At 45.8% G+C, this 141,396-nt stretch overlaps 5 protein-coding genes and 1 non-coding gene across 10 annotated transcripts; 3 read left to right on the top strand and 3 right to left on the bottom strand.

The window, feature by feature from the left end:
• Positions 1-25,668: 25,668 nt before the first annotated feature.
• Positions 25,669-40,352, bottom strand: Gp2 (glycoprotein 2). 2 transcript variants are annotated; one of them, XM_090358087.1, is made up of 12 exons: positions 40,219-40,352; positions 39,941-40,015; positions 39,200-39,354; positions 36,426-36,866; positions 35,911-36,021; positions 35,051-35,262; positions 34,270-34,418; positions 32,430-32,675; positions 30,883-31,045; positions 28,757-28,841; positions 26,692-26,733; positions 25,669-26,116 (listed from the first exon to the last, which is right to left on the bottom strand). In XM_090358087.1, the coding sequence occupies exons 3-12, from the start codon at positions 39,273-39,275 to the stop codon at positions 26,058-26,060; spliced, it is 1,584 nt and encodes a 527-aa protein (XP_090214213.1). In that variant the 5' UTR covers positions 39,276-39,354; positions 39,941-40,015; positions 40,219-40,352; the 3' UTR covers positions 25,669-26,057. The 2 variants fall into 2 exon arrangements, with proteins under 2 accessions (XP_090214213.1, XP_090214212.1); XM_090358086.1 differs by having other exon boundaries at positions 39,200-39,332.
• A 3,513-nt stretch (positions 40,353-43,865) lies between these two features.
• Umod (uromodulin) lies at positions 43,866-56,411 on the bottom strand. The gene is made up of 11 exons (XM_090358085.1): positions 56,334-56,411; positions 55,675-55,837; positions 53,868-54,650; positions 53,658-53,765; positions 51,744-51,952; positions 50,543-50,691; positions 48,363-48,608; positions 47,277-47,439; positions 46,407-46,488; positions 45,429-45,470; positions 43,866-44,193 (listed from the first exon to the last, which is right to left on the bottom strand). The coding sequence occupies exons 2-11, from the start codon at positions 55,760-55,762 to the stop codon at positions 44,132-44,134; spliced, it is 1,932 nt and encodes a 643-aa protein (XP_090214211.1). The 5' UTR covers positions 55,763-55,837; positions 56,334-56,411; the 3' UTR covers positions 43,866-44,131.
• A 3,879-nt stretch (positions 56,412-60,290) lies between these two features.
• On the bottom strand, positions 60,291-78,772 carry Pdilt (protein disulfide isomerase like, testis expressed). Its single transcript, XM_090358084.1, has 12 exons — positions 78,571-78,772; positions 77,210-77,406; positions 75,893-76,099; positions 71,435-71,568; positions 69,889-70,026; positions 69,063-69,173; positions 68,847-68,972; positions 66,653-66,850; positions 65,201-65,321; positions 63,123-63,301; positions 61,568-61,651; positions 60,291-60,750 (listed from the first exon to the last, which is right to left on the bottom strand). The coding sequence occupies exons 2-12, from the start codon at positions 77,397-77,399 to the stop codon at positions 60,421-60,423; spliced, it is 1,818 nt and encodes a 605-aa protein (XP_090214210.1). The 5' UTR covers positions 77,400-77,406; positions 78,571-78,772; the 3' UTR covers positions 60,291-60,420.
• Positions 78,773-80,996: 2,224 nt separating this feature from the next.
• On the top strand, positions 80,997-99,805 carry Acsm5 (acyl-CoA synthetase medium chain family member 5). Its single transcript, XM_090358083.1, has 14 exons — positions 80,997-81,204; positions 83,883-84,102; positions 86,711-86,921; positions 87,568-87,775; positions 88,112-88,255; positions 88,985-89,138; positions 89,742-89,821; positions 91,980-92,103; positions 93,148-93,228; positions 93,323-93,424; positions 95,542-95,669; positions 95,772-95,871; positions 98,088-98,207; positions 98,675-99,805. The coding sequence occupies exons 2-14, from the start codon at positions 83,902-83,904 to the stop codon at positions 98,756-98,758; spliced, it is 1,737 nt and encodes a 578-aa protein (XP_090214209.1). The 5' UTR covers positions 80,997-81,204; positions 83,883-83,901; the 3' UTR covers positions 98,759-99,805.
• An 18,533-nt stretch (positions 99,806-118,338) lies between these two features.
• Positions 118,339-139,460, top strand: LOC150046275 (acyl-coenzyme A synthetase ACSM1, mitochondrial-like). 4 transcript variants are annotated; one of them, XM_090358081.1, is made up of 15 exons: positions 118,345-118,444; positions 120,384-120,518; positions 121,295-121,493; positions 122,375-122,585; positions 124,697-124,904; positions 126,127-126,267; positions 128,416-128,575; positions 130,499-130,578; positions 131,501-131,624; positions 132,173-132,253; positions 133,351-133,452; positions 135,423-135,550; positions 137,085-137,184; positions 138,463-138,582; positions 139,141-139,460. In XM_090358081.1, the coding sequence occupies exons 3-15, from the start codon at positions 121,302-121,304 to the stop codon at positions 139,225-139,227; spliced, it is 1,734 nt and encodes a 577-aa protein (XP_090214207.1). In that variant the 5' UTR covers positions 118,345-118,444; positions 120,384-120,518; positions 121,295-121,301; the 3' UTR covers positions 139,228-139,460. The 4 variants fall into 4 exon arrangements, with proteins under 4 accessions (XP_090214205.1, XP_090214207.1, XP_090214208.1 ...); XM_090358079.1 differs by lacking the exon at positions 120,384-120,518 and having other exon boundaries at positions 118,339-118,444; XM_090358082.1 differs by lacking the exon at positions 120,384-120,518 and having other exon boundaries at positions 118,351-118,455.
• Positions 132,974-133,104, top strand: LOC150046276 (small nucleolar RNA SNORA33). Its single transcript, XR_016532657.1, has one exon. It is a non-coding gene; the product is annotated as a small nucleolar RNA SNORA33 (small nucleolar RNA).
• Positions 139,461-141,396: the final 1,936 nt, after the last annotated feature.

Here is a 141,396-nt window from a genome sequence, read left to right as displayed (position 1 = left end):
TTTTCTACCTGAGCTTTTCAAGGTACCTCTAGGAGATGGCGTTTGTCTTTCTCAATGCCTGGGCTCTGTACCTGGACCTGGGGTCAGCAGACATTTTTCTGTGAAGGCTCAGACATGAATGGTTTCGATTTTGAGGGTCACATGGACTCTGCTCCAACTACTTCGGAGCCAGGCACTGTGGCTCATACCTGTTATCCTAGCCACTCACGAGGTTAAGATCTGAGGATTGCAGTTCCAAGCAGGAAAGTCTGTGAAACTTATCTCCAATAAACTACTCAAAAAAAAAAAAAAAAACCACCCCAGAAGGCTTGAACTCATGGCCTGGGTGCTGTTCTGTAGCTAATTTTTTTCCCTCAAGACTAGCACTCTACCACTTGAGCCACAGGGCTACTTTGGGCTTTTTCTGAGTAGTTTATTTAGAGATAAGAGTCTCATGGACTTTCCTATTCAGGCTGGTTTCAAACCATGATGTTCCTAGCTCAGCCTCCTGAGTAGCTAGGACGACAGGCAGGAGGCGCTGGTACCTGGCTCTGCTTTAGGAACTTGAGGATGAGAAAAGAACTGAACGTGGTGACAGGCGTTGCGTACTGTACACGAATTATCTAACCATTTGGAAGTCAAGTCTGGGAGTCTTTTCCAGAAATCTACCATGGTCAGTTCCAAGCCACTGCCACTGCCCCCTTTCTACCTGGAATTGTCATAACGATTTGAGTTTTGCTCATCAGAAAGCCCCAGAGCAGTAAAATCACCATCAGTATGTCACCCCTGGTCTTGACTCCTTGCCCTGGTGATGCCCTATGCTGGTCTCCAAGCTCCTCAGCTTTGACTAAGAGGAAATGATTTCAGCCCTAGGTGTTAATCCATGCAAATGAGACTGGCGCCTTGGCACAGGAAGTCCCTCTTGCCCTGTTAATCGGTTCCCCATATGCTCTGCAGGCTCTGGACCTGGCGTCCTTAACAGAAAGTGCTGTCCTTTTTAATTTTTTTTTCATATGATTTTCTGGCAGTGACTGCAATGACTAAGGAGTCCCTGAGGTCACACATCAACTAGAGGCTTTGGGGTCCTTGGCTTCCGGGCCAGATGTTTTCCTCATGCTAATGCATAACATTTCAGCAGAGGGATTTTCTGTTCCCGCTCACCCCCTCCTCTGAGTGCTGTCCCTCCAGCCTCTACAGAAGCAATGGGCTGAGAGCCTGGGGGTGTTGCAGCCTGTCGTTCCAGCACATAGCTGGACCCAGAAGGACTCTTTTGGATCTCAGGGCCTCCCAGAGATGACAAGGAGACCTCCATGAGTGATATTAGTTTTCTAGGAACACAGCTGTTCTAGTAAAAGGGCTGAGCCAGCCCCCCCCCCCCCACCTCCACCTCCTGTAGCTCCCCTACTGGCCTAAATGAGAACATAGAACAAACATATTAACTAAAGTTTGGTTTGTGCAAGAGAAGTGTGGGGGGGAGGGGAATCTCATGGTGCAAATCCTTTGAACAATGAACTCACAGGTTAACAAAGTGAATACCTGGAAGCTAGAACATGTGTTGGGAGGGGTTGTAGTCAAGGGAGGAGGGATTAGAGAAATGGAGGGAGGAAGGGTGAGTGGGTAGAGTCATTTTATTCAACATACATAGGTGAAAATGGAACCAGGTGACTTGAGAGGTTGGTGAAGGGGGTTGGGGGAGATGCGGAGAAGATAGAAGATGCATTATAAGCCAAGTGCCATTGACTCATACCTGTAATCCTACCTACTCCGGAAGCTGAGATATGAGGATCACAGTTCAAAACCAGCCAGAGACTTTTATCTCCAAAAAGGAAAAAAAAAAAAAAAGCCTGAAATAGAGCTGTGATATAAGAGGTAGAGTACTAGCTTTGAGCACAAAAGCTCAGGGCCAATTCCCAGGCCTTGACTTCAAGACCCAGGACTACTACACACACACACACACACATGCACACACACACACATGTGTATGCATGTGCACAAACACACACCTCACATGTGCACACACATGCGCACAAGATGCACCGTAACTTATGAACTGATTGTATAAGACAGCTTGCCTCTGACCAGTTGTGCTTTTTGCCATTCCTAAGTGCACATGTGTGCTTCTGCTGAGTTGTTTTACAGAAGAAAGATGGATAAGGGCGCTACCGCTGCAGAATTCATTGTCAGACCTTACTGGATATTTCCTCAAATCGTACCTAAGTCCTTATGACTGGAATGGGGCTTCTCCAAAGTCAAAGTATGCTTTTCATACCCGGTGCATCATGGGACACTCCAGCGTTCTCCCTGCACAAGCAGGAGAGCAACCTAATTAAGATAAAGACTCCGTAGAAACATGCCACCTACACTGTGATAAATATTCATATGACCTCTTGTGGAATGAAGAAGACCACAGCCAATCTGAACAAGCCAAAGCCAAAATATGCAGATTAGGACCAGCCAGGTCAATCAGGCAGATGGTTAAATTCAGAGACTTGGGTTCAGACCCCAAGCCTACCACTTCTCAGATGTGTGACCTTGAGGAAGATCCTTCTGCCCTTGAATCTCAGGTTCCTAATCTCCAAAAACGACTGTCGCTTCCCTCAGGCCGCCTGTGAGCTTTACATAAATTTGTGATGCTATATTTTTTGAATTTCACCTCTTAAGTGTCTTATCAAATGAATTGTGCTGGGTATGTTTAAGGCACGGCAGAAAGCCAACTCTCAGGGAGCAGCAGGTGGATGGAGAGGAGAAACTGTATGGCCTGTTCCTCTTTGAGATTCCTGGAAGAGCTCAGGAATGTCAGAGCCGGTGTCCTCACCACCCATGGTGCTGGGCTGGAAGCCAAGGTTTCAGGTATGCTGAGTATGGGTTAGATCCTACATAACTAAGCTAAGCCCTTAGCACCCAAAAGGATTTTAGTCCAGATGATAGTCTCCTGTGGCTTATTTTCCAGTTTGGGATGGCTGCTGGTATGTCCCATGATGCACTGGGTATGTCCCATGATGTTGTGGGGATGTTGATAAAGCATGGCTTGGCTTCAGTTAATAAGACTCCAGCCCTCCTGGACCCTGAGTTAATGGGACTGGTAGGTGGAAGGAATTCTCAGCCTTTGTCCCTTCCTTTCTCCATCTTAGACTCTTAGACTCAGTCCAGGACTGTCTGATTCCCATCTATTTCAGATGTTCCCTTCAAACCGCTGTCTGAAGATGCAAGAAGGCTGCTTAGTTAGATCTCTTCATGCGACCAGTACGTCAACAGAGGACAGCTATTGAAAAGTGTTCATGGAGAAGCAGGGGGAAAGCCTAGAGTAGCTTAGAGATTGGCTACCTGAATGATCCATGACCCAGTGATTAGGACAAGGAAGGGTATGCGTGAGCCTGATAAGAGAAGGGTGTTTGCAGGTCTTGGCTCTGGGTTAGCTGGTTCCTGTGAGAAAGACCTACTTGTAGTGGTTTAGGAGCTTTAGGAATTAGCTACCTCTGGAAGAGTCAGTCTCTTCTCTGTCCACAAGGGCCCCCAAATATCAAAGTGCTACAGCATATAGGAAAAAAATATATATAATTTATGAAATTATCCTTGGTCACATTTCTGAGCTGTATAGGTGTTCCTGTAGCCATGCAGTTTCCTGGTGAGTTTGTGTAATTTGTGCTTATTTGCCACACAATCAGAAAAAGCACTAGAGCCATGTGTTGGTGGCTCAGGCCTGTAATCTTAACTACTTAGGAGGCTGAGATCTAGGGATCACAGTTTGGGAAGTTGTATCTCTGATTAATTAACAAAAAACTGGAAGTGGAGCTGTGACTCAAGTGGTAGAGTGCTAGCCTTGAGCAAAAAAAAAAAATGATCAGGGACATTGTCCAGGACCTGAGTTCAAGCCCCAGGATAGGCACCAATAAAAAACAAAACAACAACAACAATAAAGACCCACAAAAATAAAATACAAACTGCCACTGAAAGAAAACCATGTGGGTACAGGTTCTAGTCTTTGAGGGGAGAAAAAGGCCTTTGGAAATTTGAAATCACCAGAGGAAAACATTGATGGATTTTATCACATAAAATTAAAATCTCCACAGCTAAAGAAAGCAAAATTTAAAGGACACAGGTGCATGGAGAAGGGTATTTGCATTTTTAAAATGTCAGCATACCAAATAACTCCAATGGGGAAACATGAGCAACATATCTAAGTGTGCACATTTTCAAAAGAAAAATATGTTTAATAAGCATTTAAACATAATATTAGTGAGATGTATTGCCTCGAGACAGAAATGTAATAACTGTTGGGTTTTTTTTTCTCCCTCTGGTATCAGATTGTCAAAATTTAAAGGTTGCCAATGCTCATACTTGGTGAGGTTGTCAGAAATGGATCTGGTCATCCATTGCTTGCAAAACAAATGGATCTTATCTTTGTTTTTGGTATTATGAATCAAAACAAACAAAATTTAAAGGAATCGGCTCATACCTGTAAATCCTACTCAAGAGGCTGAGCTATGGACATAGAGGTTCAAATCCAGCCTGGGCAGAAATATCCAAGAGGTTCTTATCTCTAACCAGCAAAATGGTAGACTGTTGGCATGGGTCAAGTGGTAGCATGCCAGGTGGCTTAGTAAAAGCACAAGGCCATGAGGTCAAGCCCCAGAACCAGCAGCCAGCACACATACCAAAAAGTCAATTTAAAGGACTCATATCCTTTGAGCCATCAATTCTACATCAAGAAATTTATAAGAAAGCTGAGCACTTGTCCCTAAGACTGACTTCCTTCCTTCTTTCCTCTCTTCTTCTTTCTCCTTCCTTCCTTCCTTCCTTCCTTCCTTCCTTCCTTCCTTCCTTCCTTCCGCCCTCCCTCCCTTCCTTTCCTTCCTGCTTTCATTCCTTCCTCCCTTCCTTCTTCCTTTGTCTCTTCCCTCCCCTCCCCTCCCCTTCCTTCCCCTCCCTTCTCCTTCCCTCCCCTCCCCTCCCCTTGTCTTCCCTTCCCATCCCTCCCTCCCCATTCCCTTCTTCTCTCCTCCTCTACCGCCCCCCCATCTTCTGGTACTTAGATTTGAACTCAGCGTCTCTCACTTGCTCAGCCTTCTTTCTCACAGTTGATACTCTAACATTGGAGTCGTGCTTCCACCCCCTGCTTTTTCACTGGAGAGCTTCTCAACTCTCCCTCTCTCCTCACAAGGAGGCATTCAGACGCTTGGCAGTGGGGAGGGACATGACGGATGCAGTCAGCAATGATAAGGAAACTGAGTCCTGAGGGTATTAGAATAGAGAAAGGGCAGAAAACAACCTCAGCAGACCAGATGAACTTCATGGAAAGTTGAAGAGGGATGCCAGCCTCGTAGCTCCCTCCTGCTTCCTAGCACCAGGATGCAACCCCCAGCCCTAAGCTCTTGCAGCTACTTATGGGGGTGAGGGGGGGTGGTGTTAGGTCAAGACCTAGGCCTAGATTGACGTGACTGGTAAACTCAGTTGTCAAACCACTGGAAACGTCTCTCTTCCCTTACCCCCCACCCCCACCAGTCAGGTGTCAGGCAGCTGAGTTCTTCCTCCATTTGAGGCCATTACCACACTCTTCACAGCCCAATATTCTTTGCAGCTTTCCACTTACCTATGACCCCATCCTCACCTAGGGCTCTATTTAAGCCCCTCCATTTCTGCCCCCATTATGTCATGTCTTGTGTCCCCTGACTCTCCTCAGGTCACTAGTGTCCCTCTTCAATTTTCCACTAAAGTTGATCTGGTTTGTGAAGGTTGCTTTTCTCTACTTGCATGTGCTCTCTCTCTCTCTCCCTCCCCCCCCTCTCTCTATTCAAATATCCTTGTGACTCAGTTTCCCAACAAGCAATAGGATGTTTTGTGTTTTGTCCTTTGGTTGGGGTAAAAATCAGGAGGCAAATTTCTCTGCAGTGTTTCTTGCTCTGACCTTCACTGTTAGGTGAAATTAGAAGGGCCGCTGGTAAAAGGGAAGATTTTCTCTCCAAGTTAGCTATAAATATTTAAAATGGAAAATATAGATTATGTCAGATGTGTTTGATGAAATGACATGGAAAGCTTTGGTTTCTGTGCAGCCACAAGCGTGAGAAGGAGGGGACTGGAGTGGATCCTTTAACGGGTGGACGATACTCATCTTGTTGGAGAAATGGCACAGAGCTGCTAAACAGGCTGTACCTTATCAACCTCCATCTTTAGGATCCTGGCTTTGAGCTGAGAAGAATATGTAAAACTTAAGGTTTAAAAGGTAACCATGATTTTGCCCTGGAACCAGTCTTGGGAGCCACCTGTCCTGCAAATATATTAATGTATTTATAGGCTCTCTGCTTACTCAGAGTCAGGCAGCTACAGAGATATTAAATATCTCTACCTCCATATCAACCCATCCAGGTAAGTCTGGAGGTCACATACCTTCTCAAAGATCACGTGACTTCTCCAATACGGGGGTGGCAGGGGGCAGAGTGGTGTTCAGGGACTTCTGATGTGGCCCTTTCCACATGGAGAGCTAAGATAGCTCTCTAAAATGATGAAGACCAAATCATAAAGAAGAACAAGACTGAATCACCCCATCTGTGCATTCATTTGTCAAAATATTTAACTCAGAGTGGCATTTGGAGATTCATGGATGGAAAGAAAGCTTAGGGTCAAGTTCAAAGGATCTGGATATTTTCCTCCTGGGTTGTTCTTTCATAGCTTTGTCACCCTGTATTCTAAGTGGATAAACAGTGGGAAATCTGGGGTGTAAGCTGAAGCAAGGATAGGAGGCTGAGAGCTGAGGATCACAATTCAAAGCCAGCCCAGACAGACTCATAGCGCCAATTAACCAGCAAAGAGGCGGAACTGTGTACAGTTCAAGTGGGGGAGTTCTAACATGGATCAAAAGAGTCAGAGACAGTGCCCAGACCCTGAGTGCAAGCCCTAGGATCAGCACACATGCATGTACACACACACACACACACACACACACACACACACACACACACACACACACACACACACACACACAGCAACTGCACTGTTCACGTTCTATCCCTGACCAGTCTTCTAGACCACCCAGCTAACATCATCTATCCAAGATTTCCAAATTGGGCTGGGAGCATGACCTAGTGGTAGCATGCTTGTCTAGCATGCACAAAGCCCTGGGTTCGATTCTCCAGAACCACATACACACTGAGTTCAAGCCCCAGGACTGCCCCCCCCCAAATTTCCAAATCATCTTATTGGACAAGTTCTGGAACTGAACGCAGTATCAGTTAGGATGAGCTAAGGTGTGCTGCAGTAACATCAATCCCTGATTTTAGATGGGTGGTCATGGAGATGATGATTCCAGATTCCTGGGATCTCCAAGGAAGAATTGAATGCACACACACACACACACACACACACACACACACACACACACACGTGCACGCATATGCACACGCAAAACGGCAAAGCAAGGAGTTTAATACAGAGAGAAACTATCTCACCAAGGGAAATAATAAGCTAGGTGGCTCAATTTGTCACATGTGGTTAAAAATCCAGTTTCCTAGGGTTTGGGAGTATGGGAGGAGTTCACATTAATGCTAGTGGGCTGATTCTAGGGAAATGAGAGCTTGAGACTTTTGAACAGGATCGGTACATGCACAAGGCTGCTGTCCCATGTTTTAAGGACATGCATGAGATGCAATGCATATGCATGAAGCCTCAAGCAGGAATTTGCCATGCAAAGGTCAGGCTGAGGATGGGAAGGCTTCCACTGGCACAGATGCCTTTGGATTGCTCAGGGCTAGCCAGGTGTAGAGAAGAACACAGAGTTCTCTAAAATTCTACCCCTCTCTTCCTCTTCCATCCTCCCTCTAAAAACATATCTGGGTGAGGACAGTCAAGATTAATTAGGAGGTGGGGTTTATTGAGCTCAGTCAAGACATGCCAATGAGCCTGGGAGGGAGGGACAAAAGCTAACCTCAGAGTGCATAAAACATAGATGGAATTGCTACCCACCAAGCCAAAAAAAAAAAAAAAAAAGAAGAAGAAAAAAAAGAATACTTTGTACTCTGGGAAATTATTGAAAGCCAGAAAGATCCCAGCTCTTGCAAGCGAGGCCATTGGTAAGTGGAACAGAGAAAATCGATAATGTCATACTTCTCTCTCGGACCAAAATACCCAGTTCTTAGGGAATAGCCGCCAAGTGAGAGCTGGACAAGTTCTGTCTCAGTTAATCACTGTCCTGGCCTGGAATTTTAAAAGCCAGAAAAGCACTGAATCAGAGTTGGGAGATATTATAGATTCTAAAGGATAATTGGTCAGCAGAAGAGAGGATTGGAGAAAGGATTTGGTGGCGGTCAAGCCTTGTTTGAATGAATGCTTATTTTAAAACTCCAAAGAGCTCTCAAGACGGCACTGTGTTAGTTTCAACTTGTTCTTATGGTAAATCGAAGCAAACACTCTCTGTTTCATTTAAGAGCAACGTATGTGGCTTCTACTCTTGGTGGAGGTCCAGTGTCCACGAGCAACTTTTTCTTTAGCAACAGAACCTCTGGTTTCTAACTAGATTCATGTCAGGTGGGTTAAAACTACATTTTTCCAGACTCCCTTGCAGCTGGACATAGTCACGTGACTAAGATCCAGCTACTAGGAATGTATAACTTTGTAATCTAGGAGTTCCTATGTTTCCATTCCTTTCATAGTGGGCTGGGATGTAGAATTACACCAGCAAGATGGGGGAGACCTGGGATTTATACATCATAAAGCCTTCATTCCAAACTTGGGCTTCTTATTCCTTCCCAGACTGTTGAAATGAGAGGAATAAAATTCAGTGAGCCACTGCTCTTCAGGAGTCTTTTGTTTTAGCAGCCAGTCTGTCTCATGAATCATGTGATTTGAATAGACATTGCAAAATACACAGCACACAGTGGGAGTGACACACAGTGGGTGCTCCTAAATCATCACGATCCTGTATCATTTTTACAGTACAAGCATGTGAGTGACAATTCACCGAGATAATCTTTAAAAGGAAGCTTTTTCATGGAGATGGAACAGTATTGGATTAAGATAGATCATTACAGGAAAATTTTCTTTTTGAAATGCAAAAATGAGTAAAACATTTGGTAAATCTGTACTGATGCATGAGACATATTTTATAACACATTAGGGATTTTCAATGTGAATTTTAGTCCCAGCCAAGATGGAGTGGAGGGGAGGGAGAGAGAACATTGATTCTCTCGAAGAGGCCTGGGACCAGCAGACATAAAACTCTGGACTGTCTGGACTCTTGGACTTTAAGGCAGGAAGCCTCCTCTCTGTGCTGTGTCTGATGCTCTAGCCCAGAGCCTGCCCTGTTTACTCCTGATGGGAAGCTAGGAGATGACATTATGGTGACATTGACTTTGTTTTATCATTATAGCCGACGGGCAGGGCAACAGCTTAGGTTTGCCTGACAGGTTCCTTTCCCCTTCACACAAGGGGACAAACAAAGAATGGGTTTGAAATTCTGCAAGTAACTATGATTCCATGTAGCCAAATCAAATCAGCCAGTCCTTCTCACCTCCAGACCCAAGCCTTCTGTCCTGGGACACTTTGTGAGGGATAAAAATCCAAGGCCTGCAATTGAAACAGGCAGCTTACAGCAAAGTTTCTTGACTCGGTATCCCCTCTGAATGCCTAACTGCTCTAATCTGCTCTCTACCACATTCCTTCTGGGTCAGGGACGGTAGATGAGTCAAATGTGCTAGCTTGCTGAGGGAGAAGGGATACAAGTTCCTGCCACACTGCAGATTCTTCATTGATCAGGGAGGAAAGGGGCTCTGCATTGACTCTGTTGCTAATGTAATGTCTCTATTCAAGGCATCCTTCACTTTCTCTGCTGGTCAGCAAGAGTGGTCATCAAAGCAGGACTTGGCCAGGGGCCAGGAGTGAATTAGCACAGGCCAGAGGGGAGTGGGGAATCTTAATCTGCAGTTTCTTCAAGCTCTCTGTTGTGTGGGGTGGGCTGTGGGTGTGGGTGTGGGTGTGGGTGTGGGTGTGCTGGTCCTGGAGCTTGAACACAGAGCCTGGGCACTAAGCTTTTAGTACTCTACCACGTGAGCCACAATTTCACTTTGGGCTTTTTGGTGGTCCATTAGAGGTAAAACTCTCATAGACTTTTCTGCCCAGGCTGGCTTTGAATTTCCATCCTTAGATCTCACTCTCCCAGGTAGCTAGGATTACAAGCATGAACTAGTACCCAGCTCTGATCTTTGTTTCATCAGAAAAGCAGGCTCATCTGAGAATAAAAGGTTTCTTTCCAAAGCTTCCAAATACAGTTTTTTTCCCCCACTATGTTTTGGCAAGTGCCTTCTCCGAGGCAGGGACTGTGAAAACTACTGGTTCTTCATCTGTGATCAACAAAGGCAAGATTCCTGTCCACAGCAAGAGCAAAAAGTTCTAGCAGACAAGGCTTCTAGTGACAAATTTCAGGGAGGGCAACAGTAGGAAAGATGAGAACAGGTGTGTGTGTTGGGGGTTATGTGGGTAGGATTGGGATAGTATTTTATTTAGACATTCATGAACAAGGAAGGTGAGGAGGGGAGAAAATACTTCTTAGAAGATGGAAGAGAGTATGCCAATTCACAAAAGTTCAGAAATACCTGACAGATTCCAGGAGCTGATAGGAGACCCTGGTGGCTGGAAAGGGTTGTGGAGAGGTTTCTGCTTGAGTCTTGTCCACCAGGTTGGAAAGAGCCTACTGTTTCCTTCCATAAGAAGATATTGTGGCTGCAGTTTGTCTCTTCTCCTTTGCATTGCATGAGAAAATAATGCTTGCTAATGTTTATTGAACATTGTATTATCTTGCTGCTCTAGTATTGATCTTTAAAGCTCAGCAACGAGTGTGTGTGTGTGTGTGTGTGTGTGCGCGCGCACACACGCACGTGCACACGCACGCGAACGTGTGTGTATCTGTCTATGTGTCCTGGGGCTTGAAACTCAAGGCCTGGGCACTGTCCCTTAGATTTTTGCTCAAGCCTAGCACCCTGCCACTTGAGTTACAGCTCTGCTTCTGATTTTGGAGTGGTCAGTTGGAGATAAGAGTTTTACAGACTTTCCAGACTGGCTTTGAACTGCAATCCATAGATCTCAGCTCTTGACTGGCTAGGACTATAAGCAGGAGCCACCTGTCCTGGGCTCTCACACTGCTGTTTTGATTCTCATTTTGCCAATGAAGAAACGGAGACCAAGAGACAATTTGCTTAAAACACACCCAGTGGGATTTGAATCCATCGAGTACGGGTAATAGTACCTCTCCACTGTAAATTTCCTGGCATCATTCCCCCCCGCATCTTTGTCCATACTATGAGTGATTTAGAAAGTTACTAAGTCCACTTTGTTGTTTGGTACGTTCCATGCACAGATAATTTTCTTTTCACTTCTCTACCATACTGTGATGCACTCAGAGGTCCTCAATCTTAGATGAGATAGACAGGTCCTAAACCTGAACCATCAGACCTCAAGCGCGTGAGCTAAATAAACCTCTTTTCTTTAGGTACAACCCAGCATCAGGCATTTTGTTATAGCAACACAAGATGGACAGAGACAGTCCCCAAGCACCTCAGGGCTATAATTCCTTTTTCCACACTCAATGTCAATCAACTCACTTGCCTGGATACAGGGTCTGCCTTCCTCTTCTCTCACACCTTTAAAGCAGCCTCAGTTTCCCTTTTCTCAGTTTGGATCCCCATTATATCCAAAACAACAACTCCTAGAAGAAAACCTCAGCCCACTCAGCTGGTCACTCTCTCTGTGGCCTTTTCCTTTGCGGAGAGGAAGATTTACCCTTCAGAATTTGAGACACTCTCAATTCTATCCAGTTGTTTATAATTTTATTTTATCCATGCCCCCCCACCTCAGTGGACATTGTTCAGTTGAGAGCATTAGGGATTGACTTTAGAAGCCAAAATTATATCCCAGGATCAATATCAAAGTCATCCTACAAAAGATTTCGAAGAACAGCAGTTCATTTTCTCCTGTGAGAGATGGAGGGGTAGGGCAGAGGCATTGTACCCCTGGAGGCTTTCACCTGGAGGTCAACTTGAAGGCTTTCAAATGAGAGCCAAGCAGAGGGCAGTGCAGGAGCTGAAAGTCTGCAAGCTTCTTGCAGAGGAAAACTGGAGCTCATACAGCCTCTGAGTCATGACACATCTCAAAATAAGGTCGAAAACCCGAAGCCAGGTCCAGCTCTGCAGGGTCTGAGCTGGAGGTTTTACGACCACTGATTGGTGTTTGGAGGGAGGACAGGTAGTGGACCACTGACAAAGCCCAGAATTATCTCGCAGGGGACCAGCAAGTCCCTTGCAGTGGAGTTTCCTGGCTTCAAGTTGTTTGTTTCGTTGTTGTTAGTTGTGAGGTTTTTTGTTGTTTTGTGTCAATCCTAAGGCTGGAACTAAGTGCCTGGGTGCTGTCTCTGAGCTTTGTTCCCCCCCCTCCTCAAATAGCACTCTACTACTTGAACCACAACTCCTCTTTTCCCATTTTTGGGGGGTGGTTAGTTGGAGATAAGAATCTCATGGACTTTCCTGCCCAGCCTGACTTCGAACTGTGATCCTCAAATCCCATTCTCTATAGTAGCTTGGGCTGTGGTCATCAGCCACTGGCCTCCAGCTTGTTAGTATGCTCGTTGGTGCCGCTATGGGGCCTTAAAATCAGGACTTCACACATTTTTACTTAAAGCTGGCACTCTATGCCTCTACCTCCAGTTTTGGTGAAAGTGATTGTGGGAGAAGAGATACATTATTGACTAATTGAAAGGAAGATAAAACTGAAGCGAAGCCAGATGCTGGTGGCTCTCACCTGGAACCCTAACTACTCAGGAGGCTGAGAGCTGAGGATCACGGCTTGAAACCAGCCTGGGCAGGAAAATCCATGAGACTCTTATCTCCAATAAACAGAAAAAAATGGACATGGTGCTGTGGCTCAAGGGGTAGAGTGCTAGCTGCGAGCACAAAGAGGCTCAGGGACAGAGCCCAGGCCCCGAGTTCCTGCCTCAGGACCAGCAAATGATAAGCAAATAAAAAACAGAAGCCAAGAGCTGGGTGTTGATGGCTCATGCCCATCATCCTAGCTACTCAGGAGGCTGAGATCTGAGGATCACAGTTGCAAGCCAGTCAAGGAAATCCATAAGATTTTTTCTTAACTCTGATTAACTACTAAAAGGCCTGAAGTGAAGTTGAGCTTTGAGTAAAAAGGCTCAGGGAGATCACCCAGGTTCTGAGTTCAAGATCCAGGACTCACACTCAAACTCACTCATACACACAAACACACAGTGATTGGCAGAAGACTTTACCTGGTATGCAGTATACCAGGTTTGTGCTACACCAGGACCCTTCTACTTGCTCTGGGACAATACTTGGCTACATCCATTGCAGAGTGACAACGTTATGAAGGAGAGACGCGTTCCATCCCCTTAAGCTCTTACACTATGCGCCTGGCAGCACAGCTGAGTGAGAGCTACAGCTCACACTGCTTCCAGGACCTTTGGGCTATAGATTTCCAGATTGGAAGGGGTAGAGCTGGGTAGGAAGATCCCAAGTCAAAATCTAAAGCATAGAGAATTTCCTTGGCATCACTGTAAAAGCCACCCCGGTCCCCAGGGGCTTTCATATTGGCACCATGAAGAAGAAACATGGGCAGAGCATTGGCTCGGTTCGCAGATGCAAGTCAGCTTACCTCGGACACAAGAACCATTGGAACATTTGCTGTCTGTGCTGATGGGGGTGGAAGAGAGCTTTGTTCTGAGTGCTCTGTGATTAAATCCGATTGTCTCCTGAAAACAACAACAACAAAATCAAATGTAGTATAAAAGCCAGGCCAGAGCCACACAATGCGAGGCTGTGTAAAACATTTCTCCTTTGGCTAGGAGGAAAATCTCTTTTCTGGAAGCTTCTCCTTACCTGTGATGATGGTTCAGTTCTGCTCACACATATTTCAGAGGCTACAAGTAACAAATCAGAAAGGGGACTGTCTTCCCCTTGGATGTTGTCCTGAGTCTGTGAGATCGGGAGAATGACTTGGCCCTCACATGTCTTTTCACCTCTCTAACATTTGCCAATCTTCCTGGAGAACCATGAGAGAAGGGCTCATTTTAATAGTTCCCTTTGACTTATGGCTTTGTTTGTTTATGGATTTCCTACAGTGATGTTGAACTGAAGAAAAAAAAATCCCCTCAAGTAAACTTCTACGAATAAGAATGGGAGAGTAAGGTTGTCAGCTCTTGTGTTGATTTTGCATGGATATGGATAGAATCACATGGATGAGATCCAGATGATAGAAATCAAGAGCCAGTCATTCTAGTAGATTCTGGAAGACTGCAACCTGGGGATTCAGAGATTCAAAAGGTCAGAAGTTGGAAGGGGCTGGTCAATGCTTCCTGGAGTGGCTAAGCTGGACACAGACTCTCAGAAAGGGCCAAAGATGAATAGATCCAGGGAAAAAGGTACTTCCCAAAGTGAGTGAAATCCCAGCAGGCTGCCTCCAGCCATCTTGGCGCATGGCTATGTCCATGTGTTCAACTAGCCCATTCTTGAGAAGCCAGGCATGTATCCTTATGGATTTGGTCTCCTGTCACCTCCTCTTAGATCTTGCTTTGGCTTTCTCCTTCAAAATGCTCATCATAGCTTGTGATTCTGGATCTGCTTGTGGGGTGGTTGGATTCATATTCCATTCTTCCCATACCACCTGCCATTTCCCTACCATGGATTCACAAGAGCAGAAACTCTGACTGTGTTACTGGACTATTGTGAGAGGCTGGACTCAAGATCGACTCAAACCATTTTCCTAATCAATCAATCCACCGATGAGCCAATCAGTCCATCCATGCTGGTATTTTACACTGGGTTGTCTATAGCAGGGGGAGGAGATGAGAGGGAACTGGAATCCCCAAAGGCCTGAGTGCAAATCTCCCCAACGCAAGGACAAAATGTCATTGAGGCTGCTTTCTTATCTCCTCAGTAGATAAGCTGGTGGTTTTCTGGGCCGTAATGTATGTGTTTGTTTTCATCTGTCATGTTTTTTCTATTACTCAACGGTGAGATAATTTACCTCCCTGTTCCCCAGCCCCTCTAAAACATCTTCTGGCAAATTGACTTTCCAGGAAGAGGCAGCCTCAAGCCCTCCCCGCTGGATGCCCTGTGTTCACAAACCCGTCTCTGGAGACCTGGTGCTTTTCTCAGTGGATTTCCAAGTCCTCTATGTCAGTGCTTCTGGGGGATTTTGTACAAAACAGGTTGCTTGGTCCAGTCCCCTGATTTTAATTCTGTAGGTCCACAGTGGACCAAAGATGTTACCTGCCTGCCTGCCTGTCTTCCTTCTTTCTTTCTTTCCTTCCTTCCTTCCTTCCTTCCTTCCTTCCTTCCTTCCTTCCTTCCTTCCTTCCTTCCTTCCTTCCTTCCTTCCTTCCTGTCTGCCTTCCTTCTTCCCTCATTTCTTCCTTCTTCCTTCCTTCCTTCCTTCCTTCCTTCCTTCCTTCCTTCCTTCCTTCCCTCTTTCTTCCCTCTTCCTTTCTTTCTTTGGTTTTTTTTTTTTTTTTGAGACAGAGTCTCACAGTGTAGTTCAGAGTGATCTCGAACTCCGTATCTTCCTCCCTCAGCCTCTCAAGTGCTAAGAAGATCTAGCACCATCACACTTGGCAAGACATTTCCAGTCAGCCTCCGGCAAGGCTGCTTGTTAGCCTGTGGAAATTTTAAAGGTCTGCTCGCATATCATCTCATTGAACACTTACAGTCCTCAACAACAAAGATAAGAAGATACTTCCCCGCCCCCTCTGCCTATGTTTGAGAGGAAAACACTCTCCAGGCAGATGATCAGGAGCTGAACCCAGAATGGACAGGTCTCCTGACATGAGTTTACCCAGTGTAAACTGCAGTCATTCTAGACATGTGGTAACACTTGAGTTTCGTCTCCTGGGTCCCCTGGGTGTACCTATGGGGAATATTCTACCTGAAGATCATTCCCTTCTCTCTGGACAGGTGGTTCCCTCCCCACTGAACGCTGCAGTCCAAGGGAACCAGACTCGGGGGTCCAGTTGGAAGGGCTGAGCGAGACAGTTCAGTGTCTCTGTCTGGCCTCTGAGAGAAATCCTGCCGCTCTTGCATCAGAGCAAGGAGTCGTTCAGTTACACTCTCCCTTCCCCCCTTCCCTCTGTCTTCAGCTGAAATCAATACCAAATGGTTCCTAGCTAGTCGTCCCTCTCTTTGAACTTAGGCTCACTGAGGAAGCCTCACGCTGGGATCCCCACAGCCGACATGAGAAAATCAACCTATCCTCCACTGTTTTCCTTCACAAAAGATAAAACAACCCCCCCCAAAATGCTTACATCTTTATGCCAACACAGCCTTCTCCCCCTCACCTCCCCCCCCAAGCCTGGCTCTGCTCAGACAGAAAACTATGTTCTGTAGTTACAACCAGTAAGGGATCTGAGAGTCAGAGAGACCTCCGAGTTCAAATTCCAGTCCAGAGAAACCTACGAGCAAGACTCAGTTTCTTCCTTTCAAAAATGGGATGATGAAAATGGAGCTGTGACTCAAGTGGTAGAGCACCAGCCTTGAGAGAGAGAGGGAAAAAAAACCTCAGGGAGAGTGCCAGGGCTTGGAGTTCAAGACTCATGATCAGTGAGAGAGAGAGAGAGAGAGAGAGAGAGAGAGAGAGAGAGAGAGAGAGAGAGAGAGAGAGAGAGAGAGAGAGAGAGAGAGAGGGAGGGAGGGAGAGGGGGAGAGAGAGAGAAAGAGAGAGAGAGAGAGAGAGAGAGAGAGAGAGAGAGAGAGAGAGAGAGAGGGAGGGAGGGAGGGAGAGGGGGAGAGAGAGAGAAAGAGAGAGAGAGAGAGAGAGAGAGAGAGAGAGAGAGAGAGAGAGAGAGAGAGAGAGAGAGAGAGAAAGGTGGGGGAGAGAGAGACGCAATCTGGACCATTTTGCAATTGGAAGGAAGGTGATACTTGGCTCCTATGCCCTGAGCCTTAGCAGCATGAGCCCCAGGGTTCCTCGGGAGACCTGCTCTTCCTCACCCCACTGATTCTGGAAGGTGGGGAGAAGGATCGTGTATTATCCTCCTTCAACTCCTGGGCAGGACGCAGCGCCGTTCAACACATGGAAGGACTCAGAGGAGTGAGAAGTGACCCCCCCCAACACACACACATACACCACAACCTTTCCACTCTCCACTTCGAGGAGAGAAGGGAGGGGGGGAAACTGGCAGTGACTGAGAGCTCCATCCAACACCAAGCATCGATCTAGGGCCCTGTGTTGTCATGGCAACGTCTCCTCCACATGGAGAGAGATCAGCTGGGTACCACCAGGCCTTCCTCAGCCCCCTGGTTCCCTGTCCCTCCCCCCACCCTCACAGTCCTAGCTCCTTTTCCTTCTTCTCTTGACAGTGGCACTCTCCCTATCATCCTTCCCGCTCCTCAGCTTCCTCTCCCCCACCTCCCTTGACACTTCTTGTTCATTCCCCTGCCACCATCACTCAGTTCTCAGTAGTTGACCAAGTCCCAGCACCCACTCACCTACTTCCTCCTGCTCTGTATCAGCCTCCACCCCCCTCCTCCAGCCAACTCTTTCCTGGGTTCCCGGAGCAGAAGGCATCTATCTACCTGAGTGTGAATGTGCAATGCAGCTTTCTCCTTCCTCAGACCACAGTTGTTGCCTCTCTAGGTGCTCACATGTGGTGTGTGTGTGTGTGTGTGTGTGTGTGTGTGTGTGTGTGTGTGTGTGGGACAGAGTGGCGAAGGGGAAGGAAGGAAGGAAGGAAGGAAGGAAGGAAGGAAGGAAGGAAGGACACAGGGATTTAGGAAGTGGATTCAGGTCCCTGGAGATGTGAATGCAAATGGACCCTCCCCCACCCCACTCCAGATTCCCATTGCAGTTTCAGAACCCATAACCCCCTCACCTATCCCATGGGGATTTCCGTAGTCCCCCATCTTACAGAGTAGTTATAATGAGAAGTCAAATAAGAGAAACATTACAGAAGCCAGCATGATGTGCAGGGAAGACAGACTGGAGTGTGGATTTTTGTTGACTGCTCCAGTATGCTTGGACCCAGGGGGAGCAGTGGTTGTTTCTGTTTGGAGACATCAGGCTGGGCTTTAGAAGGGGATGAGCCTTTTGCAGAATCTTGGATGAGTGGCTGTTTGCCAAGCTGTCTGGAAGAGGGCAGGTCATTTGAGGCAAAGATAGGGCTGAAGTGGAAGGCTGAGCTAGGCTGGCGTGTGTGTGTGTGTGTGTGTGTGTGTGTGTGTGTGTGTGTGTGTGTGTGTGAAAGTAGCATAAATAGAAACACCATGCACACTTTGGTTCACCATGACTCCATGCCAGAGGCTGGCTGGCCTGGAGACAAGTGAGAAAGATCTGCAGAGATCTATGTTCAAGCTGTTTTGATCTGGAGACTCTTATTTGATTCATCTGGGGTAACTGAGTCACTGGTAACAAAATAATTCTGTATAAACTCCTCAGATGATGCTGACAATGAAGCCCTGGGCCTAGGTGTGGTAAAGGATGTACTCATTGAATCTCCATGACAACTCCAAGACTCAAACTCAAAGATCATATAGTAAGAAGGTAGCTCTATGACACACACACACACACACACACACACACATAGACTCTCCCTCCCTGCCACTAAGATGGAGACTAAAGCATTATTAAGAGAAAATCAGAGAACACTAAGACAGACAATGAAGATGCCATATAACAGCCACTCAGATCACCAGCTTTGTGCCCCATCTTCCTCTTCCAGTGCCAAGCCTGGATGCATTTTTCCCCACATGCATTTCATAAATGTGCATCTACACATCAGGATCCAAGCCATCTCATCCCCGTCCCCAGGCTTCATTAACTCAACTTTCGACAGACTCATCTGGAAAGCATGGGGGAAATGCAGAGATTTGGGCTCCATCCCAGAGTTTCTAACTCAGGAGGTGTGCACGGGGTTTGAGGATGGGTCCGTCTAATAAGCTCCCAGGTGTTCTGCCTGCCACCACTCAGAGCATCTACATTTCAGTCACAGCCCTGGAAAGTCAGTTCCTTAACCAGGTCCCTGGTGGCAGATTTGTCCCTGGGAAAACAATGCTCAATACAGTGTCCCTGGCTTCACATCTTGGCCATGCCACTTCTTGCTATTTGTGACCCTGTCCATGATGGGTTGGATATTGTCCATTCATTGTCACTCACCCATCTATTCATTTATTCTTTACCTAGACACCTTCTCACACCCGCATTCCTGCACCCACCTGCCTACCCAAGTACCTTTTCCTACCCACTCATCTATCCATCCATTTGTCCATCTCTCCACCCACCCACCCATTTAGCCATCCACCCATCTATCCATTTATCTCATATGCACCTATCCAACTCCCCATGTATTCACTCATCCTCTTTCATCTATTTACACATCTACCTGGCCAGCAAACATTTCCGTGGTATCTTAAAGTTCCAGCTACCACATTGGCCATGTTAGGGGGAATAATAGTTCACTCTCTGTAGAAAGTTTGTAAGTTAGAAGACAGACAAACAGAAGGAAATCAATCATCACAGTCCAGTGCCAGCTAATGCAGCAGGAAGTTCTAAGAAGTGACTTTCACTACTGTGAACTATTTGCTTAGTATGGATGGAAAACAAAAAGACACTATTCATCATCTGGCTGCCATGGGTGAAGGCTCCTCTGGGCCACAGGGACCTGAGCCTGTTTGAAGACAAGTGGAAAATGACAACCTTGGAGTTTAACTTGAAGATGGGGTGGGGGGAAGTTTCCGGGAGACTGTGGGAAGTAGATGCACAGACCCATTCAGAATGGAAGGAGTTCTCCCGCCCATCTCTCCTCTGGGGTCCCTCAGCATACGTCTGAAAAGTTGTTGGCAGCGCATTGGTGATTTATGGGCTGGATTCCCATGGCTGTCAGAGCATGATTGGACGTTCCAGGCATAAAATGAACCACAGTGGAGCAAGATGGCATTTGGGAGACAGACTTATTCCCAACTCTGCCCAGCTGTGTGCCACAATCTCCAGCTGCTTCAACTCTAAAGTCACCTGAGCTTGAGAAATCTTTAAAAAGGTAGTTGGAGTCCTGTTTGTTTAGGGTTATTTTTTTCAAATAGGGTCTCAAGATTTTTTGTCTTGGGCCAGCTTCAGACTCCAGTTTTCCTAATGTTTTCCTAATTCCAGCCTCTGGGGTTGTTATAGAATCAACGTCTTGTGCCACCATGCCTGATTTTTTTTGTTGAGATGGGATCGCAATAAAATTTTAACCTCAAACCATGATACCCCTGTCATTTATCCAATGCTCTCCTAACAGAACTTTTATGAAGGAAAGTAAATCTTGGCTCAAAAATCATGGACTGAAAAGACTCAGCACCTTCCATGTGTAGAGCTCTTCTGACATGGATCAGGAGAGAGGAAGGAGAATGCCCAGGAAGTGTAGGTCTGGGAAAGCAGGGTGCTCTGTTAGGCTCAAGACAACAGCAGTCAGGGCTGACTGTCTCCTTGGTTTCTTGGCCACTCCTCTGCAGAGTGGAGAATGCCAAGCGGTTGAGAGTCATCTCCGTTCTCCACACACACTCTATGACCTTGGGCAAGTCACATCTTATGTCTGGGTATCTGTCTGCTCATCTGTAAAATGAAAGTCTTGGGTGGAGATGGGTTTTTTAAGATCCCTTCCGGGCTCTGTCTTAAGAATTCACACCAATGCCTTCTTCCTTTCTTCCACCGATGTGTTCCCACAGTGCCCTCTACTGGCTGCTCCATAGAGAGCAGCCAAGCCCGGACCCCAGAGGCTGGCATTGGGCTGGACTGGCAAAGGCAGTTGGTTAAGTTCCCATGACCGACTTATCAGGATAAGCACCTGGGATAAGAGTCAGGAAATATGACTCCCGGAATCACAAGAGTCTTGCAAGACTTCAAGACTATTGCCACAACAGTAATATTAGCTAACATTTTCTCAAGGCTAAAGGTTTCCCTAGCATGGGTTAGAAGCTGAGGAAAAGAGGGCCAGGGTAGACTGCTAGAGAGAGAGAATTCATCCATGGAGACATCAAGGGTGAAGGCTTGTCTTTATGAAGATCCACTGGAAAGATTTTGAGCACCAAGAGGACAGCATGTACAAAGGCCCCACAAGAGGAAGAGACCCAGGGATATTCAAGGAACCAAAGGCCATGGAATTAGCAATGACTACTGGGACACTAAAGTGTCTGGGAATGTTGAACTCATTGTATATAGGTACAGTCCTCATGGGAAACCATGTGCCAATGTTGCTAAAGCTACATATGCCTCTGCCAATAGAAATGTGTGTGTGTGTGTGTGTGTGTGTGTGTGTGTGTGTGCTTTCTCAAGTGGATGTACAAGAAACCAACATAGAAGGCAGAGGCAGAATGACCACGAGTGCAAGTCATTGAGCAGTCCACACAAGATAGCCAGATGGTCCATGCCTTTTATGCCAGTGTATTATGCTGGGCATGGTGGCAACACATCTGAAATCCCAGATATTCATGAGATACAGTCAGGAGGAGTATGGTCTGAGGTCAACCCAGGCAAAAGAAGGTAACCTTATTTTTAAAAATAACCTAAAAGCAAAAGGACTGGGAGTGTGGTCTAAGTGGTAAAACACTTGTTTAGCAAATGCAAGGACTTGTGTTCAATCCCAAGTACCATCGATTTAAATAAAAATCCCAAGCAGGAACATCATGGCTACTACAATTATGTTACACTTGCAAGAGGAGGAACACAGACATGGCCATTCATCCCAAGACCAGAATTTTCAGTGCTACTTTTCTACCAGGGGTCTCTCTGGTGGGGCTCTTCAGCAAGGTAGACCAGTTGCCCTGAGTTCCTAAAGAGCAAAGAGAGGTCAGCTAAGGAGCTAAAGACTGGGCAGCAGCCCAAAGCAATCCATCAAGGATTCCTCTTTCTGTGCTCTCCATTTTCAAACCATCTCCCTTCTGAACCAACCCAAAGTGGAGGGCTCTGAGGCCAAGATTTCTAGTGGGAATTTATGTGGAAGTAGCCCCAGGCTAGGTCAATGAGTCCTGGGCTGGGGCCGGAAGTTTGACATGCACAGTTTGTCAATGACCGAGTCATAGATCCTCAGGCCTAGCAGCCAGGGCATCATTAGGTTAATTTACAGATGACTGGAGAGGAAGTGAGTGGTGCAGTTGAGCTCTCACATGGCATCAGACTGAAATATGAATTTGTGAGTTCTTGGCCCATTGAACTCTGCGTGTTGTTTCCTTGGGGACGGAAGAGAGGCCTGGGTGATTTCATCTGAGAAGTTCTTTCTTTGTCTCTTGGGTCCAGTGACTCCTCTTAATTCCTGCTTAGGGTGGAAGGGTCTCAAGGAATGCTTCAGGAAGAGTGCTTTTATTTATGGTCTCTCTCTTTCTTTTGTTTTATTTTTTTTACTGTGTTTTATTTATTTTCGAGACGATACTTATCATGTATCCCAGGCTGGCCTCCTCTGGCCTTTAGTCTCCTGAGAGCTGGGATTACAGGTATGTAGGATTATACCCAGGGAAGAATGCTTTGTTTTGTTTTAGGTTATAGGGCTTGAACTCCGCCTGGGTGCTATGTTTTATCGTGCTTAATTAGAGATAAGAGTCTCACAAACTTTCCTTCCTGAGCTAACTACAAACCACAATCCTCAGATCACAGCCTCCTGAGTGGCTAGGATTACAGGCATGAGCTGGGCTTGAAGAATGCTTTTGGCTAGGATTTTCTTTTGGGCAGTCCTGTTTCCTGTGACTCTTCCCCCTGATTCTGACACTAAATAGGCCTGAACCAGCTCCATCGCCATTATGGCATGCCTCGTCCTCCTGAGTTTTCTGTCTCTTGGCTCTTCTCAGCATCTCACTTCAACTCTCCCTTGTAGTTGATCTGATTTGTTAGTATTGTTTTTCTGCTCTTTCTTTTCTCTCCTGCTCTCATGGATCAGTTTTGTGATGGTGTCAAATGTATTCGAAGGGCTGCAGGTCTTTGTGACAAGATTTCACCAATAGACACTCCTAATTTGACCTATCAAAACATGGCTTCTCCATTTCTCATGACTGACTTCCCATACAACAGTGTGCTCACACTCATACTCAGTACACACACACACACACACACACACACACACACACACACACACACACCATACACACACGGTACAATTCTGAGGCAGATTTTTTTTATTATATTGCTCATATGGGAGCATATTTAAGGGATCCTGACTTCCATCCCCAGATTCTGTCACCCACTAATGATGCAGCCTTGAGTGAGTTTCCTAACACTTGCAAATTTCAAGTTCCTTAGCTGTGAAGGGAAAGTCAGAAGTACTTGCCTTCCACAGGCTAAATAAACAAGGATGCCTTATCTGTATGCTGGGAAGCTCCTTAAATCTATCTGTGCTTTAGTTTCCTCCTCTGTAAAATGGAATCTGAGCTCCCGTCTCAAAGGCTTATGGGAAGACTGAGTCAAAGAATCAACCAGGAAACCTAAAATGTTTGGCAGGTCGATTGGTCTGTACTGAGTGTTCATAAAGAATAATTCCATGTGTTGAAAGGAGAAGGAATTCCCTTCCATATGCTCCTCAGCCCTGTTTCCAGCAAATATAATTTTTTTTGCCAGTCCTGTGCGTCAGCTCAGGGCATGAGCATTGTCCTTGGGCTTTCTCAAAGTCAGAGCTCTAGCACTTGAGCCTCAGCACCACTTCTGGCTTTTTTCTATGTATGTGGGACTGAGGAATTGAACCCCGGTCTTCGTGTATGCTAGGCAAGCACTCTACCATTAGGCCAAACTCCCGGTCCCTCCAGCAAATATAATTTTTAAGACTGACTTTCTCTCGGAAGAGAGAGTATAGGCTCCTCAGTTAAGTGGATAGGAATTTTTTTTAAATGGTAGACATCATGCATAATGGAAATACACTGTTCATCGTGGAGCTTCTTCTTCCCATAATGCCTTGGGTCCCCATTCAACCAATGGGGCAGTACACAGACAAGCCATTGAGCAATCAGTGTGAAGCCCAGGGGAGGAGAAACGGGAGAAGCCCCATGCTATAAAAGCCACCATTTGGATTCGTCTTTGGGGTTCCTTCTCTAAGGAATGTCTTTCAGTGCTTTCTTGTCACTTTGAAATAAACGTGTTCTGTCTGCTTGAAACACCTTCCTGCCTTGTAATTTTCTCATGAGCCCATACCCCTGGAAGGCACTTTTTAGGAGAAGCAGCTTTCACCATTTAGTCAAGAACAGGAGTGAGGATGGTGGTGATGATGGTGGAATTATCATCCGCACCAACACTTCTCCACCCTCCCTCATCTTTATTTCTCTGACAAGCCTGTGAAGCTGTTTGGGCAGAGATTCCCTTTAGCTCATAGAAAGGAAGCAAGTTGGACAATGATGCCTGGGATATAGGACCCAAGGGTTGTATTCTTTAAAACTCCTCTAGTGATTCTGGAGCCAGGTTTAGATACCACCATAAGACCCAGACAAACAAGACTCCCCCTCATTTCTCTACCAACACAGTCGACTTATAAGGTAGCCCATGAAACAAGGCTGCTTTTGTCCTTAAGAACAAAATTTTAAAATTAGAGGCTCCTAGAATCTGGGGTTTTGCTTGGTCTTCAAACAAATGTCCTATTTTTGTGGGCCTTTTACATGCTAGGCAAGCTTTCTACTATCGCGTTCTTCCCCGCTACGGCCCCAGCACCCAAAGCTTGTTTTGTTTTGTTTTGATATTTGTGTTCAAAAGCTCCTTTTTATGACTTTGTAAGATGTGATTGCTGATTGGTTGATACGTGTATTGTTTTCTAGACTTAACTTAGTTCCTCAAGGCCAGTGCTCTATCACTTACAGCTCTACTTTTAGCTTTTGTTGTTGTTGATTGCAGATAAGAGTCTTGTGGACTTTCCTGTCCAGGCTAGCTTTGAAGTACAGTTCTTAAATCTCAGCTTCCTGTGTAGCTAGGAACACAGGCAAAAGCCACCCGTGCCTCAAATGAGAAGAGACAGGGAGCTGGAATGTTCCTATTCAATCCACGGATGGACAAGAAAGAAAAATAGCTCTGGAGAGAAGAGCAGAGGTAATGGTTCAGGGCGGGTGAAAGATGGAAGGATGAACAAACTTGGACATCTGGTAACCGAGGTATTATCTCACACCACCCACCTGCATGCTTCTTTCTCCCTACCATTAATTCCCCTTTGCTTGAGTTGTTGAGAGTATCTATTTCTCACAATCTCACCCTCGCTGAATAAGGTGACAGCATATCAAACTGGCTCCACAACCAGGGATCCTGACCCCGCTTCCAGACATTCTCCTTGCCGCCATCTTGAGGGACTCCAGCACTGGTGGCATCTTTGAGATTTTCATCAAATGTTTTCCAGGAAGATGGGCACCCCATGGTTTGTGCTTTGTGCTAGGGCCATGCACTCCAGGATCTGTTTCTGCAGGATCTGTCAGCCAGGACTCATGGCATAATAGCAGACTCTCAATATAATGAGCAGAACAAATGCACTGCTCTCACATGAAGAGGGGCTCCCTGGGATGGTGACATCTCTACATCCAAACCGAGCCACTCCTCCAGCTTCTGGGTCCTCGGGGTAGCAGTGTGCCTAGTTCTAAGCCAATCACTGGTGTGGGGTCAGAGGCAGGGAGCTAGGGGACCAGTCTTCCCTTTGAGGATTCCCCAAAGTGCCTCCCATAGCTGTTCCCATGGTGACCAGTGAAACGAGGATGGAAACGCATCAGAGGACACAGAGGCAATGCAAGGGTCAATATGTTTGGTTCATCAGCAGTCAGGAGAGAAGACGCGAGTGAAGGATCAAAGTCATGGCCCTTTCCATCCCCACCATGACAGGACACATCTTTCTAGGAGTCATCAACCTATTTGATATTTCTAGTAAAGGCTGGAGCCACAGGATTTGCTTTCCAAGTCCCACAGATGAAGGAGAAGAGAATAAGACCAATCCAGAACCAACTTCCACAGTGAAATCAAGATGTCCTCAAATGTTAAAGGAGGTGAACACTCCCCCCAATCCTTGTCTGCCCCTGTGATGTGTGGATGACCCCGCTGTGCTGAAGATGAATGGAAGTCATTGCTAGGAAGGGAAGAGCACAGATTTCAAGGCTGGATGCCTAGCTGGGTTCTCAGAACAGCCAAGCTAGGAGTACAGACAAGAGGAGGCCAGGCCAGGCGAGCAGGAACTCTGAAATACAAAAAGCAATACAATCAGGTGTGGGGCTCTGAGATACAGCAGCAAACATGAGCTTCTTTCATTGTCACTTTTGCTGCATGCGATGACAAAGGCAAGCATCCTCATACGGGGTCTGGGTTACATGGCAAGTCACGTGGGAGATGCAAAGCCACGGAGTCATCCGCTACTTTTCTCCATGTTGTACTGGGCATACAGGAAAGTAATTTGGGCTCCCTACCCCCCAACCCCACGACTCCTTTGCAGTCCACATCTGACCAATCAAATGAGAGTAGAAATCATGGGTGTCATGTGGAGGCTTGGTTCTGGCAGGGTCCTGCCCTCTCAGCAGGTGACAGATGCTTGAAGACCCATGATAAGAATGGCAGGGATAAAGGAGTTGCCAGAAGTTACCAGAAGGTAGCAGGAGCCTGAGTTCTTGACAACTACATCAGAACTGCAACCTTTTCTCCCCCCGGGAAATTATATCATGATGTCAAAGACACAGAGCCAGGCACAGACAAGTGCACTGAGGAAGATGAGAAGAGGAAAGGGAAAGAGTCAGGAGGGTTTCCAGGAAAGGCACGTACCTGCGGTGCTGGGGCTTCTGCTCATGACACCAATCTGTGCACCTGTGGACGAGACAATGACCAACCCTTAGCTGTGCAGGGCAGCTGAACTGCTGGGGATTGTGACAGTTCCAGACCTTCCTGCATCTGGTCTCCACAAACCCTGGCAATCCTGCCTCTGTTATATCTGATAGCAGGCACTTTTGTTAGTATTAAAAAAAAATTTAACAGCACCAGAGCTTGAATTCAAGGTCTTGCTCAGTCACTTGGTTGGCTTGGCTGATTCTCTACTACTTTAGTCACACCTACAGTCCGGCTGGTTTTGTCGATGATTTTGCCAGACTGTTCTTCCAGGATGAACTTCAGATCTCAGCCTCCTGAGTAGCTTAGATAACAGGTATGAGCCACCAGTGTACATCTTGACAGACACCTTCCTGAATGTATTCCATGCATTTTGTTTGTTTGTTTGTTTGTTTTATGTTGGTGGTCCTGGGGCTTGAATTCTGAGCTTGGGCACTGTCCCTGGGCTCCTTTTGTTCAAGGCTAGTACTCTTCCACTTGAGCCACAGCTCCACTTTTGACTTTTTCTGTGATTAATTGGAGATGAGAATCTCCAGGACTCTCCTGCCCTGGTTAGCTTGGAACCACAGTCATCAGACCTTGGCCTCCTGAGTAGCCAGGATTACAGGCAGAAACCACCAGTGCCTGGCTGCCCTGCATTTTAAATTCAGCTCTCCACATGACGGAAGTATCTGCTATGCATCTGATTGATGAAAAGGCCCAGGCTTACCAATGTGGAGAAACTTGCCAAGTGGACCTTCCCACTGACTTTGGTTTCAAAGAGGAACTTCCAGACTCCCTTCATTGCCTAGTAACCCTGGGACCCCAAAAGTTCAGGGCTTCATAAAAAGTGCAGAACAATGTGGGGCAGTACCTCCTGTATGAGCCAGACTCGGGCTCCTGTAAAGGTATGTGATCTAATGTCAAACACATTGATAGCATGGTTCCATGACAATTTAGGGCAAAAATGATTCTTCTATTCGTTTAAGTTTCTGGACTCTTCCATTTTTTTTCCTCTAAGGGAAATCAAAATCACAACAATCCTGCAACCCCACATGAAGGATGGATGACGCTGTGAAACAACTGGAGCAAGGCCTCCAGGTTGCATCTCTGGAAGACTGTCCTTGAATTTGGGGAAATGCAGTCACTTGTCGGAATACACCGCAGTGAATTTAGGCTGGAGATGGGATGTAGACTTCACCCACAGAGCCCTGAGTTATGGAGACCTGGAAGAGGTGCAGTGAGAAGGTCCTGTGCTTGGAATCAGACTGAGCTGATTTCAATCCGAACTCCTAGCACACATGCCTGGGGGGGAGGGGAGGGGAGGTATCTCAGCTGAGTCCTTTTGCCTCACTGATTTCTCTTCTGTACAATGGGCCCAGAGTGCTTGCCTAGCATGAATGAAGCCCTGGGTATGATTCTTCAGTACCACATAAACAGAAAAAGCCAGAAGCGATGCTATGGCTCAAATGATAGAGTGCTATCCTTGAGCAAAAGAAGCTCAGGGACAATGAGTTCAAGCCCCAGGACTGGCAAACAAAAATGTGGGCCCAGTTCTAACAGGATTAGCCAAGCCAATAAAAGATAAAGCTCATCCTGGTTTCTAGCATATGAGAGGTCCCTGGCAAATGGAAATGTAGCTCTCTTTCATGACAGGATAGATTCACCAGTGGTGGCTAGACTAGCGTCAGAAAGCCCTGAGTAGCCAGCTAATGGCAGCTTAGGCCTGTAATCCTAGCTACTCAGGAGGCGGAGACCTGAGGATCCTGGTTCAAAGACAGCCCGTGCAAACAAATCTGAAAGACTCTTACCACCAATTAATCACCAGGAAGTAGAGGTGTGGCTCAAATAGTAGAGTGCCAGCCTTGAGTGGAAAAAGCTAAAGGGGAATGCTCAGGTCCTGAATTCAAGAGCCAGGATCCAAACACGTGCATCCATGCCTACGTGGCTGGTATTGGTGGCCCCAGACATCTGTGGCTGTCAACAGTTGGATAGCTGGCCTGGTCACCAAGATGGGGACACATACCTCTCTTAGTGATGGGTCCCAAGTCCAGAACCTGGGCTAGGTCAATGGCTGCCACTTCACTGCGGAGTTGACTTCTTGAACAGGACTGGGAGATTTAAAAACAAAAACAAAAAGCAAAGATTCACATATCCAAATTGAAACATCTGGCTCCTATGCAAATTGTCCAGCCATAGCATCCTGGCCTGCAACCAAGGCTTATCCACAGCTTGGCCTCCTTCTTTTCTGTCTTTTTTCACTTGTTTGTTTATGCCACTACTGGGGCTTGAACTCACGGTCTTGTACTCTCGCTTGCACTTTTGCTCCTCAAAACAGGTTCTCTATCACTTGAGTCATACCTCTATTTCCAGATTTTTGTTGGTTAATTGGAGATCAGAGTCTCTTGGGGATTTCTCTGTCCCAGCTGGCTTTGAACCATGATCCTCAGGTCTTTATTTCTTAAGTAGCTAGGATTCTAGGTGTGAGAAATCTTGCTGTCTCATCAAACAAGGCTGGGTTTAAATCTCATCTCCACTCTCTGTAAGCTGTATGATTTGGGGACAAATGATTTTACTTCTCTACGATGATTCAATAACACCTGTCTGGATTTAAGGATTTAAATGAGGCACACCTGGAGTCACAGTTCAGCTCTAATGTTTTCCACCGAGCCTCCATACAATAAAGTCAATTAATAAACTCTACTTAAAGGGCTGTTGAGAGAGTTAAATTAGATGAGACATGGAAAGTCTTAGCATAATGTTTGACACACGGTAAACACTGATAATAGTCAACGCTGGATGAATATCCATTATCTGAAATATCTGGGACCAGATGTGTTTCAGGCTTTAGAATTGTTCTGAATTGTTTGAAACACTTCTGTAGATATTATCAATCAATCGTGCATGATCTGAAAATCAGAAACTTCAATACTGTTCCAAAATCCTGTGCTCAGCCTGGTCTCAAACTCACTTTACAACCTAAGCTGGCTTTGAACTTGTTGATTCCCCTGCCTCAGCCTCCTGAGTGCTGGGATCAAAAGTTAAATATTTTGGGCCCAGAAAGTTTCCAACTTCAGACCATTTTTGGATTTTCGGCTCTTCTGGAGTCAGGGATGGTCGGCTTGTGTTATTATAATCATTCAACAAAATTTGTTGTGTCGGACGCCAGTGACTCATGCCTATAATCCTAGCTGTTCAGGAGGCTGAGATCTGAGGATCAGGGTTCAAAGTCAGCTTGGGAAAAAAAAGTCCATGAGAGTCTTATCTCCAATTTATGACCAAAAAAAGCTGCAAACAGAGCTGTGGCTCCAGTGGTAGAGTACCAACTTTGAATGAAAAAGTTAAGAGTCAGCACCCGAGTACTGAGTTTGAGCCCTAAGACTGGCACACACACACAAAAAAAAGTCCTGTGTCAGGATGAGACTAAATGAAACGAACTCTAGGATATGGAAAGAAGAGGTTTATCTTCGTGATTATTGTTCTTAATGTACTATGTGAAGTTCTTTTCTCTTTCTTTATGATTAATCTTATGTGGTTACTGCATCTGATTTTGTTATCTGGTATATTGTATATATATGTGTGTGTGTGTGTTTATTTGTTTAGCTGAAATAGGGAATGGAAGGGGAAAATAAGATGATTGGAAGGGAGTGGGGGGAGGGTTAGGGAGACAAAAACATGAGAAGGAGTATCAAGGTTTGAGAAGAAAAGCACCCATTACCTGATGAATGTAACTCTAACCCCTGTATACATTATCCCAACAATAGAATACAGTAAAAAAAAAAAAAAAGTCCTGTGTCAAAGAAAAGTATTCTACCTCTTAGAGACACAAGAACTGACTATAAAGGATTGTGGGGTGGGGTGGGATAGAAGGGTCCACCCTTCTATCTCCTTTTCCTCTACCCTCACAGTTTTCTATTCACCTATCTGTAGTCACATCTCTTCCAGCATCCATCCAACCAACCAACCCACATCCATCCATCCATCCATCCATTCACCCATCTTTCTCTCCATCTTTAATCCCAAATATATATGTATACATACACATGTATGAATATAGAGAGAGAAGGAGGAGGGAGGGACGTACAGAGGGAGGGAGAGAGAGAGCTTGTTGGGTACCAAGCTCATAATAACCCAGTCCAGAGAGATACTCACAGGTTGGCACTGTTCACGAAGGGAATCGCAGAGATGAACCTCACAATGCAGGAAAACAAGGTCGTAATCTCCAGCAAACTTGAACATCTGGACGGAGAACCGGCTTTGTGCAGACAGCCCATTTTCCACCACACTGATAGTGGAATCATGTTGATTTGGGCAGCTGGGAAAGTTAAAGGGCAGAGGTGTTAACTTCCACGCCATCACACTGGCAAGCCCCGGCAAGCCTCCCTCTAGGTCCTTTCATCCTGGCAGCATGTACTTTATTCGTCTCTTTCTCTTCCATCAGCTCACGTGCTATAATCCTTTTAAGTTCCAGGCCAGCCCAGCCTAGCTAAAAAGGGATGCTGACAGGTTGGTTAACTTGACTACTCAATGTTCCTTTTCTATTTTGTGTCAGTTTCTAGGGCTTACACTCAGGGTCTGGGCACTGTCTCTGAGCTTTGGTGCTCAAGGCCAATGGGCCACCACTTGAGCCACAGCTCCACCTCTGGTTTTTCTGGTGATTCATTGGAAATAAGAGTCTCATGGACTTTTCTGCCTGGGCTGGATTGAGCTGCGCTCCTCAGATCTGTCTCCTGAGTAGCTAGAATTATAGGCATGAGCCCCTGGTACCCAGCAGAAGCCTCAATATTTTTATCTGCAAAGTGAACATACTCATTCCCTTTCCTCCTCTCACAGGAATGAGTTGAGCATTTAATAAGGTATATTACTTACCTAGCCCAGAACTCAGCACACAGCAAAGTCCCACAATAAATATTATCCAGTATTGTTACTGGGATTTCAAGCATGATCTATAAGCACACATTTTTCTTTGTTTTTGTCAGTTAAAGGTATTAAAGTGATATCTGTCCCATAAATATCTGTCATATCGTTTTCATGTTGGTCAATGCTAGTGCCTGTAGCACTAGCATTGTTACTTAATTGAGCTCTTTTTGAACCCTGACGGTACTGCCACAGTTATGACTGAAATTGCTAGTGGTATATGCCTGTAATTTTAGCTGGTCTGGAGGTGGGAAATCAGAAGGATCTCAGCTTGAAGCCAATCTGGGCCACAAAAGTTCAGGAGACCCCATCTTCACAGACAAAGGTGCTTCTCATACGATGTGCACCTGTCATCTTAGCTACTCAGGAAGTATAAATAGGAGGATTATGATCCAGATTGACCAGGGAACAATGCAAGATTCCTCCAAAGTGGGGAAAGAAAGACTGGAAGAGTAGCTTACGTTGTAGTAGGCCTGCTAATAGCATGCATAGGTCCTGAATTTAGGCCCCAGTACTTCCCTTCCCACCCTCCCCAAAAAAGAATATTGAAATGAAATAATTGACATTGTTACACTCTGTTCATCTTAGTTTCATGAATACATTGAGCTTAACAAGCCATTCCTGTGACATGCTTAGATCAACAGGTATGGTTATAATGTCATTCCGGGATCATTTCCCAATGAGGTAAGCCAGCTTAACCAACTATCAGACACGAAGGATATGAACATTTTCCTTCCCTCCCCCTCCCTAATTTTATTCAGCTCCAGAGAGTCACCTGATACCTGTTTCGGATGATGAAGTATTTCACAGGGTCATCTTTGTCTTCGGTGGGAGTGGCGTAGCAGTTCCTCAAGAGCAGGTTAAACCTGGAGGTGTCACCTCGCTCCAAGATGGTGCCCACATACAGCATAGATTCCACTGGCAACACCACCTTGACCCCTTCATAAGGAAGCGTGTAGCTCTGGTCTTGGAAGAGTGCCATCCTGACTGTGAACTCTCCCTCCCCATCCACACTGATATTCAGGGAGCTGAGATGAGGGGAGGCACAAGAGGGGGACACATCAGGTGTTGAGCAAAAAGAGAGCAACAGAAATCAAGTCCTATTGCTGGGTGTGGTGGCTCACGACTGTCATCCTAGCTACTCAGGAGGCTCAGATCTGAGGATTGTGGTTCAAAGTCAGCCCAGGCACTAAAGTCCATGACATTCTTATCTCCAATTTACCACGAGAAAACCAGAAGTGGTGCTGTGACTCAAGTGGTAGGGCAATGGCCTTGAGCTGAAGAGCTCAGAGACACACCTAGGCCCAGAGTTGAAGTCCCACAATAAAGAACAAAAGAAAGAAAGAATGAAAGAAAGAAGAAAGGAAGGAAAGAAAGAAAGAATGAATGAAAGAAAGAAAGAAGAAAGGAAGGAAAGAAAGAGAAATCAAGTCCTATGTCTGTAGAAAGATGCACCTCTGCCCTTGAACCAATTCAATCATCCATGCCCACAGAGCATTTACCAGCTTCTAGGTGCTAAACCTGACAAAAAAGGTGAGTCTGCCCTCAGGACTTCTGCTGACTTTTCCCCACGTGGCAGGTCAGGCCCATCTCTCACTCAAAGCATAGGGATTGGAGCATACCACCATCACCTTGTTATGGACAGTGAACCTTGGGACTGGTCCTAGGAGTTCACACTTTTCAACCCCAAATCCTTTCTCTCCACCACACCATCTTCAGTTAAAAGTCATATTTGGAGGGAAATAGGGACAAAAACATGAGAAGGGATAGCAATGATTGTTAAGAAATGTACCTTCTATCCGGTGAATATACTGAATGTAACCCTTCTATTAATTACAAAAAAAATTTAAGTCATCTTTGAAGCTGGGTACCAGACATATTTGAAGCTGGCTCAAACCTCTCTGATCCTAGCTACTCAGGAGGCTGAGAGCTGAGGATAGTGGTTCCAAGCCAGTCTTGGCAGGAAAGACCATCAGACTCTTATCTACAATCAATCACCAAAAATCTGGAAGTGAAGGTGTGGCTTAAAGTGGTAGAGTACTAGCTTTGAGCCAAAAAAAAAAAATAAAAGGAACAGTACACAAGCCCTGAGTTCACGTAAAACAAGGCACACGTTTTATGAGTAGGATTCTGGAACTTATCTCGCAGAAGGGAATATTGCTCATCAAAAAACACAGATTGAGTTTGGAGAAAGAGAGAAAGAGAGGGGGGGAGAGAGAGATGTTCAACTGCTAATTCTATCAGTCACTATTTACAAATGAGGTGAATGTGATGTAGGAGAAACATGGTGTGCATTGAGTCAGGGACAGAGGTCCTAGTCTTTCTCTGGAGGGGTGGAGGGGGTGGGGGTCCAGGGGAAATGTGGCAGCAGACTTGAGGACTAAGTTGAGATCACCTTTGACTGAGTACACAGCACCCCACTGAAACTAGAACTAAGTAACACTTTGGGTAGGATTCCTCTAGGCAAGGCCTTTTTCTGTTTCATGAACCATCCACAAATGCTTGTGGAATAAACAATGAAACAAGTGGATACTCTCAAATGAGGTAAGGGAGAAACTGTACTGGGAGTGAGTGTCACTAGAGTCGGGGGATATGGGTTGAAGGGCAAGGTCAAGGCCTTACCTTACAATAGGCTGAAGCGCAGTCTGAAGGCTAACCTTCATATCCAAGGGGTAGGCGCACTGGAAGTTGATGTTGAGGAGAAAGTCCCTGATGATAAAGTCACTGGTCAAGGAGAGGGTGTTCTTGTAAATGGCATGGGTTCCATTTCTCTTTGGTATAAAAACAAAAAGGAATATTGAATGGATCGATGTTGAACTCAGAGCTCTCTCATTCCAGAGTCAAATGCTCTCAGTCTTTCAGCCACCTACTTTCTGGAGGGGTCGGAGGTGAAGGAACCATCTCTAGCATAAAACCAGGAGAATCCCAAAATTAAAAAAAAAAAAATGAAAGCAGGGACCAGGAGCATGGCCTAGTGGTAGAGTGCTCCCCTAGCATGCAGAAAGCCCTGGGTTTGATTCCTCAGTACCATATACACAGAAAAAGTCAAAAGTGGTGCTGTGGCCAAAGTGGTAGAGCACTAGCTTTGAGAAAGCCCTAGGGCAGTGCCCAGGCCTTGAGTTCAAGCCCCAAGACTAGAAAAAAAAAAACAAAAGTGATACATGACTGATCCTGGAGAGGAATCAAAAGGGTGTCATGATTGCTTCTTGGTGTTTTCCTCTCTCATCTCCTAATTAAAGTTCATCATAATCCTGTCTTATATTGATGGAGCGTCCATGTCAGACCCATGTTGGACTCTCCATACACAATAGACCTAGAGAGGTTAAGTAGTTCACAGCTACTAAGACAGGGCCTTCTAGCCTGCCTCTGGCTCTCTGGCAGTGGTGGCATGAACGACCTTTACCTCCAGAATATTCCCACAGGCATTGGCCCGCACGGGGCTGGTTGTGAACACCCAGTTTCCATCCTCAGTCTGCATCACACTGTTGCAGTTCAGGTCTTTCAGGTAGGCAATGATTTCTTCCCCAAAGCCCAGGGCCCCCAGCAAACACTTATCCAGCTTCACTTTGATCTCCTCAGCCCCACAGTCCAGATGAGGCTGCACATTGAGAGCATCTGGAAAGCCACGAGTTAGACAGAGTAAGGACATGCAGCTCATGTTCCTCACCCTTTGGATAAACTGAAAGGAACCCCCAAGACCCAGGAGGAATTTACATGCAGCCTCTGCTCCAAGATTTCCAAGACTGCCCTATGTGCAGTCTTGGCTAAGTTCCTGAACATCAGGATATTAGAATTGAAGCTAGGTATTTATTCTACAGAGCCAGCATCCCTAGCCAGGTTTTGCACCATTGCATTCATTCATGCATTCATTCATCCACCCCCCATGTCTATTCAATGAGTATTTCATGAGCATCTGTTATCTGCATCTTATCCCAGTTGGCAAAGGTGAAGACTCTGTGGATACTTGCATACTACACTTGTGGAGTTTTTTTCTTTAATTTCTGTGTTGCTCACCAGTTCCTGCCTGAACCATCTCCTGAGGTCATGGTCTGGAGGCTGGCCTTGACGTTTCCTCTGCTCAGGCCGCGTCATCTTTGCAAACTCACTGGCTTTGTGGCCAGGAGAGCCTGTGGGGTTTCTCCCATGCTCAGCTTTACTCCCCACCCTCGACTCAGATCCACACGTTGTCCTGACCCTCCAGGACTCCCCTGTCCCAACTCTGCCCACTCGAGAGAGGAGCCAGCAGCCCCAGGAACTGCTCACCAGAGTTATTGAGGTTCTGTCTGCAAACACAACTCCAGACACCATCTTGAGCCAGGCATTCCTCTTCAAGGCGACACTCTCTCTCACACCTGCCCGGCACAATGGTGGGATCTAGAAAATGGAGGATGGAGGAAGAGAGTCAGGATGGAGAGTGGGGTGGGTGTGAGATGTCTAAATCCCAACTTTACATTCCACTGGAGTGCAAGAATCTTTCTGAGTGGGTAAAAGACTTCACCCAGGGAAAGGCCAGGCCTTAAGCTCAGATTAAGGCTTCCAGATTCCCAATCTGATGAAGCTCTTGAGGGGCTTTGGAACTATCACCTTCAGAAGACTTACCACATGGATGAAACCCATGGAAGCCCAGACTAAGAGTGCCTGGGTTCAAATCCCCACTTTGAAGAGGCTACTTAACCTCTATGCCCCCCACCCCGGATTCCATGATTGAAAAACCTTTCAAGCCCTTAGAACGTAAAGCAAAGGTGTTGTGAGCCCTAGATATCACTGTTCTTGCTCACCTGTGCAGTACCTCAGGGCACAGTCAGGAGTGCCCTCCAGCCCGTACACGTGGTACCCTCCTGGACAGGCCTTTACCAGTACCTCCGAGTGCCAGAGACAGCAATTTTCACTCCAGTGGGCACAGGCAGTGCGGGTGACGATGCCATCGCCCTGGACAGGGTGGGATCCATTCAGCCACATGGGAGCAGACGTCTGGCATCGAGCCATTGGGACGCAGGTCTCAGGTATCCTGATTCCTCCTACACCCACAAAGCGGTACCAGCCATGCATGTCCTGATCACACAGCGGGTCATCTTCTGTGTTCTCAGTGCTGCGAGAGGGCTCGTCCACCTCGGTGTACGCCTCACAGGGGTCAAAACAGAGGTCAGCCTCAGGAGTTCCAGGGGCTCCACATACCAAGTCCCGCTCATAGGAGCTGGTGTCTCTGGGCTTTCTGTCATCTGAGAAATGGAAAGCGTGTGCTTGTAAAGAGATTATTATGTGACTCATGGTCTTTGGGATTTTTTTAAACCCTGTTCTTCCTCTTGGTTTTCATGTGCCAAGGATCAAAGGAGGCCAACAAGCGCCCAGTCCACAATGAAACCCCAGCACCTGCGGGCAAGATCTTCCCTGAGGATTTTGTGTGGTAGTTAAATGCCCCTGGTATCATGCAAGGCAAGTCCTGCTTCGGTGTGTGCATGTGCACAACTGCGTATGCATGTGCAAGTGTATATGTGTGTAGGCCCATGCACACGCATGGGTGTGTGTGCTTGTGCACGCGTGCTCACTGGCACTGTGGCTTGACATCAGGGCCTCACACTCTCGCTTTGCTTTTGTTTCACTCAAGGCTGGTGCTCTGCTCCCATTCTTAGCCTTTTGCTGGTTCCCTGGAGCCAGGCGCCTCATGCACTTATTTTTGTCTCCAGGCTGATTTTGAACCAGAATATTCAGATCTCAACCTCCTGAGTAGCTAGGATTACCAATCACCAGCACTGTTTGGCCAATATGTGATTCCTGTCAGTAGCCTGCAAGCTCACTGGGGAAACCCCCAGGTATCATTTGAATAAATAAAGTAGAAATGAAAAGGTGTCCCAGAGCTTGTCTTGGATCCCGAACCACTTCCATTCCTAGAAACCTGAGGCATGTTCCCATCCTGCACTGCTGGCTTGCCATTGGGCCCTTCTTTATGGTGGAGTCTTCACCAATTTGTACAGAATGTTTACGAGACTTCCTGGCCACTCTCTGGCTCCCCACCAGATGCCAGGAGCAACTCCCAACCTCACCCCCAAGTTGTCTCCAGGCACTGCCAAGTGTCTATTGGAAGGCAAAGTCATGTACAGTGGAGAAACAGTGATTGAATAGTGTTTGATTTTTGACCGTTTGTTTTTTTTGAGGGGTGGAATGGAGAGGGCCAAGCTGGTCCAGGGCTTTCACCCAGCTCTTTGCCTGTTGTCCGGGGACCGTAGCAGGTCATTAGCTCTTCTAAGACTTGCCTGCAAAAGCGCCATAAGAACTAGTCTCTCTCACCCCTGTGCCTACAATTGTGTCATTTTTAAACCTGGATGTCTGCCTGTCCTATTTATTGACTTACAATGTTTCTTTCAAAGGCTATCTTTAAAATTTGGTTTTATCTTAAAAGGAATGGTGTCCGTGATAACATATGTAGAGAGAACTAAGTGATACTATTTCATATGTATGAAAATAAATAAACAACCATTTAAAATGGTGAAGGAAACTGGGTGCCAGTGGCTTGTCCCTGTGATTCTAACTATGCAGGAGGCTGAGATCTGAAGATCAAAGGTTCAAAGCCAGCCAGGGCAGGACAGTCTGTGAAACTCTTTTATCAGCAATTAACCAGAGTGGGGTCATAGCCCAAGTGGTAGAGTGTCAGCCTTCCTTGAGTGAAAAAGCTCAGCATCCAGACCCTAAGTTCAAGCCCTTACAAGTGGCACACACACACACACACACACACACACACACACACACACACACATTGAAAGAAGTTGTCGCCACTGGAGCCCCACTGGAATTTTCTAGGAGAATAAATGGGATTACTGATATAAAATGCCCGGCAGGACAAATCCAGATTAAGCTAGTTGACTTCCAGTTCCTATCACGTAGTTAGAGTCTAGCTAGTGCCTTGAATGGACAAAGAAGATCTGTGGGGTCACAATCTTAGGACACAGGTCACAGAGGCTTTTCAGAAAGCGATTTTCCAAGCTGTAAATATGTTTGGCTTAAGAAAATCAATGGCTGTCTTTGTTAGTCTTGGATCACATCCCAAACACCCTTGTATCTTCTCATGGGAGGCAGGGAGCTGAGTTCTTCCAAGCCCCCCCTCCAAGGTTCACATGTACCCTCTCTTTGGTCTAAATCCCTTCCTTCTATGGGGTTTCTAAGTCACCCAATCCATACAGTGCTAGGAGATACCAGGCAGGTGGATAAAGCTTTTGCACTCTGTAGATTAGCATTGCAATGCACAGCTGGAGAGTGAGCTTGCCCTAACCAAGTGGACTGGCTGCTTGATCTCCTGGGCACTGCCAGTCTGGGATTCCACCAGACACCAGCACAGGAAACCATGGAAACTGGCTTCCCCTGTCATTCCCAGGGAATTTCCAATCGAACTCAGATTGCCTGATGCCAGATTGCCTTTCGGCTGTCCACATTCTCTTTGATCTCCAGCTCTGAATCTTTGCTCTGAGATACCTTTTGTGTTACCCTCCTCTCCCCGACTCCACTCCCGGCTCCCAGATCTTTGTGGGCATCTGAGATGCCAGTTGAGCCAAGTACTCACCTTGGTGCATGGCAGGTGCCAGGGTCAGAATACAGGAAGCCACGGCCAGCCACAAGAGGCCTGGGCCCATCATCATTGTTTCCTTCAGGTGAGATGCGCAAGTCACTTCAGTGCATGTGCTCTCCCCATGCAGCTACAGGAGAGGAAAGCAAAGACTACACTGGGGTGGACAGCATCCATCCTCACCCTCCAGTGCAAGGGTAAAATGAGAACCCACAGCCTTGACACCACTTTTGCCAAGTTTGTAACAAACAAAGCTCAGCACCATCCTACAGAAAGCACGCTCTCATAAGGTCAAGTTTCAAGAGTTCATCAATCCAGGCAAGATTTATCGGGCATGTAAGTATGCGCTTGCAGGTTAGATAGTTTGCTCAGGCCAGGCACACCTGTTATCCTGGCTATTCAGAAGGAGGCTGAGACCTGAAGATTGTGGTTCAAGACTACCCAGGATAGGAAAGTCAGTGAACTTCTCATCTTCAGTGAACTACTCAGAAAAAGCCTGAAGTGGAGCTTACAGGCTCCAGTGGTAGAACATTAGCCTTAAACATAAAGAAATTCAGGAATAGAGCCCAAGTCCTGAGTTCGAGCCCCTAGACCAGCAAAAACTAAAAATTGCTCGCTTAGGCCCACGTACCCCTGTTCTTAAAAATAGGACTGGCAACTTCTTCCTTCCTGCAGGGCTTCAAAGCAGATGTGATTTCCTTCAATGAGGTACATCAATGACAAGACTAGGGGACTTACCAGGGAGATGAAGTTGACAGCAAGTAAAGCTGAAGAATGTTCCAGAAGGGTGTCAGGACTTCAGAGGATCGGTTTCTGGAAGGGACAGGGAAGACGCAGAAGAAGGGACACAGAAGCACAAGAACCATGGTTTCTAGAGATGCAATCCCCACACTCCTCACTGGGTTCTAGTCTGCTTCCCAGAAACATATAGCACCCCAACAAAATCCAAGGAGGAAAAAGAGAGTCCTCTCCCAAGGATGATAGGAAAGCTCACAGTAGCTCAAAATAGGATTTACCTTGAAGGAAGAACCTGGAACTTTCCTCTCCGTCCTGTATGCTATGAGAAGACAGCCTGCTGTGGGCTTTTTATGGACATTTTCCACCCATGTGGCTCTTCATGATTGGTGCTGTGGCAAGACCTGGGTTAGATTCCCAGGGAAGATAAGCTATTTACCGCAAAAGGTGGTGAAAGAAGGGCCCTACCTCCTCCACCTTCCCCACCCCCCAATCCAAATCCACCCCCCCATGTAAATGCTTCTAGAAAATTCTTCATGCAAATACTTCTCCATAAACAATCACAATATGTGCAGACTGTTGAAGTTTCTGGACAGTGTCAGTTTTCAGCCATTCCTTGTCTCCATTCTAATCCTTATAATAAACCCATGTGTTCAGTTTATTTCAATAAATCAATATTTGATTGGGGTAAATATTTATTCCTCCCCCCTCTGCCACCTGCCGCTCAAATACTAATGAAAAGAAGTATGTAAAGGAAAGTGGTGAAAAAAAAAACAAACAAGTACTTGTTTGCACAATGCATTTTCAAAAGGATCTTGTGTGCCAAGCTAATGACCGGACAGCCGTTCTGGCCTTCATTACCTCTGAGGCCAGTCAAGGGAATAAAGGAGGAAGAATTGCTAGATGAGTGTTTCTTAGTCTTGGCTCACCGCATCTACCCAGATCTTTAATACCAAGATATCGGTGAAGGGTCCATTTGGTCACTGGTGATTTGTACAGAGAAAAATGGGAAGCCCCAGAATTTTCCAGACTTTCCTCCAATCCCTGCAGACAGAGGAAGGCATAGAACTGGCCTGAGAAGGCGGTTCTGGGGTTGAACTCATGGGGTTAATAAAGGAGTCAGAACTTTGGTACAAACAATGGCCTCTGTCTCTTCTCTGTTTCTATGGGATGTGTGTGTGTGTTGCGTGTGTGTGCGCGCGCGTGTGTGTGTCTATATATGTGTATGTGTATGTAGGTTGGTATGTGGGCTTGAACTCAGGACCTGGGCTCTAGGCTCTGTTTCTAAGCTTTTTCTTTCCTTTTCTTTTTGCTTAAGGTTGATGTTCTCCCACTTGAGCCATACTTCCACTTGTGGCTTCTTGGTGGTTAATTGGAGATCGGAGTCTCATGGACGCTTCTGTCTGAGCTGGTTTCAAACCTCAATCCTCAGTCTCCTGAGTAGCTAGGATTACAGGCTTGAGCCACCAGAGCTCAGTTTTCTCTGGGACGTGGTGTTGGCAATGCCTTTTAACCAACCTCAGTCCAGATGAGAACAAGGTACAAGAAGACATTTCTCTATACCTTGAGCGGTTGAGGAATTCCCCCCACCCCCAGCCCTGCTACTGCCCCAAATGTGAATTTAGGAGCATTAGACCTACAGCATAATCCATCACTCCACTGCATTTGTGCAACTCCCACCCAATCTCCAACAGTCATTCTTAACCTTCCCCATCCTTCTACATAGGCGTTATGGCTATCATGGCTTCTCAGGCTAGCATTCTCAGAAGATCTCCTGTATCTGGCTCCAAAAAAAACAAACGAAGGTCACACCCCCTGACTTTGTTCCCTCTCCTATTAGATTTGCTTCCACACCTCCCATAATCATCTTACAAACAGCACCATCTCTGTCCTACCCTACTTTCTTTGTTGAAAAAAACAACAGCATTGGCTACCATCTTTCACAACGCACATAAGTATTGTGTAAATGTCTTCCCTCGTTTATATGTAAGTCCCTTACCAGAAAGAACTCTGTTTTAATTATTTGCTATGTCCTTGCTACTTATAAAAATGTCTAGTAAAAGGGCTGGGAGTGTGGCCTAGTGGTAGAGTGCTTGCCTAGCATGCACAAAGACCCAGGTTTGATTCCTCGGTTCCACATACACAGAAAAAAAAAACAAAACAAAACTAGAAGTGATAAGTGGCTCAAGTGGTAGAGCTTGAGAAAGCCCAAGGATAGTGCTCAGGTTGAGTTCAAGGCCCAGGACTGGCCAAAACAATGTCTGGTGAAGCCAGTGGCTCATTCCTGTAATCGCAGCCCCTCAGGAGGCTGATATCTGAGGATCAAGGTTAGAAGCCAGCCCCAGGGAAGGAATGTCTCAGAAACTCTTATCTCCAATTCACCACCAAAATGCAGGAAGGGGAGTTACTGCCCAAGTGATACAACGCCGCCTTGAGCAAAAAAAAAAAAAAATCTAAGGAAGGACATAGGATTCTGAGTTCAAGCCCCAGTGCCATACAGAGCCTGGTATTTATGCCCCAAGTTTCAGTTAGATAAACTGAACTAAATAGCTGCTAATAGAAAAAGAAGAGAGGAAAAGAAAGGATCAGGAGCAAAGAGATAAAATAATTCTGATGTGTTTTCTTCCCCCGCCCCCACTCCCACCCCTACATCCTCAGTAGTTGTTTTTGGCCTTCAGTTCTCTTTTTCTTGGCTTAGGTTTTTCTTCTTTCTGTTCAGTTGTGCCTAAGTCAAAGTCAGATGAGGGAAACCTTATTAGCTAAGCCCAGCTCACCACAGGCTGACTATGGATCCAACTGAAACCAGCCTGGAGGCCTCTTACATAATGCTCTTGCAGAGAGGCAGCAGGTATGCCCACTAAGTGTGATAAGAGGCCCTTAGTGTGTGATATGCTGCCCGCCTGTTCTCATTCACAGATACACATGTGTGGTTTTCCCGGAGATCCAATGAGGCCTTGGCCTTTCTTGGAGGCCTACAGTCCAGGGAAGCAGCTGGGACAGGACAGAGAGTTCCCAACTAGATTCATGCCCTTTGCTTTTGGGAAAAGAAGGTTAAAGGATCTTTGAGTCGCTCTATGTCTCCTGGGCTCAGAAACTTCGTAGTTTCTGCTCTTGTCCATCTTAGAGGGTGAACAAGGCCTCTCTGCCAATGAGGAGAATGGGTCTAGATCTCCACTGCTGGGCATGCCCTGGAAACAAATCTACAACTCCCAGATTGGGAGAGAGATGTGTAATGGAGAGAAGGAACCTTCAGGAGAGCCCAATACCCAGCACTGCCCAGCTCACCCCTTCTCTCTGCTAATAATGAGAAGCTCCCAAAGCAGAGCTTCTTCTGCTTCTCTGTCTCCACTTCTCCAGATCCCCTTCACAGAACCTGGCACATACGAGGTCCTCAGAGATGTATCTGGAAAACTCAGTGAACCCTACAAGGAGTCTTATTTATTAGCCCTAGGATAGAAAAGCAGACATTGCCTATTAATCATGGCATTTTTGAAAGTCTGCCTTGCAGTTATTTGTTCAAGTTCTCTTTTTCCAAGTAGAAGGAGAAGTGGAGTGGCTAGGGATTGTGTCTGATTGTTCTCTGTGATCCCAACTATATCCTAGCATCTGGCAAATTAGAAGTTCAGTGAAGACATTTTTTGGATGGATGCATGCATGGATGCATGGATGCATAAGTAAATGGATGGGTGGATGGATGGCTAGATGGGTGAACAGATGGATAGGTAGATAAATGGATAGGTGGATCCATAGGTAAGTGGATGGATGCATAGATGGATGAGGCTCAGAGAAATTGTGTCTTATCTAAGGTCTCACAGTAGAACCTTTGGTTCTTGTAGCAGACTATAAACTCCCTAAGGATAGAGATGGAGTCTGTTTGTTTATTTCCACCCACAGCAAATGTGTCTCCAATGAATGAATGATTCCAATGGCCAGCCTTCTATCATTATTATTTTTTCTGCACTCTTCGAGAGACAGGGGCCTCGCGTACAGACACATCGCAAGTCCCATTTGGAGAACAAGCAGCAGTTAAAGGCAGGGGTGGTTTTCTGTAGCTGGGAATTAAGGAAGGCACATTGGAGCAGGCACACAGGAGCCTCGGCCTCTCCACTATGGCTGGAACACTGGCTGCCTCTGCCATCCTGGTGAGCAGGAAGTGGACTGGGAAGCAGCGCCTAGGGTTTTTTTTGCCACCCATCACTGAAATGGCAGGGTCAAGGTGGCCGAGAGAAGCAGAGGCTGCAGGACCTTCAGGAACCCTGAAAGAAAAGCAATGATGGCACTAATGTGCTTTTATGCAAATTAACAGGGTGCTTCCTGCAAGTGGACCAATCAGGAAAGGCGATCATGAGTCAGGAGAGGGGTGATTGGTTAGAGAAAAGATGCTTTGTTGCTTTTCTCTCTGTGTGTGTGTGTGTGTGTGTGTGTGTGTGTGTGTGTGTGTGTGTGTGTGTGCCAGTACGGGAGCTTGACCTCAAGGTCTGGGTGCTCTCCATGAGCTCTTTTTATGCTCAAGGCTAGCATTCTACCACCTAAGACCCAGCTCCACTTCCAGCTATTTTTTTTTTCTTTTTTTTTGTGGTTAATTGGAGATAAGAGTCTCACAGACTTTTCTGCCTCAGCTGGCTTCGAACCACAATCCTCGGATCTCAACCTCCTGAGGAACAAGAATCACAAGCACAGGCCACTGGCTCCTCAGTGCTTTTACTTTGTCATTCTCTGACCTAAACTTCAATTAAAATACAATCTCTTTTTGTCCATTCTGAATTTAAAAAAAAAATAGAAAAAGGCACCTTCCCAGGTGAACTTATTGACAGTTTCTCTCTTCTGGCCTCCAAATTGATACCCCCTCAATTGGGTATTTTTACACAGTGCCCAACCTGTGGGTGACCTTACAGGATATTTGCAGAGAGCTAGCCCTTTATAGTACGTCCTGGCTCCCCCGTTTCAAGTTCACTAGGGACGGGCTGAACGAGCCCTGGTAGCACAGACTAATGTCACCACCCCCTCGAGTCCAGAGGCCAGAACCAAGACAGGCAATGACCATACTGATTCTGTGCACTTCTAGACAGTTCAGACAACTCAGTCACTATGAAAAATCAAGAGGGGGGGAAAAAGCCACCATATCTTGGCCTTTTTGTGAACTGAGCTGTGAAGAAGCCCCAGGACTCTGCCTACAGTGCTCACTCCAGCACCCAGCATGCCTTCTGACACCTAATGATTTTCAGCAACTATCTGTCAGCAATTCAACAAGTCAGCAAATTCTGAATGGGTAAAGAAAGGTGGGGCATCAGAGCTACAGGAAGCACCCAATAGAACAGGTTAGGTGTATATGGGGGGGGGCGGGGCTCGCTCACATACAGGCCCAGGCCCAGCCCCAGGCATTTCCATAGTAAGTCCTCCCTTGGAGCTCATCAGAGCAGGCCAGGCTGGCTGAAAGCCCTCTGGGAAGCTTTGTGAAACTGTCCTCTGTGTAGAAAGGACCTGAACTTACCGAAGCTGCTGGCAGCAGCCCGGGAGACAGAGGCCTGCATACCTGTAGCAGGGAAAGAGAAGAACGAAGACCTGATGAGTAGCCGGACCCAAGCCTCTTCAGCCTGTTCTTCTCGCAGCCAAAGTGACCTTCCTAAAGCTACCCACTGCCTTCATGGAAGACACACAAAACCTGAGGAAGAAGAATTGCAAGGCCCCAACGGAGCACAGGCATCGCTCATCCAACACCACTCACAGCCTGCCCTGGCTGGAATTCTCGTAGTTCCTTGAACAGGCTAGGACGCTTCCTACCACAGGCTCTTTGCCCATACTCCCCTTTCTTCACATTCTCCACTCAGCAATATGGCAGATACCTGCAGCCATGCACATCTAAGGGGGTCATCTGAATCGTCTCTCTGGGTCCCTAGGCCAGCCGGGCCTGTGTGCCTGTCCCCACTAAACCCCAAGCACCAGCATGGGGTCTGCACTCAGGGGGCCAAAGGACACTTGCTCAGTGATGGAGGGAGGGAGGAGGGAGGGAAGGAAGGAAAAGGGAAGAAGAAAGGAGGGAGGGGCAGAGGAAGGGAGGGAGGGACAAAGGGAGAAGGGAGGGAAGAAATGAAGAGGGAGGGGGAGGGAGGAAAGGGAAAGAAGAGAAGAAGAAAAAGAGAGGGAGGAAGAGAGAGGGGAGATAGGGAGGGAAGGAGGGAGGAAGGGAAGGAAGGAAGGAAGGAAGGAAGGAAGGAAGGAAGGAAGGAGAGGAAAAAGAGAGGGGAGGGAAGAAAAGGAGAGAACAAAGGGAGGAAGGAAGATATGAAGGTAGGAGAGAGGGAGAGAGGAGGCAGTGGTCTATAGGAAAGGCGCTTTGTATCAGTCCTGGGCTGGAAAAGCCTGTCTCTCCTATTCTTGGGTCCCCAGTGAGATGAAAGGAGCAAGCCCCCCCCTCCTCTCTAGAGGGAATTCTGAGCTAGAAACCATAAGGACTTAGTGGCTCTCTTACTTTGTCTGGTGATGGGGCCCAAGTTCAGCACACGGGCTTTGTCTATGGAGCCCCCGCTTCGATATCTGGTCCCAGAACAGGTCTGCAGAGGAGAAAGACAGAGAACACGCCATGGGGGAGGGCACAGCCATGGTGCTGGGGTAAAGAGAGCGGCACCTGGAGGGTGATCTCCCCTGCCTGGGGCCAGAGCCGAGAGATCGGGTCTTGGCCTACCATGCATTCTGACAGCAGCAAAGTCATCTCATCTCTCTGCACCCCTCTTCCCATTCAGAAAGAGGGAGCGGCAATACCTCCCACAGAATTTCTGTGAACATCAAGTTAAAGAGAGAGGTGGGGGGAGAGAGAGGGAGGGAGAGAAATGCAACCCGGGCACCGATTTTTAAGAGTGCCAACCTCTGCAGGGCCCCAATGCCTCACATCTGTCTCCTAGCTGACTCAGGAGGCTGAGATTTGAGCCCGAGCAGGAAAATTCATGAGACTCTTATCTCCAACCAACACCAATAAAGCCACAAGTGGAGTTGTGGTAAAACTCTAGCCTTGAGGGGGGGAAAGGGGGCAAAACAACTCAGGGACAGTGCTCAGGCCCCAGGACTGACTCTCTCTCTCTCTCTCTCTCTCTCTCTCTCACACACACACACACACACACACACACACACACACACACACACACGCCAGCTTCTTATCAGAAGGCACGCTCCATAAACCACAGCGCTTACCGGCCAGGTGTTCTCAGGTCACTGGGCCCCATGGATTTCCCCTTACAAGCTCAGGTGCCCCACCTGACTCCGCTCCCCCCTCCCCCGTCCTGTCTCTGGCCACACCTGGGGTCATGTGGTGACAGGAAGGGCTGTGGGCCAGGCAGAGGCTCACCGGCTTGCACTTCTCCTTCTCTGTGTCACACAGGTACACCTCGCAGTGCAGGTAGACCAGGTCATAGTTCCCAGCAAACCGGAACATCTGCACGGAAAACCGGCTCTGAGGGGACTCCCCATTCTCCAGCACTTGAATTGTTTGGTCCTCCGTTTGTGGACAGCTGGTGGGAAAGCAGATTATGCAATAGGTTATAGTGGGTAAAGACAATAGAGGCAGACGTCCTGGGCTTAAATGCCACACCCACCAGCACCTGTTGAGTCTGTGATCGGGGTAGCTTCCCTCAGCTCATTTCTCCAAGGATCTTTATTACAGCCCAGGAGAAAAGAGAGCCAGAAAGCTGGGCACTGGCAGGTCACGCCTGTTTTCCTAGCTACTCAGAAAGCCCTAGAGGCCCTTTATGTTCAATTAACCACCAAAAAGCCAGAAGTGGAGACGTGGTTCAAGTGGTAGAGTGCCAGGGTGGAGCCAAAAAATAAAAAATAAAAAAGAAACAAGCCCCAGGACACACACACACAGAGAACAAAGACAGTTGTGTGAGGACATTGTTAGTGTGTGTGTGTGTGTGTGTGTGTGTGTGTGTGTGTGTGTGTTAATTTTGGAGATAAGAGTCTCATGGGCAGGGCTGGGAGTTTGGTCTAGTGGTTAAAGTGCTTGCCTAGTATACAAGAAGACCCAGGTTCAATTCCTCGGTACCACATACATAGAAAAAAGCTGGAAGTGGTGCTGAGGCTCAAGTGGTAGAGCTCTAGCCTTGAGAAAGTCCAAGGACAGTGCTCAGACCCTGAGCTCAAGCCCAGGACTGGCAAAAAAAAAAAAAAAAAAGAGTCTCATGGGCTTTCCTGCCCAGGCTGGCATTGAACCACCAACCTCAGATCTCAGCCAGGATTACAGGCACGAGCCACTGCCAGGCCCATCTGTAGCTTTTTTGCTCTGTACTCATGGTCAGGGTTAAGTTTCAGGGAGAGAATAATTAATACAAAGACATGCTCTTCTTCCATCCACATGAAAAGACACCCCTCCCCCAGCCCCCACACCCCTCCCCTACCACCCTGAATCCCTTCCATGGTCCCCACGTAGGAATACCTGTCCTGGATGATGAAGTATTTCACTGGGTCTGTAGCATTGCTGCTGGGTGTGGCATAGCAGTTAGTCATCAGTACTGCAAATCGGGATAGGTCTCCGTCATCCAGTATGGTCCCCACGTAGAGGAAGGCCTCCGTGGACAGGGCCACTGAGGGGCCTTGGTAAGGCTGAGTGTAGGAAGCACTCTGGAAAAGTGCCATCCGGACCGTGAACACGCCTGTCCCCCCTACACTGATGTTCAAGACACTGCGGGGAGGGGGGGAGAGCACTGGTGAGAGGACCACATGGAGAACAGGCTAAAGGTACCTTTTCTGGTTCACAGTCCTGCACAGGGCTTGACATGTGTGTGCCAGTGTGTGTGTGTGTGTGTGTGTGTGTGTGTGTGTGTGTGTGTGTGTGTGTGTGTGTACAACACTCCTAGGGCTTTAAGTCAGAGTGCTATCCCTGAGGGTTTGGGTTTTTTGTTGTTCTTAATTTTGTTGGTTTGTTTCCTGCCCAATGCTAGAACTCTACCACTTGAGCCACAGCTCTACTTCCAGCTTTTTGGTAGTTAAGTGAGGATAAGAGTCTCATGGATTATTTTTTTTCCTGCCTGGCTTTGAACTTTCAATCCTGACGTCAGCCTCCTGTAGCTAGGATCACAGACCTGGGCCATTGATCTTCTGTGGCATTTTTATCTGGGAAGAAGACTAGAATTCACCCATTCTGGCCCAGTTCCCTGGGAGGGGCACACAGAGGTTCCCCGGAGTGGGGAAGGGCCTGACTGAGAAGATCTAGGTCAGGGCTCAAGGCCTGCATTTTTATTAGCTCCTGTTGATGCTGAGGCTACCTGTGGGGCTATAGACCTGGTCTTGAGTAACACATGTGGTTCCTCATTCACTGCTGGTACTTCAAGATGGTAAGCCTTCAAGATGAAAAACCATATATATATATATACATATATACATATATATACATATATATACATACATATTTGCATCCACATAATGTGTATACATATATACAGGAGGGAGGTCTCCAGCTCAGCTTGAGGGATCTGCTCACAGACTTGCTCCCTGACACTAAATTAAAAAAAAAATACCAGTGGTATGACAGATCAGTTATGTTGATCATGGCCTGATTAGTCATTAACCCATCGAGATGTCTTATTTAAGACCAGACCTCGGTTACTGCCACAGGATGCCCGAGCACTGCTTGGTCGAGTAATATTCTAATCAAAGACCTGCCAAGAACAACCTTCTTCTTCCAAATCAACCAGCCATCCAATCAGTAGCCAGTACCAGCTAAGTCTGATGGAAGGCATGACAGAGCATGCAGGCAGGGAAGGTGTTTGAGTCTCAGCGTGGCCCCTTAAATAGATTTTACATCATAGATTAGCAATGTCTACTACAGTCCCTTGTTGGAGTCTATGGTATTTTGTCTGTAGACTCAGGTACAAACTGAAGAGTAAGTTCCACAAACTTCTCTGAGCCTCAATTTCCACCTTCGTCTAAAGGGAACGGTGAACATAAATCTTCTGGGGCTTAATGGGGAAGGTTTTTAATGAGATATCACTTGGTGGAATGCACTCAGTAAACCAATGCTAGTCATTCTGTCCAATGCCAGCATCACCGGCCTGCAACACTATCCTGACTCAAAGACTTGTTCTGTTGTCATTAACAACAGGATCCTTTTATTTGAAAATAACCCAAAACCTCAGGTGGTACCAAGGATGGGCAGAACTTCTCCAGCACACCCCTGCAGGCAAGTCCCCACCTCACCCCTGCAAATTTACCCCTGTACATACCTCTTCCCGTTGACAAGAGGAAGAGGGAAACTGAGGCATCGAGGCATATTATTATTTTTTAATTCCTAAAATCTCATCCTATGAATAAACTTAAATCCTCTCATCTTTCAGTTCTTCTTTCCCACCTTGTCCCCCTGAAAAGCCACCGAAACTCTCACAGATTAAATGCACATCTGCAGAACACCACCTCTGAGACTCCTGGAAGGAGAGTGGGACACAGCCTGGACTTGAGTCTGGGTTCAGGGATCCCCTAGCACACAGCTTCCCCACTGAGCTCTCCTGCCTCTCTTATCCCCTGCCACACTCAGCTCCCTCTGGGCCACAGGTGACAGGACAGCTGGAGACCTCATGGTTAAGGTCTTGTGGGGCAGAGCTGGTGGGAAGCTGGCCACACCTGACCATCGGCTGCAGAGTGGTCTTCAAGCTGACTTTCATGTCCAGTGGATAGGAGCAGGCAAAGTTGATTTTGATGTTAACATCACGGATGATCATCTCTTTGGCAAGGTAGAGGGTGTTGCTGTAGGTGGCGTGGGTTTCATTCCGCTGAGTTGGAGGGAAGGGGAAAAATGGGGAATGAGAATATGTGGGGGAAGGTGAAACCAGAGCCATTTATATCTGGCCATTTGCATACATGCACACACAGGCACAAACACATTGACTTCCGGGCCTCCATGAGGAAGAGTTGTCAGTAGGGGCCGTCTCTGAACTAAATGCTCCTCCTACCCCATTGCAGACATCCTTTCTTCAGTGACTCTAAGGCAAGGCTGTCACATCCCGGCTTCTTGGAGGGGACATGGGTCCCCAGTAACTGAATGACTGATTTTCTCTGCTGCATGGAAGCTAAGAAATGTCAGCCTATCCTATTGCCCTGTTCTTCCTCTCTTAAAGACTCTAATCCAGGTGTGAAGTCACCATGCATGAGATTTCACACTCCATTCTTAGCAAATAATATTTTTTCTGTAAAAGCAGACAGAGCAGGTTTATTCAAAGGAGAAAGGAAAGCAGGGAAATAGAATCTCTGTAGAGATAGGATCCCGAAGATCAGAATCTAACAATTTCTTCCTTTCTTTTGATTTTTTTTTAATTTTCTGGCATAAAAGGAGAAGGAAGTCTGGGTGTTAGAGGCTCACATCTTGTCATCTTAGCTACTCAGGAGACTGAGGTCTCAGTTCAAACCCTAAGTTGGAAGCCAGCTGGCCAGAAAAATCAATGAGACTCTTATCTCCATGTACTACAAAAAGAAAAAAAAAGCCAAAAGTGGAATAGCCCTAGAGCACCAGTCTTGAGTGAAAAACCAAGTAAGAGCTTGAGGCCCTGAGTTCAAGTCCCAGTACCAGAACAAAAGAGAGAGGCAGAGACAGAAAGACCGACAGAGATCATACAATGCTCCCCTTAAAAACTTGAGGGGGGTCCCTAAAATAAATGTGGTCTCAACTGAAGACCACTGAAATACACTAGTAATTCAGAGACACCCCCCCCACACACACACCACTGGAAATGGATGAAATAGCTCATCCAAACCCATAGAATTTCTGTAGAAACTGGGGCTGAACTCACGAGGTCCCTGCCCCTGCCCTCTGCCGGCTGTAACTCACGGTCAGCACAGTCCCACAAGGGCCATCTCGGGTTGGTGTTACCACGGACATCCAGTCCTGCTCACGCTTCTCGCTGAAGCCTGAGCAGTGGCTGTCCTGCAGATACATGAAGACCTTCTTGAAGCCAAGACTCCGTAGCTGGCACTTGCTCAGGGACATCTTAATATCATTGGCCCCACATTCCAGCCTTTGATCCAAGAGCGAAACATCTGTGAAACAAGCAGGAATAGAGCAGAATGTGGAACCGGTGTCTGAAACTTGGGGTTTCAGCATATCCACCCCTGACCCTAGTATCTTCCACCCCGAAACCAGGGACAACTCTCCAGACTGGCCACTAGCGGAGGGAGGGTCTCACCTCTCAGAAGGAGGGGAGCACAAGCATGGATTATAAACACTGTAGAATGGAAGTAGTCAAGCTTCTACCCACCTCCCCTCCCCCCACGGCACCCCCAGACCCCTAAAAACCAATGTATCCCAAAAGTAGGGTGGTGTTTTGGGTTTTTCACTAATAGTATTGAATCTCAATTTTTAAAAAAAAGAAGAAGAAGAAGCTGGGTACTGGTGGCTCACACCTGTAATTCTAGCTACTCAGGAAGCTAAAATCTGAGGATCAAGGTTCAAAGTCAGCCTGGGAAGAAAAGTTTATGAGGCTCTTATCTCCAATTTACCATCAAAAAACTAGAGTTAAGCTGTGGCTCAAAGTGGTAGAGCATTAGGCTTGGGCACAAAAGCTTAGGGATGGTGCCTGGTCCCTGAGTTCAAGCCCCACAACCAACAACAACACAAGAAGAAAACATTAACTACAATTTCTATCTGTTTTGTGTGTAACAGACCTAATTTATCTGTAGTGTCTTTACTACCATACATGCTTACTCTTTCCTCCTAAACAGACAATGGGCCTCAGCCCTAGCTAGGATTGAGGACAGATGTCGACAGCTAGTTAGATTTCTTTTCATGGCTATAAAGGGATATTTTAAAACTATGTTTATTTTAATGTTTTTAGGACCTAACAATCTTTCTATTGTATTTACTTTGAGGTAACTGTCAGCATGCTGCAGACAAACTCAATGATGACCACAAAGCATCTCAAGTTAACCTGAAAGAAGAGATTCAGGGCTGGTGGGTGTAGCTCGAGTGGTAGAGTACCTGCCTGGCAAGCCAGAGCCCCTGAGTTCAAACCCTACCATGGCCAAAATCAATTGACCAGCCAGTACCAATCACAGAAGGAGAACTCAGTCAATTCAAAGAACAACCAGTTCACTCCACAGCTCACGGCATAGGAGAGCCTTGAAAACAGCAAAGTTTCCAAGTGGCGGAAGGAGGTGACTGAAATCCTGATTGAAGTCTGGAAAAACACTATCCACCTCCGCTGAGTGTAGACAAGGGGAAACTGAGGCTTGGAGAGGGCCAGTGCCCTGCCTTCCATCTGCAGCGAGTGGAAGTATGGGGGAGCATTTAAAGTAGATTCAGGGAATGACCCCCTCATCTCCAGGAGTTTTGGAAGCAACTAAGGAAAGAATCAAGGACCCCCTCCCCTCTTAGATCTTCTTGACAGTTTTAAGTTGTGGGGGGGGGGGGTTAGTGGACCTTTCAACTGAAGTGGACTTTATGTCCCTGAGTATCTTTCTCTTCCTCTTGTGTCTGTCTGTCTGTCTGTCTGTCTGTGTGTGTGTCTCTCTCTCTCTCTCTCAGATTTTCTTTTAAAACTTTTAGCATTTAGTTATTTATTATTTTAATGTTTTTAGGATATAGCTCCCAGAATTCTTATGATGACCTTTCTGTGGTACTTACTTTGACCTTCTAAAAGAAAGAGGGGGGGGGAGGGAAGGAAATTTGCTTCCCCAATTTGGTTGTTGCATCTCAATAAACAAAGCAATTCCTTCTGCTGCACTCCCCCCGCCCCCGTCCCCTCACCGGTGACATTGATGTCCTGTTTGCATTGGCACCGCCAACTGCCGTTATCCGAGATGCAGTCCTCGTCAATTCCACACTCCTCACACGTCCCCTCCACTGAAGTGGGATCTGCAGGGCCACAGAGGTTGGAAGATCAGTCTCCAGAGATCCAGGGTGACCACCAGGGCTTGGAAAGCAGGGGACAGGGGGGCCTGGCCCCCCCCAGCTCACCTGTGCAGTACGCCAGATTGCACTCAGGGGGTGGTGTCAGGTTGTAGACGTAGTAACCTCCAGCGCAGGCCTTTACCTGGATGGCTGTGTCCCACAGGCAGCAGTGGCCACTCCAGTGAGCGCAGGCCGTCCGGTTCACAATGCCTTTGTCACTGGAGGGGTGACTGCCATTGAGCCACAAGGGTGCAGCCGTGTTACAGCGCCGGACTGGCACGCAGGTCTCCGCCATGCGGACGCCACCCTGGCCCACGAACCGGTACCAGCCTCGTACGTTGGTGTCACAGGAGTAGCCAGAACCGTACTCGCTGCTGCGCCAGTACTCATCCAGCGTGTGGTACGCCTGGCACGGGTCAGCACACACCAGCTCACCATTGTGGCCCTGGGGCAGGCAGTCCAGGCCGGGCCCACATGACCCAGGGGAACACTCGCAGTGCCATCCATCCCCTACATAGCCCTGGGGGCACACGCACGAGTAGCTGCCCTGCACATTGACACAGGTGGCCAGGGAATGGCAGAGGGCACCCTCTGGGCCCAGGCACTCATCCATATCCAGGCAGCCCAGCTCGGGCACCATGGAGAAGCCTTGAGGACAGACACACGTGTAGGAGCCCAGTGTGTTCACGCAGCTGCTGTTGGCCGAGCAATTGTGGTCCCCAGGAATGGCACACTCATCGACGTCCACACATATCAGCCCATCGCCGGAGAAGCCCTCACGGCAGGAGCATGTGGTGACAACCCCATCCATCATGCACGTGGCATTGCTGTGACACTCGGAGCATCTTCCTGTGGAGGAGCAAGCCCGACCCCAGAGTGTGCACAGTGGGGCCACACAAAATCCTCCCGCTTCCCCGAGGCAGCTGACCTAAGACTCAACTCTGTCGTGCAGGCTGACCAAACCAACCGAGTCCCCACGTCCCTGCGACGGCCTCACTCTGACATATAGTCCCTGTTAAACATTGCCTGTCATCTTTTTTTTAAAAAAATCAACATTCTCCCATTCAGAAGATTGATGGTGAACCTGTGACCTCCTTCCCAGCCTTCGGATATTCTGTGGCTTCTCTGCCCCAAGTCCTTTCCCCTGCCCAGTTGAGCCTTCACAACCACCATGCATGGCATCCCCTGCTCTCTGAAAATGTCTCCAAGGCCACCTGGCAGACTGTCACTTTTTGTCTGTCCACAACAGAAGCAACAGTTAAAAAAAAATTAAAAAGCTGGGTGCCATAGCTGATGCCTGGAATCCTAACTAGTCAAAGGGCTGAGATCTGAGGATCGCAGTTCAAAGCCAGCCCAGGCAGGAAAGTTTGGGGTCGTTCAGGTTCAATTAACTACCAAAAAGCCAGAAGTAGACCCATAGCTGGAATGGTAGCGCTCCTTGAGAAAGGAGCTCAAGGACTGCACCTGGGCTCTGAGTTCAAACCTCAGAACTGGTGGGGGGGGAGCTTAGAATAAAGATTTTATAAGTCCTAAGGGTCATAGAATGATGAGGGACCAGGAGCACGGCCTAGTAGTAGAGTGTTTGCCTACCATGCATGAAGCCCTGGGTTTCATTCCTTGGTAAAACACACACACACACACACACACACACACACACACACACACGTACACAGATAAAGCCAGAAGTGGTGCTGTGGCTCAAGTGGCAGAGCGCTAGCCTTGAGAAATCCCAAGGACAGTGCCCAGGCCCTGAGTTCAAGCCCAAGGACTATCATAAAGCAAAATGACTAAGACTATCTCTACAAAGGGCCATTGTTTCTGGCAGCCACATACACAAGCGCTGGAATGCAAGGATCACACTTACTGGCTTCACTGGCTTCCGAAGAGGAAGCCACTACAGTGAACCACGAGCTCACTGCCATTACAGTCAATATCCAGGACAGGGAGGTTAGCCGGCCCATGCTCTCTGCTCTTCTGAGAAGATCTTCTTCAACACAAGTATGAGTCCCTCCCTGGTGTGAGGGAGGCTGCCAGTCCTGAGAACAGAAATGGGGAGGGGAAGATGCACACTTTAACTCGCCTCCCTATGTGGAAGGAAGGTTGGGGTTGACACACTGCCCCGTGGCAGGAGGCACCCACGAAAAGCTGGGGTGCAGAATCCATGCAGTGCCGAGGCTCTGCAGGCAGTGGGCTTCTCTTATCTAGGCTACAGTTATTCTGTGATTCCCCATGTCTCAGAAATGGCACCTTCAGCCAGCCTTTCTTTTGGGAGAAGGAAGTAGGACGAAGAAGGAGTGTCTTAATTGGACACAGAAGATGGTGGAAAGTTATTGGGTGTAATCAGGAAACTGGCTTGCCATGCATCATGAAGCCAATAATCATCAAAGTAATGACTCATAGGCAAATCTGACCACAGCATGCAAACACCTAACTTCCTTTCCCACATCCCACAGGTTGAAGGGGAGCCAGCAGAAAACTAGATAGAGAAGGAGGACTAGGGGAAAAAAAATCCACCCCCAGAATAATCTTTACCTGGAGTCAGAGTGGAGGACTGCTTCTCTGTCAGGTACATGCCCCTTATAAATACACATACACTGGCCCCTGGCTGCCAGTCTCACCCCCAAATTATTTCCTGTGTCTTGAGATTGTGTCCTTGGGGCAGATATTTTCTTTAACTTGTTTTTTTGGCACAATGCTTGTTTTTTCCAGGCTGTGAACTTGTTGCTTTTTCCCTTCCACCTCCCACCCCTACACACGCCCTCCACCACCACCAATAGAGACACCAAATAATTGATATTGTGGGTCACACCTGTGCCCAGAAATGCCAGGTCTCTGTTTTGCACTCTTGGGCAGAAAAAGATTCCTTAGTTAGACATTAACTGGCAAAGTGGTGCCAAGGTGCTGGGTCTTTTTCTTGGTCACTGAGAAGGGCGAGGTGAATCTATGGGGGCAGGCAGAAGGTAGTATCTGAAGGTAGGCTGGCAGTGGAATAAAAAGGTGCCTTTTAACCCTGTGGGAGGGTCATCTACCTTGAAGAGCACCCTATCCTCATCACAGGAGCCCCCTTTTTATGTCCCCACACATGAGAGCAAATGGGGAGCAGAGGTGGGCCAGAGACCACCCATACAGACACAGGGAATTCAGTATACTTGGCCAAACTCATCTGTGCCAAGCTCAAGACCCTTAGTCAATGACTTTGTGATTGAATCATCTGGCACTGCAGTCGGTGAGTCTGAATACTAGCTCTGCCAGTGGATTCCTCTTTCCAACCTTCCTGTTGCCATCTTACTCAATTGCAGAACGAAGTTGCTCCTCTCCCTGAGAAGCCATGGCAGTTGAACAGAGAAGATGTAAAGACACACATGGGGTTGATTTTATTCGGAGGGATTTCGTACATGCTGTTTGGTTGCTGTTGAGTTACACCAAGGCAAGGAAATACCAGGGGCCAAGTTCAAAGCCATGGTGGGAGTGAAGGGGGGGAAAGAATGTGAATTTAGACTGAATAGGAAAAATATCCATGATCGCCATATGTCAAAGTTTCTCATTATAGTTTCAGGACCAAATTTCCTAGGGGTAGAAAAAAGATCTGTGTGCCTTTGGAATGGTCAAGCTGGCTGGCACTGCTCGTCACGAAGTTCAAAAATGCTTCTGTCCCCAAAGACATTTTGAGACTTTATCTAGCTTCAAGGCAGTGAATTAATATGGCATCAATTAATATTTGGTTGGGTTGGGTTTTATTTTAAGGACACTCAAGTCACTTGCCATGACCTCCTCTCTTCATGCCAAACAATGGAAGGAAACTTGACAGGCCAGCTGTCACTTACCTCATCTTATGTTTTCACCTCCACTGTGTCAAAACTGGGAAACCATGGCAACAAGGGAGAAGACCAAGCTCTGAGAAGTTGAGGGACTGTCTCAAGATCACACTGCTCAGCTAGTGCTAATTCCAGATTAAAAACCCAAGTCTTGCTCAGATTTGCTGTTCAGATCTACTTGAGATATGGAACATTCCAAGGTTAACCACACACACACACACACACACACACACACACACACACACACACACACACATACAGCCTTTGAGGAGCCAAGTCGTTTTTTAAATCTCTTTAGGGAGAGGATAGAGCTAAGGGATGAGGGTATTGATGGGTGGGGGGGAATCAGATAGACATGTTGGAAAGCTACAGAAGATCCTCTCAGTAGAGAGCCACTACCTGGCCTGTCTCCCCAGATGGCTTTCCCCACCCACACCTCACCTCTGAGTCTCCTGCTCCCCCTGGAGACTTGGTAGGAGGCCTAGTTGTTTTGACTATGGTTGTGTTCCACATGATTTAGTCTCAGCAACCACCCCCCTCACCTTCCACAGGCAGCTGCATGGCCTTGAGATGGGAGCAGGTGAGCCTTGCACACGTGTCTTGAATACTAACTTCTGCCCCTTGCTGGACCATGGGGCTCCCATGAGTTCCAGGGCCCCAGGGAAGGTAGGGTTGGGGAACTGGAGGTCTGAAAAAGAACACTGTTTGCCTTATGTGGTGCATGGCATGGTGGAGAAAGCCTGGTTTGCAGAGAGCATAGTCCTTGAAAAAAAAATCCCTTTATCCCAAGTCCCCATAGTACCTGGTTGAAACACAGCAAATAAACCAGCAGTGTGACCATAGGGGACTGAAAAGTGACCCCCAAGTATGCCTATCCCCTCTTGCCTAGTCCCTGGAACCCATGAACAGTGCCTTTCAGAACAAAAGGGCCTGTGCAAGTATGTGAGGAGCTTGAGGGGTAGCTACATAGATACCAGGTTGAAGTGATCTCCAGGAATGAGGCATAAACCAAGGAATGAATGCAAGTGGCCCAAGAAACTGAAAATGCAAGGACAGGCATTCTTCCAGGAGGAAACAGCCCCGGTGACATGTTGATTTTAACTCAGCAAGCTTTTCGTTTTATTTGAGACAAGCCCAGGCTGGCCTCAGTCTTGTGATTTCCCTCCTCACATCAGTTTCCTAAGTGCTGGGATTACTAGCCTATATCACCAAGCCTGGTCTAGGAAACGGAGTTCTGACCTCTAGAACTCTATGAGAATAAGTGTGCAATGTTAATCCATTTGGTGCATATTGCACAGAGTTCAACTTGGACTTGCAGACATTCATCATCTCCAATGCTCCTGGGCTAACGATGGAATCCTGTGTCTCTCAGAAAGTGGCTGTTGCCCGATTTGGCTTCATTTTGTGGACAGTTATTGGGCATCTACTATGTAGAGGATAACAAGAGAACAGGTGTGTTTGCTCTCATGGAGCTGATGTGCTAGGTGTGATGCAGGTAACAGGTGGTTGTGCTATGGAATAAGATGCTCTCAGATCTTAGTGTCTACCTCATTGAGATGGTCACATCGGAGCTGAGATTTGAATGATAAAAGCACAGCTGGCAATGAAGACCCCAGGGGAGTGTATTCTGAGAGTGTGTGTGTGTGTGTGTGTGTGTGTGTGTGTGTGTGTGTGTGTATGTGTTTACATAAAGGAAAGAGAGCCCACAAGAATTGTGAGAATTCATTTTGTTTGAAGAATGGACAAAAAGAGAGATTGGAGAGAGGGGAGGGGAAAAAGGATAACCTATCTGCCAGGAAGGACTTCTTGGGACCTTTCAGGCCTGGTGAACCCAGGGGATTTTGTCCTAAAAACGATAAAGATGCCATTACAGAGCTGAAACAAGTGGAGGTGTAAGCATGCTTGCCTCAGTGGTTGTCATGAATACAGAATGCTTTGTGGGGCGAGTGGAGCATGGAGACAGTCAGGAAAGAGATCAATTCTGAAACTTTGCAGATGAAAGAGAGTGGTTAACTACCAGTGGGAATGGAGGAAGTGGAAAGAATTGTAGAAGGAAGGGACTGGGGTTGGTATGGAAGGAGGTGATGGGGTTATGTACAGGAAAAGTGGGCAGGACCAAACAAGGGAAGTGAGTAGAGTTGTGTGGAAGGGTGTACAACTCGTAAACTTGCAACAACCAAATGAAAGACCATGAACCCCACATGGCTGCTTGAGTGAGTATATGACTTTCTGCGATGTAGCATTCTGGGGACAGCTTTGGGGATGGATGCATCTCTGTGCCAATATAAGGCATAAACCAATCCATTCAACACATATGAAAGGTTTAGCTGAACTTGGGGTACCACAATCTGATAAGAGACAGTACATGAGGTACACAATCCCTCAAGCCTAGACTACCAGGGATGCAGCTTGCCGACTCCAGCTGTGTGATCATAGCTTCAACTCACTATCTCTTGGGTTTCCTTGCCTGGTTATGGCACCAAAACAAAAAATAAATAAAATACAGCCACCAGTAAATGTTATAGAACTAGAGGAAGAGCACGCAGATAGTAAACATTCATTCAAGGTTTCACTGTGACCTTCCTTGAAGCCTTGACTGAATTCCAGGCCAAACAGTTCTCCTAAGGCAATGTCAAGCAGGAAAATTAGCTTGTGAGATTAAAACAAAATGGGAGACATTCATGGGGTTTATTATCCTACCCCAAACTCAGCCCACCACAACAACATATAGTAGTATTATTGGAATAGATCCATGCAGAAAATGAAGGGCCTGGGAAATGGGCCCCTTCTTTCCTTTGGAGAAACTAAAGTTCCTCCTTGACTTTTGGTTTCTTGTCCTGGCTCAGAGGTTCCTCTGACTTAGCTACCTCCTCTTTCTCCTCCTGAGCTGTTTTCTGCTGCTCTGTTGACATTTCCAGCTTGGTCATGTTCTTCTTCAGCTCAGGGAACTTCTGCTCAGGTGACTTCTGCTCAGGAGACTTCTGAGCAGGTAACTTCTGCTCAAATAACTTCTGGTCAGGTAACTTCTGCTCAGGTAATTTCTGCTCAGGTAACTCTTTCTCCTCAAAAGACACTTCCTGGTCTTCAATTAACATCTCCTCTTCTAACTCTTCATTTTGTTCGATGGAAAGTAACTATTAAAGGGTAGAGGGAAGAGAGCAAAATGGGAAACACAGCCACCTAATTAGATATCCTAACTGATTTGTCAGGCTCTTTTTGTAGATGTATCTACAAAAAAGAGAGAATCAAGAATTTGGCTTGGAGTGTCTTCATAGAAAAAAACAAGATGGCACAATCATGCCTACCTATGACACTACTACAGGACCATTCTTCTATTTCAAGTCCAGGGATGTGGTTGTTAAATCCCCAACTGTGGGTTGAGCTAATGATAGCCTTGTTTGTCCAAGACATTTTTCTGCAACTAGTAAGTGTGGGGGTATCTTGGGCCTTGTGGGAGCATCCATGCCAGACATTCTACCAATTACATAGAATGAATTTCCACCATTGCTGAAATAGTGAAATAGTGTCGTTGACCTTTACAAGAGAAAGTGAATTCCATACAAATGGAACCTTCCAGAGGATGGTCTCATGAGACACCATGAGGGGACCCAGAGCTTGTGGTCCTTGGAGAATAGTGGCCAAAGTTGGAAACCCCATCTGGATGGTTCATTTACCATTTGTGGAAAGTGGACGCTGGGTAGTAAGTTCTGGGAGCTTCGTTACCTTGAAGGCTTCGCTCCTCCCAGGATTTCTAAGGTCTCCCATGCTATCAACACCCTTGAGAGAAAGCCCAGAAAGTGGCCCTCAACCTGGAGGCCTGGCCAGCCACCCTCAGCCTTCTCCAGAGAGCACAAGAACGTGGAATTCTGGGCACACTTTGCTGCCTCCCTCCTCCTCCCGCATGGAGTTAATAACTTTGAGTGGGAGAGAAGATTGCCGTTTTCCCTGTACCTCATCCTCAATCTGAACCTTGACTTGGCTTTCCAGGAAGTCAGAAAATCCCTCCAAGGTATGTTCTCCTTGATACAGCACAGCCTGAGGAAGATAACAGAGCTTGGGTGAGGGATGGCACCTTATTCTCAGCCGCTGCATATGCTTTGTTCCTAGGAGGCATCTGGGTTCAAATCCCTAACAGTCTAGGTAATGTTGAGTGGATGCCTTCATCCATGCAACGCTCTAAAAGAAAGGTGGAATTTCTCCATTATATAACAGTAATGTGGTGGGTCACACGGCATGGATGATAAAGCCCCATTGCCAAAGTTGAAAGCCTGGCTGCTTAAAGAACCTCATTGGCTCAGTTTCTTCATCTGTAAAGCAAAGTTCAGACCAGTAAACATTAAATGAGTTGAAATATGAAATGTACTAGGTGCCTGGTGTGATTCCTGGGATACATTTTCTACTATGATCATCCTAACAATGATAAGAGTTGTTTATATAAACAACACATCTGACGAAGGGCTATACAATCTTCACTGCTGTCGCCCACTTTTAGTCTCTCTCTGTGTGTGTGTGTGTGTGTGTGTGTGTGTGTGTTGGAATTCAAGGCCTGAGTACTGTTGGTGAACTTTATTTTTAACAGACTAGTGCTCTACTACTTGAGCCACCACTCCACTTCTGGTTTTTTAGTGGTTAACTGAAAAGAAGGGTCTCCAGGATTTTCTTTCCCTGAGCTGACTTCAAACTATGATCCTCAAGTCTCAGCCTCCTGAGTAGCTAGGGTTACAAGTATGAGCCATGGGTGTCCAGCCTTCTTTTTCATCTTTAGGAAGGCCAAGAAGTCATTTCCTGCCACTTGTGACAACCGGTAAAACTCAGGTTGCTGATTGAACCCTTAGTCTCACTCTCTCCACGCAGACAGGTTGTCCATCTTCTATACCAGATGGGCATCACTGTGCCAGTGGTTGAGTGGCTCCCTTCTGCCCATCTCTTTGTTCACACCGTGTATCCTACCTACAGGTCGTGGTCCCTCCTTGAATCTGATTTCAGGGTCATCTAACCCGCTTCCTCAATTCCCATTGCATTTAGAGATGGCCCCACACCCAACGACATCCTTCTCAGGAGTATACAAGCTCAAGCTTGCCTGGCTCAAGCTTCTTTGACACTTGGATGTGCCAGGGCAGCACGTGGCGAGCTCTGTCAATGCTGATGATGGGTCACAGATGGGCATTAACCATTATGTGTCTCATGTGATACCATCCCAACCCTCCCCCGCCCCAATATTTTGTGCGGGCTAGAGGACGCTGTTCCCGAAGGGACCAGGCCATGCCCTCATTTGGTATCATGCTGAAGTCAGTGAGTAACTTGTCTTGAGTTCTGTGTAAAGAGAACATTGTCTCAGAACTGCAGCTACTTGAAAATAAACTTGAAGAGCTTCCTGGGGGCTAGAGCTGAGAAAGGAGCTGATATGGTAGAGGGCAGAGCTGGAAATAGAGGGAAGTCAAGTCCCTCACGATAAACAAGACAGCATTTTCCATTATGAGGGTGGGGGGAGGGAGAAGCCTTTCACCTGTTCAGAGTCGGTGGGAAAAAGCCTGAAGAATGGGTACTGGTCCGGGTTGGGGAGCTGGATGTCATTGGCTGTGATGTCGATCTTGGCGATGGTGATGGTGGTGTGGTTTTGATACTTGATACCTAACATCTCCAGTAGTGGGAAAAGAGCCCTGCACTTCGTAGACCAGGGTGCATCTAGAAAAGAAAAGAAAGGTCACTAGCAGGATGCCTGTGACCCTAGCTCTTCAGGAAGCTGAGATCGGAGGGTCACAGTCTGAATCCAGCATGGACAGGAAAGTCCATGACCAGAAAATGAGAAGTGGAGTTGTGGTTCAAGGGGTAAAGCACCAGCCTTGAGCAAAAGAGCTCAGGAATTGAGTTCAAGCCCTAGAAACTGCACTATCACTGTGCTCTTTTTATGATGAAGATGCTATGCAAATTGCATTTTTTCTCCTATAGTAGATTATTTTTTACAGCTCAGATCTTAATCATAACTAAATAAAGAGAGAAAATGACCCTAGTACCTTTTCCATCCCAGATATCAATGCTTCTCACATGTTAACATTTTCTTCCAGAGATTTTTCAGACAGAGACAAGATCATCCTGTAATTAGAGGATTTTGAAGCCATGCCACTTTAATGTAGAGAGATTGTACTACAGCTAGGTGCTTATAATCCCAGCTATTCAGGAGACTGAGATCTGAGGATCATGGTTCAAAGCTTTGATCTTTGCATGGGGCGGGGGTGGTGGAGGGAACTGGGGAAAACAAACCTTCTTCATCCTTCCTATAAAGCTCAAAGTGTCTGGCTGTATGACAGGAATGGTCTCCAAAGCCCTCACACTTCTCTTTGCGTGATCATTTCCAACTTCTGAACCAAATGCCTCCAAGGCCAGGCCCTCTGCCAGGAGCACCCCACAATTCCCTTAGAGCTCCACAGGCCCTGGGCTGGGAACTGGAGGAGGTAAAATGGCTCCTACCCCAGGGGGCCCAGCCCTATAGCCCTGCTTCCAAGAAAATGAAGGTACTCTTGCCTTTAAGCCAAAGCAATGAATGTTCTCAGAACTCTGGGTGTCAGGTAAGTAGAGAAAGGCCGCCCTAAGACTGTCATTGAAAGGCAGTAAATTATCCTGATTACACTGCATTGACCTCAAACGCCTAGTTCCGTGGATATGATTATGCAGCATGATGGTAAAAGGCCCATCATACACAATCAGTCCAGTGGTGGCACAGCCCTCCTGCTGGACCCGTGCCCTTCCTTCTTCCTGTGTGACTTTGGTCAAGCTAATGAATGTCTCTGAAACTGGACTTGCTTTGACCTGCAACATGAAGAAAGCCACTGTCTCGAGTCACTAACTAATTACAAGCCTTTCACCAAGCACCTGCCTGGCTCATTGATAAGTGACCCTAATAAAAAAAATAAGAGATGAGAGTTGAAATCATTTCAGTCTCTTCTTCTCTGGCTTGCTGGCTCCTCCCCTGCAAATCAGAAACTCTAGGAAATGGCAATGACCCTTAGGTGAGCTCTGGAAATAATTCTAATAGAATAAATAATAATAATAATAAGTTGTTTGGTGAGTCCAAACATGGTACAAAGGGAAGATCTCTACATTAACTGGGCTAATGGATTAGGTCATGTATAAAGACCAAGGCTAGAGGGATTCTGAACACAAAGATAGAGTCCAACTGCCTAAGTTCAAATCTGCCCTCCAGCACTTACAAACTGTGTGATAGTGTGGACTCTTCTGCTCCCAGAGATTCTGGTTCATAGAATGGTCCATACAAGGGAGGAGACAGCATGGAGAAAATAAAATGACAGATGCCAGGTGATGCACCATATATATATATCATGCCACAACATTTTAAGAACTCATTGGCCAGAGGAAGTGGCATGGTATGGGCTCACAGTTTGATCTAATCTCTCAGTGTTGGGTGGGGAGGTTGGATTTTTTCCCCCCTGGGGACCATCACCAAGGCAGTACATGGTTGGATCTTGGAGCTTAGAGGTTGCATTGCTTAAGAACTCAGGAACAACACTTGAAACGAGGTAAGCTTAGACTCCTGCGCTCCCCACAGCCCCCAGGGCAGATGCTCACAGAACATGACGAACACGTCCCTCTCCTTGTCCAGGACAACGATGTTGAAGTTTTTCCCTACCAGCTGCTTCACCGGGCCCTGGTTCCAATATTTCGGGATGTCTTCACTGGGTTGGTGTTTCTAGGAAGCAAATTCAACAAGGGGCCCCCACATCTCGTCAGAGAACCAACATCACATCTTATTCCACCAACTAGGAGACCTACATCTAAAAGGCCACCCCAGACTCTACTCCTCCTTCTTGGCCTAGTTAATCCAAATTTACCCTTGAGAATGACCTCAAGGGAAAAACACCTTTGACTGACGCCTCTACCCCACCCCCAGCCCCAGGCCAAATGAGGTCCTATTAGTTTGTCAGTTGAGTTGCTTCTCTGTTTATCTCATTCATAGCTCATTCTTTGTGTTTCCATCCCAGGAGATGGGATGTCATAAAGGACTTATATCATTGAGTAATCCACTACCAGGTACATAGTAGGACCTCAATAAATGCTTTACCAATGACCAAATGAAAGAATGAACTCCGCTCTTCTGTTCAAAGGAAGAAACCTCAGTGTACATATTCCTCTCCTCCCATTGCCTCCTACCTATCTCCTGCATCCACTGTCCCCAGGGCTGGTGGCTCTTATTGGTCCCCCAAGGGCACTGGAGCAGCCTCCCAGTTATCTCACATCTTTGTCAATCCTCACATTTTCTACACAAAGGGGCTTTCTTTTGAATCATGCAGATCTGGCTTCCCATGGCTTAGCATGCGGAATCCTTAAAGCGCATGTTTATGAAGCCCTCACAATCTGGGCCTCTGAAGGTACCCTGAAGGTGGAGAGGTGGGGCGAGACAGAGGGAATGGAAATACTGCAAAGTAAGATTGGCCATAGAGTTTGGGTTGCCTGGAGACACTCCGTTTCCTCCTATTAGTCAATAATATTATAAAAACTGCCTCCATCCCCCCAACCTTGCTCTCAAAGGCATCTCAGTTTGGAATAGAAATAATAGGATCCCTTTGCTCAGGAGAGCAGTGCTGGATCAACAGTGGGGGACTATCTTGCCTGAGGCTCTTCTCGCTCCTTGTCTGTTTTATCACCTAAAGCCTTTGAAGCAAATCTTGATAGTTCTCTAACGCTTTACTTCCCAATCTACATATCTACCCTTGGGCCAAGTAAGTCTTTTAGGTTAGAGACCAAGGGCTTAGAGGTGGACTAGAGTTTCCAACCGGATGAATTAGCTCTACAGAATGTCTGCAGTTCTAGCTCTTTATCTCCAATAAATCAGAAAAGACCAGAAGTAAAGCTGTGGCTCAAGTAATAGAGCATCAGACCCAGGACAGGACAGTTAAATGACAATGTTCAGGTTCTGAGTTCAAGACTCAACACCAGTACCAAAAAAAAAAAAAGAAAAAGAAAAACTTACAAGGAATCATTTTGAAGTTCTGTATAAAACATAACTAAGAACAAGTTTACCTTGGCATTTTTATTCAGGAAGCTGCGAGCAAACTTCTTGAGGTTTTCATAGGTTATGTCGTCTGTAGGCATTTTGTACCTGGCATCAGAGCTTAAGTTTAGGATTTGGACAGACGGTATGTTGACCTCTGTGATTCGGAAGTACTCAAAGACGAATTTGTTTTTGGGTTCGTCTGCATCCACAAGGATGAAAAGAATCTGCCAAGTTTAAAAAAAAAAAATCTTGTCTTTCAGGACCTCTGGTGGAGGGAGAGGACTTGTAACCTAATGGGATACAAATACTGGGTGTATGGAGCACCCCTGACTTAAAGAAGGCTTCTTTCCCAAACTCATAGGCAGGCAATAGCCATTAGCACTTGGCCTGTCATACTTCTTAGGGAAATAGAGAGGGGTCAGACTCTGGTGGCTTACATCTGTAACCCTAGCTACTCAGGAGGCTGAGATCTGAGATTCAAAGCCAGCCAAGGCAGGAAAGTCCTGGAGACTCCGCTCCAATTAATCACCAAAAAGCCAGAAGTGGAGCTGTGGCTCAAGTGGTAAAGTGTGATCATTGAGTGAAAAAGCTAAGGGATAGAACCCGGACCCTGACTATGAGCACTGTTACTGGTGTGTGCACACACACACACACACACACACACACACACACACACACACACACACACACACAAATGAGTAAATAAATGAAAATAAAGAAATAATGAAGCAAATAGCCGGATAGTGCCAGTGGTGATACACAGAGCTTAGGAAAAAAGCAGATTTATTTCTAATGATGATAATGGTAGTGATAGTCATAATAAACCTATGAACTGCACCATTGCTCGATGTGAAGATACTCTAATTTATTAGTAGTAGTTGTAGTGGTAATAGTAGTATTATTTTACTACAGAGTCCAGATTGGTCTGAATTAGCAATGCATCCTAACTCAGTCTTCGGTGTGTTAGAATTTAGATTTTCTAACTCCTACAACAACTCTCTGTTTTGAGCAGGAGTAGCCTGCAGCCTTGAGGTCCAGAAACTCTTCATCTATCTTGTAAAAGGAAGACAAACTTGAATTCACTCTGTGTGGGGTGACAGTTGAGGGTGTCAACAGTCATTTGCCAGAAAAAAAAAAATCCATGTTTCAGGCGGCTCATATTCCTTGTCCCCAGGCAAGTATAATCCTCCTTGACCTTCATTTCCAAGCCAAGAGCTACCCTCTTTGCCATCACCCTTGGAGGAAGGGGGCCCACCAGAAACACAGCCAACCATTACATTCCCGTAGTAGATGGACTACAAAGGCAGATGAATGAAAAGTCAAAGGCTTGGCAAGAAAAGGAAGAGAAGAAGGGAGCTTATGGATTTCAAAATAAACTCAAATACTATAATCACACTGGTATGCGGGTCCGAAAAACAGCTATATAAATACACAAGCGGCAGGAGTTTGGCCTAGTGGTAGAGTGCTTGCCTAGCATGCACAAAGCCCTGGGTTTGATTCCTCCATCCCACAAACATAGACAAAAAGCTGGAAGTGGTGCTGTGGCTCAAGTGGGAGAGTGCTGGCTTTGAGAAAGCCCAAGGACAGTGCTCAGGGCCTGAGTTCAAGCCCCCAAAACTGGCAAAAAAAAAAAAAAAGCAAAAACAAAATACACGTTCAGAAGAGAATGATGAAAAGGGGTAGCTCTGGTCAAGAGGCATTGTTCTCATAAACTGACAGCAAATGGAAACCCCTTCGCACAAATCCTTAAAAGTAATTTTTGAAGTTTAAATTATATAGCTGGCTTTGCTCATTTCTTATGTAAAAAAATAAATTAATATATACTTATATATTATATATTATGTGATTATTATTAAATATACATTAAATAATATATAATATATGCATGTTGTATATTTTATATAACATATACTTATTACATACTATATATGCAATATTACATATATTATTTATTATGTGTCTATATGTAATGTGTGTAATATATATTATATAAGATAATATAACATGCAATATATGTGACATTACAGTTGTATAGATTATATGTACATATAAGGCATATGTAGTATATAATGTTAATTATACTATTATGCTGTTTTATATTATATATTATGTTCTATATTATACATTATTGTATATATCATATTCATATCTATGTACATCATCTACATATATACCATCTATCATATACATGGCCAACTAGCCGCAGCACATTCCACAAACCTTATTTTGGAATTCCTTCGATGCCAGTCTGTAATACTGAGTTATGAGCTCATATGACTCAGAGTTTCTGGAGACAAAGAGCAGCATGTGGTTTGAGATGCGCAATTCGTAAATCAGATCCCGGTTCTGCGATGACAGGAAACACAGATTATCCAGGGCCTGCGACATGTTCACCGCTGCCTCAGTTGTCTTCTGGGGACCCCGGTGCTCACTCACCTCCACATTGTATTCGATCACAAAATCTGTGAGGTGCTGCCTTATGATTTGATTGAGGTCATATTTGTTGGTACTGTCATTGATAAGCTCTCTGCGTTTCACCATTTTTCCCTTGAGCAAAAGAAAGAAAAGCAGTGAAGGGAAATGTTGGTAATATAGACAATACACATAAATAATACATACAATAAATCTAAATAGCACAGTCTTTTCCCTGGAGGAAACATAAAACATCAAGGACCCTCACAGAATGTAAGACATAGCCCGGGTACCTGGTTAACTATAAATGCTGAGCCAATTATCATAGGGGGGTAAATATGGATATGTAGCAACTGTGAAATCTCAGCTCTCTAATGACATTGTCAGCTCTAATTGACCAACATGTCCAGCTGCTGTGCGCTGAAACACAATGACATCTTGTGCTGAGCAAGGGTGTGAATAAAAACTCTAGGAGGGATTTGGACAGCAGATTTCATCTGGCGCCTCAGCCATGCTGAGATGGGAGATGAAAGAAATCTACTTACAAGTCCTTGGTGTACAATGATAGTGGTTGGAGGTGTGAGGCTTGGAAAACATGGACCAAGAGCTACTTGGAGCTGAATCTGGATGAGAAACCCTAACTGGCTAAAGAAAGGAGGAGCTCCCAAAGGAAGACAGCTGGGGAAAAAAAAGTAATAATAAAATTAAAACCCACCAGGGAACAAATTTCACACCAGTTGAGCAGCACTTGAGTGGTCAAGAGCCCAAGTTTGTACAGAGTTCATACCTCTTCCTACCAACTTTTGAACCAGAGACCACCCCCCCCCTCAGCCTGCCCACCACAGCCTACCTTTTTGAATACCAGGACGCTGTCCAAGACAACATGAAAACGTTCAAAGGCATTCTGGATTGCTATCACCCCAAAAGTAAGCTCTGGGAAATCCTTGATCACATCGTAGAACAGTTCTGCTACTTCTTCCTTTAAGTCCTGTTTGGAAAAGTATGTTGGGCAAGGCTTTGTTTTTTGTTTTGTTTTGTTTCGTTGTCAGTTGTGGGTCTTGAATTCAAGGCGTGGGCACTCTCCCTGAGCTCCTTCACTCAAGGCTAGCATTCTACCACTTTGAGCCACAGCTCCATTTTCAATTTTCTAAATGCTTTTCTGCCTATGGATAAACTCTACATAGGTAAATCCTCAGAGATCATGGAGAAAATTATCTGCATCTTTTCTAATTATTAAAAATAAAGGCTTTTTGAGAATTATTAATAAAATAGATATTACACATATATTTTTAAATGTCTGTCCCAATCCATGGATTGAGAATCTTAACATTTATTCCTTAATCCTTACTTTCAGAAGATGCAATGGATTTGAGCACATGAAAGATCAAATGTGAACTTGCTATTCAAGATGTGGCTAGAATTTTTGTTTTCATTCTTTAGCTTGAAAGAAAATTGGAGCCAAAAATATTCGAGGAGGAAGGGGGGGGGAATGAGAGTGAGAGGATGAGGAGGAAGAGAAGAGGAGACACATTCTCTTCCCATTTCCTTTCCACATAAGATGTTAAAATTCTGACCTTCTGGGCCGGGAGTTTGGCCTAGTAGTAGAGTGCTTGCCTAGCATGCATGAAGAGCCAGATTCGATTCCTGGAAAAGCTGGAAGTGGTGCTGAGGCTTAAGTGGTAGAGCTCTGGCCTTGAGAAAGTCCAAGGACAGTGCTCAGCCCCTGAGCTCAGCCCAGGACTGGCAAAAAAAAATAAATAAATAACTGGGAGAGAGAGATCATCCATTTAAATTGGTTAGGATGTATGAGAAACTCATTTTCTAAAAAGCAAAAAGTTTGCTTTTCTTAATATAAAACACATAAATTCTGAATTAAAAAACAATGAACCCACTAGTAGATTATCCCAGGCCATTTCACAGGCATATTTAAGCTCTCTATGCACTTTTACCAGTCTCTCTCCTCCTTGCACTTTGGTGGGGGCCCATGTATTTTTCAAATGGGTACATGATTATAAAGCACCAAAGATTCTCCTTTCTACAGATGCTTGTAAAGTATATAAGGATGAAGACTGGCTTGATCAAAGCAGGCTGGCAGCCGTGGTTCAGATTAAAGCAATGAGTCCCCAACTAGAAAAATGAAGACATTCCTTTATCCTGTGGTGTTCTACATGAAAATCCCAGGAAGATCAACTTGACTATTCAAACCAGCTCAAATAAATATGTCTCTCTACTTATTCTTCCGTTCCTGAATATTTCCATTCTCATGATTCCATGCTTCTGACCCCAAAAAAACCCAGCTGGACTGGGTAAGGGGAAATGGGGCTGGGAATGACCCCGCTCACTTTTAGACACAGAAATCTTAGGAAGTCATCTCCCACCTCCTGCCCAGCAGGTACCTGGAAGAAACCCACAATGACCAGAGGCCTGGCTTTCACGAAGTCTGCCACCTGCTGGCTGTTGTTGAACAAAAATGCTTTCTGGCTAATTTGTCTTCTCAACCAAACCACCAAAGCTGCCGATTCAACCACTCCTGGAAAAAAGAGACAGACAGACAGACAGAGAGAAGAGAAAGTCAGTCAAATGTACCTAACCAAGGTTTCCTCTAGGACTAGCTATCAACCCTGTCTTTTCATGTTCAGTGAATACAAGTCTCTAGTCTTGATACCCAGCCTTGAAAGATCAAGGTCAAGATCAAGGTCACTATTTCCTCCTCACCCCCCTCCCGCAGTTTTAAGCTATGAATGCTCACCGGAGTTCATTATACCACTGAACCAAGGTCCAGCAAGTTGCTGTACTGACAGTTGCATTTCCATGAAATTTGCAAGTCATCTCCATCATATAAGATACCCTTATTTTTCCCATTGGGGGAAAAAGATGCCAATATTCCGTTTTTTCCTCAGGCAGTCAACAAGCAGACCTGAGGATTCAGGTCCTTAGTCACCACCCTCCAGGGTGACAACAAACAGAGGTGATCTTAGGAAGTGATAAAAGACCATCTGCCTCTGTGGTCCTAAATTCCTTAGCTGAGACCCCACTCCCCCCGCCAAAAAAATTCTCCTAAGAATCATGGAATCCTGACTTCCATTTCTCAGTTACACGAAGGCCTTTGCTTCTAAAATGAGGACATATAGCCCCTTCCCTGGAAACGCACAAGGTCATGAGACATGTCTCTTCTAGGAAAGATCCAATTCACGTGATGGTTAGGAATATAAAGTATGAATTTTTTTTTATCTTGGTGTCTGAGGATGGGAGAGATGGAAACTTATTTTTATGAGATAAATCGATGTTGGTTGTGAGATAGTCTGGGAAGCTGTTCACAATCTGTACGTCCCTCCTTTCCTTGCTTTCTTCACGTGCTTGACAAACAAAACCAAGCACAGCCCTTTAGTCCTGGGAGTAGAAACACCCACATTCCCCTACCATTGCACTGTTCTCCTTTGATTGAAGATCACCAAATCATTGCACAAACATGTGTTGAAATCAGTGTGCGAAGGGCTTGCTGGAGATGATGATGTAGGAGTTGATTTTCTTATTAAATTTAGCACTTTGTGAAGTTGCTGTTTGTTGTTGTTGCCGTTCATTTGCTCATAGTGGGTACTAAATATCTATAACTATATACATATACACATATGTACTATATCGAAATGTGTGTGTGTGTGTGTGTTATATCCAGGATGAAAGTATAAAGCAAATGAGTCATCAGGGGACTTGATCTCAGCCCATCTTCAACAGATAGCATTTCTGCCCTAGGATCTGGTTGAACGGAGGTAGCTGTGAGTTGGACCACGTTGACTGCCCCATCTCTAGAGAACTGGCCTTGCTGACCACTGTGGCATGTCCCCTGGTGCTGGGCTCTCAGCCAGAAGACAAGGTGACAACTGAGGTGTGAACGCTGTGTCAATGATTGACTGGGACTGGCTCCAGGCTGCCTGTTTCCAGGCATACTTTGCGCTGGTATTAATACCTCTATGAATACCCAGAGGCAAATCTGAGTCTCCTTCTTGGGGAGGTGACTGGCCAAGGCCGTCTATTGCCACCAATCCTTGGAGATTAGAGAGAGAGAAGGGGTCTCAACTTTGGCCTAGCAAAGAACTTCCACCTGTCTCAGAAGAGTTGCTTTATAACAAGTCACATTGCAGGAGGTGTGCAGAGCTCTATCCCCTGTCAAGGAGGCAAAGATGCCATTACTCATCCTGTCTGGAAAATGAAAAATTGGACATCCAGATCTGCAAGACTTGTTCAAGTTTCTGTACCTCATGCATGTCTTAAACTTCAGATATCCTGAGTTGCCCAGCCCTCGCTCCAGCCTGGGAATAATATTGAGGAAAATGGGACCCAGCTGGAAAATAGGCTGTCCCCTCATTCCACAGTTACCCTTGCTAGTTCTTCCATTCAAACTCAAAAAATATGTATAAGAAAAAAAAGTAAAAGGCCTAAATGCCAAGCACTGGACGAGGGGCCAGGGAGCCAAGTATGATCATCCTAAGAATTCCATCCGCCTTGTAGTTAGTGAACAACAAAATAAAGAGCGGGGCTCAACAAACTAAATCTGTCCTGCTGTTTGATTCCTATAAATAAAGTTTTATTGGCACACAGCCACACCCATTCGTTGACATATGGCTGCTTTTACCCCACACCCACCAACTTGGTGGATATGATAGAATTCCTAACTCTTAAGAGCTAGAGTATATTTATTATGCAGCTCTTTACCTAAAGCTTTGCGATGACTCCAATGCCTGCTAGCTGAGATGCTTCTGTGCCTCAGTTTCTCCATAGGCCAATAAAATGACTTTAGTACCTTTGTGGGGGGGGAGGGGGTTCAGAGTGTGTGCTGCCTCTTGTCTAGACCCAGCAATGGAGGTGGCATTGGCTCTTACTCCTGAGGCAAGGAGCTGTAGGGAGGGGCAGGGGGGAATGCCAGGCACTCTAAGACCACAGAAAGAGGATAAGACTCTCTCCCCTGGACAGTCCAGGACAGACTGTCTGGAGGAGGTGAGGATGAAGCTTCCCAGATGGCAGAGGAAGGCTCCAGGCACTGGCTTGCACCACTAAAGAGTCTAGAAAGGCCTTGGGGACCCTGCCAACCTCACATGATTCTGGAAGTTGCCACACGGTGATCTTGTTGGTTCTCTGTGGACAAGCCAGCGGCTGAGCCAGGCCATGAGCAGAAATAGCCTTCTTGGCTTTTGTGTCTGTGTTTGTTTTGTTTCTTTTCACAGCTTTCCCTGAAGACAGCACACAGCTAGGAACTTCTTGCTTGGGAGTCCCATGATTGAGAGTCAGTCCTCAACTTACCACCCATCCCCCTTTTCTGGCTCCCCTCTCTCCCCCTGCCAGCCCCCACCCTGCCCTCCCTTCCACTGCTCTTGCCAGCTGTTATGTGACAGTTCTGTTTGCCCTACCAGCCTGTCCTGTGTCTCGCCTGGCCCCTGGTGGCCATTCCCAGAACTACAATGCATTCTGCAATCCAGGTCTCTTCCCTGCCGCCACCCCTCCCCCCACCCCTCCTCCTCTTCCTCCTCCTCCTCCTCCTTCCGCCTTGGTCTGGTTTGAAACACTCTCCACTCCGCCCCTTCAGGAAGATTGTTTGGCCTGCTCAGCAACTAGGCCCTTCTAGTGCTCACTGCACAGACATGTCAGACCCAGTGAAAGGGAATCTCATCTGCCTGAGTCTTCTACACCCATCACGGGGCATCCATCCTCTCCATCAGTCTGTGTCCATTTATGCATTGGTATTGTAACTTCTTTTTTAAATTAAGATGTACATACCTGCATGCCATTCCAAGGCTCAAGATTCTCCAAACATCTGCAATGCCAAGATAGGATTTGATACATTGCAGGTTGTCAAAAAAAAAAGTGGAAGGAGGTGGGGAGGACGGGTCTTGGTTAAGTGAGTTGAGTCCATGAATAGATTATACAAGAACTGGGCACAGTGGTACACACTTGCAGTCAATCCCAGCTCCTTGGATGGCAGGAATCGGGATTATGGTTTGGGTTCTGCCTGAGCAAAAGAAGTTAGCGAGACCACCATCTCCAAAAACCCACTGAGCAAGGCGGCTCATCCCTGTAATCAACCTACACAAGGAAATGTAGGTAGAATGACGGCAATTCTAGGCCAGCCTAGGAAAAAGAATAACAAATCTTATCCAAAACATACGTAAAACAGCAAAACAAAGCTGGTAGCTCAAGAGTAGAATGCCAGGACAAGCACTGGTGGCTCACATCTGTAATCCTAGCTACTTGGGAAGCTGAGATCTGAGGGTTGTAATTTAAAGCCAGACCAGGCAGACAAAATCTGACTCATCTCCAATTCATCAGCCAAAAAGCCAAAAGTGGAGGTATGGCTCAAGTGGTAGAGCATTATGTTTGAGTAAAAAAAAAAAAGTCAAGAAAGAATGTGAAGCTCTGGGTTCAAGCTCCATTTGTGGAAATCAATCAGTCATTTAAGTGCCTTCCTAGAAAGGGTGAGTTCCCACTACCAGCTAACCTGAACCTAGGGACCTTGTCAAAAATCAGTCCAAAGTAGAATACTAGGGAGTAAAGGATGGGATTAAGAACTCAGTCTTCGGTGGGGAAGTTTCCCAGTCCTGTCCCCACTGAGCTGAGAGTGTTGCACTCACAGCACAACTCTACAACTAGAAGGGATGTGTGCCACTTCCATGAATACCACCCAGGGAGATCTCCTGCCTTCCCACCCCCGCTGCCAGCTGGGTATGGAGGAAGGAAAGAGCGGGGTGCTCCAAGATTTTAAGGGTACCACAGCTGCGACATCAAAGCCTCCCACGTCAGGCTGCCAAAGGCACTTCTTTACTTCACATGTGCACAAAATCCTCTCAGCACCCGAGCCCCATTACCTTTGCAGGCGATGGGTTCTGACCTGTTGCCCTCGAAGAATAGCTTCAAGTCTGGAGTCTTCTTGATGTTAAACTCCTGCTTCAGCTCCTTCTCTACGGAGATGTCCACCTTGCCAAAGCCAATCCCGTTCTTGCCTTTGCCCAGGATATCCACAGCGTTGCCCAGCTCCTTGGCTAAGTTCTTGGATTGCTTTGAGAATGGATTGTCTGAAAGAACAAACATGAAGACACGACTAGGCTGGGGGGGGTGGGGGGAGCTCTCTCCATCCTACCTGGGGTGGACTGCTGAGCTCCTCGGGCTCACGAAGAATGAGCAGGAGATTTCAGAAGTGTGGCTAGGGTGTAACCTAATGGGTCATGAAATAGGGCCACTGAAGAGACTTGCTCACCAAAGGCCCTTTGAGCTCAGTAATGCTGAGAACATGTGGCAATCTCTCTAAGCTGTGCTTTTTTTCCTTGTAAAAATAATAGTGGCCACATCATGAAGTGAAATGAGATTCACCAGTCAGTTCCATACTGTTTATTGCATTGTAGGATAGATGGATAGATATAGAGATAGATAGATAGATAGATACATAGATAGATAAAGTGATTTTTTTTCACCATGGGGATAAATCTTATGATGATGATGATGTCAATTTTCTACCTAAGGGGAACTGAGGCACAGCAAAATGTCCCACTTGCTCATGGTCTTATACCAGTGAGAGTCCTTGCCAGGACAGAGGTTGGAGAGTCTGCCCTCTGACTTTTTCTGGGTGTATAGATGCACTTGGCTTACATGCCTGGCATGGGATGAATAAATAAACACCTCATCATGACTACAACTCTTGTGAAATTCTGCTCTTCTTATAAAAATCAAGGGATTCATTTCTCTGAAGGTCACGTTAGGAGGCCAGTCCATGTGTGAGAACTCCTTTTGAATTCAATTGGGTATTGGCAGGAATCAATGGTTGCCAAGTGATAGGTTGAATGGAGTCTGTCTTCCCACTCTCAGCCAGTGTGGAGGGAAAGGAAACATGTGTGAGTGAGCTTTCAAGTATTCAAACTGCAAATGATCCAGGATAATTAAGGAACACAATAAAAACTCAGGGCTGGGATGTAGCGAGCATTTCAGATCCAGACACAGCACAAAGCCACGCTGAAATGCCAGCTCACCAGCACCTGTTACCAAGCTTAACCTGAGATAGCTGGATTGGGGGACCCACGTCCCATAGCCACTAACACAGACTGTTTGTCAAAACTCATGGTGTGTTCTCATGCATTTAGCACTAGATAAAGTGCTCAGTTGCTCCCCACCACCCAAGCCAAGACACTCACAGAAAAGCACCATGAGAAAGCGGGTCTGGTTCAGTGCCTGGGTCAGGCCGGCGGGCGTCAACACCATCAGGTTGCCCTCTTGTACGATGTGCACCGGCTTGGAAAAGTTGATGCCAGCGTCTCTGCCATCCACCAAGGCTCCAGCAGCCAACAACAGTAGCCCTAGCAGGGGTATCCGGTGTTGTTCCATGGCTGTTCTGTGGGGGGCAGCAGAGAGAGCAGAGCCCTGGCTCAATGCCAGGCTGGCACAGTGGGCAGCCTGTTGAAATAGATGACCTGCTCATGGCCTGGAACAGAAGCTGTGCCTGGGGGTGAAGTGGGGGGGGGTTCACCTTCATGGTCTCCCTTCAGGGATCTTTGGCAAGGCCTCACCCAAGAATTCCCAGTCCATCCACGAGGTCTCGAGACCCCTGCTAGCCTACCCAGGCTTGGGTCCTGTACCCACAAGGCTTTGTTAAGCGGATGATCAGAGAAACCATCTCTCCAGTGACACTGGACTGAGGCAAGCATTTAGAGGTGGTAGGGGAACCCTGATCCCTATCCCCACCTCCCTTCTTCTTTCCCTCTCTCCTTCCTTCCCTTCCTCCTTCTCTCCTTCTCTCTTTGTGCAGATCCTGGGGACGTAAATTCAAATCCTCATCTTTATCCCCATCTGATCTTACCCTTCTCCCCTCCCCTCCCTCTCTCTCCGTCAGCCCTGTTATAGCCATCCTGGTCTCCTTCCTTTCTTTTGCCTCTGCCTACTTCGTGTTTTCTCTCTGTCTTCATCTTTTCTGCTCATCAGAGGGGTCTTCTCTGACTCCCTTGGTCTTGACCTGTCTTCCCAGATAGTTTTGCCTTGCTATGAGTGTCTGCTTCTGCTTCTGTAATTTCCTTACTTGTATTATTGCTTCTAACTTTGATTTGTGTAAAGACCAGATCTTACTATGTAGCTACAGCTGGCCTCAAACTCATGATCCTTCTGCCTCATCCTCCTGCATGTCAGGAACGCTAGGAGTACAAACAAGTAGTCCTTCGCCTACTTTTTAAACTTTTAATCATACGCATCATTGTCTGTAGGTTCTAGAACAGTCCACAGATTGGGGATCAGTGAGTATTTGCTGAATGAATGAGGAAATGATCTACTTTAATCCTCACAACACATACCATAGTCACTTTTAATGATTCCCAGCCAGGGCTACACAAATCTCTTGTAGGAATTTTGTAAAATTCAATACTGCCCCTCGAGCCCAAACCCACTAGGTCTGAGCAAGGTTAGTTTGAGTGCCATTTTTTCCCTTAAGGCCATGTGGTTGATGCTAATGAGTAGCCATCTTCAGTTACTGGCACTGTGAGGCTGTGAGGGCAGACCCGGGATTTACCTGGAGGACCAAACTGGTGAGACAGCAAACTCCACAGCACTCTAGAAGAGGCACAGTGGTCTGAACAGTGAGATCCTGGCTTTTCCTGTGATGGGAGCAGCTCCTGGAAGCAGCTAGGCTTTCCAAAAGGGGCACAAACACAGCCCCTTTCCTAGGCATACAGAGCCCACTGAAGCCTCCACAGCAATGTTCTGAGTTCTGGGGCTCTGGAGGGCCTGGGGGGGGCCTGCAGAAGAATGGGCCATTGTTGAGTAAGAGAGGCCCCACCCAAGAGCCCATGCTCGTGAGGGTGGGGGGGCCCAAGGGGGACAGAGTTTACATGAGGGGGGAGATCAAAGTGGGGTACTGGGTTCCTGTGGACTAGAGTCTGGATTCCAGCTCCATCCTGACTCGTGTGGCCTTGAGCTGTCAGTTACAGGGGCACAGTTTCAGCCCCTGTACAATGGTGTGCAACTCTCATGGGTGTGTAAGGGCTAGACGAGGTGGCAGGTGCGGAGGGAGAAATGGAGAAACTGGAAGGCAGTAAGCAGTAAGCAGGGCTGTTGCTTAGCACCTTTTCTCTCCTCTTTCCTCCCTCCTCCTTCCCTTCCTTTCCCCTTCCCTGTCATGCACTTTCTTCCTTCTCCTCTCCCTCCCCCCTTTCCTTCCTTTTTCTTTCTCCCCCGTTCTTCCTTTTTCCTCTCTCTCTTTCGCTCTTCTTTCTCTCTGTCCCCACCCTCGCTTTCCCTCTGTCTTCTTTTCCAACCATCCTGGGAATCAAACATGGGGCCTAACACATGCTAAGCAAGCACTCAACCACTGAGCCCTCTCTTTACTCACACAGCAGCCTCTTTGCCAGACCTCAAATAGCTCAGTCATGCACCTACCTCAGAGCCTTTGCATTTGCAGTTTCTTTCTGCCAGGAAGCTCTTCAGCCAGGTGCACTCACTGTCCATTTCCTTGGTGCCTTCAGGTCTTTGCTCACACATCATCCTTTCTTCTGTTGGCCTTTTCCTAACCATTTCGTTTAAAGGAATAACAGCCCCATCTCTCTCAGCTTCTTGGCCTCCATCTTTCACCAAATGTTAATGGGGGCAGTAGTTAGTAACTCTGGTGTCAGATTGCTTAAGGATAGGGAATCAGTCCATCCCAAGCTTGATGGGGAAGAAGGAGAGAAACTGCCCACATGATGGAGGTTTGGCTAACCTGACCAGGTGTTGGAAACCAGAGGCGCGGGGAGTTGGACCCAGTGAGGGAGGGATACCCAGTGTGAAGCTGGCAGCCATTCCTGACTTTCTCGTGACTAGACCACCCATCACTGGAGCTGGGAATGGGGCTTATTGAGAGAATGTTTAACTATAAAGCATGAGGCCCTGGGTTCAATTCCTTGGCACCACACAAACCAAAAAAAAGTAATCTTTTTTTAAAAAAAGAGATCACCTATCGCCCCTTTCATCCAACAAGACTTTGATCTAATCTTAGGAACCAGGAAAAGGCTCTGAATTTCCCACAGGTCCTGGCAATTTGGGAGTGTCACAAGACTTTTGAAGGGAAGGGGTAGAGTCCAAAGGCAAAGAGCACTCCTACACACACACACACACACACATACACACACACACACACACACACACACACACACACACACACACACACACACACACACTGTACCCAGAATGACAGGAATCACTTTGCATCCGGCACAGTGCCTGACAAATAGAGAATATTTAATAAATAGTATTTACTCTTCATAGACTCAACCAATATTTACCCAACTCTCGCAGCACAGAGAGTATTGGTTCTCAATGCTGTATATGCCACAGGGCAGAAAGCGCTGGGAGCCCAGAGGTAACTGCTGTCAAGAAAGAAGACAGGTTAAAACGTCACAAGCTTTGGGTCCTGATGGCTCATGCCTGCAACCCTAGCTGCTCAGACGTTTAAGATATGAGGAAAGCCAGCCTGGGCAGGGAAAGCATGAGATGAGACTCTTATTTCCAAATAATCAGGGAGAAAAAGAAAGAAGGGAAAAGAAAGAAAGAAAGAAAGAAAGAAAGAAAGAAAGAAAGAAAGAAAGAAAGAGAAAGAAAGAAAGAGAGAAGTGAATCTGTGACACATGTGATACAATCCTAGCCTTGAGTGAAAAGCTCAGGGACATTACCCAGGCCCTGAGTTCATGTTTGAGGGCCAATGTGAAAGGAAGGAAGGAAGGAAAGGAAAGGAAAGGAAAGGAAAGGAAAGGAAAGGAAAGGAAAGGAGGGAGGGAGGAATGGGGGAAGGGAAAGAAGAAAGGGAAAGAGAGAGAAAGCAAACAGGAAGAAAGGAGAGAAAGAAAGAAAGAAAGAAAGAAAGAAAGAAAGAAAGAAAGAAAGAAAGAAAGAAAGAAAGCCAACAAGCAAAGAGAAAGAAAAAGGAAAGGAAAAAAAGAGATAAGATCGGGAGGAGGGAAAGCCTGGCAGGCAGCCACTCTGGCTCTCGCGAGAGTTCCCTGACCAGTGGCATCTGGCTCCAGGCTGTCTTGGCAGTGGCTTGTGGCCAAAGTTCCCCATAAGAGATGAAATCAACAACTTCCCCTCCAGAGTGTCCTGAGAAAACCTAGACAGCTGTTGCGCTGAAGCAGAAGACTAATGCCTGTTCACATTTCCTGGGTTTAAGAACAAGGTAATGGGGGGGGGGGAGGGAATCTTTCAGTGGCAAGTGCCACTGAAAGAGGAGGGTCAGGTGTGAAGTGGTCTTGAGGAGACAAAGAGAAAAAGGTCTGGGCTCCCAGGTAACAGCTAGGAGCTGGTCATGAGATCCAGGGGTGGGGGTGGGGGGGCAAGAAAAAGACTCTCAGAGTTTTGGGGGGAGATGAGGAGGAGCAGAGAGAGGAGTTAGAGGAAGGAAATCACAGCCAAAGCCAGGGCCTAGACTGTGTCTGGGAGGTAAAACACGGAAGTCACTTCCCCCTGCCATAAGCCTTCCTGTGTCTCTTAGTAACCTGGAGAAAATAGCATTGACAACATAGAATGGTCATGCACTGTAATGAAAAAATATTTATACAGTGTTTTCCACATGCGAGTTACCCAGTAACCCTCCAGAAAAACAGGACTTGTGATATTGTTGGGTTTTGTTTTTTTTCTTGTGGCAAGACTTCGTTATTACCACTGCATTTGTTCCCAAGGCCACAACTCTGAGCAGCAAGATACTAAATAAGCAATAGCTCCAAACTTGGCAGGTCATCACAAAAGGCTAATCTTGTTTCAAGAACTTGGGGAAGGAAAAAAAAAAAAACCAATACTGAATTGTCTCTTTCATCATTTCTTTCCAAGCTGAAATGATAATACTGTTCACATACTGGTTAACTAAGACGCATTATCATAAAGTCAGCCATTGCTTCTTGCTTTTTTTCCCCTTTTTTCTGTATAAGGACGTGAGAAAATTCTAAGTTGTGTGTATAGCTCACATTTTGATTCCACTGGGCAGGGTTAACCCAGGGACTTTGTCCCTTTTTTTTATCAGTCCAGTCCAGAATTAACCAAACATGTTAGAGAGGATTCTTTAGCAGAGAGAATTCTGAGAGTTGCCAACAGATAAAAAGGAAGCCTCAGAGGTGGCAGATCCTCTTGTGACACATTAATACCTGTGCAAAATGTCATACCTCCCCCCACCAAATATATACAATTCCCATGGGTCAATTAAAGATTCAAGTAAGTATTTTATTTTTCTTGAAACAACATGTTTTTTTTTACTCCCATGAGACCATAAAACCAAATACAGAAATGATGAAATTCTCAGGGAAAAAAAAATATCCAGTCAACTGGAAATGCTTGAATAACTAGCTCTACCATCAACTAAGATGGATTGTCTTTACTGAGATTTGTTGTATGTATATGGCAATGATCAGGGACAGGCCTCTCCCCTGAAGCAGATCTCACATCATTGGACCCATTCCCATTTCCTTTTTTAAAAAATTGTATTTTATTGTTGGGGTAATGTATAGGGGGTTACAGTTACATGCATCAGGTAATGGGTGTATTACTTCTCAAACATTGATACCCCTTCTCATATTTTTGTCCCCTTTCTCTCCCCTACCCATCCCACTCACCTTGTTTTCCCCTTTCCCTTGCCTATTTCAAATAAACAAATAAATAGATATACAAAATACAGGTGACAAAGTCAGATATATTAAGCACATGAGATTAACCATAACGGGAAAAAAAAGAGAAAGGAAATAACTGCATATAGTACATTAAGAACAACAACCACAAAGATAAACCTCATATCCATATCTTTTTATGAAAAAATTATTAGCCTAGGTCATTGGTTTCAGTATATTTTTATATATATGCATATAATATTATGGTTAAATTCACTCTATCTTACTCTTTCTTTAACCTGGCTTTTCTCCCCCTACTTTTTAATCATTTTAGTGGGTTTCATTATGATAGGTAGATGATAGATAGGTAGAAAGATAGATAATACACATACATGTAAATATATGCCGGGGCCAGCCGGCAGCAAACCAGGGTTCGCAGATTGGGATTCCTGAAATAGGGGCAAGGACTAGGAAAAATTAAAAAAGAGACAAACAGATGGAGTTCGGGAGGACTACAGCCCAAGTCAGCAGTCCAAGAAGGCTGTGAGCCCCAGACAGCCACCTAAGACTGTCCTGTTTATTTTAAGTTCCGACCTTAAATACTCTTCTTAAAACTAGGGAACTGCCAGAGGCTACATTCATACAAAATAGTAAACAAGTCACATATAGGATAAATGAGAAAGGATTAACATTGCTTAAAGTCATACTGATAAGAACTGATTGCCATTGCTTAAAGTTATCCTGATAAGAACTGATTGCCATTGCTTAAAGTTATCCTGATAAGAGTTACTTCCTTGTGTATACAGTTGTGTAGGTCCAAGGTCAGGTCCAAGGTCAGGTCCAAGGTCATTGACCCCACAGTCAGTCCCCAACAAATATATATATTGTGTTTGTACCATAGCCATCTCTCTTTATTCTCTCTTTTCCCCCATCCCGTTTTCTCCCATAACCCCTCCTGTATAACAATCAAATTTATTTATTTATTTTTCTTTTTTCTTTTCTTTTTTTTTTTTTTACTGCAAGTAGGATTCAAACTCAGTTCCTGACACTTTCATTCACACCCTGCATTCGTGATCTCAGGTCCACAAGGGCACGTAGGCAGGGAGGGGAGAGACAGCTGAACCTCAGAATCAAAGACCCGAATCACCCAGTGGAGCTAAGTCCATATGGACTCCAGTCACCTTGGGGGTTTCTTCCCCATCCCTCCCCCCAAAAACCCCAACCTTCAGGACAATGGCCTCTCTTCCCTCCTTGGTAACAGGCAACAGGCAGTGACCACGATGAAACTGTGGTTGAAAGGCCTGGCCCTGCAGGCGTTGAGGAGCCCCTGGGGTGTCTGTGGGTTTCACAGGCAACCCCCATCTCCACCTGGTCCTGAGATCACAGCCACCTGGGAAGCCATTAACCTGGGGAGGCAGCCCGTGCCTGAGTACTTCAACTTTGCACACGATGTGCTGGACGTGTGGACTCAACTGGAAAAGGTGAGGTCCAGCCGAAGGCTACTCTCAGCTGCCACAGAGACCATAGGCAACTTATTAGGGCCAGGTGCTGGTGGCTCACACCTGGAATCCTAGCTACTCAGGAGGCTTCAGATGTGCCGATCACAGTTCGAAGCCAGCCTGGGTGGGAGAGTTAGTGAGATTTGTATTTCCAATTAACCACCAAAAGCTGGAAGTGGAGCTGTGGTTCCTGTAGTAGAGAGCTCGTCTTGAGCAAAAAATACGCTCAGGGATAGTGCCTAGGCCCTGAGTTCAAGACCTATGACTGGTACAAAAAAAAAAAAAAAAACCAAAACAGACAACTTATTTGAGTATTTTTACCTTGGAACTTTGCATGTTAACATTTGAGACTGGGGAGAGGGGGTGTTGAGGCGGGGCTAGGATCTAGTGCTAGGAGCTATGAATGTGATGCAGGATTGTGAATATCTCTCGTCCTGAGCCCCACCCTCACCACAAAACAGCAAAGCCCACTCTTCATTCCCTCTCAACCCTTCTGATTAAATGCAAGGGGATGGGATTTAGTGGCTCTCCTGCACTTTGCTTCTAAACACCGAGGGAGCACAGCCAAAAGCAAATCTTCACAGACCACAGTGGATAGACAGGTTGGCACCGAACAAGCTAAGTCTGATTTTGCTGTGTCTCTGTGTAGGTTTTCTTACTTTTCCCTTTAACTAGGCCTGTGTGTGCACGCATGTGTGCGTGTGTATGTGTGTGTTGTATTCATGTTACATGATAGTCCTCTTTTGGTGATAATAAGGGAATGATACACTTACTTGTGTCCAGTTGGGGATACCCTTGTTTAAAAGGTACAGAGATAACCTACTGCAACTGAATATTTGGCAAAAACCAGTGAAGCTCATGTAAGGAGAAGGAAGGCTTAAATCATCCTTGACAATGTACTTGGTTATGGTTCCCAAGTGTCCTAGATCTCATCTGTAAAATGGGAGATACAGCATCCAACACGCAGAACTGTGAGAGATGGTGGAAGAATGTGTGAGAGGCAATCAAGATACTCCATTCTTCAACTATCGGCAAAATCTAAGTTCTTTTTGCCTTAGCCTCCCTAGTGCTGGGATTCTAGGCTGGAACTACCACACTAGGTCTGTCTGGCAGGCATTTTCAGAAGACTTCTCATCCAAAAAAAGAAAAGAAAAAAAAACGTGGGGTTAGGACTGTCACCAGTTTTTTTCCTGCTTCATAAAAGCAATAACGACAACAACGATCCCTAGAAAAGTTACGAGTAGTTTTATTCGTTTGTTTTGTTGTTGGGGATTTTGTTTGTTTTGGGAAACTACTCAGAGACTGCAGTAACCTAGAAAGTGTTTAATTAGCAGAACTGGTAGAATCTCAGTAAGTACAGGGAGGTCAGTGATAACAGCAATGTCTTAGTTCCAGTGCCCACTCCCCAGACATCCCATCGCCTTGAAACACTCAATCCTTCCCACTGAAGCTGGTAAGCACAGAGGAAACATAGTGCCAAGCTTGATTTTCAGTTATAATTGGATTCTGACCCCATTTATAAGTTATATGTATGTGGCCTGACTCAGAACTTAACCAATTAGTGCCAAGTCATTTCCCTAGGGCCCATGTGTCAAAAGCAACTTTTGTGTATGTGTGTGCCAGTACCAGGGCTTGAACTCAGGGCCTGGGTGATGGCCCTTAGTTGTTTTGCTCATGTTTGGAGCTCTACCACTTGAGTCACAGTCCCACTTCCAGCTTTTTGGTGGTTAATTGGATTGTTTTGCCAGGGCTGGCTTTGAGCCGTGATCCTCCAATCTCGACCTCCTGTCTCTCCTGGCGAGAGCCAACAGCAACCCAGCTTGTCAACAACAACTTTTAAGTCAGTGTTTTAATGTTGTGGCCGCATGATCTGGTGGATTGGATAAACAACAGACTAAGAGTGACATATAGGAAAGGGAAGGGAAAACAAGATGATTGGGAGGGGGTAGAAGGGAGGGAAAGTGGGAGAAAAGCATGAGAAGGGGTATCAATGTTCAAGAACTAATGTACCCACTACCTGACGAATGTAACTGTAACCCCTTTATACGTTACCCTGATAATAAAATACAATAATATATATATATAATAGATTTGTTTATTTAATGGAACTGGAAGGAGGATATGCAGGAAACTAATAAAATTTACTGGTCACTTAGGCAAGTCAGGTATGGAGTAGGTAGACAGGCTTAGGGCATGACTCAAGTCTTCTTAATAAACAACCTTCCTTGGGCCAGGAGTTTGGCCTAGTGATAAAGTGCTTGCCTAGCAGCATGAAGACCCAGGTTCGATTCCTCAGTACCACATACACAAAAAGGTCAAAAGCGGTGCTATGACTCAAAGGGTAGAACTCTAGCCTTGAGGAAAGCCCAAGGATAGTGCTCAGGCCCTAAGTTTAAGCCCCAGGACTGTCAAAAATAATAAAATAATAATGAACAACCTTCCTTATCATCCTCATTTTCCAACTCTATGAATTTACAAAATGATATTCGCTATTGTGACAAAAAATACAATTATTTTTAAAGATCAGAGAGCAAACCCCCCCACACACACAAATGGCTTCTATTTCTTTTCTACCTGCCCCTCTGTCTAGGCTGGATACCGGGCTTCTAATCCAGCTTTCTGGTGGGTAAATGGCGTAGGAAAAGAGATCAAGTGGAGCTTTGAAGAGCTGGGCAAGCATTCCAGGAAGGCAGCCAATGTTCTGGAGAGCGCATGTGGCCTACAGCCTGGGGACAGAATGATGGTGGTACTGCCACGGCTTCCTGAGTGGTGGCTGGTCAGTGTGGCTTGTATGCGGGCAGGTCAGTGAATGGGGGGCTGGGGCCCCCAGTTAAGAGGTGTTGCAGTTTCCATGAGGTTTAGCCAAGTGATCCCTAGATGCAAATTTCTCTTCCTCTCTTTTGCCCAGAACTCACAAGTTTGGTTACCTTTCAGGGGGCCATCAGTGATGAAACAGAATCAGGCCCCCAAGACGGCAGCAAATTGGGATTCCTGAAATAGGGGGCAGGGACTAGGAAAAAATAGAAGAGAGACAAACAGATGGGGTCCTGGAGGTCTGCAGCCCAGGTAAAGACTGAAGCCCAGTTTATTTCAAGTTCTGACCTTAAATACACTTCTTTAAACTCGGGAACTGCCAGGGGTTACATTCGTACAAACAGTATCAAGTCCCAAACAGGTTAAATGAGAAGCTATCAAGTCCCAAACAGGTTAAATGAGAAGCTATTGACACAGCCCAAAATCATAAGAGCTACTTCCTTGTGTACACAATTGTATGGGTCCAAGGTCACTGACCCCACAGTCGGTCAATGACCCCACAGTCGGTCACTGACCCCACAGTCAGTCCCCAACAAGGATTAAATTCAGCAGAGCCTAAAGTATGTCCATTCTTCCCACATCCTTCCAGATTACTTTCAGATCCTATGTCTGCCCTCTCTGCATTCACCTCAGGCATCGTCATGATTCCGGGCATCTCCCAGCTGACAGAGAAGGACCTCAAGTACCGACTGCAGGCATCCGGGGCCAAGTCCCTCATCACCAGTGACGCCCTGGTTCCGCAAGTCGAAGCCATCTGTCACGACTGCCCCTCCCTGCGAACCAAGCTGCTGGTGTCAGATAGTGGTCGTCCAGGCTGGGTAAACTTCAGGGAACTCCTGCGGTGAGTTGAAGTTCTCCAGGATGGAGACTGTCACAAACTTTCTTGCCCATCCTGAGGATCAAACCATGATCCTCAGATCTCCTGAGTAGCTAAGGATTACAGGCCTGAACCCCTGGTTCCCAGCTTGTTATGGTTCTTAACCACAGTGTGTGACATAACCTAGATTTAACGCTTAGGAACTCTTCCCCCCCTGGCATCACAGGCATGCTATTTATTGAAATAGGGAGAGCTTTGTTGTTAAAATACTACTGTTAGTACTCAATGGTTTTGCTACTAAGAGTTACTACCAGCTCGTTTGTTATTGTTGTTGTTTTCTTTTCCTTTTGCATGTTCCAGAGAGGCATCTTCAGAGCACAACTGTGTAAGGACCAAGAACCAAGATCCCCTGTCCATCTACTTCACCAGTGGAACTACGGGAAAACCAAAAATGGTGGAGCATTCCCACAGCAGTTACGGGCTGGGTTTTGTGGCCTGTGGAAGGTACTTGGGATACTTGTCTAGGAGGGAGAAAGGGAGAGAAAGAAAGAGAGAATGTATGTACAGTTCTTCTAGAAAATCATGTTGATTGACCAAAAAAGAAAAAAAGTCCTAAAAAGGTAGACACTCTCTGTGTGTAACTACTTAAACATTGTTGTTATTACTATAAATTCTTATTTACTTTGAATTATCTTTAACTAATTGTACAAAGGGGTTTCAATTCAACATACCTATGAATGCATCCTGATCAATGCCATCCACCTTTCCTAACCCCACCTACGCTGTCAAGTTGCCCACCTCCAGTTTCACACATGTACCTTGCTTACAATGACCATTCCCTCTCTCCATTTGCCTGTTCCTCCTCCACTTAAACCACTCTTAAGTGCATCATCCAGTATCCTTTCATGACTATTCTCATTGCTCTTCATCCATCACTGCCATTGTCTTCCCAAACAGAAACAGAATCCATGATAAAATTACTCCCCATCTCCCCCTTCCCTCTTCATTTCTCTTGAGTGAAAAAGCTAAAGGCCCCAAGTTCAAACCCCAGGAACAACCAAACTTAAACCCCTACTCAATAAACATCTGAGATCATAGTCGACTTGATGGTTCTTGTGTAGATTAGGCAGGGATTAAGTGAGTTCCCGGTGAGGTCCAGGATAAAGGAAGAGGAACAGAAAATAGAATCCCTCCTAAGGTTAGAAGTGTTCCTTTCTCTCATTTTTTTGGCAGGCAATGGGGGGCCTTGACGGAATCATCCATCTTCTGGAACACAACAGACACTGGTTGGGTGAAAGCAGCCTGGACTTTATTCTCTGCCTGGTCCAACGGATCTTGTATTTTTGTTCATGAGCTTCCCCAAGTGGATGTCAAACTTATCCTGAATGTAAGAAACAGAAACACCGCTCCCAAGTTGGATAGGAATGAGAAGAGCGGAGCAGAGACTCTAGAGTTGCAGGGGGGAAAGACATGGGTTGATGGCCCTTAGCTCCCTATATACTTACATCAACCCACAAGGCCCCTAGAGCTTCCCATGATTTAGTTCCTGCCTCAGATCTGCTTTGTAGCTCTCACAGTCAGTAGTTCATCAACTATTGGCCAGAGGTTCAGTCCCTCACCGTACGCACTCACTCAGGATAGCTTGAGTGTCCTCACACTATGGCTGCTCGCCTCCTCCCAGAGTGAATGGCCCAAGAGAGGGACACATGTCAAGAGCATCTGAGCCATCGTCTCCATCTAACCTAATCTCACAAGTGAGAGAACATCACCTCTACTCCCCACTATGGATACAGGACTAACCTTGGTACAGTGAGGGAAAGAGACCCCACAAGGGCACATGGAGGTCCTTGGGCGCCATCTTGCTGGCTGGATACCATGTATCATCTTCTACTCCCCAGCTTTGAAAAACACACTCTAAGGATTCAGTTCACACAGTTTCCATGGGGTCCCATCCCAGAGACTCTAAGTAAAGTCCTTCCATTGTTTGTAGACTCTCTCCAGGTTCCCGATAACCTCGCTCTGCTGTGTCCCTACCCTCTTCCGGCTACTTGTACAGGAGGATCTGACAAGGTACTACTCATCTGTTTTGTGCTTTGAGAAAGTAAGTGTGTGAAGGTGTGCTCTCGGAATCCATAGGCAGACTCACTGACAACCGGATCTCACTGCCTCTACTTCTGTATTCCTATGCCACATGTGTGTGTGTGTGTGTGTGTGTGTGTGTGTGTGTGTGTGTGTGTGTGTGTTTGTGCCAGTCCTGGGCCTTGAATTTGGGGCCTGAGCTTCTTTTGCTCAAGACTAATACTCTATTAAGCCACAGCTCTACTTCTGGTTTCTTTTGATGATTAACTGAACATCAGAATCTCACAGACTTTCCTGCCCCAGTTGGTGTTGAATCATGATCCTCAGATCTCAGCCTCCTGAGTAGCTAGTTTTACAGGCATGAGCCATTGGCACCTGGTTTATCTCTGTAGTCTTATGCTTTTCTTTCTCTGCCCAAGTCTCTCCATCTTCATGTCTGTCTGATGTCTCTCACACCTGCTCACAAACCACACCTACACTTGTAGATGTCTCTCTAAGATGGTTTTCTGACCCCTAAGAATTCGCACTTTGTTTTAATTAAATAGATTTGATTTAAGGCCATCTGAAATGTCAACACTTGAAGTGGGCTTTCTCACACCCCTACGCTAGTCACACAACAGTGTATCCATTGCACCTATGAAATTAGAGCAACTGAGGGATTGGAGCTAGCCAGCTATAAAAGGAAATTGGTAGCCAAGAATTTTAGGATTCACAAACCTGCCACAACAGATGTGCCATCTCCTACCTCAGACTAACCTGAGCCAGCCAATCTCTGTGTGCTTGCTGTTGGGAATGAATGAGTAAGCGAGATCACATTGGATGACTTTATTTATTTATTTATTTTATTTTTGCCAGTCCTGGGGCTTCAACTCAGGGCCTGAACACTGTCCTTGAGCTTTTTTTCTCAAGGCTAGAGCTCTACCACTTAAGCCACAGCACCACTCCCCACCCCCTTTTTTTTTGCCAGTCCTGAGCTTCAGCTCAGGGCCTGAGCACTGTTCTTGGGCTTTCTCAAGGCTAGAGCTCTACCACTTGAGCCTCAGCACCACTTCTGGCTTTTCTCTATGTATGTGGTACTGAGGAATCAAACCTGGGTCTACGTGCATGCTAGTCAAGCACTCTACCACCAGGCCACACTCCCGGCCCCACATTAGATGACTTTTATCTCCATGAATCCAACAATGTCTTCTGTTAGATGCTCAGGTACTGGAGTGATAACCAACAACACTCAGGAACTGACGACCTTAAACTGGCCTCTCTGCTGTCCTTTCCCAAAGCATGGAGAGTTCTCACACACCTCATCTTCTCTAATTGATCTTTGACCATGAGATGCCTTTTTAAAAGGAGACTTCTCAGGGCTGGGATGTAGCTCAGAGGCAAAGGGCTTGTCTCACAAGTGCAATATCCTGGGTTCAATCCCCAGTATCCCCCCCCCAAAAAAACAAAACCTTGTCTAAAAGGAGATTTCTCACGTGATTCATGGAACTAAATTATTCTATAGGGATGAATTCCATTCACCATCCCCTTTTCTGCAACCATCTCTGAGTAATTTGCTCAAGAGCACTTTGGAATTGTGCTAACCCATACAATAAATCAGTACAACCAATGTGACCCTGAGGAACAGAAAAACGATTTAAAGTAAATTTGCCCTCACTGGTTATTTTCTTTTATACATTGAATAACTTGTCACCCCCAAAAAAGTTCAACAAAATAATTTGCCAAGCCAAAGCAAGTTTACTACTTATTTAATGTCTGTAGGAATTGGTGGGGAGAGGGAAACCATTTGTTAAAATTAGGAGTTTTTAAGAAGGCTAATCTTTTAGTATTTTAAATCATTTTTAATCAAATCGTGGTCTGCACCAATTTATAATCGATCAGTCCGTTTCCAGATAAATTATTTAGATCAACCCCAAATCTACTATATGAGGTTCCATTTTATCACACTCTCACACAAAACTGGTTTTGTTTGTTTTTTAACAAACCTTCTATCTGCCATGCCTGTGAAGTCAGAGAAGGAGGAACTCAGCGCTTCTTACTAGAAGCAGGAAGTCCATCCTCTGCTATCTTTGAAGGTGTGGATGGGGCAATGCTACAGTGAGTGGAGTGGAACTCTATCTCAGGTGCTCTTGTTTTCTCACCTGGAAAAAAGGTATCAGTTCCACAGCCTGAGGCACTGTCTGACGGGAGGAGAGGCCCTCAACCCAGATGTGAGGGAACGGTGGAAGAGCCAGACGGGCCTGGAGCTGCATGAAGGCTATGGGCAGTCTGAAACCGTGAGTATTGTCTCCAGGACCACCATACCTGAGCCCTCCTCCCTGCAGAGAGCGCCAATGCCCACCCCTTGCTGGCACCTCCTGCCTTTCTGACTGTCCTGTCCCTGCCACTGCCCCTAAGAGGGAACACTGCTAATGAAACTCCATCAGCCTTTCCGCCTTTTGGCTTAAAAGTAGTTTAGAAACAGTATGCAGGTGGCTGGCTCATACCTGGAATCTTAGATACTCAAGAGGCTGATCTGAGGATCACAGTTCAAAGCTAGCCCAGGCAGGAAAGCCCATGAGACTCTTATCTCCAATTAACCACCAGAAAACTGGGGGTGGTGCTGTGGCTCAAGTGGTAGAGAACCAGTCTTGAGAAAAAAAAAGAAAGAAAAGAAAAGAAATGCTCAGGGACAGCACCCAGGCCTGAAGCTCAAGCCCTATGACCAAACGGAACAAAAAGGAACAATTTAGTAATTTTACAATCACATCATGAGTGACAAAGCAGCTCTCCTGGCCAAAGAAGCTGTTTCCCTCTACCCAAAAAACACAGGCCTATTCCTAGTAGAACCCCAAATCTTAAGCAGTGTCTCTTAAGCAGTGTCTGAGCAGAGGTGTGGAGTCAGCTAAGCCTTCTGACTTAGTGATATGCCCAGCTCATGATGTGTTAGTCTCCATTAGAGTGCTCATAAATGTTTACTATCTGTGGGAAGCAGAGGAGAGGTGAGGCAAAGGAGGAGGAGGGAGGGAGGGAAGGACAGAAGGATGAAGAGGGGAAAGAGGGAAGGAGGGAAAGAGGAAGGGAAGGAGAGAAAGAGGAAGGGAAGGAGGGAAAAAGGAAGGGAAGGAGTGAAGGAGGGAGGGAAGGAGGGACGACAGGGGGAAGTAGAAAAAGAAGAGAGTGAAAGATTGGGAAAGAAAAATAAGAAAGCCAAGAGAAAGGAAGACAGGGAAATAAGAAAAGAAGAAGAAAGCATCTAATGGCAAGTGAGGGAAAAGAATGGACTGGGAAAGCAGCCATGCAGAGGAGGCTACTTCTAATTGGTACTGGTTTCTCTCCAGGTCGTAATCTGTGCCAACCAAAAAGGTATGATGATCAAGTCTGGATCCATGGGGAAAGCATTTCCACCTTACGACGTGCAGGTAGGAGGCGGTGGCTTTGCACAGTGGGTGAGCGGTGTGAGTGGGCACAGGTGTGGCTAGTGGCTCTAATGCCATCCTGTCATCTGCTCATCAGATTGTGGATGACCAGGGCAATATCCTGCCTCCAGGAGAAGAGGGGAATATTGCCGTCCGCATCAAACCCACCCGGCCATTCTGTTTCTTCCGTTACTATGTGGTAAGTGACAGAGAACAGCCAGTCTCACAACCCTTTGTGCGTGCCTTGGCATGGCAAAGGTCTGGGTGAGTGCCCCTGTGATGATTGCATGAGGTAGGTTGGTGTGATTATTGGTGAGCTGCTGTTATTAATCAATGATTAGCAATCGTTACTAAGGTTTTCATCCTACCTCAGCCTCATTAAACCAAAATTTCAGGTCCTGGAGGTTTATTCCCCAATGTAAGAAATACTCATTTGTACAAATATCATTCCATGCAAGTTCTAAGCTGCCAGTCAACTACATTATTGAAAACAACTAATAAAAAAGAAACCCAGCCCATTTGGTCTTGGAATGTTATATGTTAGCAGTTTTATGTGACTACAGAGAACTTTTATTCCATTTTATTTGAAATCACAAACACTGTGACAAAACCTATGAGAATCTCCACCACCCAGCAACAACACAGAAATCACATCAAACAAGAATACTGTAAAAAAAAATTTTTTCAGTGTGTTCACTCAGAAGACGAGGTCTCAGAATTCCAGTTCAAAGACAGCTAAAGAAAGCCCAGGAGACTATCATTTCCAATTAACCACCAATAAGCTGGAAGTAGAATGGTGGCTCAAGTGGTAGAGTAGCCTTGAACAAAAGAAGCTCAAGAACAGTGCCAAGCCCCTGAGTTCAAGCCCCATGACCAGCCCCATAAATAAATAAATTCCTTCTAATAATATAAGCAATAGTAGGCATAACTCTAAGTATATAGCAGAACTCATGGAATTTACATCAGACCCTCTTAGGGGTCTGATTATTCCATCAAACAGGTACTAAAGTAATTTGTGAGGTTATTTTCTGGATGGGAACTTGTGCTGAGATCACCCTATCCTTTCTATCACCAGTCCCAGAAAGTCAATTTTCTTTCTAGGTCATTAATCAAGAGAAAAATATCAAGCCACTGTGTGTGAGGGCTAGGGGACAGTTAACAAGCATATCTCAGGTTCATGTTTGGACATTCCCCAAGCAGATGAAACTGCATCTGCCAATTAAATTAATGTACCCATGCCAATTGTGCATCCCACAAAAGGGCATATGCCTTCTCTTAGAGAAATGAACTGTCAAATGCATGAATGTCGATGCTAGCATTCTCTGTAGACTGACAAGAAAGCAGATGCTCCCACACCAGTCCAGCAGGCATTGCCTAGTTCTGTCCAATTTTCCATATTCTTAATTTTTTCCTTCCTGTTCCTGTAAATTTTTTGGAATAAACAGTGCAAATCCCACAAGAATTTTTTTCACATTTCAATTGGATCTTTACTGCATCTATAAATCAATTTGGGCAGAATCAACCTTTCTATTCATTCTCTCTTTCTTTCCATCTAGTCCTATATTTGTTAATATTCTGAGAGTGGCCGATTTTCTGGGTACCTATCTTACAGATTTTGTGTCAGATGGACTGCTAGGCACTCAGAGCTTACTTTTTTCTTTTCCCTTTTTCCCCCCTCCAAATATATTTTTTTGAATGGAAAGATAGTTTCCCCCCAAAAAAACTCATACCCCTGTTAGGTGCATAGGTCAACGACTTTTTGACAAATGTGTTATACCACCATTAAAACGTTGCTGTCACCCCACCCCCCAAGAGCTCACTGCAGCCAATTCTCCTACCACAGACCTACAACCAATTGATAAAATTGCCTCCCTATAGGTTGATTTACTTTCCTCCAAAAGAACTTCATATAAACATCCACTTTCTCATGCACAGGCTTGAAAGTCAACTGGATTGAGGCATCTTTAGGTTTATTTACTTTTTATTGCTATTAGAAAGGTGATGTACAGAGCAGTAGATAAAGTCAGGTCACAAGTACATTTCTTTTTGAGCAATATCACCCCTTCTCTCATTCTTCCGTCCCCCCCTGACTTGTACAATGCAGCCTTTCTTCCTAGAAGCCCTTCGAGGGCTGGCTGTGGGTGGCCATTCTGATTCATTCTGTCCTTCCCCGCCTAATTAAGCACACATTCTCAGGACTGTGTCTGCCTGCTGGGTGGGAAGGACTCTCCAGCCCCTCGGAATGGCATTCCTTCCGCAGTGGCTATCTCACAGCTCTCCCCAGCTGTTCCTTCTCAGGCTTCTGGTGTCTTTCAGGACAATCCTGAGAAGACAGCTGCGTCAGAACAAGGAGACTTTTATATCACGGGGGACCGAGCCTGCATGGACAAAGATGGCTACTTTTGGTTCCTGGGGAGGAATGATGATGTGATCAACTCCGCAAGGTCACCTTCTCTTGCTCTTCATCCCTCCTCCTTTTAAAGTTCCATGGGGCAGGGGAGGGGGAGGAAGAAAGTCACTTGGAAGAATCTGGTCTTCTTTTCCAGCTACCGGATCGGGCCTGTCGAGGTGGAGAGTGCTCTTGCAGAACATCCGGCTGTCCTAGAGTCTGCTGTAGTCAGCAGCCCAGACCCTGTCCGGGGAGAGGTAACCAGTCCAGCCAAGAGCTATGCCTATCAGCAACCCACTGAGCTTATAGGAAGCCCCGGGGTCTCCTTATGTCTCACTCTCTTCCAGTTCCACCAAGTTGAACTGCCACCAACGAACACACATTCCTTTTTGTCACACTCTATTCGCCTGCCTTGTAAGACACAAATGTTCTCTAGAGGAAGCTGCCCAATGGACAGGAGACCTTGGTGGCACACACCGATGCAGATATAGAAACAGATGCAGATACAGATACAGCTGTAGATATGGTATATAGATGCAGACACAGACGCAGACATAGATACACAGATACAGATGCATGTATAGATAGAGATGCAGATACAGATATCGATGCATTGCCATCCATTCTGTCCAGTCAAAGTCTTTTGTAGCTTGCAGGGGAGATATGGGGAACTCATTAGATATGGCCACTGAAGAAGGACAGTTAACTTGAGGAAGTGACCAACAAAGTAGCCTCCCTTCCCCATCCAATGACCTGAAAATCCCAGGGGAAAAAAAAATGGATCAAATGTAACATGCCAAGCTTTCCTAGGAGATATTTCAGAAAAGAAAGAAAGATCTGGGACAGAAAGGGAAGATCTGCTTCTAGAGAGATTTCTGTTTTTCTCTGGCTGTACATCCAAGAGAATCCTAAACAAACTCATTATCTTGTGGAAGTCAGGGCGACATCCATTTACACACTCAAAAGCAGAGTGAGGATTCTCAGCGTCTGGTCCCTGGGCTGTTCTTAGCTGTATCATCTGGGGTTCTTGCTTCTGATGTCAATTGGTAGACTTGAAGTCAGGGTTGCTGAATCAGACAGGTTAAGAGGCAGCACCCCAGAGCATAAAACTCTTATCCAGCAGCCCCTTTCTGAGGGGCTCTTACTCCCGTAAAACTTGAGTGAACTACGATAGGATGAGGTGTTAGAGAAATTATACCTGGGAAAGTACACTTTGAATTAACCCAAGTTGGAAACCATGGCTGCTTGCTCTCTGCTTAGCACAGACAACCTGTCACAAAGTGAGAACTCTATAAATAGTTGTGGATTACCACAGACAGGGAAGAGCTTCCTAAAAGCTAGATGTGTGTGTGAACACAAGTCACAGGGCAATGGTGAGCCTCCCACTTCGGAAAAGTACACAGGGAAGTGAATTACACCCTAACAAGATATCGTAGGCAGTCAGTATGAACCAACAATCAAACAACTCTTGTTTGCTTGTGATACTGGAGATTAAACTCAGAGCCTAGATTACTAGACATGTGCTCTGCCACTTGAATCATGTCCTCCATCCTTTCTATTTGACTTTGCTTTTTTGGCAGGGTCTTCTGCTAACTAGCCTTGAAACAAGAGTCTTCTGCCTCCACCTCCCAAGAAGCCCAACTAACAAGCATGAGACAACCATGTCTGGCTTACTTTGGAAATAAGGCCCACTTTGCCCAAATTAACCTCAACTAGTGATCCTGCTATAATTCCACCTCAAAAGCTAGAATTACAGGGGTGTATTTCCATGCTGGCTTTTTGAGGTATCTCAGAAGACATCTTCTGATGAGATTGAATCTAGGATTCAATGACAGGGGAGCAGCGTATAGAAGAAGCCTAGGCAGAAAAAGCCCAAGTGTGGAATGTCCTGGGACAGAAGACATGCAGCTTGATGCCTGCTAATCACAAACATTAGTACATGGGGGATCTTGACAGATCCAGCTGACTTGGGAAGTGGCTGTGTTTTCCTCAGTCTTGTCTCTCTAAACCCATACCCCGTCTGGAAAATCGGAAGTAAGTGGTCAGTGGAGCTCTTATCTCCATTGGGCTTGCTTGTTAAGAGAAACAACTTTGAAAGTGGAGTTGTGGTTCAAATGGTAGAGCACCAGTCTTGAACACAAAAGCTCAGGGGCAGTACCCAGGCCCAGAGCTCAAACCCCAGGATTGACACACGCGCACGTGCGCGCGCACGCGCACACACACACACACACACACACACACACACACACACACACACACACACACATACACACACCATGTTTCCAATTGTTGGTCCTGGAAAGACAGAAGAAAAAAATAATGTTGTCCATTTCACTGCCTGACCCAAGGGTTTAGTGGATGTTCATGAAGGACTGGGAATTGTGAGCACTTACTCACCAAGCTAGCTAAAAGGAAGGAAAAAAAATGCATGTCTACCAATGGCTTGATCCTTTCTGGGCTTTACTCTCTGCAGGTGGTGAAGGCGTTCGTCGTCCTTACACCTGCCTACCGCTCACAGGAGCCAGACCAGCTGATCAGGAAACTCCAGGAGCATGTGAAAAAGACAACTGCTCCATACAAGTACCCCAGAAAGGTAAAAATCTGGAATTCTGGGACATAGAAGCTGGGAAAATCAATTGGGTACATGCTACCTGGTCTCTCCTAAAGAGCCAGGTCCTGTGCCAGATCCTGGGAAGATGGAGATACATCACACACACACGTGCACACATGCACACACACACACACACACACACACACACACATTGCTGTTTGAGTCTTCTCTGTTTCTTCCCCATAGATCGTTTTGTTCTTACTGTCAGGCGCAGGGAGTGATGGGAAAAGGTGGCTGAACCAGTGCTCCAGACTCTAGCTGTCTTGATCTTTCCTTTTTTGAGGGGGGAGAGGTGAGGGGGTCACTCGTGGAAAAATCCTAGAATCGTGGAAGCTGTCCAATCAAGTGGCCCAAGGTAGTGAATCCCTCAAGACAGAAGACAGGGAGAATGTCTTTCTGGGAAATGATGGTTTCTAAGTGTTTTTTGTATTTGTGGTTTGGGTTATCAGGTGGAGTTTGTGTCAGAACTGCCCAAGACAGTTTCTGGAAAGATCCAAAGGAGTAAACTGAGAAACCAAGAATGGGGGAGATAAAAAGCAACCCTAGGAAGGCCCTATGAACCCCTGAAGAATCGAAGAGGAGGATCCCACAGATATCACTTCCAAATGCACACCTCCAGAGTCACTCCAGGTTCTGGAGGAACATAGTGGACTGAGGGCACCAGACAACTGTGCAATCTAGAAAATGCTCTGTGTCTCAGCCTCCCCACTGTGTACCTTCCCCCTGTGTTCTACTAAGAGCTTCCAGCTGTTTCTAAGAAAAACGAGGCACCAGAACCCTGGTACCCTTGACCATCAGTGGAAGATGCAAAGCTTGACTACTTGGAAGAAAGCAAGAGGATTGCAAGATTGGCATTATGCATGGCTTAGACATCCCCTCTCTGAGAATCACCTAAAAAGAAATGATTCAAACTGTAGAAAATGGTGCACAAAAAAAAGTTCACTGCATAAGCTGGGCACCGATGGCTCCCGCCTATCATCCTAACTACTCAGGAGGCAGAGGATCTCAGTTGGAAGCCAGCTTAGGCAGGAAAGTTCATGGGACTCTTATCCCCAGTTAACCATCAGAAAACCAGACATGGCACTGTAAGTGGTAGAGTGCTAGCCTTGAGCAAAAAGAGCTCAGGGACAGCTCCCAGCTCCAGTGTTCAAGGCCTGGGACCAGAAAAAAGAAAGGAAGGAAGGAAGTTAGTTCACTGCAGCATTGTTTCCATTTCTTTAAAAAAAATAATGTAAAGACAATAAGAAAATGATTAACCAAGTAAACTAACTCAATAGCATGCTTATTATACAGCTATAAAAATGTTTAAGGAAAGTTTATCATGTCTTTGATTTAAAAAAAAAAAAGCTACACTCAAAAACTAGGATGAGGGCCGGGAGTTTGGCCTAGTGGTTAAAGTGCTTGCCTAGCATGCACGAAGACTCGAGTTCGATTCCTCGGTACCACATACATAGCAAAAAGCCAGAAGTGGTGCTGAGGCTCAAGTGGTAGAGCTCTAGCCTTGAGAAAGTCCAAGGACAGTGCTCAGGCCCTGAGCCCAAGTCCAGGACTGGAAAACAAAAACAAAAACAAAAACAAAACTAGGATGGAATTATTTTCACAGTGCTGTGAAAAAATAAAGGAAAAGAGGTGGTTGGTAAAACAACAGCAAGAAAATACATTAAAATATTAGTAGTTGGTTGGTCTGAGGGCAGTGGTGCTTACAACTAATTGATCACAACCAGTTAAAATATTAGTAGTAATTTGTCCAGAAATTGAGAAAGGAGAAGAAATGCTAGGAGATCAATTTTCCTTTTCTTGATAAATAGATTCAGCTATTTTAATATGAGGGGGGTATTCTGATTGAAGTACAATTTATACATGTACGGAAATGCCACAATGAAGCTTTCTTGTACAATTAAAATATACTAATAAAAAAGACAAAGAAAAAGTTACCCGAAAGAAAAAAAATCTTCCAAAACTACATTCTGTGTTTTGTAATTGTCTCTCCCTTCCTGGACCTACACTTCATCCTCAGAAGCTGGGTTATGCATTATGCTAAAAGGACATGAAGACCTGGAGCCAGGGATCAGGCCTTGAAACTAAAAAGTGAAGCTCAAGATATCTAAGAAGGGGCTGGGAGCCTGGCCTAGTGCTAGAGTGCTTGCCTAATATGCACAAAGCCCTGGGTGCAGTTCTTTGGTACCACATACACAGAAAAAAGGCTGGAAGTGGTTTCTGTGGCTCAAGTGGCAGAGTGCTAGCCTTGAGAAAACTCAAGGATAATGCCCAGTCCCTGAGTCCAAGCCCCAGGACTGGAAAAAATAATTGTCTGAGAAGAGCCAGATAGAAGCTAAAGGAGACTCAAAGCGTCCCCTCACCAACCCTCACTTTCTAGTGAACATGTATTGAGTGGCCCCTCAGTGTTGAATCTGCTAAGCAAAACCAACCCAGTTCTAGGGGCTGCAGTGACTAAGAATCACCAGCTGAGTGGCCCCAGCTACTCAAGAGGCTGAGATCAGAGGATTGCAGGTCAGACCCAGCTTAGGGAAGAAAAGGTCAAGAGACTTATCTCCAATTAATCACCAAAAGCCAGAAGTGGAACTGGTGTGCTCGAATGGCAACCTTGAAAGGGGAAAAAAAAAAAGCTAAGACAGCGCTCAAGTCCTGAGTTCAAACACAAATACTGGTATACACACACACACACACACACACACCTCAAACAAGCATTTGATTTGCGGTGCAGGAGTGGAATAACACAATTAACCTCACAATCTAGCAGAAAGACTAAGAATAATCACAGAATACTAGAAAATGGAGCTGAATGTGATAAATGCCACAAAGGAACGATTGTGGGGTCTGAGAGACTCTCGGGGTGCCAGGGGAGACATCGGTATAAGACGTCACTAGCGAACTGGCATTGAAGGAATAGAGCTTAGCTGAGAGAAAGGGGGTAAAGTGTCTGGATTCTGGAGGTGACCCAGCAGACAAGCCTCAGAACAGCTCCCCCTTGAATAGTAACAGCCACATCCACACCTGTGTTTGCTTTTGCATTTGGGCCCTCGGTCATCTCTTGTCCATACCAATAACACCCCTGCTTTACACATGGGACCCCAAAGCTAAAACTCACACAGCTACAAACTCGCCCAGAATTCAAACCCAGGCAGCCTTGGGGGTGTCTGCTGGCTCTCCTCCTCCCAAATAACTCAGGATGACTCAACTGGCAAACGCTGTCAATGTTTAAACATGCCTTTAGAAAAAAAAAAGTTATCAAAGCAATTTATGCTGTTCTTTATGTGCTTCTAGCCCTTGTGTGGGCTGGTCAAACTCTCTTTTTTAAAAGCTTAGACTCAGGGTTTGATGATTTGCCGAAACAGCAGAGGGAGCCAGAGGCAATGAAATAAGGTTGGGGGGATGGTGATCATTAAGATGGAGCTAGGATTCCTGAGTCCTCCCCCCTAAAAAAATAAAATAAAATAAAAAGAGGGAGAGGGGGTAAAAGGGGGAGGAGAGGGGAAAAGGGAAGAGGGAAAAGGAGGGAGGGAGGGAAAGAAGGAGGGAGGAAGGGACAGAGAGAGGGAGGGAAGGACTGGAAAGCCAGAGCTTTCCTTCTATATTTGTTTCCTGAAAACCAGCACTTGGAATGGAAGAGCCCAATGGGGGACTGTTGGTGAAAGGATGAAAACAACTACCCCCAGACTCAAAATTATTCCCCTTTCCAGGAAGCAGAATAGAAACTCAGCTTGAATCATAAATAGGAGTTTCGAAGAGAAGTTTCTGAGGACCCAGAGGCTACATAAACAGGAAAGAACAGTTAATAAGTCACCTTATCTGAAAGGAACTTCTGGACCCTAATTAACAATTATTTGTGGGTTTTGCAACTGTAGAATGCCCCCATCTAACTTGCCTAGCAACTGTTTGTGATTTTTGCCTTTAAATAGACTGTGTAAAACCTGACTAGCAACTTCTCCCAGCCTCGCTGCAGCCAGGACCTGCGGACAAGTTCCCTGCCTGGCTTGTATCCGCAATAAACCTTTGCTGTTGCATTTCGGACACCTCGATCTTGGTGGTCTTCTTTGGGGGACTCCTTCTCTGGGCACAACATTTGGGGGCTCATCCGGGAATCCCCCAGGAACCCCACCAGGACCCTCTGAAGCCCGAAAGGTTTGTTGCCTCCTGACCGGTAAAAGCACTCACTTGTCTGCTTCTCGTCTGTGTCTGTGTCTGTGTCATTGTCCTTTTACTTCATTTTGTAGCGGTTGATCGGTCGCATTTTTATTTGGCAGGCTCTTACTGGGGCAGACGTGTCCGGACAATGAACCTAGAGGGAACAGGAAATGTCCCAATCCCCACTTTGGGCAAAGGGTCTCTGGACCTCAAGCCATCTGGGGGCACCAGAGGGGTGTCAGTCTGGGCAAAGGGTCTCTGGACCCCAAGCCATCTGGGGGCACCGAGGAGGTGTCCATCTGGTTTGATGACACTCCCCAGGGAGGGGAAGAAGGAGTCTCTCTGATTCCTCCCTGCACTAGCTAGAGTGTATTTGGGCAACTTCCCTCTCGGGTGTGTGAGGAAGTGCCACTTTGTACTTTGTCCCAGGAAATTGTGACTGTCTTCTTAAGTTTGTTGCTTGTTATCCGTTGTCTGTTTGTTTTTAGTCTACCAGTCTTCCTATTTTAAATGGAAAACTATTGCCCCCCTGATAGCAGTTTTTGCAGGTAGGATGGCCTTGGCCAGCCTGCTGCCAGAGAATGGAAGTCTCCACGGGGAGGCGCCCCCTGGGAGTTTTCAGGGCCCCAGGTGTCTTCCTCACTCTGACTGCTGCCAGGCATGCCATCAAAATTTGAGGGTACTTAAAGGTCTCTGCTTCTGTCTTGTTTTGTTAGGTGTTTTTTGTCTTGTCTGGTTTTGTTTTTGAAATTGGTACCAGTCCTAAATATGGATCCTTGTGATTTTTGTGTGTGTATGTCTTTGTTTGTTATTTATTTCAACCTTTCTGGGTCTCAGGCCAGGTATGGCTCCTCCCACTCAGCTGCAATTGAGGCAAGCAGAGGTCAGGTAGGCCGCTGCATGCCTAGTCTAGTTTCCTTTTTCCTAATAACCTGGCTGAAGTGACAATCTGGGGACAATTGATGGCAGGACACAGGCATCATTCTTGGTTCCCCCAGGTTTAAATTTGGTCCTGTAAACTGCTATGTGAGATGGCCTAGTCAAAATTTGGAAAATGACTAGAGTTATGTTCTAGATGGGCTAAATTTGGCGCTGGAAGACTCCCCACCAAATAATAATTTCAACTAAGTTGCCTTATAAAAAGTTTTGAACCTGGTTCTCACTTGCAAGAGTAAAATTGGCAAAGCTCTCTTGACACAAACTCCCGGAAAATGTACAGCCAATATTAATTTTGCACGCTTTAAGATCTTTGAGTATGAATGTGTGTGTGAATGGGTGTGAGTGAACATGTTCAAGGTTAAATTGTCAGCATGCTGTGTAAAACAATGGATGAATTTATACATAAAACACAAAGTCAATTGGGTAAATCTAAGTCTAAACTTCAAGAAAATTATTAGGTTTGAATGTTTCCAATGTCTCAAAGGATTATTACATTGTTTTAAAGAGGAACTACTTAAAAAAAGAATTTTTCTAAAGATTCTGAAATCTGCATTTAAAAAAAAATGTGGTAATGTAATGCATAGAGCTGTTTACATTATAAACATTGTATCCTATTTAGCCCAGAGGCCTGAGGGAATTTGGAATTTAATTCAAGTTAAAATTTGGAGATAAGTATCAGGAATTTAAATGTAAACTTGTTTATCAATGTCAGAAACTTTGCCTGTCTTTTAAAACTGTTTAGGTAATCAAACGCCAAGAGAAAGGATGGAAAAACTTAGGATAGTCCTGTGTGGCCATCTTTGGGGGTGATAGGTGAACTGGCAAAGGTGCAGCTCTGGGTTCCCATGGTGGAAAAGGCCCTCAGGGAGGGTCCATGCATGGTAAAAGAAGATAAGCTGGCACAAAGGCTGTTCATCTAAACTGGTCAGATGGACTGAGTGGACCATCTTTGTCCTTTTTCTTTGCAGACTGACACCGAAAATCTGATGGTAAAATGTGGGTGATGTGATTAGTATTTCTTAAACTGCCCCCTAAAATGTATTAATTTGGGGAAAGGGTTTTAAAAGGAATATTTAAAGGTTTATTTCCCTATGATTTGGTTTCATGCTACTGGATGGGCAATTGGATGTACTTTAGAAAAAGAAGCAAACTAAGTCAGGACTTCTGGTGCACTGATGATGTTTATAGTTCTTGCATTAAGGAAAAACTTTGAGTTTAAACTGTTGTTAGAATTCTAGGCAGTGACCTGAACTGCAGAAAAAAAAAAATACCTCTTCTAAAAAGAGGCCTGGAGACAAAAGGAGTATCTTGAGCCCTTAAAGATTTTTCAAACGCAAATAAAGGCTAAAATGTTAAGTGTTTAAGCAAATATCAGTAAAAGTTTTAAAGAAAATTAAAAATGGGTTTCTGAACAAAATTTGAAAGTGAAGTTGTCCTAAATGCTTGTTTCAAGAAAGAGAAAAAAAGGAAAATTAGGACTACCAAAATGCTTACTTGCTATTTCAGCTTGCTCTTGTAAGTTACTTTATAGCAATTCCCCACAGGCCCATGGAGAAGGACAGCAATCCTTATTCAGATGTAACTTTGGCCCTTACCAAGTTCCATGTAAGATCATGCTTAGAGACTATTTTTGAGTTGACCACCTTGTTGCTTTAATTGGAGTAACATGGCCTTTTGTAGGACTGAAAACTGCAGTTCTGAGCCAGCCCGGGCAAAGCAAAGTCCCTGTGAGACTGTGGTGTCTAATCTAGCAGCAGAGTGCTAGTGAGGCAGAGTTGCTTTGGAGCGCAAAGTGGCAGAGTGCTAGCCTTGAGCTGGAGAGCTGAGGGACAGTGCGTATGCCCTGAGTTCAAGTCCAGAAACCAAGCAAGTGAAATGCAAATAGGACATTTATCCCTGCATGGAGAGACACTATTGAGACAATGAAGCATTCAGATGCAGTAAGCCACTGCTTGGATGGCAGAGATGGTGTCAGATCCTAGAGTCACTTGTGCTTGGCTATTCAAAATTAATCAGAGCCAGGAGGTCATAGAATAGTTTGTAAGCATGCAAGAGTAAAATTGGCAAAGCTCTCTTGACACAAACTCCCGGAAAATGTACAGCCAATATTTACTCCATAACTGGGCAGGAACTTGTCAGTCATCTGTAATAGCAGGTAGCTTACAATCCTGAACCCCATGTTTGTTCAAAGCCCTAACTGAGCGAATTTTGAATTGGCACCAGCCACAAAATTCAGGAAAATTTGTGGACCTGAGGCTGTGTCCCTATTGATCTGTTTAGGCCTACACTGATAACTGAAGCATTGTTAGGGTCACAGAGATTAAGATCCCCAGACAATCAGGAAAATGCCTTTGCAAACGGGTGCTAAGTAAACTACACTGTTGTAGCCAAAGAAAAAGTTTGTGCAGTTGTTAAATGTTTTATATGCTCTACAGTTTAGAGTAAAATATTGCTCCTATAATGTAATCCTGGCAACCCCTTGGTAAAATAGGCTAAGCTTTTAGAATCCCTAGCTAAGTATAGAGACAACGCCCCTGAGTCAGCCTGAAGAAGTTACAGAAGATGGATCTCCACCCATCAACCCCCTTAAGATGAAGGGACCAGAGTCATTTTTGGAAAGTGAGACAGGATAAATTAGAGGTATGGGAAAGAGTAGTAACATGTGCAAGAGTGGAGACTGCACTTATGGGGAATGGGTACAGGTTCAAGTCTTCTATACCTGTCTAGAGAATCCTAGCCTCGTTTAAAGGAAATCTGGTTACTAAAAGTTGTCACCCTGGTATTACTTTGGAATCTCAACCCTATACTGTCCTAAAAACCAATGGGGTGACAGCCTGCAAGAATGAGTATGCTCAGGAAAAACAACCAGGAAATCATTGGGAGTCACCAAAGTCAAGCCTTAGGTTAATCTTCTTTAATCAGTCTATGCAGAAATTTTCAGGTGACCCAGTAGGAGGTGTGACATTCCATTGGAGCTACTGAGAGACAAGGTTGATGCCACACAGCCTGTCCTGCCTGATTCTACCACCCCACAGCTGCTTCCTGAGAGGACTGGAACTAAACCCTTGGTGGTAGGACATTCTATCTGTGCTAAGTTCAAAGTCCCCTAGGTTTTTGCAGCCATTATAGTGACTCTGGATGGGTGAAGGGAATTTTCCATCCAGTACTGAACAGCCTAGAGGTGAGAGGTGCAAACGTACATGAGGGCTATAGTCAAATGAAAAAGAGAGAAAGGTTAGTAAAGTTTTGGGAAGAGGAGTTGAAAAAAAATGGTTTATAAGAAAGGATCTGAAAGGAATTGTTTTCAAAAAGGAGAAAAAATGTTCATGTAAGTTATAGAAGGTTTGAGTATATAGCCAATGGTTTGAGTATATCTTGAGTAAAGTTGGTATGCAGTGAATGCAGTAATGTAAATAGAGTACACTGATGTAAGGGGTTGCTATGCTTGGATGTACATTTCCTAATTGTGAGGGTTTTCTTGGGTGCAGAACTGGGAGGGCACACTGTATGCTCCTCCAAACCAAAGAATGCTGTCTGCCTGAGTCTGATAACAATTGTTGGCCCCCTAAACCATGTGTTATCTCAGCTGGCACTGTTAACCATAATTCAATCCAGTCCTTACAGGCCTTACGGGGACCCACAAAAATTGCCATCATGCACAGTCCTGGTCATCAAAAAGGGATTGACACAGTGACCAGAGGAAATCATTTGACCGATTGAGTTGCCAAGAAAGTAGCCCTTCAATCTAGTCTACGGCTCGTGCACAAGAGCATGTGGCCCCAACTCAAAGCCCTTTATGATACTGCCTCTGTCCCTGCCCCCCATTTGTTCAGACCAGGCAACTGGGTACTCATCTGGAGACACAATCCTAAGACTCTGGAACCACGCTGGAAAGGGCCCTACGTGGTGTTACTGACGGCCTCCACCACTCTCAAAGTAGATGGAGTCACTGCCTGGATCCATTACTCACAGGCCAGACTGGCAGATCCCTTTGCCCTGAACGAAGATTATTGTGGAGACAGCCGGAAGGCCAGCAGACACCTCTCCAACCCTTTAAAGCTTAAGATATGTCGCCGCTCACAGGCCTCCTAACACTTTTCTTTTGTCTAGTTAATGGCAATCTACATCTCCCTTGGAACCAGAACTGGCTAATCATCAATGCGGAGACGGGAGTCATGGCAAATTCCAGCACCTCACTCCACTAACCCAAGGACACCTGGTTCCCGGACTTGTCCGTAGACTGTTGTGGTTCTTCTCAGACATCCATGAGGGAATAAGATGGCGACGGAGCCCATGAATAATATAGACTCCGGAGACCAGACTCTCAGTACAGATCTAACCTTTATTCCACAAAACGTGCTCACTAAATACAGATCGAGTGGTCGCAGCCATGTCATCAAATAGGGACAACCATCAGCCAATGGTGTTCTGAGACACACCCCACTTGCCCCAGGTGGGTGGGGCCAGGCGCCCTCTGGCTCCTGACTGCTTGTGTCACTGAGTGTGTACGTGCTGAAGTGCAGATAGCAAGCAGCAGGTTACCCCCCACATCTCCCCCTTTTTCTTTATTTATGGACACTCATAATGGAATGTAGGATGCACAAAGCCTGATGCTGTGGAAATGAGTTAGGTGGGCCAAAGAGGACTAGGGCTAGGTGGGTCTCAAAAACAGGATTGGGGTAAATGGGAATCACAGCCCCCATGTCCTCCCCAACATGCTTTGAGGGAAGATAATTGTTCATAATCATATCATGGTCCTCTGAGAGTCAAGTTTGTTACTCCAGGCCTCCACAGTTCCTGTTTCTTCTGGTTCCCATGCTGGGGTAGACATAGGATGAGGTAGATTTGAGGAGAGTCCGTGGTATCCATATCTGACAGAGCAGTTATCCAGGGCGGTTTTTCTGGATAGGTCAGAGTCCTGGGCCATACTGGTGAGGTCACGAAGGTGGAGGCAGGACTCAGGTCAGTTGGCTGTAGCTGGCTGCGGTGTTGCTAAGAGGCCATTTCGTGGTGGCAGGAGCTTGTAGATTGACTATTCCTGAAACTTGAGAGTTAACAGTTATGCAAGAGGGTGGAAGGGTTCGGCGTATATCCCAGAGGTGCCCTTATTTTACGCCACAAACCATACCCACACTTTCTGATCAAGCGGCAGGCACCATCTCAGCCAGGTGTGGTTCCAAGACCAAAAGTTGCATAAGTTTCCGTGTCCCTGATGTGACATGCTCCACATCTCCCCCTTATTTCATTAGCAGGTGCTTGCCTTACTTGAGAGTGTGCCTGTCTTAGGCTGTCCCCCTCTGAGGATCTTACCTGTCACTGACTACCACCCTAGCTCTTCAGGCAATTCACCTGCAGGGTTGGCAGACCCAAGTGGAGATTTTAAGTAGGGGAGATGGTCAACGTCCAGAAAGGAAACCCTTCTGTTCTCTGGTCTGTATCTGTACATCCTGGTGAGGGCCGGGGCCAACCTCATAGGGTTCCCAGACCGCGTCTCATTATAATGGCACACATGAGTTAAACCCTCACCCCATTGTTAACAGAGGGGCTGGCTCCTGCCAGGTGTTAGTGATCAGGTCCTTCCATCGGCCAAGGGGCAGAGGGGTTGGGCGAGGTAGCATGGTGCCCAATGCTTATAAGCAAGGGAAAATCCTTTAGAATCGAAATTTTACAAGTTCAATGTAAATAAATTATCAACAAGCTTATCTTGAGGCCTAATGCCTTATGCCCATTTTTATTTGTTTTTTAAGAGGGCCAATAGCCAAGAGTAGGCTAGCAAAAGTCCCAGGAGTGGAATTTGGGTGAAGATCCATCTTCTGTAACTTCTTCAGGCTGACTCAGGGGAGTTGTCTCTACACTTGGCCAGGGACCCTAAAAGCTTAGCCTATTTTACAGACTGATAGGCACATAGCCTCAGGTTCACAAGCTTCTTTCCTGAATTTGTGGCTGGTTTTAACCAAAAATCTGGTCAGTTAAGGCTTACAGCAAAATTAGGATTGTAAACTACCCATAATTTTGACAACCTTAAGTTTTAACTACCCATTATTATACTTACAAGTTCCTGCCCAGTAATACAGGCATGCTTACAAAGGATTCTCTAAGCATAATCTTACCTGGAACTTGGTAAGGGCCAAATTTACATCTGAATAAGGACCTGCTGTTCTTTTCTGTGGCCCACCCCACCCCAAAACTGTTACAAACAAACTTACAAGGCCAAATTGAAATAGCAATTAAACAATCATTTTGTTAGCCCTAATTTTCCTTTTTACTCTTTTTAAAACCCTTTTTCCCAATTTAATACATTTTAGGGGGCAAGTTCAAGAAATACTAATCACATCAGCCACTTTACATTTTTTGTATGTTAGTTTTAAGTATAAACTTGTATACTTGTACACAAGTATAATCTCGAACATGTTTGCTCACACACATTTGTTGGGTTTTTAGTCCTTCATCCCTCCTGACCTGCAAGAGGAATAGAGATAACACTCCCCGACCAAGACGAGCCAAGAGAGGAAGGGTCGGAGGACAATCAGACGCGTCAGGGAGACCCATCAGGCAGGAACTCATTTATTGAGGAAGTACATTCAGTGAGTATAGGATGCAGGAGCCAATCAGCACAAAGGTGGGCAGGGCGGTGGGAGGTAGGTAAAGAAGGGGAATCAAGTGCTGTCTGAGAGGGCGGAAGTGTTCGGGGCCAATCCCAGAGGTAGCCTTACTTTACATCACAAAACCACAGCCAAGCCTTCCAACCAGGTGACAGGCAGGTTGGGTCCCCAAACCAGGAAATGAGCACTGGGCCACGAGATAGGCCTTCTTTTCTACAGCATAGGTTTCCATTTCCCTGATGTGACATGCCCTACACACATTCACCCTCAAACATCTAAAAGTGCACAGACTTAATATCAGCTGTACATTTTCTGAGGTTTTCAAAAGATTCAAATACAAGGATCCATAATTAGGACTGGTACCAATTTCAAAGACAAAACCGGACAAGGAAAGACATGTAACATGGGCAAGGCAGAGAAGCAGAAACTTTTAAGTGACCCCCCCAAACTTTTGATGGCATGCCTCACCTTGAACTATCAGAGTGACGGAAAAGACCATGAGGCCCCCAGGGGGCGCCTCCCCAATGGAGATCTCCTTTCCCTGGTAGCCGACCGGTGGAGGCCATTCTCAAGCAAGAGGGAAAACAAAACAACAAGAAAATTGGGCTGGGTAGATACTCTTAGACATGTCTTGCTGGTGGGACTGGAACCCACACATCCTCTCAGATGTGCCCTGTTATCGACAAGAACCCTAAAAGGGGTCAAGGCATCCCTTGACCGTACTCTGTTTTAGGCCACAGTGCGCTTTCGAGAAAAGTACGGGGGGGGGGGGGGGGTCGACCGACTTCTACTTACCTCTGGAGGCCTTTGCTTTTAACCTGGGCATCTTTTCCAAAAAGGGTTGTATTAGGAGGGGCGGTAAAGGAAGACCAATGCTTGTAGAAAAAAGGCAATCCTTTATCTGAATAGCATCCAAATTATTAGGAATTGATGAAAGACTTGGGAGCCATGGTTGGGTGGCCCCCATGGGCATATTTACTGCGGGCCATCTAGGCCCTGGAGCCCAGCCTGCGGTGGAGTTTCTGGGAGGTGGGAACTTCCTGCTTTTTCTAGATCCGCCAGGGCAGATTGCTGTCTGACTGAGAGAAAAGGACACCTGGGGAGTGACCATGGGAGAGGATTACTGAGGGAAGGGCTCCCCACCCCAGGGGATTCCTGAGGAGGCTGAGGGGCATGACCCGCCAGGATGTGGGGGAGGTCTGCTTTCATTTTTGAGCTTGAGATCAATCAGAGATGGATAAATTTGCTGGCCCACACCTTTATCTACAGGGGCAGCGGAGCATTCTTCCAGTGGGGGGCCCCGGTCTCAGCAACCAGTGCCTGGAGCCAAGGTGGCTGAATGCCAGGGGCAACTCAGAATGGCATCCCCGATGGAGAGGCCCCACGTGGACTCATTCCATATCCTGCCTGGCATCCCCCACAGGCAGAGAGACAGAACAGTTTCATAAAAGTAAAGGTGCCCGCTCTCCAAGATTCCTTTCCACATAATTGCTTGAAGAGGTCCACTTACCCGCTAGTCATGCCCCACGTTGGGCGCCATTTGTTGTCGTCCTTCTTGGACGTCCACGAGGGGGTAAGATGGCAACGGAGCCCATGAGTAATACAGACTCCAGAGACCAGACTCTCAGTACAGATCTAACCTTTATTCCACAAAACGTGCTCGCTAAATACAGATCGAGTCGCAGCCACGTCATCAAATAGGGACAACCATCAGCCAATGGTGTCCTGAGACACACCCCACTTGCTCCAGGTGGGTGGGGCCAGGCGCCCTCTGGCTCCTGACTGCTTGTGTCACTGAGTGTGTAGGTGCTGAAGTGCAGATAGCAAGCAGCAGGTTACCCCCACAGTAGACCTGTGCAACCTGGTAGGATTAGGAGCCAGTTTGGCTGCTGTAGGAATGGGCACTGCCTCTTATGTCTCCCAACAGCAAACCTATGCGTCCCTTCGGGTTTCCATAGATGCAGATATAGAAAAGATTGAATCCTCTGTTTCCCACCTTTAGTTATGCAAAATAGGAGAGGACTGGATTTATTATTTCTACAGCAGAAAGGCCTCTGTGCAGCCCTGGGTGAGGAATGCTGTTTTTATGTAGATCACTCAGGGGTAGTTAAACAGACTATGGCCAAGGTTAGGGAAGGTTTACAGAAGCGGAAGAAGGAACTGGAAACCCAACAAAGCTGGTTTAAAGCCTGGTATAGTAAGTCTCCCTGGTTTACCACTCTTATGTCCAGCTTATTAGGGACCCTTAGTGATGTTGTTACTTTTACTAACTTTTGGACCTTGCATTCTTCACAGGCTTGCACAATTTATGAAAGAAAAGCTAGGAACCATTCAGTTAATGGTCCAGAGGAATTACTCCCCCTGTAGGTGAAATGAACGAGGAAAATGATTTCATAGAATTGATGGAATAGGATCCAGGATTGGCTCCTCCACCTGGGGAACAGCTGAAAAGGAAAATGAAAGGATGAAAAACAATTACCCCCAGACTCAAAATTATTCCCCTTTCCAGTAAGCAGAATAGAAACTCAGCTTGACTCATAGATAGGAGTTTTGAAGAGAAGTTTCTGAGGACCCAGAGGCTACATAAACAGGAAAGAACAGCTGATAAGTCACCTTATCTGAAAAGAAGTTCTGGACCATAATTAACAATTGTTTGTGGGTTTTCACAACTGTAGAATGCCCCCCCCCAACTTGCCTAGCAACTGCTTGTGATTTTTGCCTTTAAATAGACTGTGTAAAACCTGACTAGACTAGCAACTTCTCCCAGACTCACTGCAGCAAGGGCCTGCGGAACGTTCCCTGCCTGGCTTGCATCCCGCAATAAACCTTTGCTGTTGCATTTCGGATGCCTCAATCTCGGTGGTCTTCTTTGTGGGACCCCTCCTCTGGGCACAACATTGGGTGTCCTTGTGGGATCACCTTGGGTATGTGGTTCCTCTGGTGTCTCCTCTGTGCCTTTCCTAAGAGGAAGGAGCTCCTATTTGGCTAATTGATGGATGGAGGTAGACATTTCCTGAGAGGATAGCACTCCATGGCTTAGACTTCTGGAGTTTGTTCTAGAAGAAGCTCCAGACCAGGCAAGACTGGGTGTTCTTCTGTTCCTATTTCTGAGAAGACAAATGTTTTCTCCTTGAGCTTTCTTCCATTGTGTGACTTTGAAATCACTCCACCAATCAGCACGGGCCTTAGACCCCCTTCTACCCATGTGTGAGTCGGAAGCTCGCCACATCTCCTGTTCAAAACCATGCTTCCGTCAATGATGGAGGGCTCACAGTGTGTCAGGCACTTGTTTTAAATCTTCACTCATTTACTTTAAAAATAAATAATTAACTTGGATTTGAGTTATTAAATTTAAAAGTAGAAATACTTTGGACTGGGTCAAAGTTGAACTAGCTTCTCTCTGTGTAAGCGATTGAGTTTAGCAGGGATTTGGGTTTTGGGGTTTTGGGTTCTTTATATATGTGTGGTGAGGGGCCCACATATAATAACGGGGGGGGGGAGTAGGGGAAAGTAAAGGAGAAAAGAGGAAAGCAACTAATGAAAGAAGAGAAACAAAAAAATCTGAAACATATATGCAAAAAGAAAAAAATCACAAACCCTGGTTTATCGAGGGGGGGGGGGCCCTTGAAGTAGTTGCTGTAGTTTTCTCTTCTTCCACCATGGACCTGGACTGGCTGGAGCAGAAAGCTCTGCCATGTGCAGCTCTGTGCACTCATCTCTTTCTCTACCACTTCCAGAATCTGAGGAGTTCACTCTGCTTAGGCTGTGTGCTGGGGGCCCATGTGCCTCCCGTGCTACAGCCACGCCACTGGGCTCGCTCACAAGGCACAGATGCAGTTGTATTCCACTTCACAAGCATAGACTTCTGAAAGTGTGAATAGCTGTAGAGTAAGGTGAGTCGCCTTAGAAGATCCAAGGCAGGGAGGAAAGAAGAAAACATCCTAGAATATCAATAGGAGAGAAAAAAAGATATATTGTCGGAAGTTTAACAATATTGATTCTTCTGTGACGAGAATCAGGTTAGTATTTCCACTCATTTGCATCTTCTTCCATTCCTTTCATTAATGTTTTGTAGCTTTTGCTATGTAACCTTTCTGCCTCTACAGTTACATTTATCCTTAATTTTCTGATTTTTTAAAACAGGATTTTATTGGTATGATGAAGGTGTTATACAGAAAGGTTATTTCATAAGTCGGGTGATGAGTGGAATTCCTTTTTTTTTTTTTTTTTGGATAGGGCTAGCCCTTCCTTCACTTTCTCTCAGTTTCACCCTTGCATTCTCTGCCTACAAGTTACATTGCTCATTTTCTATAAACTGAATAGCATGATTGCATTTGTTCACTTTTCCTTTCTGTGCTCCCCATTGACCTCTCTAAAGAGAGAGAGAGAGAGAGAGAGAGAGAGAGAGAGAGAGAGAGAGAGAGAGAGAGAGAGAGAGAGAGAGAGGGAGGGAGAGAGAGGAGGGAGGAGGAGGAGGAGGAGGAGGAGGAGAAGAAGAAGAAGAAGAAGAAGAAGAAGAAGAAGAAGAAGAAGAAGAAGAAGAAATAAACACCACCACCAACTGTGAATGGGATTACATTCTTGGCATCTCTTTTTTTTTATAGTTAATTGATTCTGTATAGAAATGCTACTGTTTTTTTTGTAGGTTAGTTTTACATCCTTCAACTGCAGTATATTAAATGTTTTAACAGGAATGTGTGTGTGTGTGTGTGTGTGTGTGTGTGTGTGTGTAGGTATATGTCTGTGTGCATTGTGTGTATGTCTGTATGTGTGTGTTGAAGTCTTTAAGGTTTTCCAGAACAGCAATCAAATCACCTGGAGGCAGAACTAATTTACTTTAGACGTCTTCTATTTCTCTCTCCCTCTCCCTCTTCCTCTTCCCCTCTCCCCCCCCACCCCCCACCGCACCTCTCGTGCTTACTTAGGCTAGGATTTCCACTCCTCCAGATGCCATGTGAATAGGCATCTTTGTTTCAATCCAGGTGGAAAAGTTTTCACGCCTTGTTGGCTTTGTGCTATGTCCTTGTCTCAGTAAGTTTTCTCGCTTCCTATTGCTAAGATGATTCTTCTGAATTCTCCTTCAGGTGACCCATTCATGGGTCTCTAATTCTTTAGTGCTAGCTTGCTGACACCTTGTTCTTTGCCTTCAATGGTGTCCAGTTTGCCTGATTCTTGGTTATTGATGCAGCCTTGCATGAATCAACAAGAACAAGTACAGATTGCATTTTTCTTTAATGTTGTCTGTTAAGTCTGCTTTGTGACTTATCAGGGATTGCAGGTGTGGTAAGTAAGTCCTATCCAGTTCCCAAGACCAAAGCCAGGACAGAAGGGGCAGGGTGGGCACACAAAGTACAGGTCTATTCCCTGTCTTGCACATGCCTGTGCCTTCCTCTTGGTCATCAGGAAGGAATTTTTGTCTAAGTACTAATCCAATCTAAGTCTGCTAGGGGTTGGAACCAAGTTGAGAGGTTGCTTCTGTGCCTGAGGAAGAGGCCTACCTGTGGTGCCATGTCTCCCGATGGGCTTCTGGCCAGGCAGCTCATTCTCAGCCGCCACAGGTGACAGGCAGTCAAGCTGAGATTCAGGGCCATGTCAGATCTGTTGTGCAACCAAGGCTGTCAGCTCTTTCCTGAGGACTCTTGATGGGTATTTCTTCCAGCTTGTCCCTAGCTAAGCAGAATTTTCCTTTCAGACCAACCATAGCTTGGGAGTTGAGACTCAACACTCTTTATAATTTCCTGTGCAAATGAGTTTTAAGCCAGTCTCCCAGCCATTCCCCATGCTGGAAGGATTTTGTTCTGGAGCTGGAAATGAAATTCAGGAGTCTTTCAGGATCTACTATGGTACTGAGGTTGACAGATAGGAACTGAAAGGCCAATAGCCTTTCTCTGGAGTCTGTGGACAGCCATGACAAATGCAGCCCTGTGGCTGAGATAGACTTGGGGCGAGTACAAGGGTGAGATTGAAACCAAGAAGGGAAGGCTGTTTGCCAATGCAGTCATGGGTAGGACAGCCCAGTCCTCTTGGAGAAGGTAGTCAATCGAGCTGTTTCTAGATCTGGAACCTGGATCATAGGGAAGAAATCTGACCTGGGAGCATGAGCTCATTTACTCAGAACAAGCATCCAGTGAGGCCTTGGTGGCTTACAGCTGTCATCCTAGCTACTCAAGAGGCGGAGAGCTGAGGATCTTGGTTCACAGCCAACCCGGGGACAAAACTCCACGAGTCTCTTATCTCCAATTAAACACCAAGAAAAAAATCCAAGTCAAACTGTGGCTCGAGTGCTAGATCACTCACCTTAAGTTAAAAAGAAGAAGAAGGAGAAGGAGAAGGAGAAGGAGAAGGGAGAAGGGAGAAGGGAGAAGGAAGAGAGAAGAGGAAGAGAAAGGAGAAGAAGTAGAATCAACCCAGGGACAGCACCAAGGTCCTGAGTTCAAGCCACCTTGCTAAGCTTACTTCGTCTTCTTTTGTCTTTAAGAAGTCTGTATTGGGCCAGGAGTGTGGCCTAGTGTTAAGAGTGCTTGTCTAGCATGCATGAAGCCCTGGGTTCAATTCTTTGGTACCACAAATACAGAAAAAGTCAGAAGTGGTGCTGTGGCTCAAGTGGTAGAGCACTAATCTTGAGAATGCTCAAAGATAATGCCCAGGCCCTGAGTTCAAGCCCCAGGACTGGCAAAAAAAAAAAGTTTGTATTAACCTGTCTGCTTTCACAATTTTCTCTCATTTTTTTGTCCTAAACAGATTTAGTTATGATATCTAACTATTGTTATTCTTTTTGTTGTTGTTGTTTTCCTTTTTTGGGGACTCTCTGCTAGTCTAAGAGCTTTAAATGTATGTTCTTCACCAAAATCTAGAAAACCTCTGCTCATTGATTTGTGTCTTTTTGTTTCATAGTTCACTGGAATTCCACTTAGAACTTTTCCATGTTTTCCCTCTGTTCTTCGAACTCTCTGGTCCTTTTGATCTAATTTCAAGTTTACTGACTTTCTTTGGTCATGTCCAATGTACAAGACACTGAAACAAAAAAAAAATGTTCACGCAGTTAATTTTTAACAAGGCAATGGATTTTTTTTTCAGTTAATGATTCCCAATTAATCCTTTATTTCTCCCTGTTTCATGTCATTAGTTGTTTAACTAGGGCTTATTTTCCTTTCATCTTCTAACATAATCATTATAGGTATAGCATACCTACCCAAGTCTACTAATTCTGACGACAGAATGATGAGTTTTCTCCATAGATGATTTCATCAGGGGAGATTAGCAAATAGAACCTGGATTCAAATCCTGCCCCTGCTTTTTGTAGCCTCTGTGACTTTGGAATGTTCTAGAGCCTCTCTTCAGCATCATTTTCTCTATATATAAATAAATTGTGATCTACCACGCACTTCATCAAAGAGGCCAAAAGTCTGAGACTCATCCTTCTCATCTTCTCCTTTATTATTCTTTATCCAAACTAACTCAAAACTTCTCCTCTCATTCATCCAGTTCTCTTTGCCCCAGTGCTATCATTCTTAGGGAAGGGGAGGGGGAGAGGGGACAGCATGTGGGAGGCTGGGGCAGGAAAGTGGTAAGTTCTTTCTGCAATGAGAATTCAGGCCATAGCAATCCAGTGATGCTGCCTTTCAGCTGTAGGTGAGAATATTGGGGTAACGTTCTGGAACGAGAGAGCAGCGTAGCCACAGACAACGAATGAGAACACCGCATTTGATTTGCTTCATTCTTCCTGCATTTTTATTGTTACAATAAACGTGATGGACAGAGGGGTTATGGTGAAGTAAGCCAGGCAAAGAGTACACTTCTTTTTGAACCACATCATCCCTTCCCTCACTCTCTCCCAGTTTTTCCCTCCTGACCTCACCCACAAATTATACAGTTGATTTTCAGTGTAGTGCCCAGTGATCACCACTACTGCATTTGTTTCAGCCTCTGTCTCTCTCCATTTGTGTCCTCCCCTTCCCTCCCCCAAAATAAGCAGACAAAAAGAAAGAAGAAAGAAAGAAAGAAAGAAAGAAAGAAAGAAAGAAAGAAAGAAAGAGCAAAACAACAAAAAAAAAACCCTCATTTCCATTTCCTGGAGTTCATTTTGATAAATCATATTTTATATGATCAGATGCCCCTAGGCATTGTGCCTTTGTGTTCCTCTCCTAAGAACAGCCTCCTTGGGTCTCACTGTATGTGCATGCCTAGAGTCCTGTATCATTTACCATGCCCCATATGTTTCCCATTTGATGTGTGACTCTAAGCCCTCCCATAAGAACTGGAGATGACTTCATAAGGACAGCTTGTTAGGGTGGTTTTCTTTTTAATTGATAATCTCCCCTTGGAGCCCTGTGATTATTTTCTGACTGATTCTATCAAGTATCTCCTCCCCCTGCTGAATCAGCCAATTCCTGACACAGTCCCTGCCCAAGTTTTCCCCTGCCTAGAGCCCAATTCTGCTGTGTGCACATTCCTGGAAAGAACCTGAGCTCAGAGAACAGACCTTGCAAAGCCTTCTTTTCTATCCCCACAGTACCCAGAGAACAGTATCAGGTACGACAGAGGTAAATGTAGGCTTCTTTTAAATGTGTCTGACTGTGGGTTGTTTGTGTATATCTAATTTTAAAAAAAAAAGCTCTAAATTTAATCCAGTTTCAAGCTCTGGCCATGCCACTTACAAATTAGCTTAGTATAGGCAGATCACTTCACTCCTCTGATACTCAGAGTTCTTGACTACAGTAGAAGGGTGTGGTAATCTGGTGTGCAGAATGTCCAGAGACAGAGCCACGCCATGTGTGTGGTGAGATGGTGGTTGACTCATAAAAGGTGTCCAATTCATGCTTGGGCAACTCACAATGGGTTGTGGGTGGCAGGTGGAGGAAATTTAATGGTAGGTGGAGGAAATTTAATGCCGGAGGTAACTGCAAGAAAATTTCCCTATGCAGAACGTGGTGCATGCACTTTCTGTAAAGTCGTGTGTGTGTGTGTGTGTGTGTGTGTGTGTGTGTGTGTGTGTGTGTGTGTGTTTAATTGGAAATAAGAGTGTCCTGCCTGGGCTCGCTTCAATCCTCACACCTCAGACTCCTGAGTAGGTAGGATAACACACATGGGCCACCAGCACCTGGAAATGTTTTTTATTAAATTGAAAAGGAAAAAAAAAATCCGATGAGAAGGGGAAAGTGCTGGGCCAGAAGGATGGCTGTGCATTTACTAAGCCCTGCTGTATGCTAGTCTCAATACTGCCAAGTCATTTATGTCAGTTATCTCACTCATCCTGTTGGAATCTGGGGAGTGAGTGTTCTTGTTTTGTCCCCATGTAGAGACATGAGCTCTGCCCAAGATCACTCAGCCGGCAGATAATGGAGCCAAAAGTCAAACTCTGGGTCCACAATTATACCATCCACAGGCGGCTCCATCAAATAGCTTTCAGAGTCCAAAGACCAGTAGTTGATGGCAAGAACATTTCATAACACTATGTACCCAAGCATGAAGTTCTGAGCCAAGCAAACTCAAAAACCCACAATGCTTTACTTTCAGATGACACTTCCAAATATTTCACTTTTAAATGATTTCACAAGAAGGCCTTGCACTCTGTGTTCCAAGAGAGAAGGTGAACCATCTTCCAATCTGATCTCTGATAGTGTCTAAAATCCAATTTAGCCCCTCCCACCAATAAATGCTTGGAAAATAAAACATTAGTTTTTCTATATTTCATCCTGTGGCTACAATGCCTGTTCTTTCCTAGATTTTATGTCTGTTTTCTGAAATTATGGCCCAAAAAAAGGAAGAGTCTGGGCCAGGAGTTTGGCCTAGCAGTAGAGTGCTTGCCTAGCATGCATGAAGACCCGGGTTCGATTCCTTGGTACCACATACATAGAAAAAAAGCCAGAAGTGGTGCTGAAGCTCAAGTGGTAGAGCCTTGAGAAAGTCCAAGGACAGTGCTCAGGCCCTGAGCTCAAGCCCAGGACTGGCAAAAAAAAAAGGAAGAGTCTAATTTTGTTGAATACCTACTGGACCAGGCATCTATGAAGAATACAGAAATATGAATTTAGATATAGATATAGTATAGGTGTATTTATTGATCTTTAGCAATAGGGTTATAGACTTTGTTTTTAGTCTAATACAGAAGCAAATCTAGCTATAAAGATAGATATATGTAGGGAGAGATATAGATGTATGAAGATAGATATATCAACAACTTTGAGGTGAGGTTCCTACATCTGTGTATATTAGAGCAGAAACTGGACCTGTTGTTTCCATGTCTAGAAATTTGTTCCAACTTCTCTTTGTAATCCAAAGATTACAAAACAATGGCATGTGGTCAAGTTTCGTTGCTCAATGAGAGCTTCCACATAAGTAAGGAAAGAGTTCCGTATCAATAGCTCCTATTTCTAGAGTAGGTATCTGTTTTCAGCTGCTGGTATATGTTTTCTACCTGTTACCACAGGTTTAAAGTAATCAGTGCTGCCAATTTTTTTTTCTGTTTGAGAAGGAGATTAAGTCAATAAATCCCAGAGTGAGTTAAAGGACTCGAAATCTCACCTGTGCTGTGTGAGGCCGTCTCCACTGGTCACTGAAGCCCCTTAAGTGGCAAAGACTAAATCAGAACTCCAAACATATTTAAAAGGTAGGACCGAAGTCATGTCTTCCTTATTGGTTCATAAGGGATATCTGAGTTCACTGGGGCTGCCGTGGAAAATTAGACCAGATGGAGTGACTTCCACAGAAGTTTATTTTCTCGGGGTCCTGGGGTCGGGAACCCCAAATCTCTACTGGACTTGATGCTAATGTTCACGTGGCTACATATGTCTATATCTTAATCTCCTTTTTTAAAATTTTTTTAATGCTGTCCCTGGGGCTTGAACTCAGGGCCTAGTGCTTGCTGTCCTTGAGCATTTTTGCTCAAGGCTAGTACTCTTCTACTTGAGCCACAGATCCACTTTTGGATTTTTGCTTGCTAGCCAAAGAGATGAGTCTTAAGGACTTTTTTACCTGGGCTGGTTTCAAGCCACAATCCTCAGATCTCAACCTTCTGAGTAGCTAGATTACAGGCGTGAGCCACTAGTGCCATGCTTTCAATCTGTATTTCTTAAAGGAGAAATAGCCATATCGTATTAGGGCCAATCCTAGCAGCTTCATTTATTTATTTATTTTTATTTGCCACTCGTGGGGCTTGAACTCAGGGCCTGCGCACTGTCCTTGGACTTTTCTCAAGGCTAGAGCTCTACCACTAAAGCCACAGCACCACTTCCAGCTTTTTTTTTTACTATGTATGTGGTACCAAGGAATCGAATCCAGGTCTTCATGCATATTAGACAAACCCTCTAACGCTAGGCCAAACTCCCCATCTCTAACAGCTTGATTTTTTTTTTTAGCTTGAGATCTCTGTGTCTATCTCCTCAGGACCACTATGCAGTGGCTGGTGAGAGGCTGGGTTCTCTGGGGCGCCCACAAATCCTACCACCGCCTCCACCTTGCCTCTCAGCAATGGCGCTACCAGCATGTATCAGGAGTTGAAGCCCCAAGATGGAATGACCAGGATAAACCCAAAGAATTTAACTTCGCAAGCCATGTGCTAGACTACTGGGCTCAAATGGAGAAGGTAAGTCGTGGAGAAGTCTGAACATTATCTCTGGCCTTTGCTTTCCATAATTCTATCTGCATGCCTGCCTCCCCTCTAACTTTATCATTTACATAACTATTGATAAATGTTTTCCTCTCCCTAAAAACCTCAGTCTTTCTTCTTCTCAAGACTTTCGATGCTATATTGTATTCCTCTGTCTCATAATCCACTTTCCCTAGTCTGGAGTTTTCACATACCAGTTTTCTTTATTGTTGAAGATCCTTTACTGGTGTGAAGAGATCCCACAAACTATTTGATTATTCTGTTGTATATTTGATGTTTTATGGAGTAAATAAGGGCCTGGACCTTCCTAGATCACTTTATTTCTATCACCAGCTCTAGAAGTGCCTTAATTTTTTTTTTAAAAAAAAGCAAATGTTGAATGTTGTTTAACAGTGATATTAGCCTCTTTTATATTTATATTTTTTTCTTATATTTATTTTTGATTTGCTTATTTTATTGGCTCCTTTGTTCTTACTATTACAATAGCAATTAGTATTATAAAATGTAATTAATCTTTCTGAGCAACTGATCTATGCAGGTGAAGATATTATTGTATGTGCTTTTGCAGATGAAATAACTCGTGTAAGCACTACTATCCTCTAGGTAGTATTGTTGCCCGTATTTCACAGATGCGAAGACTTAGGCACAGGGAGGAATGCGCACATCAGACAGAATTTTAAGGCTTGCTTAAGAGACTTGAAGTCTATTCATATGGGGTGGAGATGGTCACAACTGGCCAGATGTTATGACCCAAGCTCTTTCAATGCTATGCACCATGTCTATGTCACACTGGAATGTTACCATGGCCCTGGGTTTGGGGGAACAGGAACTAACACATCATCTGCCATCTTGCCTAGGAAGGCAAGAGAGGTCCAGGACCGGCCTTCTGGTGGGTGAATAGCCAAGGCCAAGAATTGAAATGGAGCTTCCAGGAGTTGGCCGACTTAACTCGCCGCACAGCCAATGTCCTCACGCAGACCTGTGGCCTGCAACAGGGCGATCATCTGGCCTTGATTCTGCCTCGAGTGCCTGAGTGGTGGCTGGTGGCGGTGGGCTGTCTCCGTACAGGTTAGTGACTCAAGGGCTCCCCCCCCCCCCCCCCGCCACCCTGTGGGCCTAAGAGCTGGCCTGGAACAAGCCAGTCCTGTAACGTTGCATGCTGTATCTTCCCACCTGGCACAGATACAGATTTGAGACATCTGTTCAGAACACGTTTTCTTCCCTACACCTTCCATCTGTCTTTCTGCTTCTCGTGTTCCCTCATTAACGCTTCTGTTTCTTCTCCCCCTCACACTAATATGTATGCACACACACACGCACACACACACACACACACACACACACACACACTCCCTTGCACAATAGTCTCAAACATTTCCACTTTCATTTTAAAGATACTATTTTCCTGCATTTGAGTTCTCTCTCTCTCTCTCTCTCTCTCTCTCTCTCTCTCTCTCTCTCTCTCTCTCTCTCTCTCTTTCTCTCATAAGATTCCTTTATGTACATTATGATACCTACAAGCACATATAAACACAGGAGCATATGAACCAACCTGCTACAATCAAGATGTTGCCTTTACGTAGTGACAACTGATACTGAGGTCTTTCCATTTCTTTACAAATGGTACAATGTAATTGCTTCTAATGGATGCGTAAATTCCATTGTGTATGTGTGTACATATAGATGGTGCATATCACACATTCTCTTAATCAATTCGCCCACTGATCACCTCTGCCATGCCAACATGCTCAATTTATATATTATTTATCTATCTATCCACCTATCTACACTATCTGCCTGTCTATCTCCCTATCTGCCTATCTCTCTTCATATTCTCCAACAAAATAGCTCATCGATTCAACAAGGTCATGTGCAATCAACAGCAAGGCAGAAAGGATTGTAAAGAAAGACAGCCATGTCACTCACACAGCTAAGAGATAGCTTGTGCTGAACCCTGGGAGATGAGCAGGATGAAAGAGGCTTCAAAGCAAAGGAAGAGCAACCCAAGCTTTGAGTGAGGAAACTTGGACAGACATGTCCATCTTGAAGTGCAGACTTGAGCTAGAAAGGAGAAAAAGGAGGAGAAAATAAGCCAGTGGCATGTTGGCCCCTCAGGATAGGGCGTATGGAGTGTTTCTGTGGAGGAAAAGGCAGTCTTGATGAATGGATGGCAGGAAGATTCAGAGGAGACTATCTGGCGGAGGCTACCAAAGGCCAGGCAAGGTTAGTGACCATTGTGACTTATCTTGAGATGAGAAGAAGATTCAAGATGACCTCTGTGCGCTGAGGGGAAATGGAGGACTAAGAGTCATCAAGTCATGACACTGTCCTTCCAGGTGTAGTCCCAAATCTTATATAAATTTGGCCAAAGCAGGCCCTACTGACCTTCTAGCCGGGTGCCTCTCAAGCAAAAAAGGTAAGGCAGAGAGCTCCAATCTTTCTATGGTTTTTAAAATTGTTATTATAAAAGTAATATACCGAGGAATTACCATTTCATAAGTCAGGACATAAATATATTTCTTTTAGAGCTTTCTTTTTTATTTTTTTTTTGCCAGTCCTGGGCTTGAGCTCAGGGTCTGAGCACTGTCCTTGGACTTTCTCAAGGCTAGAGCTCTACCACTTGAGCCTCAGCACCATTTTTGGCTTTTTTCTATGTATGTGGTACTGAGGAATCGAACCTGGGTCTTTATGCATGCAAGGCAAGCAGTCTACCACTAGGCCAAACTCCTGGCCCCTCTGTTTTTTTTTTTTTAATTTTATCTTTTGTACCAGTCCTGGGGCTTGAACTCAGTGGTTGAGTGCTCTCCCTGAATTTCTTTTGCTCCAGGCTAGTGTGCTCTACCACTCAACCCACTGCACCACTTCTGACTTTTGTTGAGTAGCTTCTTGGAGAGAAGAGTCTCACAGACTTTCCTGCCCAGGCTGACTGTGAACCAGTATCATCCGCTCTCATCTTCCTGAGTAGCTAGGATTACAGGAATGAGCCAAACCACCAGTGCCTGACTTAGGACTTCCACTTTTAACATGCATAGGCATCACTTGGAAATCTTGTTAGCATGCAGCTGGGGTTGATTTGGCCTGGGGTGAGATTCTGCATTTGTCATCAGGTGAGCCAGGCCTGAAGCCTTTGGCTCTAAACAGGGTATGGAAACTCGCGAGATTTCCTTTCTCCCCAACAGGGGTCATCTTCATGCCTGGGACCACCCAGCTGAAAGCCAAGGACATTCACTACCGTCTCCAAAAGTCTGAAGCCAAGGCCATCGTGACGACAGAGACCCTTGCCCCAGAGGTGGACTCCATAGCTTCTGCCTGCCCTGCTCTGAAGTCTAAGCTCCTGGTGTCAGAGCATAGCCGTGAAGGGTGGCTAGACTTACGGTCTCTAGTTAAGTGAGTTTTTGGTCGCTGACTGGATGTGTGACCTTGGGCATTTCCCTTCCTTTCCTGGTTCTTGTGTTTGGCATGTAAAACAAAAGTTAACTATGTGAAGTAATGATGTATTTGGTATAGAACCTAATTTTTATATAAAAATGTAGCTCCTGGGGCATTTCTGGCTCATGCCTGTAATCCTAGCTGCTTAAGAGGCTGAGATCTGACTATCCTGGTTCAAAGCCAGCCTGGGCAGGAAAGTCCGTGAGACTCTTATCTCCAATTCACCACCAGAAAACTGCAAGTGGGGCCGTAGCTCAGAGTGCTAGAGTGCTAGCCTTGCACAAAGGACAGTTCCCAGGCCCTGAGCTCAAGCCCCTGCCCCAACTGACAAAGAAAAAAAAAAGGAGGAGGAGGAGGAGGAGGAGGTGGTGGTGGTGGTGATGGTGGTGGTAGAGAAAAAAAAAAAGGAGAAACAGCCACTGAGAGCCAAGGCAAAGTCCCTGAGACTCCTATTTCCAATTAACCAGGAAAAAAAATCAGAAGTGAAAGTGTGGCTCATATGGCAGAGTATCAGCTTTGAGGAAAACAGCCAAGCAAGAGCACAAAGCCCTGAGTTCAAGCTCTACTACCAGCAGCAAAATAGAGAAGTGTGGTGATTCTATTTGTCTTCCTCACCACCTTTCCTCACCAAGGCCACAGTGATAAATTCCTATCACTGTAACTTGTAGGAAAATAACCAAAACGAGCTCAACAGTGTGATTTAGAGCAAGCACCACTGTGCCTCAGACTGCATGTGGGTTTAAATCCTGGCCCTGCCACTTGCAGGTTACGTGTCTTCAGGTAAATTACCTACCGTCTCTGAGCTTCAACTTTGTTATCTGCAAAATGGGCATGATTTCAGTATACTTCCTTTCTGGAGTTGATCTTGAGGACTGAATGAGTTCCTGTCACTAAATCACTTAGAGCTTTGCCCAGAACACAGCAATTGCCATGATTTAACTAATCTTTAGGAGGGAGGCTATAATCCATTATATTTCCATAGCTTCTCAAATAAAGACATATCAAGCCACTTACCCTTACAGTTTGCTGCTTGACACGGAGAGAACCAAGCTTTCCATTCCAGCCTCAGACAGATTCCCAATTCTATGTCGCACCATTCTGTCGTTCACTTCCGTAGGATGGGGGAAACAACAGCATGGCTTCTTTCTTGTTTCCTTTTCTTCCCTGAATCTCTTTATAGATCAGCATCTCCAGAACACACTTGTATCAAGTCAAAGACAGAGGACCCCATGGTTGTCTTCTTCACCAGTGGAACCACGGGATTCCCCAAGATGGCTAAGCACGACCACGGACTTTCCTTTCGATCCAGCCTCCCTTCGTGGTAGGAAGACAGCAGTGACTCAGAGACTGGGCCCCACATGTGCTGTGAGGATGGTGGGGCAGGGAATAGAGCTCAAATGGAAATCCCTCGGTCCTCCTTTCCCTCTCTGCTCTCTGATTCAACCTCTGAGGGTCTAAGAGGTAAAGATGTGCAATCCTGAAGGTTGACTCAAAGAGAGCTTGGGGTGACAGAAGATATTTGTGGGGTCCTTCCAGTGCATCTTCACAACAGGGCAGCCAGCATCTTTGCAGCCCACATCCATGAAAGATAAGTCCTTGACAGTGACTCCCAGGTTTGGGTAGAGAAAGATAGAAAACTCTAGCAAACCTGAGGTCTAGAAAAGATCTCTTCTGCTTCATTATCATGGGAAATAAGACTTTAGAATTTCCCAATCATAAACTGCCAGGGAAGAAACTTGGTTACATCAAATCTTCCCCATCCTTGAACAAAAAATACATAAAGGCTCATACTCAAGCCTTGGATTCATCCTTCTATCAAATATAAGTGATCATTCTCATCCCTTCCCCCACCCTGCCTCCTGTCCGCCTAGAAATGTTCAGGACAGGTCAAGTTCTATGTGTTTTCTAACTTATTAACCAGAACAGGGACAGAGACTTCTTCTGCAGGAAAGACTTCTTCAGGCAGGAATGCTAATGGACACAGATGAGTAGAGAGTGCCCTGGAGGTGAGAGAAGAGAAAGGATTCTGGATTCTGGCTCTGCTGGGGTATTCTAATATTTATAGCTTACAATGATATGTACAAAGAGAAAAGGACATCCTAAGTGGTATCATAGAATTATGGAGTTTGGAGAAGAGTATTCAGGATGTAGGATGAAGGTCCAAGAGGAAAGTTTTGAGCCACATTTTGCAGAGATCTGATATTGAGCTTGGACCTTCTGTGAAAGACAGTGGGGAGGTATTGCAAGGATTTCAGTGGCCGGGGTGGGGACCCCATGCCAGCATGGTAGCCGGGTACCAGTGGCTCACACCTGTAATCCTAGTAACTCAGCAAACTGAGATCCAAGGATCTCAGTTCAAAGGTAGCCCTGGCAGGAAACACTGAGAGATTTCTATCTCCAATGCACTTGAAAAGGCTGCAAGTGGAGCTGTGGCTAGGGTGATAAAGTGCCAGCCTGGAGCAGAAAAACTCAGGGACAGTAGCCTAGGCCCTGAGTTCAAGCCCCAAGACTCATATGCACACGTGGCACCCACAACACACACACACACACACACACACACACACACACACTCCATTGTGACTGCAGAATGGGAAGGGAATAATAGAAAGTTCGAATGAGGGAAGAGTGAACAGGCACAACCTCTGGGAACAAGATGTTCTGTACCAGGCAACTGAGATGTGGAGATTTAACACACTGAGACTTCAGGAGCTGGCGTAGGAAGGATCTGCTAGCTACATGTAGGGAATGAGGACTGGATTATAGGGTGACTTTCCGGTTCTGAGGTTTGAGCAATGATGGCATCCACAGAGAAGAACACCAGAGAGGAATGGGTTCAAGAGAAGCCAAGAAACTAAGATCTCTAAGCTTAGATCAAGAAATGGGGAGGCTGAAGCTGAGAAGACTGGACCTCGGTGCTTGTTATTTTCCTTGCCAAGTTGGGGTATTAATTACATCTCTTCTGTTCTCTTTCTTCCTCATTCTATTGCCTCCTTGTGAAACTACAGAAGGCTTAACTCAAACCCACTGAGGCCAAAAAAAAAAAATGAACAAGGAACTGGAATGGCAGGGGGAAATCTGAGACTTCACTTGTGAATTCCAAGTTAGACTCCAGTCTGTCCATCCATCTCTCAGCTCTGATGCAGCGAGGTGGACACTGTTCTCAGAAAGGCTCCAACATATCTGCCTGCCTCACCTGGAACTATCCCCTAACAGACTCAAGTGTTGCACAAACAGCCACAAACTCTTGGCTCTCCTGGCAAAGGCCTTCAGGGTTATTAGTACTGAGTCTGTTTCAGTCCCACATAATCAGCATCTTGGGGACCTGGGTGGGTTTCCCTCTGGAGATGGCAGACATGCCATGAACTGAGGGTGAGCCGGTGGTTCCCTAGCTGAAAAGGAGTTTCCCCACCCCCTACTCCCCATACCCTTCCCTGGCAGTACCGCTGAGGCCACTGTATCTTGGAGTTAGCAGGAAATTATTACAGCTGAAGACAGCAGATGTCATATGGTGCCTGTCAGACCCAGGCTGGATTCTGGCTGTCATTGGGTGCCTGATTGAACCATGGACTGCAGGGTCTACAGTCTTCATCCACCAACTTCCCCAGTTTGAGCCCCAGAACATTATACAGGTAAGAAGAACCAACTTCCAGTATCAAATAGCTCCCAGAAGTTTGGGTACTCAGTGGCTCATGCTTATAATCCTAGCTACTCAGGAGTCTGAGAGCTGAGGATCCCATTGCAAGGCCAACTCAGGCAGGCAAATCCGAGAGGTGCTTATCTCCAATAAACCACCAAAGCAGCCAGATGAGGAGATGTGGCTCAACTGGTAGAGATCTCATGTTACAGGAAAACTAAAAGAGAGCTCAACGCCCTGAGTTCTAGCCCCGGGACTAGTGCCAAAATAAGCTAAATAAATAAACCTCCTAGACGAAATTCACAGGCCAAAAGCCAAATCCTACTAAGACGATTTTGTGCCTAAAATAATCCTGTTTCTGGGATTTTTAACAGTGTAGGATAGTGAATTAAGAATTATGGTATCAGAGTCACAGTAAAATTAAAAAACAAAGACCTAAACCAGGGCTGTTGGTGGATCCTGCCTATCCTCCCAGCTCCTCAAGAGGCAGAAATCTGAGGATTATGATTCAAAGCCAGCCCAGGCAGGAAAAGTCCATGAGATACTTATCTCTAATTACAAAAAAAAAAAAAAAACCACGAGTGGAGCTGTGGCTCAAGTAGTAGAGCACTTGCCTGAGCAAAAAAGCTTAGGGGACAGTGCCTAAGCCCTGAGTTCAAGCCCCAGAACCAGCACTAAAAATATAAAATAAAATAAACCATAACCTGGAAGAAAAGACATATTTCTGATTGTGAGATCCCAGCAAACATCCAGAGGAGTCCTAGATTACAGACAACCAGAGCTTACCGGGGTCCACACCTACAAAGCCTCAGGCTCTGAGAGGGCGGGGATACAGCCTACTCTAATCCTTAACTTTGAAGGGGGGAGGGCTTGTTCTAGTACTGTCAGTCACAGAAATCCACTTCAAAGGAGTTTATGGAAAAAGGAATTGAGACACTCCATGATTTAAGATTGTGTCCTGATAAGCCCATCACACAGTGTAAACACCCTAAATTGCAAGTGTGGTTAATATACCTAGCTTAGCAATGTAGTCCCTCCGTTGTTTTTCCTCTTAGTTACCTGACAACAGGGAATCACGACTCACATCTGCCATCCAACAGAGTTAAGACAGGTTCTTATGATCAAAATGCAAACTTCATGTGTGTTCTGTTTATTTTCTCTCACCACCACAAGCCAGGGGACCATCAGGTTAGAGGTAGAGGAGGACAAGGCAGGAGGTCAGTCAGTATTTGAGATGAGGATTATAAGCTGTTAGGAATCCAGGCAGCTTCTAGTCTGCCCTGCTTTTCTCTGGGTCTCTGCTCTCTTCTATTGGTAAATCCACTGAATCATTTCTGGGTTGATATCCACAAGATCAGGGCAGAGGGACTAGATACTAAACAACCTGGCCTAAGTCAACTATGCCACCAAGCCTTTAATTCAACCCCATATGACTGAGGCTAGCCACCTCCAAAGGCTACAAGGGGAAGGAAGCCAGGTGCCAGTGGCTCACGCCTGTCATCCTAGCTACTCAGGCCACGATCTGAGGATCACGGTTCAAAGCCAGCCTGGGCACCAAAGTCCATGAGATGCTTATCTCCAATGAATCCCCAGAAAACCAGAAGTGGTGCTGTGGCTCAGAGTGATAGAGTGCTAACCTTGAGTTGAAGAGCTCAGGGACAGTACCCAGGCCCAGAGTTCAAGCCCCACAATGGACAAAACCAACAAACAACATTCTTTCACTCTTCCTGCATTATCTTGACTTGTGCTCCATGTGCAATGCCCGCTCCATATACAGATATTGAATGAATGAATGAATGAATGAATGGGTAAATGTGATCTCCTGGAAGGGAGATCAGAACCAGGATTGAGATGGTAATGAATGGTGAGGTTTTTTTAGCCTCAACTATGATAATAAAGTGCTTTCCTCACTTTGCAGACATTTTTCAAATACCCCATCACTCAATGCCTTGCTGCACCCACTGTGTACCGAATGATTCTTCAGCAGAAACAAGCCAAGTATGTGGTGTTGGCTGGTGACAACAATTTCTGGGTGGTATGTGAAGGATGTGTTAGGATGTGTTGCAATTTGCTTAGTTTGCCTTGGATCCTTTAAAGGCTGCGGTAGGTATGGTATATGTGTCTGTGTATGTTATATGTATATTTCTGTGTGTGTGTGTGTGTGTGTGTGTGTGTGTGTGTGTGTGTGTGTGTGTAGTGTGATAGTTCTCAGTCCTAGTAGGTAAATCAAAACACAACCCAGAGACCTGGAAAGACAATCAATGATTCTTGCATTGTTCTAAAAATCATTCCAGGGTTAGAGACATGGCATAGGTGGTAAAGCACCAATCAGTGAGCAAAAGCCAGCGTCAGAGAGCAAATTCAAGTCCCAGGCTCAGACAAAAATAAATAAAATAGCATGTATTATTCCAATGTTTTCCTCATGCAAAGCACTATTTGAATCAGATACCGGGATCTCACACCTGTAATCCTAGCTGCTCAGAAGGCTGAAATCTGAGGAGTTTGAAGCCAGCCTTGAGAGAGGGGGGAAAAAAAGCTTGAGACAGTAGAGGGGGGAAAAAAAGCTTGAGACAGTACCCAGACCCTTGAGTTTGAGCCTCAGGGTACACACACCACACACACACACACACACACACACACCATTCCCTCTTAGCCACATCTGATGCTTCCTTGAGTCCGAGTAAACGTAATCTTACATCCAAATTTAATCCAGACTTCCTTGATTTAACTCAATCCCATTTCCATCACTCACTCACCCACCTCCAGAAGCACTAACCGGAACTGACAGGAAGGGAGGGATGTGACCTACCCTTGACCTTGACCATCAGTAAACAGACTGGAAGGCAAATCAGAAATGTAGCAGAGGGATGCATCTGCCTGCCCTGAGTCCACAGCTTACGTGTTTGATCCCCTCTCCAAGCCTCAGGTTCCCCACCCTGGAGCACTGCTCAACCGGCGGGGAGGCCCTGCTCCCCGAAGAGCACGAGCAATGGAAGAATCGCACAGGCCTTCTGCTGCATGAGATCTACGGGCAGTCAGAAACGGTAGGCGACAGACTGGGAGTGTGGCAACTGGGATCATTCTTACCACACGTGTGTGCACATAAGCACTGCCCACAGTCCACAGGGGTCACCAGGGTTTAAGGCTTATTGGTCCCAAATCAGCCTGCAGAAAGGTTTATTCACAGTTCATCAGCAAACCAGTCACCTGAGAACTGGAGACAAAACCGTGTGTGTGTGTGTGTGTGTGTGTGTGTGTGTGTGTGTGTGTGTTTCTATATTTATAATATATAATAATATATGGTTATATATTGTACTCTATTAATGTTTATATGTCTGTGTTCATTTCTAAGTGTATTTTATATTGAGTCGTGAGGGGTTCCTCCTTCCTGCGCCCCCATCAATGTGACATTGTCAGTCCTACACACCGTTCCCAACCCCTGCCCAGCTTAACGGAAGTTGGGTCAAAGTCTTGAGCCTTCTTTATTCAGAATCGGTGCTCCCTTTGGGGACAGGTGGGGATCCTTGCTTCTCACTATGTTACCACCTACCTAGAATCTCTGGGCCAACTCCACGTCTCTTTTTCTTTCCAGGGCATCAGCTGTGGAGTGTCCCGGGGAATGAAGATCAAGCGGGCATCCATGGGGAAGGCTATCCCCCCCTTTGAAATCCAGGTCTGTTCCTGAAGGCCTCGGCTGGTAGGGAGGAGGGTCTTACGTGACATGAGGTAGCAGCTGAACCAGACACCCTTCGCTCCCTTGGTTTCCTTTCCTTTCCCTATTATTCTCTCTTCACTTTCTCTGGAAGGTTTGAGTGAGGGCTGTGCTAGTGTGGGGACAATCAGAGCTCAAAGGGTCACTAGAGATATCACTCTGAGAGCGTAAGGAGGAGGTGGCACTGGCAATTTTCTGTATCCAGTAGTGCCTTTCTCTCTTTTTTGTCACTGGTGGGACTTGAACTCATGGCCTGACCTCTTTTACTCAAGACTAGCACTCTGCCACTTTGAGCCACAGCTCCACTTCCCATTTTTCTGGTGGTTCATTGGAGAGAAGAGTCTCATGGACGGGCTGGCTTTGAACCTCGATCCTCAGATCTCAGCCTCCTGAGTAGCTAAGATGGCCGGTCTTTGCTTTTCTTGATCAATATTTTCCAGTTTGAAGACACATGGAAACAGATGCCCCACCATCCCCTACCCTCCAGCTCTAGAAAGCAAGTAAACCTTTGACTTTTCTGCTTCACTCTTGATTCCAAACACCTGTGAGAGTTTCATTCTTGTTTCTGACACAATTCCTCCACCGATGTCCTCATGTGTCCCATTGGAGAAATAAACCAGGCAATCCTCTGGTGGCACAGAAGAGGTGGGGACCTGGGGTGGGTTAGACATTCCTTCACACAAGCCAGCTAGTGATTCTGCTTACATAAACACGTATATGCAGATATACAGATGAAGCTGGCAATAGTAGTGCCATGATACGAGCCTCAAGGACAATCAAAGTCATTAAGGTCCCTGGGAATGGCTACAACAAAAGAAAAGAAAGAAAGAAAAAGGAAAGAAAGGAAGGAAGGAAGGAAGGAAGAAAAGAAGGAAGGAAGGAAAAAAGAAAGAAAGAAAGAAAGAAAGAAAGAAAGAAAGAAAGAAAGAAAGAAAGAAAGAATAGGAAGGAAAGAGGGCGGGAGGGAGGGAAGGAGGGGAGGGGAGGGGAGAAGAGGGGAGGGGAGGGGAGGGGAGGGAAGGGAAAAGAAATTCCTTCACACAAGCTTCTTGCTCCAGATCATCGATGAAAAAGGCAATGTCCTGCCTCCTGACACCGAAGGATACATTGGCATCAGGGTAAAACCCATCAAGCCCACAGGCATCTTTATAGGCTATGAGGTAAGGGTACCCCCATCCACTGCCATCCTGGCTCCAAGGATTCCTGAGGCTTTGTGAGGTCCTCTTCTGCAATTAGTTACCCCCACGTTTCCATTCATTTCCCAACAGTTATGGATAATAGACTTTGGCTGGGTTCAAATAATAGCATCTCCTATGCCTACTATCAGGTGTGAGCGAATTACTTATCCTGAGCCTCAAGGAAACTCCCTCATTCATTCCATGCAGTGAGGAACTGTAGGTTAAAAGTTGTATGTGTCTTGTGGCCGGGAGTTTGGCCTAGTGGTTAAAGTGCTTGCCTAGCATGCATGAAGCCCCAGTTCGATTCCTCGGTACCACATACATAGAAAAAAGCTGGAAGTGGTGCTGAGGCTCAAGTGGTAGAGCTCTAGCCTTGAGAAAGTCCAAGGACAGTGCTCAGGCCCTGAGCTCAAGCCCAGGTCTGGCAAAAAAAAAAAACCCACAAAGTACAGTTATTTAGAAAGAATGAGTTCTAGCACTCCAGTCATGAGACTAGAGTTCCCAACAGTTCACCCTGTACTTCCTGCAAAACCAGAAGAGAGAAACTCAAGGTTCCCCAACACAAAGAAATAATAAGTGCTCAGGAGATGTCTTGATCAGTACATGTCATATACACATGTCGTATGGTCACACTGTATACCTTAAGTATGTTTGATTACGATGCGCTAAGTTGCTGTTCAGGGGTTAAGACTGGGGAGAGAAGAAAGTGGCAGAGCAAGAAGGATCATAGTAAATGCTGATGGGACCGGTAGGTATACACCTTGATTGGTGTTGTCCTTGTCTGTCTTTCTCTGTCACTCTGACTCTGGGTGCTGTCCATGATACATGTGAAACATTTTCCTGAAGGAAACGGTAAAAGAAGGATTTAACACCTCTATATTCCTTCTTCAAACCACATGCAAATCTAGACTTTTCTTAGAATGAAAGGCTTAGTCTCAAAACTCAGAGGCTTTTGGTAAGGATCACCGGAAATAGCATCTGGGAAAGAAAATTTGTTCCCTCTCACCTGGCTATGAACGGTGTTACTGCTGAGCTCAGAGCCATGAATAAAACCAATAAGGCTCCTGCTGTGGTGGGAATTTGATTCTCATGAAATGGCAGACCGAAGTTGAGTTCTCGTTACAAATGTCATTAAAGTTGACTTATTGTCCGTCACTAATCGATGACAGCACACACAGAACACTTCCGTGTAGTGAAAGAAGACTCCAGGGAAATACAAAACTTGGGAAACTTGTCTGGGTACCAAGTTGTTTTGTTTTGTTTTTTCAAAAACAATTAAGAAGGCGGACATGAATTCTTGCTGCACACCGGTGGCTCACGCCTGACATCCTAGCTACTCAGGAGGCTGAGATCTGAGGACTGGGGCTCAAAGCTAGCCCTCGGAGTCTTTGAGACTCTTATCTCCAGTGAACCACCAAAAAAGCCAAAAGTGGAGTTGTGGCTCAGGTGGCAGAATGCTAGTATTGAAAGGGGGTGGGGAAAGCTTAGCAATAGCACAATAGCACCCAGGCTCTGAGTTCAAATCCCAGGATGAGTACACAAAAAGGGATTCTTAGAAACATATGAACACAAATACAGGGTCACACGGACATATACACAAACACATCAACTAAAAGATGGTCTATGCAGGAGAGGATTGTAATGGTGTAATGCCTTCAAACAAGTGACATTTCACCAAGTACCAGGAGGCTGAAGTATGAGTTGTCAGAAGTGGGGAGATCCAGGGGAGGGATACAGAAGGGAGGGGTGGGAGTGGGAGGGATGGGCGGATGGAAGGGACAACTGGGATCAAGGGGCATTGGATTCACAAGGTGACATGTTATACCACCATATAAGGACAATTAATATATAAAACTCCTTAAAGACAGCGAGAGAGAGAGAGAGAGAGAGAGAGAGAGAGAGAGAGAGAGAGAGAGAGAGAGAGAGAGAGAGAGGTTCTGATCTCTTTGCAGAATAATCCAGAGAAGAACGCAGAAGTGCAATGTGGGGACTTTTATAACAGCGGGGACCTGGCGAAGATGGATTCGGAGGGCTACATCTGGTTCTTGGGACGGGGAGATGACGTCATCAATGCATCCGGGTAAGAGCCACCTAACCCTGCCCTATCTTCACACCCTGACTTCGGGCTGCCTGACCTGCCTCTGTGCCTCAGTGATGGAACCCTCAGCTTGACTTCCAGCAGTCAGCTCGGTGGTTCCCTGTTCTCTTGCTGTCAGGCCACATCCCTTCTCCCTGTCCAAAAGAATCAACCAAAATGAAGTTTCAGAGGCTCTGGACATGGTCGTGAGGACTGAGAAAGGAAACTGTTTCGTTGGAGAAGTGTGCTTGCGTTCTAGGAGAAACACAATGACAGTAGTTAAGTGTAGCTCACCTCGCTGGCCTGTCATTCTAGTTACTCAGGAGGCTGAGGTCTGAAGATCACAGTTTGAAATCAACCTGGGCCAGAAAGTCCAGGAGACAATCATCTCCAATTAACCACGAAAAAGCCACAAAGTAAAGCTGTGGATCAAGTGCTATCCCTGAGAAAAACTTTCAGAGACAGTGCCTCTGAGTTTAAGCCCCAGGACTAGCACAAAAAGAATAATAATAATAGCTCATCTTTAAGGAGTTCTTATGGTGTGAAAACCCTCTCCTAGGGGCTTTGAGCAGTCACCTCTAGATGCCAGCAATGAGATGCCATATAGAAATACAGCACACATTATTGCCAGCTCTATATCTGTCCTGCTTTGAAATAGGACAACAGGATCCATTCCTACCTCATCAGTTTCTACAATATGCTGTCACTATTGGCACCTGAAATTTGCTACAAGCATAGACTCAGGAAACTCTTTCTATATGTTAGGACTCTGCGCAATCTACCTCTCCCCACCCTGTGTGAGGATGGACTAAGTTCATTTATTTGGCCACCATATAGTTTCAGTGTGTATATTACATGGCACACTTAAAATATAGATGCCAGCCAGGCACTGGTGGCTATGCCACTTGTATCCTGGTCACAAGGCTGGAACCAGAGGATCATGGTTAGGGCAGAGAAGTTTAAGTCCAAGAGACTCTGTCTCCAAATAGCCCCCAAAAGGCTGGACTGGAGGCATGCTTCAAGTGGTGGAATGCCAGCTATGAGCTAAACAAGCAAGCTCAAGGTCCTGAATTCAAACCCCAATACTGCCAAATATCTGTACACACCACACCACCCAATATTCACACTGGGGGAAACCAGAGCCGGGTGGTTTTTTGTTGTTTTTTGGGGGGTGTTTTGGTTTTTTGTTTTTTGGGGTTTTGCCAGTCCTGGGCTTGGGCTCAGGGTCTGGGCACTGTCCTTGGACTTTCTCAAGGCTAGAGCTCTGCCACTTGAGCCTCAGCACCACTTCCGGCTTTTTTCTATATGTGGTACCGAGGAATCGAACCCGGGTCTTCGTGCATGCTAGGCAAGCACTTTAACCACTAGGCCAAACTCCCAGCCCCTGTTGTTTTTTTACACACAGAATGTCCACATCTTCACGTTTTCAACCACAAACACAAGCAGGTGTCCAGCCGCTGTTCCCCTCTGACCTCATCCTCTGCATCAAGCAGAGATTAAGACTTGGTGCCCCCAACCTTGGCATCTGCCTCTCCAGGTACCGCATTGGACCGGCGGAGGTGGAGAATGCCTTGGCTGAGCACCCGGCTGTGGCGGAGTCTGCGGTGGTGAGCAGCCCCGATCCAAGCCGAGGAGAGGTGAGAAGAACCTAAGAAACTGTACTGATGCTCCATAGCTGATGCTCCTCCTGGCTCTTCCTCTCCTGAGGCCAGGGTGGAGGAAGAGCAAGGTGCCCTTGCAAGATATGGTCACCAGGTGGCGCTGTGGCCTCATCTGAGGTCCTGGGCTGATGACCTTGACCTTGAACGATGATGAGGATGGCTGGTGTTTAGGACACGCTAGCCCAAGTACCCAGTCGCTCCATGCGCAAAGCCCAATAACTTTCCATATGCTTAAAGTAAGGGAAGTAAAAAAGAGACTGAGTATCAGCTAACATAGAAATGGGGGAAGGCTAAGCACTGTGTCTTCAATTCCACAGGTGGCACACCTTTCTGTGGAAGGAGTAGTGCACACAAAGGGGGAGATATATACAACATAAGTACATGTGAGACCTTATTATACAACATAAACATTCATATATTGTGTATATTTTTATAATTTGATATATCCTAGCACATGAACAATATATAATACACAAATACATAGTATATTGTATATAATTTATATATATAAATTAAAATATAGCTAATGTATAAAGTAATTCGTATTTTATAATTGGTATATAAATGTGTTGATATTGGCACGTAATTACTATATTATATTTTATATATTTGCTGTTCATATATCATAAATATATGTTTATGTGACATATAATACCAAAGTGACAGCAGTAGTAACATACTTCAATAGCTCAGATGTTTGGTATGTTTTTGAGTTTGGGGGTTTGGGGTTTGGGGGATTGAGATTTTGTTGTTGTTTGTGCCAATCCTGAGGCTTGAATTCAGAGCCTGGATGCTGTCCATGAAGTTTATTTTACTCTACCACTTGAACCACAGCTCCACTTATGGCTTTTTGGTAGTGACTTGGAGATAAGAGTCTCACAGGCTTTCCTGCCCATGCTGGCTTTGAACCCTGATTCTCAAATCTCAACCTCCTGGGTAACTAGGATGACACTCATCTTCTGACACACTTCCCATGAAATGTGGACAAAATGTTTGCAGAGCCCCTAGGAGGGATGGGCTTCATTGTCCCCATTTCTCCAAAGACACAACGAAGGCCAGAAGAAGTCAAGATGTTTTCCAGGTCGTAGATTAGAAATGGGAAGGAGAAGGATTTGACCATGATCCTCTCCTTTCTGGAAGACCTCCTCCTGCCTTTTGGCCATGACGGGCTCAAGCACACATTTACTGCTGCATTCTAACCCTTTACTTCTTGAGCTCTGGATCAAATGGCTGGGCTCTGGTCCTGTTGTACAGGTGGTGAAGGCTTTTGTGGTCCTGACTCCCAAGTTCCAGACCCATGACCAGGTTCAGCTCACCAAGGAGCTCCAGCAGCATGTGAAGTCGGTGACTGCGCCATACAAGTACCCCAGGAAGGTGAGCAGGGGTGTGGGAGATGGGGGGGAGGAGGGAGGAACTGGTCCATCCACCCAGCATTCCAGGCACTGGGGCTGCTCACAGTGAACCCAGAAGCTTAATCAGCCAATTTCTTTTCCTCTGCAAAGCAAGCAGTTTGGCTCAAGGATAGATGAGATAGAGCACATCTCACCAACCCTGGGTGTGTTACAAAGCTGCCTGGTGAGCCATGATTCAACCCTCAGCGCTCTACGTGTGTTATTATTTAATCCTGGACCCGAATTGACCTAGAGTAATGTGATCGAGGTCATTGTTTGGCAGAAACACAGATTGTGAGCTGCCTGAGTGTGCAAGACAGCAGACACAGAGCTGCAACCCCCAAACCTGCGTGACAGTCAGGAAAAAGAAGATAACACAGCACCCCCAAACAGAGAAAGTTTAGGACGTGGCCTCATGCTGTATGCCTGTCGTGGCTCTTCTGGGCCCTCTGTTCCCTCATTGTGGGGGGATATGCTGAGGCAAAGTGGAGCTCAGAGGAGTTTTTCCAAGGCAAGATGGATTTATTTTCTCCCAAACCAGGTGGAGTTTGTTCCAGAGCTGCCCAAAACTGTCACTGGGAAAATTAGGCGGAGTGAACTCAGGAGAAAGGAATTTGGCCTGAAGTAGTCAAGAAGAAATCCAGCATTGTACTGCAAGCCAAATCAAATCCACCGCTACTTCCATTTCCTCACTGTGAGGTGAAAGTGAGGAGGGGCTTTGGCAAGGATTGGTTAGACAGGTCTCCCCAAATCTCATTCCTTTCAGTGGTGTCCCCACTTGTCTTGGATGTCCTCTCTTCTTTCCGATGGTATCAGCCAGCTCTTGGATTTGGGATCAATAAAACTGACTGCAGTGCCAGAGCAGCCCTGAATTGTATGTTCACCTCCGAATTTACCTTTGCAAAGGACCTTCCCTCCGTAATAATAATCCCAAACTTCAGTCTGAGCTATGCTCAAACCAGATGCTCACTCTTAGTTCCTGGGGTCAACAGGGGGCCGGGAGGGGGATCCCCAAGCATCCATTCAAGACCTAAGACACAGAGTGGCTGATATGGCTCTACCACCTTCCTCTGCCAGTCTCTGCCTACAACCTACAGAAGGCTGAGGCTGCAGGCCACGCTCAGGGCCATTATCTCTGACTTACTAACATGGGCATGTCAGATAGTTCCTGCTTCACCCTTCCTTGGCCTTTTTGTGTCTTCATAAAGCCTCTGCTCCAGCAGCAGTGGCTGCTATCTTACAGCCTGGCCCCAGTGTGCTTGCATCGAGGTCCCCCAGCCCCCAGCCTCTGTGGACCCAGCAGTCCTGTCAGTCTCCTCCAGGCCCATGCATGGAACTAAGAACCGAATCCCATTCTCTCTTCCACAGACATTCCCGACACCTGTTCCTCTCCAGAGCTCCAGGAGCTCTGACTATCTTCCTGTTCAGACAATTCTGCTCTCTCTCTCTTCCAGAACTCAGGATTTCTTCTTCAGAAAACCCACCCCCCCCCCACACACACACAAGAACCCAGAGGCTTCCCCATCTACTGGCCCAAGCTCCTGTGAATCATACACACTTGGGTCAGGGAAGACAAATGACTAAGAAGCAAAGGACAGGAAGAGCTCGTCCTACAAGGAGGGTAGAGAGGGGGGAAGCAAACTACCTTTTTCTATCACACCTCTGAAAGATCACCCTAAAAGAGTCCCCTCAACCTCAGCATCTCTCTGGGGAACACACCTGTGTGTCTTCAGGAAGGAGAACACTCACAGAAGTTCTTCTCACTCCCACCACCACCCCCAACCCCAGTGCACAGTTGTGGGGGGGGTTAAGTTTTTGCTTTTTCTATTTTCTATGAACTCACAGTCCTACATGCTGTTTTCATCGATGGCTTTGATAGAATGCTTTTGTGTCCTTTACCATATACTGCTTGATGATAATGATAGAATTTATCAGGCACTGGGTGGCTCACACCTATCATCCTAGCTAGTCAAGAGGCAGAAATCGAAGGATCACAGTTCAAAGCCAATTTGGGGAAGGAATGTTTATGAGACTCTTATCTCCAACTGATCACCCCAAAACTGGAAGCAGAGGTGTGGCTCAAGTGGTAGAGTGCCAGCCTTGAGAGACTTAGCTCACTGGCAATGCCTGGGCTCTAAGTTCAAGCCCCAGAACTGTCATATCACCAACTTGTGACTTTAATATCAGCTTCTGCCTTGCATCCTTAAGTGGTATCCATTATATATAGTATGTAATTATATCTGAAAGATGTTCTCTTTGTTTCTCCTAGTTAATAACAATAGCCAGAATTAGAACCTTCAGTGGTGTCAGAGGGTTGGAGAGAGGTTTCACAGCCCTTCTTCCACCACTGATCCTCAGTTGCTGATGCAATGTGTAAAAGTGTTATTTGTCCTGTGACCTTTACAGCTTTGTTGACTTTTAGCAATGCTCCTGAAAAAAAAAATATCTGTCCAATAGCCCAGAGATACCCGCCCTTGCAGTACATTCTTTGGTAAATTGATATAAATTTATACAAGGAAGTTGATGGTTGATTTTTCCCAAGGCAGAAGAGGTTGACATACAGAAGAAAGTCACAAAGATTTTGAAAACTTTTAGCATTGTCAGATTTTTTTAAACCTCGCTATTGTTCTCGGCATTTTTCATATTGAATGTTTCAGTATATATTTAGGCTTCTATTCTTCCCATGAGTTTTGTGGATCTGAGACTTGACATCAGAAATTTGGAGTGATACTGAATACAATTCTCCAATGCTTTGCCTCATTTCTCCTCATAGGGTTGCATAGGTGTTTTCACTTTT

The sequence above is a fragment of the Megascapheus bottae genome, chromosome 25 (genome assembly GCF_031878675.1).
Source record: "Megascapheus bottae isolate mThoBot1 chromosome 25, mThoBot2.hap1, whole genome shotgun sequence".
In the NCBI taxonomy this organism is placed as follows: Eukaryota; Metazoa; Chordata; class Mammalia; order Rodentia; family Geomyidae; genus Megascapheus; species Megascapheus bottae.
Note: the sequence above shows the minus strand (reverse complement) of the source record. Positions and strands in the feature narration are given on the sequence as shown.

Coding starts and splice junctions, on each gene's coding strand:
- Umod (XM_090358085.1), bottom strand. CDS start 55,762: ATGGGCCGGCTAACCTCCCTGTCCTGGATATTGACTGTAATGGCAGTG. Junction 48,609..50,542: donor ACTCTGCAGCCGATGGTCAG/GTGTGGCCAGCT, acceptor CCCTCCCCGCAG/TGTCTTGAACATCAGTGTAG. Junction 47,440..48,362: donor TACTTCATCATCCAGGACAG/GTATTCCTACGT, acceptor CTTTCCCACCAG/CTGTCCACAAACGGAGGACC.
- Gp2 (XM_090358087.1), bottom strand. CDS start 39,275: ATGATGATGGGCCCAGGCCTCTTGTGGCTGGCCGTGGCTTCCTGTATT. Junction 36,867..39,199: donor GGCACCTGCCATGCACCAAG/GTGAGTACTTGG, acceptor TCCATTTCTCAG/ATGACAGAAAGCCCAGAGAC. Junction 34,419..35,050: donor CCTGTGGGAATATTCTGGAG/GTAAAGGTCGTT, acceptor TTTATACCAAAG/AGAAATGGAACCCATGCCAT.
- LOC150046275 (XM_090358079.1), top strand. CDS start 121,302: ATGCAGTGGCTGGTGAGAGGCTGGGTTCTCTGGGGCGCCCACAAATCC. Junction 132,254..133,350: donor TCCCCCCCTTTGAAATCCAG/GTCTGTTCCTGA, acceptor TTCTTGCTCCAG/ATCATCGATGAAAAAGGCAA. Junction 137,185..138,462: donor CCGATCCAAGCCGAGGAGAG/GTGAGAAGAACC, acceptor CCTGTTGTACAG/GTGGTGAAGGCTTTTGTGGT.
- Acsm5 (XM_090358083.1), top strand. CDS start 83,902: ATGAAACTGTGGTTGAAAGGCCTGGCCCTGCAGGCGTTGAGGAGCCCC. Junction 92,104..93,147: donor GCTATGGGCAGTCTGAAACC/GTGAGTATTGTC, acceptor GTTTCTCTCCAG/GTCGTAATCTGTGCCAACCA. Junction 93,229..93,322: donor TTCCACCTTACGACGTGCAG/GTAGGAGGCGGT, acceptor TCTGCTCATCAG/ATTGTGGATGACCAGGGCAA.
- Pdilt (XM_090358084.1), bottom strand. CDS start 77,399: ATGGAACAACACCGGATACCCCTGCTAGGGCTACTGTTGTTGGCTGCT. Junction 69,174..69,888: donor GCGTCCTGGTATTCAAAAAG/GTAGGCTGTGGT, acceptor CTTTTGCTCAAG/GGAAAAATGGTGAAACGCAG. Junction 61,652..63,122: donor TTCCCACCGACTCTGAACAG/GTGAAAGGCTTC, acceptor TATCTTCCTCAG/GCTGTGCTGTATCAAGGAGA.